The 119,511-nt window shown below is 40.6% G+C and overlaps 1 protein-coding gene across 1 annotated transcript; it reads left to right on the top strand.

Annotated features, from left to right (window-relative positions):
* The first annotated feature begins 44,808 nt into the window (after positions 1-44,808).
* On the top strand, positions 44,809-116,940 carry PRMT3 (protein arginine methyltransferase 3). Its single transcript, XM_075094970.1, has 16 exons — positions 44,809-44,900; positions 45,044-45,176; positions 45,926-46,008; positions 47,964-48,013; positions 49,304-49,406; positions 51,050-51,203; positions 54,694-54,835; positions 57,948-58,013; positions 64,028-64,149; positions 70,335-70,434; positions 80,680-80,758; positions 85,832-86,019; positions 89,292-89,378; positions 103,750-103,800; positions 104,009-104,096; positions 116,274-116,940. Exons 1-16 carry the CDS (start codon positions 44,867-44,869, stop codon positions 116,381-116,383), a joined length of 1,590 nt encoding a protein of 529 aa, XP_074951071.1. The 5' UTR covers positions 44,809-44,866; the 3' UTR covers positions 116,384-116,940.
* Positions 116,941-119,511: the final 2,571 nt, after the last annotated feature.

The following is a 119,511-nucleotide window of genomic DNA, read 5'->3' as shown; positions in this document are numbered from 1 at the left end:
AAAAACGTGTTACACAGCTGTATTGTGGCTTCAGCCACATCATACAATGGTGAAAAATAATTTTTCTGTCTGCTGACAGCAGAGAATTAAAATTTTCAGGGAGCTGCCAATAAAAAATAATATTTTGCTTGATGTATATATGGAAATCCAGCACAGCGCATGTGGTGTTCCTGTGGCTAATGAATTCTAAAGCAAAGCCAGGAGCTGGAAATACACAGAAACTCCCCACTGCAGGGATCTTTGGCACCATTGTGTGCCTCTGTGGCTGAGACAATGGGAACAATTTTATGCTAATCAGCGGAAATAAAATGCAACATTTTGGTACAAGAGAAATTAGCTGACACCAGCACTTGAACTTTTCTAAGCAGAAGTCTTGGTTTGTGGGTTATCAAAGTACATAACCCTGTGAGGCACTTCAAACCTAATGCAAGTTCTGGCAACTAGAACTTGTGTATCTTCTTTATTCCTCCCTCCCCCCACCTTTTTTTTTTTTTTGGCAACTAGAACACGTACAACTTCTGTATTTTCCCTATTTTTTTTTTTTCTTTCTGGCTTTAGTGTCTTAAGGGATACAAACTATGTCTTGCTTACAATAACTTATTTCTTCTTTGGATGGAAGGATCTACTACTTTCACATGCCTAGGTTAAACGTCCTGCTTAAGGGTACTTAAAAGTGATTGATAATAGGTCCTCAGAAAACAAATACAAAATCAGAGGCAGTGGCAGAGAAAGGTCAAAGGCAAAGGGCCAGCGGGGGTGAATGTGGTCAAGTAATAGAGGGTGATAGGCAGAGAAGGCTGCATGAATGTGTAGGGTGTATTCTGGGTAAACATTTCTATTGGATTGCCTCAAAGTCTTTTCAGCCAGCTCTGCTGCCAGACCAGAGCGTTTCCTGGACTTTTATAGATAACACCTTGGCAACACATGTGAAAATATGTTAAATTAATATTATACATCATGCTGTGTTGGACATTGAACATCGTGGAAACACACGCAAAAAATTATATAGACTTTTTTTTCCTTGCAATGAAACTCCTCCTGCTTAAAGAAATAGCGAAATAAGTAAGTTATTACTTGCTACAATTTTTATAAGCATACTACTTTAATTGGGATTCATGATTTTGGAAGACAAGAAAAGCAGGAATCATGGGCTTGATGCATCGGAATGGGAGCGTGAACAAAGTCAGATGCGGCTGTTTAAATCACAAATCTGCTGGTAAAGAATGAGGATTCTGTGAAAGAAGTTTTTTGTCAAGAGAGAGCAGACCCTGAAGCCAAGATAGGCAGCTTCAGGGAAATTACCTGATGCACAGTTCTGCTTTTCAATATCAAGACGCGTAAACTGAACTGTGGAGTTACTTAGGATGTAGGGGCAGAAATATGGAACGAGCTAATATCTTTGAATAAAGAAGTTACACACCTTCTGTGAAACCGATACTCCCAATGGGTCAGACTCTGTGGTAAATATGGTTTGTCTAACAAAGCATAATTTGCATTAGCTTGTGCTAATGGGTAATTTGCATTAGCTTGTGCTGTAGCGTTTAACAGTAGTGATTTTTAGCAGCCCAAGTACTGTAGAAGTGCTTTGATTACACGGTAATAAACTATAGCTGAATGTCCAAGTGAATACAGATGTTCAGCCACTACTCTTGCATCTCTTCCAAGAAAAAAATTCAGAAACAGCTCCTAAAAATGAAAGCTTTTTATGGCAAAAATAAAGGCTGTCTGAGAACACAACACAGAGTGAGAGCGCAGTTTGCAACACTGGCACGAAAGAATATGATATCAAGGAACGGGTTGAAAAAGAATCTTAAAATACATGGAGCATTTGTGTGTGGTCCACAGGATTCAAAGGGCTTTTTTTATGGCAGTAGTCACTATTCTTTTTATTGCTTAAACTCATAAGCACTTAAACTGATAAGCAAAAGGGAAAAAAATAGTGACACTACCCACAGTAAAAATTAATTTTTTAAAAGGCTATTTCATCAAAAACATGCCTTCCAAAATACTTTTGACAAATTTGTACATGATGAAAAACATACTTTCTAGACACTGAAATTGAAAGAAACTGGCCTCACTAACAAGTAAATATTCGTTAAATGAAAATTCTTGTTCAATATGTTTGATAAACTCTGAGTAGGAGAGGATTTGTGTTTCTATTGTCTAAGCTAACCTGGGTTTTGCGGGATGGCAGTTCTGATTGTGGGAAGATATATAGATAGATAGATAAATATTTACTTATATCTAACAGCAGCTTTTGAAATGGTTTAAAAAATGTTTCTCCTAACTGCAGGCTGGGACAAGCGACAGTTTTCCTCTGACACTAGGACGGAGCCCATACTAGGCATGGGTGTATTAGATACTGTTGGAGATGACATCTTTCAGATAAGAAACACTCAGATTGCTACCTGTGGAGTTACTAAAGACCATGTCACACAGTGCCCACCCCCCCCACCCCCCAATGAATTGTGTCTACCTAATTAGTTCTCAAGTTAAATCTTTATTTTGTTGATGCGTCAGTTGACTGGTTCAGGATTTTATCCTCTGTGCGAGCAGGTCTAAGTTCTTTAAGTGAGAGACCCTCTTTGCAGCTCAGATAGCCTCAGGTGCTGCTGTGATAGACATATTATATGAAAAGTATTCCTCTCAATCCAACTGAGTTTAATAGAATAAGAGGTGACAGGCATGAAATGTGTTCATGCTTACATTTTTATATTGTGAGATTAATATTATTGAAAAGCTTCTTAAGCTTCCTGTGCAGGTTAAGGATTAAACCTTCAGGATTAAACTTTTGTGAATCACTTAAGGAAAAAAAAAGATATTTTTTTTTTATGCACCAGTGAGTTGTTAGCAGTACATGCAAAATGCCTTTCAGAGCTTGGATATTTTTAGTATGAACATTTTAGTATTTATTGCTATTTTTTTTAGAAAAAAATTGCTCTCTTTCTCCATTCACCTCACATGAAACTTAAGTCCATAACCAGAATGATATTTGTAAAATCAGCCACACCCTCATTCTCTGTTCTCCCCAAACTCACTGAGAGAAAACAAACCCTTTCTTAAGGAAAAGTAGAAAAGAATCTACAAGTCCTTGAAGTCTGCTAGGCATAACCTAGTGCTGCAAAGAGGGCAGAATGTGGCCTTTATATAAGCTAAACTATGCACCTTCTGTGCTTGCCGCTGCACAGGAGTATACAAAGAATGTGTGCGTGAAGGGTGTAATGGGCTGAGGTTTGCCTTTGGGCATGGCGAGTTCAGTTGCCCCCATTTCTGTTCCATGATGCAGCAAAATCTTTCTGGCCCAGAGCTTGACTTAAATTGAAATAAAATTACCTCTGCCTCCTTAAGGGTTGAATTTAGCCCTGTGGTCCACATTTTCTAAATATAGAAGGAAGGGAGCAAGAAGAGGTACTAGAAAAGGGTAAAGTCAGGAAGAGAAAGGAATGGGGATAAACACAAAGCTTCCACATTGCTTCACTTTTAAAGTAAACTGAGCAGCCCCTGCTTTCTTACCCTTAAGTCTGCCATCTCACTCTCAAGGCAAGTATATTTGAACCTAGTCCATCACACAAATAAAGACTGCGCTCGTATTTTAAAGAGGTACCAAGAAACTACTTCTCCCAACCGCCTACAAGTGCAGGGGAGCCGGGCTCCGCTGGGCGTCCTTCCCCCTGGAAGGAAAAGTGATGGATGTGGGCACACAAACATATGCGTGCATGCCTTCTGCATCCTGCTTTGTTAGCGCTTGGCACGCTAATACAGCTGCTGGCGACCTCAGCGTCATTCAGTCAAGACTGAGGAAAGCTGTGAAATACAGAACTGAAAGGTGTTTTTTTTCACTTGTGCATGCAGGAGAAGTTACGGGTACAGCAACAGAGACTAGATACGAATTTTGTTGTAGTGGTTCATTGCATTATTATAACATATTTTTTTTTAAATGAACTGCAGAAAATGGATAAAGAACATTTATATCTTATCTGTGATTTTGCGACACTGAGAAGCTGCAAGGGCAGTAGTTGACACTTAGAGAAGAATCTCTTTTGACTTTGATATCAAAATACATTGTGTTCAGTATCATTCTTTTCAGGGCCATTCCAAGCCTTAGAAGAATTGCCACTTTTGCAGTCAAATCCAAGTAACATCTGCTCTATGCAACCAGTCAATATTGTGGAAAAGTTCAAAGAATGAAGATCATTAGTAGTGTCAGCTTTACAACCAGAAGGTAATGGCATTAAAGTGAGCAAGTATAATACCCAACAATACCAGGCTCATTAACCAGTGATTTATCATGATGAAAAGACCTGTTTAACCTTTAGTCTTCACATGCTTTCTGTTTTTAACAAAAAGACCTATTATTTCTAGTTGTCAAGTGATAATTTGTGGGTTGTTAAAGGGATGTATTAAATTATACTTTAAAAGATTATACACAAGTACACAAATATTGCATTTGCAATGGGATAAGTTGAAGCTAATATGATTTCCCCCCCCCTTCCTCTTAATTTTGTTCATCCATTTGGAAAGTAAAATGAAGACATTACATATATGAAGGATACCAGTATGTGACTTTTAAGCAAGTTAAATCAAGTTTGATGTCTGCAGCAAGTGACAACGTTGTTTCACAGAAACAGCAAAATTCACATAAAATATTTTGAGGGTTGTATACGCCAGCGCGGAAAGCTTGTTCTTGCCTCTGAATAAACAGGTGCATGTAGCTGACTGCCCTGGAAAACTGTGCTGCTTTCTTACATATGCTGGGGTGTTTCATTAACGTAATTCAATTTTTCTTGGAAAGGAAGCACTGTTGATTTTAGACAGCTTCTGATAGTTGCCATCTAACCCTGCATACAGCAGATCAGCCAATACAACCTATTCTGACCTACAATATCCGTGCCCTGCCAGCAATAAGCCTCTCCGAAAATGTCAGTTCTGTCAAATTGTGCCGAACTGTACGGTGGTTTTTGTGATCTAGGCAAGCGTCCATCGAGGGCTGGAAAAACCACGAGACTCATTTCAGATCTAGTTAGATCCTCTGTGATCCAATTCAGATTTACATTGCAGGTCGCTATGGGTAGCGTGTCATCTCCTGTCTAGTTTCACATTTTTTCTATCTAGCTATTTGATTCTCTGTCTTTCCTTAGAATAATATCGGGATAAATTTATAACTGGTTTGGTAATTCTCCAAGTATTTCTGTAGACAAAGAGATTCCAGACACAGAAACTAACCTGCACAAGTGCGTAAACTAGGATGCTTGTGGACTTCTCACCTGTTTTTTACACCTACCTTTTGAATGTCATACATTCAAATGTATTGGCCTTTCATATACAAATTTGAGAAAAGCTAGTCAGCATTTAAGAAGTGAATAGGAACAAAACGATATTGTTAAACACAGTAGTAGAGGGATTACATATAATATTCAAAATGAACAATCCAGAAGGATTTTCTAATCTATGGGTAGATTTTTGTGATTTTACAGTTGGAAGGCAGTTTGATAATTTGCACGTAATGCAGTATTTCTGACAGAGTTCTTCCGAAGTAGGTATGTAATTGTAATGCCTTCGAGCTAGACAGACATGTAAGACATTTTCTTTCCCTCAAGCTTTATTAACAGCAGATTTTCATCTATTATTGAGAAAATGGCTAGGTACGCTTTTCAGATTACAAAGACTCTAGAGCTATAAATCTCTGTAGATATCCTCTGTACAGGTATCTATAGATTATCTTATTTTTCTGCTTAGCTTTAGTATTGTAATACTAAAATATTTATCTCTTTTTCCTGCTGTGAAAGTATTATATAAATTTAGGGGGGAAATGCTGAGAATGTTTCATTCTTGGAGATGCTGACCTCCATCTCCTTGGTGATCACTTCTAGGTCTGGATGAACTTTTGGGGATGCACTACTGTCCACCAATGGTGTTGTCTTCATTGTCAAGAAAATATTTCAAATTCTTGCTGCATTTGAGAAAAAGTTTGGACTGAAAATAAGCCATAGTAATTCCTTTTTATCCAGTGTTGTAGTAATAGCATATTTTTTCATATTTTTGGAGCGCTAGTTTCATTATTCTCCTCATTCCAGGAAAATCTTTGTGTGTCTGCTGCAGGGTGACTGCCCTGAACACCATGGCATAAAACAGTGGAGATGGTGAGGTGAGGTTCCCTTCTTTCTTGTAGGTGGTGCTTCAATATGTATCAAATAAATATTCAGTGAGATAAGAAATGTGAAATAAGACTCGAAGAACCTCGTGATTAGGACACCGGTCTCAGAGGAAAGATACTTCTGATGCTGGCTTCAATGATCATTGACTCTTTATGCACAGTGGAATTGCAGTAATATGAGAGACTGGCAATCATATAGCATCCATGCCATCGTGTATCCTGGTGGTTTCAGTGCTTTCCGTAGAAGCCCTTCAGGCCCTTTCAACAAAGGGAAGGATCGAAACCAAGTCTTCTGAGTGAGTGACCTAACCACTAAGTTTCTGAATGGACATATTGACAGTCAGGATTTTTCTGAACATACTCTTTCCCGTTTTCCTTCTTTTTTATAACATATGCTTCATTCCAAAGCATTACGTTGTAGCACTGAATGTTTGTTGATATTTTAATTCTTTATTTTTGATCAGGAAACTAAAAAAAACACCCCACAAATCTGAACTGTGCTCTTTATATCTGTTGAACTGAAAAGTCAATTACTTGCATATTTGAGGATTCAAGGATCAGGCTTCTACCAGAAAACAGTGCTTGTAGCAGGATTAATTCTCAGTACTTTCCTAATGATCTAGTAAAAAGTGTGGCTCCTTCCTTCTTTAGGCAACAGTCACTGATTTCTCTGGTTGCTGCAGGGCTCGGCAGTTTCGGTAAACTTCAGGCCTTGTAGAAATTTTGCCATCGACTACTATAGGAGCAGGGTCTCAGCTTTTGTCTTTCCACTGCAGTCTGATGGTGAGGGGGAGGGTAGGAAGACAGACACGTCTCTGGGAGAAGGAAAAGAGAAGCCAGCTTTTACTTTTTTTTAATTTTTCTGTACAGTTATAAGATTTGAGCACTTGACTGCGATATCTTTAAAAAAGGGAAAGGATCCTTGTCTCTTTGTTTGCAGTTTTGCCTGAAATAGAACCTTCAATACATTTTTGCCTGTGGAAAAAAGGTTATGGTGCAAAATGTGAATATGCGTAAACTTGTCATTTTCCTTTGAAAATGTGGAAAACACTCAAATCTTGTGTTTGGCTTTGAAAAACTAGTGACTGATCTAGTTTGTGAATTCTCACAGGGCGGAGGAAAAGCAGCAAACGAGAAGAATTTGGTAGGTTCAGTTTTTGTATGCGACTATTTGTAGCACTCTGGTGGTGATACCAGCTTGGTTTCACGGCTGTAACAAATATTTGCTCTTTCCGGGTTCCGTTTTGTGAGTTCCTGAACATTCTGTCTCTTGTGGAGCATACCATTTCAGGGGATGTTATCTCAGAGATAACCCATGTGTACAAGTGCTTTCCTACATCTGGGTTGAAATGCACAGCACTGAATCTGTGAGGAAATACAGTGGATGAGGTCAGAAGCAGCATGGTGCCTGTAGTGGCATTGCTCAGGAACTGGAATGCAGTTGAAACATCCTCTGGACTTTTCTTTGGGGATGTCTATCCAGATAGATGGATTGATAATAATTTTGCACCGCTGAAAAATGGATATTCTATTCTTATTGAGGAAAAAAAACATACAAGAGTTGATTTTATTTGGTTGTTTTCAGTCTTACTTGCTCTAATAAACCAAAATTGTACCATAAACAGTAGTAAAGGAAAATGACTAAAAGACCCCAAGAAAATGAAGAAGATGGATGTGTTTGAAAGATATGTTGTGCAACTGCTTTCAGAGAGAGCTTAAAAGCATCACAGAAATACAGAGCGAGCGAGCTCAGCGGCTTGGCACGTCGCATGGTGTATATCTACATACACATTAAAATGCACTTGGTCTCAGAACGGGCTTTCTTCACTCCCTCTACCCCGCTCCCCCCCCCATTCTGCACTGCCTAACAAAAGATTTTCAACAAAAGAAATTCTTCCTGGTTTGTAAAACAGTTGTGTAAAACTTGGACTGTAAAGCCACAGTTGACTGCTTTAATGTGGAACAGTTGGGAGGGTGGGGAATCGCTGGCAGGTTGGGACAGGACACAGCAATGGTGCCCCTATTCTGTCGAGGGTCTACTTAGTCACACCACCTGCTCCCCCTATTCTTTCAAAGGCAAACCAGTCATGACAGTATGAACAGACGGATGTTTAGCCTCAATACCTTGGACACACGGCACCAGACGGAGCAAGGGGAGTTAAGAAAAGATAAATTAAGTGATCAATAAAGATAAGGGACCTGTTTAGCAGTAAATGGTGGGGACAGAGCAGACAGAACAAGGGGTGAACGTGTGTTAAATAATGCAAGTGTGTGTTCAGCTAAACTCAAACTTTTCAAATCCATGTATTGTTCCCCAAAAAGCCTTTTTTCCCCAGTGTTGGTTAATTGTGTTTTAGGTAGATGTAAAGTGTCTGTAGGCACATACGGGCTCGCCAGTATAAGTCTCTTTAGAGTCAGCTGTGCTCTTTGGTACTTGGCTGGTGTGCAAGGAAGGGGAAAAGAAAGGGATCTGTGTCTGGAGTGGAGTCAATGACCTATTTGCACCCTCCCACCTGTGTGATATAAGGGAAAGTATAGTAAGGAGCAATGAAGTTCTGATAGAGAATAAGTAACAGTGCTTTGACAGCTGATTGACAGTTACGTGATCCAAAACTGTGGGCTTATTTTAACTGGCTATCACACTCGTCGTCTCAAGGGCACTCTTCTTGTTCTGTCCTTTCTGCCTAGCATAGCAAAGGTCTTGACTTTAGGCTTAGATTTCTAACCCTACTGAACTTAATAAGAAGACACAAAAATCAGCCTATCGTCTTGATTGATCTACAGTATAAAAAAACCTCACAGCTAGGTAGGTGAAGAAAAAGTAGTTTAACGTACCAGTAGTCTGCACCACAAAAACGGTTCTTCTGCCTGTTGATGGTTACAAAAGAAGGTACCAATGTAAATGGTCATGCACAGCCCAAACGAGAGTTGTTTTTTAATATGAGCATGTCTCTTGCTCTCCTCTAATGCCCCAAAAAGGAGGTACTTTTCTCTCTGGAAGTTTCAAAGTTGAGGCAATTAAACCTATTACCGTGATTTAAGTGATGGTGTATCTTACTGTGCCTCAGCCACCCCATGGTAGCAGCGTACAAGGGAGAAGCTACTTGGCGTTTAGCTTCAGCTACCCTGGACTAAGTGTAGGCATAGAGGAAGGTGATGTGATGCACTGTAAGTTTATAACTTTGCTTGCCCCTAAGGCACCTTGTTCTTGTGCTTAGGCCACCCGTACCACCCACTCATTCAAGAAATTGCACTTTAGGTGCTACTAATCTTAGAATAGAATAGTTCAGTTGGAAAGGACCTACAACAATCATGTAGTCCAACTGTTTAAGTGTCAGCAAGCAATATGCTCAGTGGACTAGGACCTCGTTGCGCTCTCAGGTCTCACATTATGGTTCAAAAGCCAAATAGTGAAATTACTTACCTGTTCCAGTCCATTAAGTTGATTAACCTTGTTGTTGTTGTCCCAGTATGATGAAAGACGCTGTAATTCTGTTTAAATGGGTAATTGCCAGACCACACTAAATAGGCTCTCCTGATTGCACTTCATCTAGTAGGTCACCCAGGTCCCGTGGCCTCAGCTCCCATCCTTTCCATTATTTTATTTGTGTACTTGTGTAAAGCAATGATGCTGTACAATGAATAGTAAAGTGCTGTGAGTTTTTCAGGTGTCACTCACCAAAATATATCCCAGGATGTGAAAACTGATTGTAGTGGTACGATGGGGCATAAAATCTATCACCGTGTTATAAAGGTATACAAAAGTCTATTCCTTTTCACTAGGCAGAAGGAAACGCAGACCCCTAGAAGTCACTGGTAGGTGGGCTAAGGGGACAGGGAGAAAGAGTTGACTCAAAAAGAAGAATTTAATCAGCCTTGGTGACTTGGTGATGACTTGTAAGTGCAGCTGAGCCTCAGCTGTTCCCTCTAGTGTCATCCTGAACTGACACTTTGATTTTCCTTTTAGAGCTGAAACGGTTCTCACTGAGTGTCCTCCACAGCTGATCCTGCGCAGCTGTGGGGACTTGGGACAGTGGGAACCCGTTTCCTGAGGGGAGAGGGGCCAGCACAGCTGCACGGAGACAGCTGTTATGGTCGGGTGGTTCTCATCACTGCAAAGATGGAGGTGGCCTCCACAAACCGCCCCAGCATTTCACGTCGCAGCATATGCCTCCAGCCACCCTGCCTGCTCCACAGCAAACCATGCATGAAAAAACCCACAAGGCTGTGGCAGTACTGGCTAGCTCAGATTGGGAAGCTTCCGATGCTCCAGGTAGTGCTCTTGTAGCCTCTCTCTGATGGCCACCTCGGGCAGTATAGGCTCCAATGAGAGCTCACTGTTTAAAGGCCCTGCGTGGTGCAGGATCCCTTTATTTTTGCCATACATGGGTTTTATTGATTATGAGAATTCCAGGATAAGGATGGAAAATGAGGGTAGCCTGGAGAATGAGCCTTCTGCCCGTTTTAGCTGTGAACCACAGGACACTAGGGATACCTGGTTATATCGAATAGTGATGGCAAGCCAGATAAATGCTTGGAATTACTCTAACGCCTGTGGGAGTTAATGGTTCTGGACCAACGTTCTTGGTGCCGGTCCTTTGCCCTTATGCAGCTAAACTCTTTTTTCCCCCCTTAATAAGACAGTGAAGCTTTCTTCCAATGTGTGTTTCTTGGCTGCCCAGAATCCCAGGGCTCAGCTATGCTTTGGAGACCTGCCTAGGCTGGAGTTTGTAACAGTTTTTTCACATTTTAATGTGGGTGTTTTTGGGGGGCGGGGTGGTGGTAAAGGAGAAAAAGGTATGAAATATTGGGGGATGAGCGATATGGATGGCTTCTTGCAGTGGTGTTGAACTCCAGTGCCGTGAAACAGTAGTGCTTGAAAATAGGATGCTGATGCTGACTAGAGACAAAATAAATCGCCAAAGCTGGCAGAAATTTAAAGTATTAGCAAATACCTTAATGCAAAATGCTTCTACTTTCAAAAGTAATTTCATTCTTCACACACAAAGGTTTGAAGTGAGCAGAAATCCACCCCCGTCCTCATTCTGTACTTTATTCTGTCATTATTTGCAAGGAACATAATTTGTGGCAAAACCCAGGATCAGAAATTTCTAAAACAAGGTTTCTTCTGCACTGTTGGGATGAATTAAATGGACAAACATCTCCTGGTTTCAGAACTGGGCCTTGTCAAGCATAAGCATGCGATGAGGGTTTTCTTTTTGTTCTCTTTCAAATCAGGAGCAATGTTGAGATGTCTGCATGTATGCTAAATATAAGCGACAGGAAAATGCTCTGTGGAGCTGGTACGTCGACAGTGCTGCAATGGACATGGGTTGGCTGAACACTGTTGTTTTATTAGGACCTGATCCTTGTGGGTAAAGAGTGATTCCAGCAGCAGGCAACTGCTGTCTGCTTTGTGCAGAAAGAGCACAATCTCACCGCATACCCACAAACTCCATAAAACAGATCCCTGGTTTGGTAATTACCTTGATACATTCTGTGATTAATGATTTGCATCTGTGGGATTATCATTCATGAGCCTGGCAATAAAGCTGTTTATTTTTATGAGATATTTTATAATTCTAACTCCAAGAATGGCACGGTACATTAGTGTTGGTACATCAGCTAAATGTGCGTGCAGCATCATAAGATGATTCAAACAAACAACTGGAAGCATTATTATGTGCTCTGGAATTTACCACAGTGCAGCCACAGCATGATTCATTTGGCAGCCTTCTCCTACAGCTTACTGCAGCCATTTTAGAAGACCGTGGGTCTCTTTCCACATAGTCAGCTTGATAGTGAGATGTATCCCATGAATAAAGTGTGTGATCCTTAGTAGTAGTGGTAGTAATAATAACAAGCTACTCCAAAGTGATTGTGCATTCTTAACAAAAAAAGTTGGGTTGAAGAGGGGCTGAAATTCCTTCACTTTGGGGCACAAAGAACACCCTTGTTTTCCCCAGAGTAATTTCATTATTTTAGATAGGTTTTTTTTTTCCTGAACTCCGTGAAGTGTGCATTCTGGATTTCAGTTTTTATTTTCTGGAAAGGCACAGCCATAGGGGGCCTGAGGGCTCTCCTCCAGTGAGAGGACCATGGGACCCCTTGCTGTCTGTCCTCTGTCTGCCCTGTTCCTCAGGCTACTTCTGGAGCTATCAAGTACTTTTGTATTAAACTCTTGCTAGAGCTCGGTGTATCCTCCACAGCCTGATGATTTAATCCTTCTCTCTACTACCTCGCTTAGAAACATAGGATAGCTCAGGTTGGAAGGGACCTTAAAAGATCCTCTGGTCGAACCTTTCATGGGAAAGGAAGCCTAGATAGGATTACCTAGCACCCTCTCCAAACACATCTTGAAAACCTCCAGCAACAGGGACTCTACCATGTCCCTGGGGAGGCTGTTCCATTGATTGTTCTTACGTTGGCATGAAACCTCTCCTGGTGCAGCTTGTACCCGTTGCCCTGCAGCTCCTTATGAAGAGAGCACAAGCACTCCTGTGCTCTTCGTGAGTTGGATCAAGGCACTGATCCCTGGAAATCTAAACAAACCCCAGCCCTCGAATCCCCACATTTCCTCGGAGCTGGATCAGTTCTTCAATCCAGCTGGACACGTAAGTGCATGTGCCAGAATCTTGAGGAGTGCAATTCAAGGAGTGAATTGGCATGAGAGCTGACGTGAACCGCAATTAGTTGGCTTGTCCATGGTGAGCTCTGCTGGCTCTCTGCAGTTACCTGTGAGCTCAGTTGTAATGGTTGAGCTTTTTCTCTTGTCCAAACCCAAATTCTCAGAAGGCATTTCATCTAAGCTGCAGTCATCACCTTTGTCTGAAGGTGGATCCACTGGAATAGAAAACTCGTTATCCGAGTATGGAGGAGCCCTGGCCATGGGACCAGGAGGCACAGAAATGGAGGCCATGAGAGTGGAGTTCACATGAGGAAAAGGCCCTGAGACCAGAGGCTGTGGAACGTGATCCCACAGGAGCTAAAGCCACGGGGGTGGAAGCTTTTGGACCAGAGGCCATGGGATCTAAGGCCACAGAGATGGAGAACATGTGAGTCAAGGTACTGGGGACCACAGGATAGGTGGCCACAGGACCAAATTCCACAGAGTGGAGGGTGTGAAAGCAGAGGCCGTGGAATGGGAGGACACAGGATCAGAGGTTATGAGCGAAGGCTGTGGGAGCTGAGGCCAGGTACATCTGCTCGATGTTTCATTTTCTGCAGTATAGTCAGCTATAATTTAAGAGGTTACATTACGTCACTAAGAGCTATATAATAATACCACGTGGGATTTTGTAGGCAACACTTTCTAAAAACATGGGGGCTTATTTCATGTTCTCTCTTTTGTCTAATCTAATAAGACATATTACCAAGCTAATGTTCTGACTGGCTTGTTTAGAGCATCACTTCTCTTGCGCTGAGATGTTTAGACAGTTATTTGTAGTAAATGGTGAAGATGTTCCTTGGTGTTTGCTCTTTTACGAAGAAATGAGATGGGTATTTTAATTGAAAGGCCCCAAATGAATTCTATGAACTCCTAAGTCGATTCCTACTTCAATACAGGAACATAAATCTGGAAGGGCTAACTGGAACTACAGAATCTGGTTGTCATAGCAAACCCTGTTTTGTCATCTCTTCTGGTTTTGCAGCAGACACACGATGCGTCTGACTCTCCAGCACTGCAAGGGCTGGCGCTCATAGCCCAGCTGGCTCAAGAAGTATTTACCTTTTCAGTGTCCACTCTGTTCTGGCAGTGAATCTGTTTGTTGGGGCTATGTTATAAAGCCAAACACTAAAATTATCTGAATTAAAAGGAGAGTTTGCCTGGGGGAATGAGAGGTAGCACGGGAGCTTCTGATGCTCCATTTCCATTTGAAGCTGGGACCTTATAGGATTTCACCGGCAGAGGCATAGAGCAGAGCACATAAGGAGCTGTTGAAACACCTACAGCTCACCCCAGGAGAGCCTCATTCCTCTTTGTGACTAGTCCTGGCTGAAACTGAGTTTCTGGAAACATAATCTTTAGACAAATGTGTGTTGTCCTTTCAGCAGTGTTTTGGCACCAGTGCTGTTTCATTAATCATCCATACAGCATGGTGGTGACCTGATGTCTCATAGCCATGAGGTTGGGTTGGGTGGTGTTACAGGTAGCATTACCCTGCAGACAAAACCGGCATTGTCAGAGCCACCGCAGAGGGCTCAGCTCCTGCAAGAAGGAGAGAAAGAAGAAAGCAAAAGAAGGGTTTCATCATCAAGAGAGGAAAGGGATTGCTTGCACAAGCTGGCGGTACCGTGCATAGCTTCCTGAAATCCCACGAGGTCAAATGTAGTAGTCTGCCTGAACTGTCCATTCGCAGTAGGGATGTGTGGCTGCCATAAAAGAGAAGTGGGTAAAGACACGGGGAATTTCTTGTTTCTAACAGCAGATATGGTTTACTTAAAACAGGGAGCAGACAGGGCACTACTGTGGTACCTTCTAGGGATACCTACGTGCAGACACTTCTTTAAGTAGTGTAATTCCCAAATTTAATTTTCTGTGGGGAAAAAAACAGGAGAATATTTTGGATGTAGATTTTTATTTGGTCTCTTGGCTGCTCTCAATGCTGTTTTAAATTAGAAAAGGGCAGAGCAGGAGCCCTTGTTCATAGCTCAAGCCTGCAGCACGAACAGAGAAGGAATATTGTACGTGATGCGGTTGTCACCTGCCAGAGGCAGTGGGGGTCAGTGAGTGCAGAAACTCAACTCCTTGGACTTCAGGAATCTTCAGCTGTCAGCACTGTATCTCACACCATCCAGTTTAAGAGTGTTTGAATCCAAAGATTCAACTCAGCTGTAGGAATATGAGGCTCCACAGTCTCCCAGTGTTGTGCTGTCACCCAAAGGGGACAGAGCCTATGCATCCCCTATTTATGTTGCTTTCCAGGGAACCCTTCCAGTGCTTAGGGTTGGGTATATTCCTGGAGACAAAAGCTGTAGCTGAAGAGCTGCAGTTCGTGTCTGGATTTCAGGGTCTCCAGTAACCGGGCAGGTTGGTTGTGCCTGTCCTTATCCTCTAATGGCTTGAGAGAAAGAAGACGCAAAGCTACTTTTGGTGCATATCTTCTCACACCCCTGAGCTGCCTCATCAGGTCAGCTCACAGCCTGCTGCAGGCGTTAATTAAGTCTATATAACTCAGGTATAGAATTAGGGAGTAAATGTTGGGCTGTCTCTAGTTTAAACATTCCCTTTTGCATCCAATTAGAAACACAGTATTGTCTTCTTCCTTTGTAAAATTCAGGTGAAAGGCAATAACTGATCACAGCATCATGAAAATGCATGTAACTATATTGATGGTACATGGAGTCAGTAAAACAGATTCAATCGCTGCTTAAGAAATAGGGTCTGTGTCACTATAGTTTCATGCTGATAAAACTATTCCAGTGAGGAGATCTTGGAGTAATACAAGGACAAATCACACATTATTTGTTAACTTTGCACTGCCACTGTGCATCTAGTTGTTCTTAAATTTATTTTATGTACAAAGACCAGAATATTTTCAGTTCTCTCACATCTCTAACCAAAGAAACATGTAGTTTCTTTTGTTTCACAAACAACTGCCATTGTTTAGGATAAAAACACAAAAAGGTGATCTAAAACAGAGATTTTAGTACCCAAATTCAGGGAAGTGTAATTAAGCAAATGATGGTGTTAAGCTTGAGGACAAAAATAGTATTAAAAAAAATCAGAAAAAAATATGCTGCCAGTGGGTGTTGCTTCTATTGGTTTATTGTATTTGAATAGTCCCATCTTCTCTGTGCCCCACAGCTTCATTTGCATAGTCATTTTTTTGATCATTAAGCTAGTCTGAACAGAAGAAAGCATTCTCCAAATTATTGCTGAAATGATGTGGCCATGTTAGAATGACTAAAATATGCCCCCCCAAAAAACATTGTGACTTTAATCAATGTCTGTTGTGTATAACCTGTGCTTCACATCCTGCTAAGCCTGTCTTTGGCATCAGGCTTTCCTGAACTGCTTAGTATGTTTTCTTCTTGCTGTCACTGAAGGTGCACTTTTGGCACTATGGGAGAGACAATCTTGCAAATTTTTTTTTACATCATCGGTCACACAGAGTGATTGCTCCAGCTGTACAAATAATGTAGGAAATGGATTTTTTTTTTTTTTTTGCATTAGAATCATGCAAGCCGAGCAAATACTCTCAACAATTGCTCCTTAAGTCAGTGAAATTTCAAGCCATTCAGTTTTCTTGTAAGGAGCTCACGGCTTCTTTGATGATGAGGTTTGTTAAGCCCAAATGTGGAGAACTAATAAAATAATAAAAAGGCTCCAGAGGTGTTTATAGATTTCAATTATCTCTTGCTTTCTCTCCCAGGATTGGGCTAGGAGGGATTGTGCTGCCCTCAAGTAGTACTTGAGTCCAGGCTGCATTTTATGCTGGCTGTCTCTGAGGTTTCTTCTTTGTGGCTGAATCGCCTTAGCGTGGGTAGTGTACAGAGGTGCTAAGGGCTCGCTTAGACAAAGCAGCCATGCTTCACAAAAGCAAAGGAGCAAAAGGAAGCAAAATTGAATCTCTAGCACCCAGCTCCTGGGCAAACAGACAAAACTAATGGATCCACTCTTGCTCCTCCCATCCAATTACTGTGATCCAGTAGAGAGAATATGGCAACATCGGTTCACACAAACTCTAATACTCTTAATCCCTTCCATACATATAAACCTCACAATCACCACCGTTACTTCATTATCAAGCCACCCAGGCAGCCGGAGCGTTGGAATGGACCCACCGGCTGCAAAAACCTGCCTCCTTCAGGTTTTAATCAGCTAATGAGGGATATGCAAATGACAAGCTTATGGGATTATGCCTTGTCTAACAGCAGTCCTCCCCACAGTGATACAGTACTAATACAGGTGTTAGTAAACTGGTTATTAGGCACTGGCTAATTTAGGCCCATTCATGCTGGGGTTGTGCTGGCAGCCCTGCCATTTGTACTGGTGTTTGTGGCCCAGTAGGAGACCTATTAGGGCTGTGGTGGGTCTGACACAAACTCCTCGCTGCTAGATATGAAGTTAATAAATCCGGTTGGTTTGGTCTTTAGCCATACGCAACAACCCATGACTGAAATGGGGATTCCCACCTCCACCCCAGCTGCCTGGGAAATTGCCACCGCAGAGAAAAATGGGAGTTTAATGAACAGTTACTTAACATTTATATGAACTTTTCACATACTTTTGCATAAAAGGCAAAGCACGGCAATGTGATTAACCGATTCTCTTGGTCGCAACTAGCCAACACTCTCTTCCATGAAAGAACATGCAGCCCAAAAGTATACGGCAAGAACAAAATATGCTGCTTCTGGGGCTGAGCGACCTCTCTGGGCTTTGGCTGTTTCAATGTTTCACTACAACCTTCCACTTTTTAATTTTTCTTATTTGGGGATATTTGTTTAAAAAGTTCCTTTATCATGCAAGCAATTCTACATTGCAGTGCATTTACTCACCGCGTCAGGGATGAGAAGTGGAGTGACATTAGGGAGGTATTCGTAGACTAGAGCGTGTGATGCAAACAATTTGTTAGCTCATACCCCTGCTATTTGGTTGTCTAAGATTTCCTTAGGTATACTCATTCCATAAACAGCAAATATTCCATACACATAAATATACGATGCCAAGTCTATAGCAATTTTCAGTATTTCCTTGAAGGACTTTGGTTTCAGCTTACCCAAGCCTACAGCAGAAATTCAGATAGGATTAGCAAATCATTTTAAAGATCTCTGGTTTATGAGCAATGACATATAGAAGCATAGCTGTTTCCATGTATGGGGCACCCAGAATATAGTAGAAATGCACAACTACGTCATCTGAGAAGTGCCAAAATTAACTAGAAGATGCCTCGTGAATGGCAGCTTTCATCTTCTCCAGTCATCAGATGAAAGAAGATATTTTAAAGTAAATCTTACTTTAAGGCCCACTTGAGGATTTTGCCAAAACAGATGTGATGTTGTGGGGTTTTGTTTTTATTACAATAGTAATGCCTCCAATTACTCTTTCCTTCTTTTAAATATTACTTAAAATTCAAGGGCCTCACTAGACTGTTGAGTTGTCCTAGGAGAAGCCAGAAACTGGGGGGCCCCGGTAGCCTTTAATGAGTTCAGCTACTGAGTTGGAATTTTCATCATTGTATGTGGGGAGACTGAGACAAAGCTTTAAATGGTAAAGTGTTCGAAAGTGGGTCCACAAATGTAAATACACAAAGCGTCTTAGATTTAATGCATACATATCTATTGTTCATCTGTTTGCTCTGACTGACCCTAACTAAACATATATGTTTAAAGGAAGGTTCTGCATCTGAACTTTTCTTGTGCCTTTCCAATTTAAGGCATTCGAAAATCAAACATGGGTCGAAAATGTGTGAATTCAGATCAGTGATCAATCTCTTGAACCTCAGGATTCTGGATAAATGAGACTGGCTCATCTGTTTATATGGTGGTTATCTCAAGGTCGCCTTGCTCTCCTGGTCTGTAAACTGGAACGTGAGGCGGCCCGTGTTCGGGCTGTGCTCGGGATAAACTATGTGTAATGAACTTGCAAATGATGTGCTGCATCTTGTATGAAAGCACTGACTAAAGGATGGGGAAAAGCCAGACATAGTGGAAAGGTAGAGCATGCATTTTTGGTTTCTTTACTGTTCTGTCATTCTGCTCTTTGCTCACCTCTAAAATAACCTAGAGGAAATGATAAGGGGAATTTGAATCGCATTGATTCCAGCCCAGTGAGTCCTGCCGGCAGAACGTCGTTGTGCTATTCGTAGAGTACGAAGGAACCACTGCCTATTTATCCATGTGCTTTGTATCTGCATGTTGTTGCTTCGAATACTGAGAAGGTGAGGAAGGTTTATTGAGGTTGGACCTATCCAAAATTCCAGGAGCCAGAATCCCTGAATGTTCACAAAGAACAGAAATCCTCAGAAAGATTAAGGAACTCTTTAGAACAAGGGAAAAAAATTCACTGAAACAACAACATATCTGAATGCTGATGACTCTGTTTTACTTGTGAGCTGAGATGGTGAAGGATATTGAATTTATGAAATGCATTTGACTTAAGTGAATGCAAAAGACATGGCAGGAAAAGAAGCCTACCTGTACTTGGACAGACTAGACGAGAAATATTTTTAAAACTTTAAAGAAAAACATCTGATTTGATAACAGCATTGGTAACAGTAACTTTAAGTGGGAGCAAAGAATTGTATCCAAGAGTGTAGTTACACAAGAAATTTGCTGTGTTTCCTTTTTCTTTCTTCTTTCTTTTTTTTTTTTTTTAAACACAAAGATGATTACTTATGGCACTTTTGCCAATAGAAGTTGGGGGTTAGATGAATCATGCATCTGTTTTCAGGAACTCACTGCAAAACATTTATTTCCCATATATGCAGAGTAAATAATAATAAAAAACAAAGCACAAACCACCCTCATAAACAGGACACGTAGCATGAATCAGACTACCTAAGAGTTCCCGTTTGAGTCGCAGATGCTGGGATCTATCTACAGCTGCTGGTTTTACTGAGCGTAATTTTTAAATTATTTAATGGAAACAGACATATTCATAGAAAAGGTAATCCATTTTTTTACCTCCTTAACTTCAAAGATAGTCCTCCCCAGTGCTGAAGAGAATATCTCATTCCCAGGCTACCAGAGTATCTTTAAGAGCTTCTACTTTGTAGGACCACCAGCAAGCAACCCTATGTTGCTTCAAGAAATCCTACGTTCTGCTCATTAACACAGTAAAATATTTCTGACAGAAAGAGGTGCCTAATGAAGAGGTGGGGTTAAGGTAACATTGGAGATCCAGACTATGAACCTAGCCTGAGCCAACTGAGTTTCGGCCTGAACTGTCTCATGATGTGGCCTGTAAGCAGGTGGTAGAGGAAGGTCTGTGGAGCAACTTACCTGCTCTGGGATCTTCTAAACTTCCAGCTCCCCGGCTGTGCTTTGGCCTCATCCCACGTTCAGGCACGAACCCTTAGAGTCCCCACTGGGAAGGGGGGAGCAGCTGACACGTAGGTCTGACAGCAGAGACACTGGGTGTCCTGTGCCTCTGCAGGGGACTCTTCATTGCACGTGCAATGAACCCAAGCGTGCTGGGCGTGCGATAGTGTCCTGCCTCACTTCACATGTGATCTAATCCCCTAGACCTTTGTATGTACACATACACTACCTGGAGCTGCCCAGACACTTAATGCGGCCCTGCTTCGACCGTTCCCCACCCTGTCCTGTGTTGTCTATGTATTTCGAGTCAGCAAGGAGGCCTGCGTTCAATAGTTGTTGGTGTCTATTTATCACTGAAACATTTCTATATCAAAGGGAATTCTCCCCGCGACTGATGACTTCCTAGCTCCACTGAAATCAGGAGCTAAACTTCCTGTGATTTCAGCGAGGGCAAGATTTCACTTGTGCTTTCAACCGAGTGGTTGGAAATACAGTAAAAGGGAAGGTGAGACCAAAATATATTGTAGTGTTGATGGATTTTCTAATAAGAAGGACAGAGGAAAGTTGTAACTCTGCATCATATGTTGCGACTCAGTTTACATACATCTCACAGCTCCTTTTCAGCATGCTTGCAACCTAGACGCAAGATAACTGATAAGTCTGACTTCTTTTCTTATTGAAAGAGAACCTCATGTGGTGTGGTAGAATCGTAATTGCTTCTTTTTCAAGCAAGTTTCCTTATCCGTCTGCAACAGTTATATTCTGCATATTTGTTCTAGGCGGTCATTTTCTATTATGTAAAAATATTAGGGCATCTGTCTGCATTACACGGTTTTCTTTTTAGTTACGTGCATGAGGCAGGTCTATACCTAGCTTTTCACCTTTCCCGGTGAATGATTTCTGGTCACTTGGGATAACTCTACTACCAGAAAGATCACTTGTTAAAGAGAACTTACGTCCCCCTTTCCAGCGAAAGTAAATACGGCTTCTTTCTTAGGCACTTCTGAATCCTAAATCGTTTATAACTTTCTCTGGAAAGAATTCTCAGCCCCCTCACTGCTAAATGGGATCACAAAATGAAAGAAAAATGCACCTTGAGAAGTAAGTTTGTTTGGACTGTTGTTTAAGGAATTATTTGCAAATGCAAAAAGATGTGAGAAAATTACATCCAAAAGTTACCTTCAGAAAATCCCGAGGTCAAATAGCCTTAATGCTACTCCTTGTGTATCTTTACAATGAGAATTTTAAGCGGATTCCTCCTGCATGGCAGTACATAGGGTTAAAGGTTAACAACTGACCAATTCCTTGGACAAGGTGTTATTCAAAATCAGGTACTTAAGACATTTGCTAGAGGACTTAGCCATTATAGCTGTTTGGAATCAGTGCATTTTCCAGCAGGGAAAGTATTTAGGGGAACAAAAAGAGTGCAGAGACGGGGAATTCCAGAAAGCCTGTCACCATATAAACTAAAAACCACCATTAGAAGCTGAGTTTTCTTTACAAAAATCTGACAGTGTCCAAACATGTTGTGTGGAAATCATGGTCGCTAGAAAGAGATGAGAGCAATCTCCGCAAATACTTTAGCTTGGCTCTATTTAAGCTCTGTTTTCAATGTGCACATGAGTTTTCTCTTCCCATGTTGCGTTCCTTTGATGCAGTTATGCCTCTCAAGATCTATCTGTCTTCTTTAGAGCTTGTAAAGTAAGTGGTAATTTTACAGTGAGATCTGAATCAAAGGAAAAAGCTGTTGGAGGCTTCTGAACTTGCACTGTTCGAAGCAATATCTCATCAGGGGTTGGAGTTTACTTGAGGGAATCCTGAAATAATAAAAACTCTGCAGGTTACATTGTTTATTTTGAAGAAGAATTTATAATATAGGTGACCAGAAATATTCGTACTGTTTAAGCAGTGAGTACAGCTGTTGGATCTACTTTCTCATCTGGGTAGCAGGGTTTCTTTTCCAAACGTTTCTTTTTGTGTTTCTGTATCTTCTGGGGTTTGGAGTGGTTGGCTTTTATGGGAAAAATGCCTATCTGCTTTGTTGGCTATGAAAATGTCCACAGTGGTTTTGGGCAAGATTTAGAGAAGAAAAAACAGGGGCTTCTACAGCCTTAAAGGACTAATATGGTTCTCACGACTAAAACTTTGTGTGTGCGTAAAGGTGAACGTACTGGATTCCAGTAATAATTTTACAAAATATAAATACTGGATTCCACTGCTGTCATGGGGGGGAAGACGTGCGTTCCACCTTCTGCTGAATCACTGGTTTGATTCAGGGAGATAGACATCTGACGTCCCAGTGGTGGCATTTTGGATTTTCTGGGGCAGATCTACGCTGCTGCCTCCCGGTGTGTAAAATAGCTTTTACAATTACAACACTGAAAGGCATCATGTTTGTAAGGAAACGTTATATTTAGATATAACTGAACAAAAAAGCAATACTAGATAGCAAAGTAATGCATGCATTTTTGAGAACTGAGTTTAGAATTAAGCGGGTTCTTCGGTGTGCTTGCTTTAATGTATACTTTTGTACTTAGAGGAATTTTGTAAGCCCAGTTAAAACAGCTGTGTCTCTAAGCAGAATATAAGAAGAAGATTTGAGCTCAAGCGTGACTCAAAGACTAACTAAACAATGATAGCCTTGTGTAGCTCTCAAAATATTTTAATCTTTCTTTTTTTTTTTCTGAGACTCTTCTCATTGTGGCAATTTCAATGAGTCTCTTTTAACCTGCTTATCTCTTCTGACCGCAGATGTGATAAAACTGATGGAATACCAGTCTTAGATATGACAGTTGGGAGCTGGTATTGTCCCACTGGACATCAGTCAGTAGCCTTTGGTTCCATCCGGTTTTGAAATGCATGCTATCGATTTTTAAAAGAAAAACACAAAAAAACCCTAGCGTGATTGTTTAAAAAAAAAAAAAAAAGGATCTATGGGAGCATTAGGAATTATATTTATCTTCATTTGCCTAAAAATATTTTGCGGGACATTCAAACAAAGAAACAAATGGTAGAGATGCAATTTATTCAAAGTCATATGTATAATGTATACCAATATGGCACGTGGTATGCCATATCGCAATATGGCATCCATGGTATACCATATACCTATATATATATATGATCAAAGACATATATATATATATATATAGCAAACCAGTGCTGGGGTCAGCAACAATAGTTGGATTTTACAATCTATAACTTACCCCTTGTCCAAACAGTTCTTCATGGTGTTGACTGAGCTCATTGTGCCCAGTCTAACACGGCAGAACAAGTAGGAGGGAATGTGTGTGGAGAAAAGAAAAAAGGAAAATTAATCTAACAGGTATAAATGCTTTTAACCTATGAAATAGGACTCAGGTCTGGATGTTCCAGCTCCCCTAACTTGGATGAAGATTTGGTTCTATCATAGAAAAGCTTTTTATTTATAATGTTATAAAGCCCTGTAATTTGATGGAGCTTTATCCTGCTTTTGTATAGCTGAAGGATGACCATGTGGAGGACGAGGAATCAAAGACAGGGGTTTTAAGTTCTGTTTTTACTACTTGAGTTATGAAGATTGTTTGGTGGGAATTGTGGCCTATAGTAAAGCCTGACAAGATTAGCTTACGCAGAATTTCTTACAGAACGTAGCTAAGACTGTAAAAGGCCTGTTCGTCATCTAATGTAGTGGATAGATGCTGCTGGGTTGATGATTTTGCTGTCGACTTCAGAGGGCTAACGTGCATGAAATAATTTTTACTCAAGTGTTATTATTCCAGCCTAACTGGGGTTTTAGATAAAACACGGAATTACAACACTTGTGCCACCCTCCTAGAGAAGAAGAGATCACCCCAAGAGAAATCAGGATTGCACCACTCTTATTGGTCTTGCAATGTAGTTCCTCTTCTTACGAGACAGCTAGTTGTCTAGGCTGAGAGTGTGGCTGGAGAAAGGGAAGGAGAGACTGTGGATTTGCAAAGAGAGCAACGCCTCCTGTTGCCAGCTGCAGGGAAGAGGGAGGTAACACACTCAGCCCCCAAATGTGTTAGATTATATAGATATCTGCCATCTAAAAACCTGTTCCACTGATGAAATAGATGCCTTCCCAGATGAACTGCTCTGTTCATTAAGCAATGCTCTTGCTGTTGAATATTTATATTAATAGACAGGTAAGATAGAAACGATTTCCTATGTGTAGAAGAGAAGCTAACAAAAGTAAGAATTATGTCCATGTTCTCATCCGAGTGAGATTCAGATATCACTTGCTTCAATAGAAATCTCTGGGGCTTTAATTTGTGTGAATATCATCTAGGATTCAGGATTTAGCTCTCCTTCAGAACATCCATGGCAGTCTTGCATTAATCTCTGAAAAGCGAATGGAAAAAAAACTACCAGCTCCGTCAGGAGCAGTTGTGTCCTCACCTCATTAAGATGCCTGTTGCTATAAGGCACAGAGCGTGGCCTTTCTCTTACTCCGTCACTTCAATCTAAACCACAAAGAAGCCGCCCTACATCCACTTGCAGGGATGATTTAGGCACTATTTGAGCGTATGGCTGTGGAGATAACACACCCAGCCCAAACTTCAACACCATGCAGATGGGCAACCTTGCTCGACATGCACGTGCTCCTGTGATTTCTTCTAAGCTCCTGTTGACGTCTTAAAGTGCTTAAATACCTTAAAAATTTGAGTAGGAGACCAGATCCTCCCGGACCTAATCTTGTTGTCATTGACATCTGTTTCAAAAGACTGGTTATGGGAATAAATGGGAGACGTTGTTTGTGGAGCTAGGGCCAAGTCCTGAAATGGTTGGGCCAGGTAGCACGGAACCTGTGCAAGTTCTGTCTCTGAAGTCTAGCGGTGACCTCCTTGATCAGCCTGGGCTTCCCCGAGTCCTGTCCAGCCCTGAGCATATTGTCTTTGCCCAGAAAATGAAGTATTTTCTATTGTGCTTATTATTGACGTGATAATAAAATATTTCTTTAAGCCTATCCTTATGAGAAAGTGCCTTAATTTTGTATTAAAAGCAGTGAAATTAATAAAGCAGAGTCAGTTTTCACCAGTTGGGTCTTGCAGGTATTTTGCCTGCTTTCTCCATTGTTATTCCACATTATGAGAGGTATTAAAACAAGCTGGTGATTTTTTTTACCTCCTTCAGCTCCCCTGTTCCCTGCCAGAGCTACTAAAATTATATATTCTTTACTGCTTTCTAAGATTACTAAGCCAGCTGACCCAAACAGCAGTGGCACCAATTAGATATAATTCAAAATTAATAACCACTATGATGATAACAAATCAAAGGATTGATTCTTCTGATGGGAGGATCATTTTAATTAATTTAATCCTTGTTGAAAGATCAGCTGTGCACAGTCCTGCTCACCAGTGGGGCCCATTTGTCCCTGTCTGTCCCCGTCACCTAAAGCCAGTGAATATGATCAGTGGCCAGCACTTAGGGAACAATAAGAAACAGATTGTACTGTCAGGCTTCATTAAAGATCATCATTAGTATTCCAATTTTGAAACAGTCAATCTATCCTAACCTTTTACCAATTCTTTTCGGCCGCTTTTGTGAAGTTTGGTTCAGCTGCTAAATGTAAAAACGCTGCGCAGGCTGTTTTAAAAAAGCAGGCTGGATCTCGCTGATGCCTGTCAGGCTGCAGCTTAGGGACAAAGCTCGGGGGAAATACGTGTTATGCAACCGGGCTCTAAATGATATCATGTGCAGCTGCTTATGATCTGAGTATTTATGGGCAATGAAACTTTCTTAAACCTGAAGCTTAACAATGATGAATGGAAATGAAATTGATATGGCACTTTCTTTCATCCTGCTGTTGAGATTTTTTTTTTGGTCCCAAGGGTGTTTTTGCAGAGCTCGCTGGCTGGCTGGGCTGTCCCGCTCCTCTCCGGCGCGGGCTGCAGAGGGCATTTTGAGCATGTTGATGAGGGAGATGGAATTTTAGATTTGTTTGCAGTTCACTTTATCTTTTCTGCTGAGGTCAGATTGCTTTGTTTGTTTGTTCTTGATTCTGGTGGCTGGAAATAGTTATGGACAAATGGATTATAGGATTTTGGGGTATATTTCTGTACGGTCGTCCCTTTATCTCAGTCATATCCTCTGGCTGCGCGGGAGACGTATCTTGGATCTTAGTTTTCAAAACAGTTTGCCAGGCAACAATCTCATTATTTTAATATTCCTGACACTTATTTTTTGCTAACCCTCACAGTTGTCCAGCCAGCTTCCTCAAGATGGTGGCAGGGCATGGATGTTTCAGGAATGCTCTGTCTGAAATGCCAGAAGAAAAATCCTCTAGTTTTGAATAATCTCTTATGGAAGTGCTTTTTAAAAAAGAGGGTCTGTTTGTCTTTTTTTCTGACATGTTCCTCTGTATCAGGAGTGATATTATACAGAGATTGCAAATGAAAGCAGAATTACACCAGCGAAACAGGGAAGGAGTGAAAGACTAGTTTCCACATTTCTTTTTACAGAAAAAAGAACAGCACTCTCTCCAAATGTGATGAACAAATAAAAATGTTATGATTGCTGTAACAGAATGAAAAGAAACGAAAAAAAAAAAAAAAGAATTAATGTAGCCTCTCCGTAAAAACTGAAATAACTTTCTATAGTTCAGTACTACTTTATTTTCTGAACGTTTTATACAGTTCAGGAACCCACTTGGGGATGATTATTTGCCACAACTGGTTGCTCATTGCATCCTCGTGAAGATTTCTGCTATTTAATGCCACGAATAAGCGGGTCTTTCTACACACGAAATTTGTCAAAATAAAAGTAGAGACTTCATAACGATGATCTAGCCCAAAATCCGGTCCTGCCATCTTTAAAGTTTTCCAGACCCAACCCAATAACGATGAAAATATTATCTTTTCCACAGTCAGCTGTGTTAATATGGAAGAAAAGGCAATCCTTTAGTAGATAATTGCAGCTGAAACCAATGTTAATGCAGGTTCTGTGTGAACTTGATCAAATTTCCTTTACTTTCATGCTTGCTATCGGGAGCGGGGGAGAAGCGCAGAGGCATCATTATTTTTCTCTCTGACAAAATACAAAAACGTAACTGGCTGAAAAAATACAATACTGAGGTAGCCAAACTTCAAAAGTTTTGCTGTATGCTTTTAGCTGTGTATAAGTCCTTGTGCCGTTTTTCTCTTTCATGAGATGGCTTTAGTCAAAACTCAAAAGGAATTATAGATTTTAGAGCTTAGTACTTATTAATTGCAATGCTCTTGGCTATGTAAGTAGCTACGTGTATTGCGTTAATTAGCAGCATATATTGCAGCGGTGAGGAACACGTATATTGATAGAAATGCAGATAAAAAAATTGTAGTATCCCACTGCAGAAGAGTCAGTCTTTCCAACTACTAATATCCTGTGGTTCCTTCCTTTTTAAAATTCACTGACAATTTTCCAGTGACTGCTTTGATTATTTTGTTAGCTTTGCACGTGACAAACCTGTTACAAAAGGAAAGGCAGAGGGAGCTGCTCCATATTTTAATACCAGTGCAACGGAGTTCCGAAGTATCGGCTCCAGAAATGCTTTTTACTACTCCTTTTTGACATGCACCTTCTCAATTTCAGCAACTTTTTTTTCTTGGTTTTGCTGTGATTTTTCTTTTACTGCTTGAATTTTAGCCATTTCTTCCCTTTTTTGCGTCACATACACCTTCAACAGAAAAGTGTGCCTTCAGAAAAAGGTATAAACACTGTGTTATTACCTTGATATTTTCAAATTTTTTTTTTTTTTAGCCAATCTAGTAATTTTTTGAAGGACTTGATAAGGAAAAGGCCCCAGTGAAAGGCCCTTGGGGTGCTGTGATTCCCCTGAATTCAGTGGAAGTTGGTCTCAGGTTATGGTCTCAGCCCAAATCGAAGATGCTGCTCATAAGGGCAGTTCCTCCCTCCCTCCCTACCCTTAGCAGCACACCCCCCCCCCCTTTACCAAGACGTTTTAGCTACATGTTGAGGCAATGCAGAGACCAACCTGGCTGACCCATTTTTTGCCGGTTTAATTTTCAGTTGAATTAGGTTTTCAGTCGTACGGGAATGTCTCGGGGTGTGGTAGGAATGTGAAACCAGAAACAGAAGCAAGGTAAACTCTTCTGTCAGAGACAAGAATTACTATTACTATTATTTTATATCTTATGAGATGTTTGTAAAGGTGATTATTCTACTAGTATATTGTCCTTTTTTTTTTTTTTTTTTAACCTGATTGGAATAACTTGAAACTACTTGATTTATTTTTTTTTATCTGCCTTTAAAGAATCATAATGTCGCTTCATGCTGGAGACGAACCAAGGAGCCAAAATGAAATGTGCTACGTGGTCGTGTGATTTCTTGATACTTCAGTCTTAACACTTAGTAAGCTGAAATTTGAAATACAGAAAAAGCAAATGCAGAAATATATATTAAGGTAGAACACAGCCCACTAAAACATTAGCTAGAAATGTTCATAAAATAGTAGTATAAAATAATGGCCACAGAGATCATCAGTGATTTCTGCACTTTCTATATATCTCTCTGTGAGTGTTTACCCCAGGAACAAAATCACCCATGAAAAGGATCAAACAGAAAAAGACTAGGAAGTGCCACAAATGGATGACCGATGGAATTTAAGGAAAACATTTTCCCAATTAAGAAGTATTTCAGCACAAAATCTTCTCTGCAGGTGTGACTACAACAGATTCTGTGAGATCTTGTGTCGTGCCACCATATGCCGCACATGCTACGTGGTACCGCTGGTACAATATCCCCCGCCTCGTGTAGCCATATGCTTGGAAGGTTTCTCAACACTGCGGTATGTGGTGGGATCCAGACCCCGAGCGGTGCTGGGGCGGTTTCAGAAACACACCCTTCCTCAGGTTCTGCACAAGGTAAGAGCCTGGTTACAGCCAATACCCTGCTAACAACAGACTTCTGTTCACGCTAAATAGCTGACTTTGCCTCAATATGCTGGGGGGGGGGGGGGGGGGGGGAATTGTGCTTAAAAACCCCCAAATTATTGCATCAAACAGGGCAATCTTTTTTTCCCCAAACTACTCATTTCCTTCAGTGACTATTTGTTTGGGTGGTATTAAGCATTTACTTTACAAAATGCCATTCCACAAAGGCATCTTGTTGGAAGAACCACTGTGAAGTGAACGCACCCAAATAAACAGAATGTGACAGTGGAAATACATTTTACAGGGGAAATTTGAACGAGCAGGCTGACCTGTCAGAAGGGATCAGAACAAATCTGCCAAAAGTGTTACTCGGAAAAACTAATAACTAACATTTTTCTTTCTTGTTAAGCAGTAATTTCCTGTCCCTGTTTCACACATTTCAAAACCATGCAGCTACTGTTTCTCCCTTGAGTAAAATTTCTAAGATTTATTTAGAGGTGTACATGAGTTGGCATCCTGACTTGACTTCTTTTTGATGCCTTTCAGTCCAGCAGCTTGTTTATGCGCAGGGCAGAATAAGTACAAAACACCGAACGGGTAGGTTCGCGATTCCAGAGCAAGCATGATCAATAAAGCTTGAAGAGAGCATTACGGGGAGAAATCAAAAGCCTCCACTGATGGGAGACACAAAATCTGTGAAACCAGAGTTTGCCTGTGGAAATTTGCCCTCTTTTTTCAGTTTAGTTTGCAAGTTGCAGTTTTGCCTTTTCCATCAATACCAGGATCATTTAGTTCCCTGTTGAAGATTACATTAAATCGTGGGCAGAACTTTTAGTCTTCGTTTCCAATAAGCAATTAATTCCATTAGCAATGACGTTTTGCTCCCCTAAAAATCCAGCCCACTGACATCCTCTAGCACTGCCTTTTTATTCAGACTGGAAGTCCCTTGTTGGGCTCTGCCTATCCTGTGTAATACAGATGTTTTTAAGGTGGTGAAAAAGACCAAGAGACACTTAAGAAAGCAACTCCATTTATTTTATTTTAATCTCAAGCACAGTATGGGCTCCCTCTGCTACAGGCGAGAGGCTATCGCACTAACCCCTGCCTTGCTGAACTCGGTATTCAGCGTATTTGTTACACGCTCGTACCGGTTGCAGTCTGGAAGTCTGAAGAGCTTATCTCGCAGAGCCGATACTCGGTGATGTTGGAAAGGTCGATTTCAGATGCGCTTGGTCTGCTTTTGAGTTCAGCCCAGCACTTACAAACGGTACAGGACTCCAGAGTGGTTATGGGTGATCAGCACCTTCCAGGATTTAGTCCCCAGTAGCACTGATAGATCCACTTCTTTACACTTAGGGAATATTTTCTGCCTTATTCCCCACCTTCCCCTTTTTTTTTCCTTCCCTTTTCTTCTTCTTTTTTCTCCCCCATTTCCCCCCCTTTTCCCCTCGTTCCTCCTTCCTCCCTTCCCTTTCCTCCCGTTTCCTCCCTTTTAAACTTTTTTCCCCTTTCCCCCTCCCCTTCCTTTTTCCCCCCTTCCTTTTTCCCCCCCTTCCTTTTTCCCCCCCTTCCTTTTTCCCCCCCTTCCTTTTTCCCCCCCTTCCTTTTTCCCCCCCTTCCTTTTTCCCCCCCTTCCTTTTTCCCCCCCTTCCTTTTTCCCCCCCTTCCTTTTTCCCCCCCTTCCTTTTTCCCCCCCTTCCTTTTTCCCCCCCTTCCTTTTCCCCCCCTTCCTTTTCCCCCCCTTCCTTTTCCCCCCCTTCCTTTTCCCCCCCTTCCTTTTCCCCCCCTTCCTTTTCCCCCCTTCCTTTTCCCCCCTTCCTTTTCCCCCCCTTCCTTTCCCCCCCTTCCTTTTTCCCCCCCTTCCTTTTTCCCCCCCTTCCTTTTCCCCCCCTTCCTTTTCCCCCCCTTCCTTTTCCCCCCTTCCTTTTCCCCCCTTCCTTTTCCCCCCTTCCTTTTCCCCCCCTTCCTCTTTCCCCCCTTCCTCTTTCCCCCCTTCCTCTTTCCCCCCTTCCTCTTCCCCCCCCTTCCTTTCCTTTTCCCCCCCTTCCTTTCCTTTTCCCCCCCTTCCTTTCCTTTTCCCCCCCTTCCTTTCCTTTTCCCCCCCTTCCTTTCCTTTTCCCCCCCTTCCTTTCCTTTCCCCCCCTTCCTTTCCTTTTCCCCCCCTTCCTTTTCCCCCCCTTCCTTTTCCCCCCCTTCCTTTTCCCCCCCTTCCTTTTCCCCCCCTTCCTTTTCCCCCCCTTCCTTTTCCCCCCTTCCTTTTTCCCCCCTTCCTTTTTTCCCCCCTTCCTTTTTCCCCCCTTCCTCTTTCCCCCCTTCCTCTTTCCCCCCTTCCTTTCCTTTTCCCCCCCTTCCTTTCCTTTTCCCCCCCTTCCTTTCCTTTTCCCCCCCTTCCTTTCCTTTTCCCCCCCTTCCTTTCCTTTTCCCCCCCTTCCTTTCCTTTTCCCCCCCTTCCTTTCCTTTTCCCCCCCTTCCTTTCCTTTCCCCCCCTTCCTTTCCTTTTCCCCCCCTTCCTTTCCTTTTCCCCCCCTTCCTTTCCTTTTCCCCCCCTTCCTTTCCTTTTCCCCCCCTTCCTTTCCTTTTCCCCCCCTTCCTTTCTTTCCCCCCCCCCCTTCCTTTCCTTCCCCCCCCCTTCCTTTCCCCCCCCCTTTTGTAATTTTTCTTTGGCAGTATAGATATTTGCTGTGTGTGCAGAGGTTGAGGAAGATATATTTATTTTTAAAAGTGTAATTACAGGTGGGTTGCCAAGTATAACAATGAAGGAAAGAGTAGAAACTACCCTTTAACTGGAATGAAAGCTTTGCCTGGGCTTGGGCTGAGCTTGCTTTTATGTTGAAGACCATCTGCTTCATAGATGTTTGAATCCAAATTAGAACTGCACTGCCCTCCTGCGTCCACAGCAGAAAAATCATATGTGAAAAGGAGAAGTTTTCGGAGAAATATGTCCTGGGTAGAGAGGAAGCATCTATTTTGTAGCATGAACGTTAAACAAAAAGAACAAAATGATGCCTGTGCCTGGCTAATTAAAAGAGCATATAACCAAATTAATTTTGCCCGCTTCAGGGCAGATTCTGCTCTCAGTTTCACCCAAAACATACAGAAAAAGTGGACAGTCCAAACTGTTGGGAGTGTTTTTTTCCAACTATGCTTTCATTGCCTAAACATTCTGGAAGTTTTACAGGCAGGCAGTTCAGGCTCAAGTGAAGCCGTGTGCAAAGACTTCAGGGATCCTGATACTTTATAGCTGTTTGTATTCCAAAGTCATCACCAACACCACATCCAGTGGAAGAAAGCTCCTAATGCAGATCTGAGGTTGCCCGGTTATTTCTTCTCACCATCCCAAATGCTGGGTTGGGCAAATGCAGAAATTTCTGAAAAGCAGAAAGGAAAGGCTCGGGCTGAAACCCCTGAACAGCAGGATGCACAACACAGGGATGTCCACGCAGCTGTCCTGTGACCACTGCCGGAGCCGGCAGCGACAGCATGCAGGGTTTAGCCATCGCACTCCAGCGGCAAGGGCTGTGTCAGGTACAGCTGCGTTAAACAGCCCGGAGGCTAATTCGAAAGGCTTGGCAGAGCTGGCCGGGGACATGACATGCTGGGTAGCAGAGTGTGTCCCCAGGTCACGGCTGGGTGGGCTGGCCTGCTGGTGGCCCCTTCTCCTAGCCCTGCTTGCAGCAGAGCAGGCTCGCAGGCTCCTGCAGCGGCAATAGCTGTGATCTGTCCTGCCTTCCGCCTCTGCACCTGCACGGCAGCTCCGTCCCCCTGCTCATTTAGAAATGAAAAGGTTCCTGAGCTTTAGAAAAATGAGGTCTAGAACCATCTTTTCATGAAAGGATACGGATAAGAAGAGCAACTCCTTTTAAAATGAGAGGTGGTACAATTCAAAAGGAAATATAGTGGCCTGCAAGAATAACTATGGGAAAATCTATGTGAATATACAGAAAGTTGTTCCTTGTTCTGGAGTGCTCTCTGGTGCTGTACACAAATCAGGGGTTCGCTGGAGCGTCACGCACTTCCTCAGTGAAGTAGCTGAAGCCACATACTGAGCAGGGTTCTCCTCCCTCCATACACCAGTGTATTTTAGTCATATCTCTTCAAAATGAGTCAGTTCCCAGAAGGCAAGCAGAGACCTCTACCTAACAGAACAGAAATAAAGCCTGCAGGCAATGGAAGCGGGAGAGAGGAGACCGAACACGGAACTTCGTCCAGTGCTGCTCATAAGGGATACACAGGACAGCTGCTGGGGAGGGCAGATTTGGGATAAAAAAGCAAAGTATCAGTTCAACAGAGTTGTACCAGGTTTACTGTAAGGGTAACATAAAAGTGGTGATTCTCATTGTTTCAAGTTTTTTGAAGACCAAATCTTTCATGTTTTTGCAATTGCAGATTTCTTCTAGGGGACAAAAGTGAAAATAATATTAATAGAAGAACTATTCAGTGACAGATATTTCTAAGCATGGAAGCTGGAAGTCAAAACAAGCCACTATAAAGCCACTGAGACTCAATTTTAATTTTATTGAATTACTGTATATCCAGGTGAATCTGCTTGGGAATTACATTCCTTGGTGGCTCAAGTTCTACCCAGGATCTGGGTCTAGCTTTGGTCTCAAGCTTCTCCGAGTCTCATGTTCTTCAGTTCTGGGGTTTTAAAGTTCAGAAGACAAAATTTCAGGATACAAATTATACGGCCATTAAAGAAACCAAGTCGTATCTACCCAAGCCCACAGTTAAGAAACAAAAATGCCTGATCAGTTAATAACAAAACTGCGTAACTTCTGTCTCCAGCGTGCTCTGAATGTTGCCAAAGAAATGAACCAGTGGTTTGGCGAGCTTGAGCAAAGCAGTAAATCTCCTTCCTGCTCATGTAACCTGGACGACAGCTGCTGAGCATCTGCCTTGGTTTCCAGCTGTACGACTTGGCTACCAGTCAAAGAGTTCCAGTAAACAAATTGGGTGACCTAAAATTTGTACCAGTGCGTGAGCATCAATGAACAATAACGCTCAGTTTGCTGAGGCAGGTGACCCCTAGCACCTAGTGGAACGTTAGAGGAATTACTCTAAATCGTGACAATTTGTAATGATTCACAGGGACTGTTCCTCTGGGGAAGAACTCTGGAATGAGAGCACGCTCAGCCTGACCACAAAAAATGTTATATTTACATTAGTCAGTGATTTCTTAGGAGCAGATCAATAAACAGAAGCAAGAGATGCAGAAGCTCTAACATCTAGAGCACATTAAGTTCAGCTTTCCAATACTTAAAAGGGGCTTATAAGATGGGAACAGACTTTTTAGTAGGGCCTGTAGCAAAAGGACAAGGGGCGATGGTTTTAAACTAAGGGAGGACAGATTCAGACTAGATGAAAGGAAGAAACTTTTTTACGATGAGGGTGCTGAAACATTGGCACAGGTTGCCCAGAGAGGTTGTAGATGGTTCATCTGTGGAAACATTCAAGGTCGGGTTGGACGGGGCTCTGAGTAACCTGACCTAGTTGAAGATGTCCCTGCTCACTGCAGTGGGGTTGGACTAGATGGACTCTAAAGGTCCCTCCAACCCAAACCATTCTGTGATTCTAAATTCAAGAGGTTTATATGCCACATCAGATTTAGCCTGGTCCCCTGGATTTACTATCTGTACCACACCTGTGGTCTGATCAAGCAATCATTGGTCAGACCCTCAGTTCTGTTCTTGGCGCATGTTTGGGGTGCATCTGGAGTGGAGACTCTGGTTTAGTGTCTCCTGAAAAGAATCTACTGTGTGTGTCCACCAAAAGTGGTCTGCAGATCCAAATGACAAATCAGAAATTGGAATAACTTCAAAACCATAACACTGCTCCAACACAAACCAAAAGGCTTTTGTAGATGCAGCCACAGCAGTCTTGACATACAGTTGAGGCTGTCACCCAGCATTAAAATAGGCCAGACAAAGCCAGTACTTGCAAATTTCTGTCTTCTGCTTTCCTGAATAAATGAATGAATTTATTATTTTTCCTGTAGAAAACAGAACTTTTAAGACAAGTATTCTGAGCCGGAATTGAAAAGCTATCTGTCCATGGTGTATTAAGGTAAATTAAAGAGTGCAGAGTTTTGTGCTGCTCTGGTTAGACTCCTTTCAATACCTGAGCCAGCACGTACAGACTGCCGCGGTCTGGTGTGTTGGGCATAACCAGACCTGACGGTGCAGCAAGAACTCATTCCGATTTTCAGTCTTTAGCACCTCTTTATGATGAAGATGGGTTTCTTACTGTGATGTCAATGAAAATCTTTCAGGTTTCATTCCCTATACGCTTTTAGATGTTCAAATATTCCTTACAGAGTCACTAGATGAAAGGTTAAGATATCAATGGTGTTTTTCCCCCACTATTATATGAAAAATTTTTATGAAAAACGAGCAAACTCTTCCTCCGTTTCAAACAGTGCATGCTGTTGCACAGTACACCAGCTGCAGGTTTAATTATTATTTTTTTAAAAAGAACTACACAACTGTTGCTGTGCAGAATAGCCAGCTTGAGAATACACTGAAACTAGTAAAGAGTTTGGCACAAAATACATGTTGCTTTATCCTAGAATTCAAGAGCAATAAAGAGTTGTTCAAATCTTGAATCAGCAGTCATTTTCTACAGTTACTATTATTGGCCTTAAAAAGAGAAGGTTTGGAGAGGAATTTTAAACTACAATAAGTGAGTAAGTATTAGCTTTAACATTGTTTCTTATTAATCCTTATCGTTAAGAATACAAAACTGAAAAACATCCTTTAACATTTTAGGCCCATTTTTACCACTGACAAATTCAACAGGGTCATGCACAGCAGCCGAAGAAAGAGTAACAAAAAGTTGCTGCTTTATTTGGCTTGGCAGAAACGTGCATGTTCCGTTTAAAATGTCTGAGACTCAAAATGTCAAACTTTTTTTGAAAATTACAAGTAGGTGTATTTTTTGTCAGTATGGTCCGGTGTTTTGATGAACGTTTTTGATAGGATAGATATTTCTCCTAACAGAAAAATTTGTTGAAGGAGAAGTTTGAGATAAGAGCGTAAAAGACATGAGCTTATAGAAAAGAGCCATTTAAAACAGATACTGAACAGTCAGATTTGGAGCTATTTTAACATTATGCTCCAAGCAGATACGGTCACATTAACTGTGCCAAGATTGTGCCAACTTTTGGAAGTCAACTGATTTGAAATGTTGTCTCTGAAACTTTACCTTTACAGTCTGTTTCAGAACTGGTACCCTGCTTTCAAGGCCTGATGAGTTAGGAAATTCATGTTTTATTTCAGCAGACATCCCAGAGGGCTGTATCAGCTGAAATAACTTCTCCCCTTCTACCTAACACACAATCTGCCTATGCTAAGCCCCTGCACAGAAAGCATAAAATGTGTGGTTAGTCCGTTTTGTTTTTTAGATAACTTAGTTGAACAAGAACTTTTACTAGAGGTAACTTTTTTGTACTGAAGAGCGAAGACCGCCCGTTTTGAGATTCGTTTCAGGCAGAGCATGTGCAAACGTGGCTGAGGGAAGGGTGCTCTACAGGAACAATGATTCAGCAGGGACAGGCAGAGAATAACCCAGACTCGCAAAGCCAGCACACTGGGCCTTGAAAGTCAGCATCTTCTCCCTGGGAGTTTCGTACGCTCAGCACATGCCTACCCGTACCACCTGCCTGCCTTGACCTGGTGATTTATAGTACATCACATAAGTGAGCTATCGTTATATTACCAGCTACCATCATCAACATCTCTGGGGCAAAGGCAGGCAGGCAGTAGGTGTAAGGGAGGATGGGTAAATCCAAGAGGAAGCGTGTTTGTAATGCTGTTCCCCTTGTGCCTCGACAGAAGATGTATCCATGACCCAACGCGCAAACAAAGGGATCATCAGAGTGTACCAGGCATGCCCAAGCGTTTTGTCTGAGACCTGGACATGAATGGTACATCGTTCAATGGTGCAACGGCTAGCTTTGTTAGCATTTTATATATTGCAAATCAAAGAAGCTTACTTCTCTCTTTCTCTCGCTCCTTAGTCCCCCAGCCCACAGACTAAGCAAGAATTTACCATATTGCTGTAAAAGAAAAGGGAAGGCTCAGAAGCTCACTCCTAAGTTTCAAACTGATGGATAGAAAGCAGAGGAGCAAGGAAATCCGCTGAGGGTTTGGTGGCAAAAGTTTGATCACGTTTAAATTGCAAAACTTTGACATTTGTAAACGTCCAGTTAGAGGCAACATTAAAAACAACAGAGCTCTTTTGCTTTTGTGGCTTTGCTTACCAGCTACAATGTCCCATATCAGAGCAGGAGGGTTGGGAGGAGAGAAGAAAATCCATCTGAAATCGAGCAGCTTAAAAAAAAAAACAACAAACCACGTTTATAATCAGCTTGAGAGCTCAGTGGATTTGTGAAATCGTTTGGGATTAACAGGCTATTGATTGCTAATAAAACAATATTTAGCTTTGTCTGATGAACAGCAATGGAAAAAGGTGTGGGCACCTTGTCAAACAAGACCCATTGAGGGTGGATGATGGGTTAAGTGTGGGGGTCTGAGTGGCAGCGTGGGTGCCCGGTCTTCAAGGAGGACTTGTCAGTTGTTAGTAAGGCTGGTGAAAGGAAGGACGCCAGCGCCTGATGGCTGGGGTAGTATTGATGCAAGTTAGCTGACTAATCAGATTGAAAAAGTCCCATGGTATTTATGTCACTTTAATTTTCATCAAACAATTAGAGACGACAGCACTCTATTAAGGAGAGGTTGATCCAGAACTAAAGCTAAATAAATTAGGGTCTCAGTTTAATCAAATTATCCCTCTACTGGCCCTGGATTAACCGAGGGAGACAGCGTCGGTCTAGGCACTTTTCATTGGCTGATTTTTTTTTTCTTAAAGAAGCTGGTACAAAGAACGGGAGATTTAACACACATAGCTACTACTCATAATACCTCAAACAAGCACCTTTTAAAGAAGCACAAATTAATATTTATCAGGAGAATCTGCAGTTTTACTGAAGGATATTTCCATTTTCATGTTACTTCAGTGAAATGAATGGAAAATGAGGCAAAAATTTGTCAGGAGAAATGCTAAACAGAGAGAGCTTGTAACAAGCTGGCACAAAAATCGGAACACTAGCCTAATGCTACTTAATGACTTCTCGCGTGATTCACAATAGATTGTGTAGTTTACCTGCTTTAGGAATGGTTTGATTGCACATTTGCATTTTGCTATTGTTTACTTATATTATTTGTGCAGGGTAAGTAATTCTTTTCTCCTCCTTATCTAATCAGTTTGATGATTTCAAGTTCCTACATTCTTTAGACCTCTGGGAGAAGCCCTTGGGGTAGCTAGGTCGTCTTCGAGAAAATAATTTTCCCAACCTGCCTGGCGTCTTCTCATGCAAAGTGTTTTCATCAGAAATATTTTCATTACAGCAGGAGAGAGTAACTGCCTTTTCAATCCTAATAATACGAACAAATCCTGTGTTTATAGATCCTCTACAAACATTTAACTGAACCGCTGCGATAAACCTTTGAAAACCTTGAACTCCTGAAATATTCCCAATCTGCATGTTGTCAAAATCATTGTATGTCTCTTCAGTTTTTTAGACACAGAAATGAAAGTAAAATAGTACATTCTTTGCTGCAAGTAACTAACTGAATTCCTCCCAGTTAGCTATGAAATTTATTTGTGAAAAATGCAGTGATGGATCCTCCCTTCCATCTTTGTTGAAAAAGTAATAATGATTTTGCAAGAAAGGCGGTGTCAATGGATGTGATCTTATCCATGATTCTACTTTTTGATTTTTATCTCTTTCTCTGACTTCTGCTAACTTGCTTTTGTCTGCCCACGATCATCAACATTGTTCCTCTTTCTGCTGGGGCAGTCACAACTTAGGGGAAGCGGAGCTGAACAAAGAAATGCTTCTATTTTTGTTACATCCATCAAAATGGAGAGGCTGGGCTGGGCTGTGACCTAAAGCACACTTAGGTAAATCATTTACACTGCATATGTAATAGACATGAGAAATATGGCTGTCTTCTGCTGGTCCCCGTTACCCTGTAATCGACAAAATTTCACACTCTTCCTCTACCTGCCTTTCAGTAGCTATGAAAACATGTACTAATGCTCTTTTTTGATTTCTAAATTTTTCTTCGGCTACAATACGGCTATTTCGGGCTCAAGCAATTGATCCTTTCTTTTCTGGCTCGCTTCAGGTTTCCACTGTCTTTGGTCTGTAACTCCTCATGAACACGCACCAGAGCTGGTTCTGGTGGACTTGACGTTCTCAGATGTTCAGCCCCTCACAAGAAGGGCTTTAGTTTGAAGTAACTCATCTAAGTATTTACATCCAGTTTGCTGAATGCTTAACATCCACTGCTGTGATGCTAAATGTCTTGTAGATATTTAAAAAACATTATGTCCTAAGTAGTTGCTTTTGAGGGTTTGTTTTTAATGCACAGCCCTCCTTGTTCCACTAGTTTGACCTGCTAGCTGATCTGAATGCCACCGAATGCCTGTCCTCGCTTGCTTTCTTACTGTGAATGTATAGAGATCATATATTTTCATGGTAAAGCAATGGTCTAAGGTAACCATTTTACTTCGAATGGGGATAGGATTTCTTTTGTAGTTTATCTTTACAGTCATTGACTCTAAGTCTAGATATTTCTTCTCTGTAGAAGCACAGATATTAACAGATAGAAAAGCCTGAATTGCTTACAGATGCTTTCTCCATGAACACTGGTGTACCCTTAAGATGCTTACAAGTACTTCTATCTGCATTTACCTTTTGGACATCAACAGTGAAAGTGACTCTGAAGATCAGCGATTTTCTAAGCTTCTAAGTATTATTTTTTACCATTATCTGATTGGAGTTATCTCAGTTGTACCCCCGTGGTCTGTAGCACCTGGAATTGTCCCACGTTCCTTAAGCTGCTGCACAATGCACGTTTTATGAAGGCACTTCTGTAGGTGCATAAATATATTTTATCTTGAGGTAGTATCACTCCTTTTTCTATGCTGTAGGTTTGCCCCAATTGCAGAGTCTGGTTTTGCTCTATCCTTGATTGAAAATGGTCACTCGCGGTATTTGTACCAACAGTGCCACATTTCTGGCTGTACAGTCCTGCTGTTTGCCATTCCTCAAAGCTGCTGCCTGAGTGGTGCTGAAGTGCACTGGTTTAACTAGCCTGTCTGATAGGGACTAAACATTGGAGGAAAGAAAACAGAGAAAGAAATCTAATCAGTTTGCTGATGTGATGCAAGAAAGTGGGGAGAGTGTGATATTTGTATTTCCTTTGCCTTTCTGATGGTTTGAGAAATGCTGCTTTAATGTTAAAGCAGAGAAAATAGAGAAAGAAAGGAGGGGACTGAAAATGATCTGTGTAACATACCGGGTCCCACACTTTGTAACGTAACCCTAACCCTAGTTCCAGGGTGAGCTTCAGTTAAGAATGAAACAAAACAAAACCCAAATCCACAAACCAAACCAAAAAAAAAAAAAAAAAAAAAAAAAAAAAAATCCCAACAAATAAAATCTGCTCTTGCCCAGATGAAAAAATTCTGGTTTGCAGCCCACGTTTTCCTTTGGCAGCCTCTTCCAGGCCCACTTCAGCTGCAGATCTAGGTTTGCTTTCTCTCTTGAGCTTAAACCTAACTGGGTGAGCCCTGCTCGTGGTTCCCATGGCTTTGCCCAGATGAAGAAGTTCTCAGTCAGTTATCTTAGTTCAGAATTATATTAAGTGGAATATGGACATCATTTTATTAAATTTTTAAACTGACTGAGCATGTAAATCCAGATTAGCAGTTCTGCTTTCAATATCACTCATTTTTCCTGATGATAGGAATGAGAAATGTTTTTTTGACTACAGCTTGTTCCCTCTGTGTATTAACAGGCACTCCAATTTTCTGATTTCTGTTTCATTTACATCTTTCCAAGTTCTCAATTATTCTAACAGAGTCTAAATTCACCCTTCAGCTGAGCGGGTAATAAAGGTATAAGGAGGCCACGGACATGAGCGATGTTTCCCTTGCAGCGATGCCCCTCTGCAGAGTGTGAGGTTTCTGTACCTCTTTCTGTTGCACCTATCACCGCTGCAGCTACGCTTTCCGTTGCTGTGTGATGTTGGGAAGCGACAGCTTTGTGAGGAGCTCCTCATTGCTACACGTTTTAAAGACTTAATGAAAAAGCCACTATCTGCTTTTAGATTGGTCGCTACAAAGAGTTTGCATCATTACTTACATAAAAAATGCAACAAACTGGGATGGAAGAACTGAGCATGGAGCATTGTCAATCATATTCTGTGCTTTTGGGAGCGTCACTCTTGGCACTTACACGTAGCAGGCTGGGTTGAGTATCCAAGGAGCGTGGTATAAGATTTCAGATGGTTTGGACGTTCTAGGTAGAAAATGCTTTTGAAAAATTGTCTTTGGTCTTGAGTTTCATGGTTCTGTGCAGTTGTCTGTTCTGTTGGAGACCTTGGGTGGTTAAAATTGAAAAAAATATAACTTTGACTACAGCACTGACTACGAAGTAATTTGGTTTCCTAATATGAATTTTTAAACGCATTCTATCTCTTTTTTCTAATATATTTTACACAGGGTAAAGTCATAGCCATTTAATAATAGGTTGCTCGAAAACGTTTCGTTTGTTTCCTACGCAATATCTATTGACACGTTTTCTTTGCTTTTGAATAATGACAAGCAGTGTGGTCACAAAAGAGTGACGCAGGTAGAGAATAAAGTTACACACGCTTGGAAATCCAGATGAAACAAAGCCCACAAGCGACATGTTGATACCGCATTTTGTGTGTGAAAGCTCTCTGACAGCCTCCCCAGTGCTGTGCTTCCAGATCTGGAAAAAAGTTTGAAATGCAGTAAAAAAAACCTGTAAATATTTGAAGTTTCTTCCCCTTGGCCCGGATTATGAAATAGTAATCCATTACATTGTAAATCTTCCTGTACCATGCAAATCCCTTTACAAGGATTAGGAGATTGTAACAAAGATGATCATATTTCAAGAGGTACCGGTGTAAGCTATATGCTTCTGCTGCAGGATTTCATACAGTCGTCACCCAACATGTTATATACACCGACCCAAATGAACAGGTGCTTTACATTTATTGAGAATCTTAATTCAAGCAATAATAGAAAAGAAGATTCGGTTACAAGGCTGTGTGACACATTCAGTCTGTTGCTCTCTGAGTGGACTCAACAATAGCCGAGGGCATGCAATGGAGCAAAGACTATGCAATCAGTGACCCCTTGCCCCTTCGGTGGGGGAGAATTTCAGTAAAACACAAAGAAGCTGCTGTTTCTGCTTTTGCTGCTATCAGCCCGGGCAGTGCTTACAGAGCAGTGGCTGTTAAATCTATTTCTGCGATTAGCTGCTTGAGAAAGAGTAGAGGAAAAGTATGTTTTAGCATTCTGCGTCATTTCTGTTTCTTTCATTAGATCAGACCCTACGTTGGGAGGATGAGGTGGAAGCATCTGACTTGCCTAGAATTATTCTGTACTTCAAGGGTATGCAGTTTTTGCCAGCATTTTGTACTAATTCTAATTCCAGGCGTAGTACTGAGTCGCTATGTAAGGAAAAAAAAAATCCATGAGAAGCATCGGTTTCCACCACTGAGTAGTGTTTGCAGACTCAGTGTTGTCGTACCTATGGAAGTAATTCTGAATGGGTATGGAATTTAAAAACAAAACACAAAACGGAATTTGTGAAGGAGTCGGATTTAGTAGCTCTTTAGTAGCTCTTTTTCAAAACTGTCACTCTGGTCTTATCTAAAACCAGTGCCTGTATTTAGATTTTTCATGTCCCTTTGGCTTTGCCTATAACTAGGCAAGCAAAATCTGTTTTATTAGTACTGTACTTAAAAGCCTTGTTAGCTCTGAAGATAGGAGGGTAAGTGAAAGGGAAAATTAAGCTACATGGGGGAGATTTACAAGTGCAGATTAAAAATCAAAGATTGTAATCTGGGCAAGTAAATTCAGACTTTCAGGTTTCCTTCTTGAATTCTGTATCCCCCTCCTTTTTTTTTTTTTTCTTTTCTCACTGATCAATTCAAATCTCTATATTTTTGTATTCAGCAAAAAACCCTGTATTTGCACTCTAAAAATGAGACTAGAATACGACCCTTGGTTCCACCCTTCTAGAAATAACCAAAAACTGCACGGATGGTGATAGTGCTGGTAGTCCCTCTGTTGAGCGACAATTAACTCTCACGTACTAATCAGCACTCAGCACCTCCACTTACGCCGAGTGTTTCATATCAAGATTGAGTGCTGTTGCAGGCTAAGCCTTTGTAAAATAAATATAATGTAGAACAGCTTCTTATGAGAAACAAGATTGGAGATGGAAAGGGAGGAGGCTGTTGCCACGCCTGGCCCGGCAAGTAGCACGGTACAGCGAGTGTAGCAAAACAGCTGGGGCTGAAAACCTGGGTGCTTCAGCATTTTGACTTAGGGCCAGCAGCTGTAGTCGTGTCCCGTGGCCTGCAGCCCTGGAGCAGTCTGGTAGTTTCGTTTGAAAAAGGTACCCATGGGATGCGTTGTGAGACCACGCCGTGCCGCGGACAGAAGCACGAGAAGCGGGGGAGCTTGGCAAGTCAGCTTTTAAAGGGCACGTCGGATCTCCTGAAGTGCCAAGGCAGAGGCACCCCAACTCTGCTAACTGAATGGGTGAATTAAAAAGGATTCTTTTTAACCTACTCCCAGACACCTGATTTGATCAACAAGTGCAAGGTGTTATTTAAAAAGTGACAATAACTCTTTGCAAGGCTGGATCATTTGTTTTATTAATTTGACATACATAAATCCATGTATAATGCCTAAGAAGGTGCAGATGTTGAACAGCAGTGATGAGATATGGGAGATTTCTTAAGTATGTCTCATTAGGAAATAGACTGTACCCTTGTTCAGCTAAAAGACGCTGCACAAATACTGTATTTAGCCTCCTGATTCAGACCGGCGCTAATACGATGCACAGCTTGCCTCTGTTCTTGCAAGTACTAGTCATACAAAGTAGCCAGGTTTAAAGGGAAACAGTAATTTAATTATTTTCAGAAATATTTATATTAGCATAGGTGTGAATTTATATACTTTGAGGGTACAAATTGGGAAAAATCTAGCTTTGACATTTCCTCCACCACATGTTACTTAGCAAACGTGTGGAAAGGCACTGTTTGGTTTTGAAGAGATGTGTGTTTCTGTCAGGCACAAAATGTGAGAAGATGAAGGACATTCAGTAACCTACCTACAATGCCAAATATTATCTTCTCTGGATAATGAGCCTCAACCTTTATTTTTCAATATATATTTTTAAACCACTTTTAACTTCTGCGTGTGAATGAGGCTCTTAGTTCTAAGTCCGTTGCTAAACTTTCTTTAAAAGCCAATACACATGCATTAGTTCCTTTAACTCTCCCATCAGAGCCACGCTATACGTAAGAAATGGAGCACCAAATACGATTCCAAGCAGAAATAATCTCTCATATCTTAGGCTGCCTGAGGATGTGACCCTCCATCCACCTGTCTGGCTTTCCCTTCACTGAGGCTGCCAGGCACTAGTAGCGCGGGCGGCCTCCCTGAGGGACGCGCAGGCTGCAGCGGGGCGGGCGGGGAAGCGACCGCCCCGCTCTGCGCCAGGGCTCGGCCCCCACAAGATGGCGCCGCCCCTCTCCGCGCCAGGGCTCGGCCCCTCACTGCGGGGCGGGCGGTGCCGCTCCCGCGCCTTTCGAAAGCAACGGTCCGCCGCGCCGTTCCCCGCGGCCGGCGGGCCCCGCCAGGGGGCGCGCTAACGCTCGTAGGCCCGCCCCTCCGCGCTGACGTCAGCGGGGCAGGGCGGCCGCCCGGAAGCGGCTGCACGTGGGGCAGCGGGGCCATGGGTTCGCGGGAGGCGGGTGCGGCGCTCACGGGTGAGTGCTGGGGCGCGCGCCGCCCCCCCTTCCTCCTCCCTCTCCCTCCTCCTCCTCCTCCTTCTTCTTCTTCTCCTCCTCACTCTCCCCCCCCCCTCCCTCCTTTCCCCCCCAGTAATGGTCCCCTGCTTTGGGTTCCACAGGGGCCGGCGGGCCGCCCGCCGAGGAGGAGATGCCTGAGCTCTCCGACGGTGAGGAGGCTTGGGAAGAGGAGGATGATGAGGGGGAGGAAGGCGCCGCCGAAGGCCTGCGGACCCGCTGTCTTTTCTGCGAGAGGTAGGTGGGTGGGCGAGGGAGCCCCGCGGGGCGGTTCCGTTGTCCCTGCGCCCCCTCCTCCCCGCCCGGCCGAGGGACCCCGTGAGGCACGGTCGTACCCGCCGAGCCCCTTGGCGAGGGGGGCTGCGGGCGGGCGGCCGCGCTCCGCCTGAGGGAGCCAGCCGCGGCAGAAAAATAAGTAATACGTAGTTTGTAACGGTGCTCTGTGGCTCGTTGATAATATGTACGGCCTTTGTAGTGCTGAAGGTCTGTTAAGTTCAGGCTAAAGGAGGCATAAGTACTGTAAAAAGCAGGTAACTCCCCTGACCGCAGCCTGAAGCGGTGGGGAAGCTTCTCTCTTGAATTCTCTCTGCCATCTTTTCCCATCGTCAGCAAATAGATGAGGATTTTTATTTTGATGCAGCAGATCTAGCTGGCCAACTCGCCTCGCGTGTGTGTGTGGTTCCTAGATTTCGCGTTTAATACTGTCTTTGCTCTCAAGGAGTTTTTGAAAGTTAACAGGAGTGTGGTTTTGTCAAACAAATTTTCTGCGTTGTTACATTTTGGTGCAAAATGTCTTGCAAACAAGGTAAAAGCTTCTTTGTGAGGTACATGAATAAGCAGGTGCCTGTTCGTCCTTTCCTAAAGGCAAAAATGGTGTGGTCTGAACACATTGCCTAGCAGTTCAGAATAGAGTAGAACATACAAAACTCACGAGTGTTTCGGCTTCTAAACACGTTAATACTGCCTATTTAATAATTTATTTACAGGTTGTTTACTTCTGCTGAGGACATAATCTCCCACTGCAAAACAGAGCATCAGTTTAGCGTTTGTGATGTGATCAAGAAACATGGTAAGCTTTTCGCAACTTGTCATTTCCTTCTGCATGTCAGCATCTCATTTGAAATAAATTTGGAAGGTTTGCTTGTTTCTAACTGACTTCCTGGTTGTAGCTGAAGATTCCAAGATTGAACAAGATAAGCTATTCTAGAGAAGTGTTTATGTTATCTTTATGTTGGCTGTTTTCTGTAAAAGTAAGACTGTTCTCTGCTGGTCTGTGCCGAGTCCCCACCACCTGCTCGATTGACCTGAGCCAGCCTGCTACGTGCTGGAGTAAGAGCTATTTACCTGATCTACTGGTAACTTGTGCCCGACAAGTGATACCGTTTTTGGGCTCAGAAGCTTAGCAGAGACCAAAGTGGATGATGTATCTACCTAGAGGTCAAGTAACCGGGCTGACCGCTGCTGTCTGTTAAGTGGCTGTTTGCAGTCTTAGCTTATGTTCCATCTGGTGATCACAGGAAGGCATACTGTACAATGTGTGTTTTATTTTTCCCAAGTGAAGTTTAAGGTTGGATTTCGCTTGAAGCTGTCGTGTATGTAGGCTAAGGTGGTGATGATGTCCTGAAGAAAATGGAATTTTTGGAATTTTCTGCTAAGCAGTAACAATGAGCTATGTGAGCTTGGCAAAACAGAATTTGAGGGCCAGAGATGGCAACTGAGAAATAGGGACGTACTTGCTTTACAACTGTATACTTGAGGAGAGCTGAGAGACTGACCAAAGCAAACATCCCGTCTCAGAAGACTCCAAGAATGGGGCGATAAAATGTATAGTCAAGGAGAACAACTAATTAGGATGTTGATGAGAATTAAGACAAGGTGCCCATTAGTTGAACTATCCTCATTATAATACTAAAAATCAGGCCCATAGGCCAGGAACTGCCCCCTCCCCCAGTAAGTCCCTTACTTTCTGAGCATGGTAAAATAAAAGTGAGCTGTACCTTTACACTGAAGTGAGAAAGAAATTAACAAATTATTAGCTGGGTCATGTGAATGTTAGCTGTGACTGACACATTTAACTGTATAAATGCCTTTTGGTTTCTTGTGCTAGCTTTGTGGGTTATCACCTAGCACCAATCTTTGCACAAAAATGAGTTAAGTAAAATACCTCTGCTCTGTGTGTAGTTTGCAGTTTTGCACGCTGGGCGAACAAACCCGCTTTTTGGGTTAACAGTGACTGAAGGAAAGTACATATAGGAGGATGTATTTGAAGTGGGGTGGCTTTGGAAGAGGTAGTACGTGCTGAACTGCTGAGCCTGAAGTCTATATCTTACTGCATGTAGAAGGAAAACTGGAAAGCGGGAGAAGCCCTTTTTTAAGACCGTTCACTAAAAAGGAGAGGGAGAGAGATAAGGGACTGGGAACCACTCGAAGCATTTAGAAACCTGTGTGTAAAATGGTAAGATCTGGTCTGTTTTCCATATAAAATGCAAAGGAAAGTATTTTGAGTTTATGCAGCATCCTTGCCATTCTTGAGGAGAGTACATAATTGCGTTTAAACTACTGCTAATCTGAGCAAGGTGGCAGTTTTAAATTAGTATCGGTGTATATTCTTGATAAGTAGAATCAATTTAGATTTTGTTAAGGAGAAAGCTAAAATTATGAACAAAGGAGTGCAACAGCCCAAAATACCAGCAAGGTAGCTAGTAGGAGATAAATGTGGCTGTCCTGATGTAGTTGCTTGCCAAATGAATGAAATCCCTGTGCAGAAGCCAGGTGTGCATGTGTTCCGTTCTTAATATGCAGCAAATGCATTTGTCCTGAGGGTGGGAATTTCCTGGTTTGGTCCTAGAGAGAGGAGTGTAGATGGCAAACTTAAGATAGGAAGGCTGCCCTAAAGAATGATGTATGCCCCGAGGGGAAGCTGGCCAATTGACCAAGTAATTAGTATTTATATCATTGTAAAATGTACACGGATTTTCTGTAACGCAAGCTCTCTCTGGTTTTTTTTTTCTCCTTTCTTTTCAGGACTTGATTTTTATGGATACATTAAATTAATAAACTATGTGAGATTAAAGGTAGGTGTGCCACATATTACTTCTATAATCTGTGTCTGGAGAATGGGAAATGAAGATTCTGTGCTTTCAATCTGCTTTTTATCAATAATCAGATGGAATTTTGTGGTATTTTTCTAGAAATAAGAGATCACAGGAGTTAAAATAACTATTGATTGGTTTATTTAGATGTGACGTTTTCATTTTAAATATCTTTAATTAACATGAGTATTATTGTTTCTAGAAGAGGATGTTCAGACCTCCAAAAAACCTACCCTATGTAGTATCATGTTTTGTTAATTTATCTTGGCCTTTGCTGTCTCGCTCCAGTAATGGGTTCACTTCTTGATAACTGAAGTTTCTTAGTCCTTGCATGTGTGTTGGCATAAAAGAGTCGTTCCTGGGATCTGGCCAGCTCACATCCCCTACTGCGCTGTTGGTGAGGGCAGAACCTCATGCCTTAGGTTAGAGAGCCAAAGCTCATGGGAACCTACAGTTTTTAAGTTATGCCTGAGTATATGGTCTGTATTCTGTGGCTTTGAAGTATGTTCTTTGGTTGTTCCCTAAAAGTTTAGGTCTAGACTTGATACCATCTAATATAATTGGTTTTTTAAATGTAAAAAATCGTTAAATCTTAAATCCTAAAATAATTATTTAAGGCATAACTACCTACATAGAGTAAACATAGAAATGGAAAAACTGAAGTCAGGAATCTGACCTCTCCTTTGCTGACAAAGTATTACCTGGCTGGATGCAAGGAGGAGAGAATATAGCATTTCTGAAAGATGTTCCTACAGCGCTGTTCGTGTAAAAAACGCTTGGCACGATTAGTGTCTTGGCGTTATTGATTAGCCCTGTTGTAACCTGTGGTTCTGCATTCAAACACCTGAGTAAACTTGGTTCCTAATAGCAGTGTAATCCTGTAAGTATCCTTCAATGTCAATCAATCTGCTGTGCTTTCCTGCTTGTACTGAATTCCTCGATCCTGTAGCTTCCTGGGCTTTGGAACCCAGACTCGCTCATAGGTGTAATTTTATGCTATTTTCTGGTCACTGTGGTTGTAGCGTCAGTATGCTGAGGCAAGTACACGTTGTCAGAGCCAGAATGGAAGCCAGAAATCCATTTCTTCACCAGTCTTGCTAGTCATGCTTTAAAGTAGTATCTTTCTTAGCCTTTGCTACAAAGCTACTTTAATAATATCCTATTTATTTTAACAGGTGGAGGAACAGGTCTTTGCCTGACTTTCATGAATGAAATTGAAGGGCTGTTGTTTTCAAAGAAACTTAGCTTACATGCTGTTCTCTTTCTGTCTAGAAACCAACAGCAGCATATTTGAGTTCAGTCAGCAGCCCACTGCCTTGGGAAGGAGACGAATATTTGAAACCAGAGCTAGAAGATGATCTCCTACTTCAGTTTGGTAAATAAATATGTTTCAGCATGACCGTACTGCATTGTGGGGTAAATGTGGTATTGGCAGAATTCCTGTCATATGAAGCATCATCACTATTATTCAGTTAACTTAGGTGCATGAGGAAGTCTGTGTAATAGCTGAAGTCATGGCATTAAGTCAAGCAGTGAAATTTTTACCGCGTGTTATGCCTTGGTTTTTAATGGCTGAGACTTCCATAGCCCTGTTTTATTATCTGCATTCACTTGTTGTAGGTGTGTTCGTAGCGGTGATGCTGTATGTATTAATTAAGCAGGTCAAAGAGCCATTCTACCTAAGCCTCACTGGAAGATTTATGAAGCCTTTAAAGCTTCTAAATGTAGCTATTTACAATCAGATGCATTCATTCAAAAATGTATACTATAAGTAAGGAGCAAGTAATTTGCATTGTTGAAATGATCTTCATCCTTTATATGGGTTCTATTTTGGACCAACCCAGTGTAAGATACTACAGTTGCATAGAAGGGTTCCGCTTCTTTAGTGGGTCTATCAATCAGTATAAGAGCCTTAGTTTCTCTTATGAGAGTTCATCAGATAATGTTGAGAGAATTGTTTGACTTTTGAACGTATTTATGCTGCCCCTGATCCTCCTACTGTCTTCTTATTTTGCGCTTGACTGTACATCTTTCTTTCACCTAAACCATAAGGTACTTAGGGCCTATGGTTTTTTTCTTTTCTGTACAGTCTGGAATGCAGTTTTGCCCTTCTCTAAGTGAGCCCTGCTGCACAAATAACGCATGGTAGAGGGTGTTGGTTGGTTACTTCAGGGATTTCATGTTTCACTGTATCAGCTCTGCCCAAGCTGTAGACTTTTGAGATGCTTTGAGGTGCTGGGGGTGATCTGAACCTATGAAATCGTATTTTAAGTATTTAAGTATCTGTGATTTGTTGCCATCCCGTGGGCCAAAGAGTCGGTCTTCCATGATTAAAAGAATTAGATAGGTGGGTTTTTTAATGAAGGCTTTTGCCCAATAAGCTGGCAGTAGCTTCTCGCTATATCCAAAAAACACAGGAGCACCATTTTTAAAATCTACTCATGTCTGTTGAAATCACTAGCTGAATTTAGCAAGAGGTGAATGGGAGCTAGTGCTGAGCCTGAGTTTTGGTAGTTAAAAAGCAATGTTTCATCTAGATTTTTTCTGCTTATGCTCTTTTGACTTTTGTGTCTTCATAAGCATTATAAAAGCCCAAGGAATGGGTTTGAAAATTAAGAGTTACTCTCTAATTCTTAAGAAATTTTCAATTTATATACCTTCTTACCTTTTACCATTACTGGAATGACTTAACTAGAAAATAGAGGATAGAACTGTAGTTAACTACAGTCTAAACTTAATATCTCTCTGATCAATAATCAAACACTGGTATTTAGAGAAGCCTGAATTCTGGATCTTTTGCTTTGTTAATTTAGAGCTTGCTTCTAGCATACTTGCTTTTACAGAGTAGTACCGTGTTCTGCGGTTAGTTCTGTCAAATTCAGTGACGCTTCTTGTAAAGACTACTTTTACAAGTCATCCAAAGACAGAAATAGCAACACTGAAAACACCATATGCTTATGAGCTGCTGTGAAGCAACATGTGACTAACAGGTGGGTTTTTATCTCTTCATTTCATCAGATATAGAAGATCTTTGCGAACCTGCAAACATTTTGCCTTCTAATGGTTTAAATGATACCGTGATGCTCCTTGAACAATTAAAACATGCAGAACACAGAGCAAGACTGGCAGAAGCAGCCTTGGCCAGAGCACAAGATGATCTCCAAAAAATGAAGTAAGTGTTTCAACTGAAGTTTAGGGTTTTTTTTAATTGTTTGTGTTTCTTGTTTATGTGTTTTAGGTGAGATGAGATACTTGTGTGTAAAGGCCAATAGAAATTCAAAGAAGTGGTAGAACGTAACTATGGAATAAAACTCATGACTTGGGTTGGGACTGTAGGTTTGACTTTAATCTTGTAGGTGAGCAGTAAAAACTGCACAAAATGTGCACCATTGAAAGAGCAAAGTATGCTTAGGAAAGCTAAGTAAGTACGTGGCCCAGAAGTATGCATTTTGTTTCAGACCACTCTTTGTTTTTCAGACGCTTACCTGTTAGTCCTTTAGATACGAACTTAAACATTGAAGCTGTACACAATGGAGAAGAGGGAGGTATTGACAAATTAAATACAGGACCTTCAACGTTTTCAGAGATGGCTCCGAACTATGATGGCTAGTACTAGACTCTCGTTACGTTTTGGAGAAACCCTGAGTGAAATTAATAAAGCAACTTATCAGCTACTATTATTTTTAGTCTCAGGTGTGGCTTCTGCTAGTAAGAATATTCAGTGCATTACAATCAGGAATGAGGGTGTCCCCGTAGCTGTATGTGGTATTTCTAAATCTTGAAGTCTTCAAAATGTAGACTGATGATGCTCATGGATGAAAGGGGAATATGAACTTCTTTTTGGGTCATGTGGGATTAAATCTGTACAAACGTGTCATTTCAAGATCACACTGATTGGGCCCTGAAGTGCTGAAATTGTATTTAAAAGATTTGTAAAAATAATTCATGTTCTTTTGTGGAAAAGTAAAGTGGCAAAAACCTTGTTTTGTAAACTACATTTGAGGGTTTGTTGTATGTTTTGAGAGTACATGCTTGATGGTATTGGTAACTAAGTATAGCAAAATAATGTATTCAAATCCTATCAGCTGTGAACAGTTACACGTGTCAAAAATGAACAGTTTTGTCTTCAGCTGGGTTTAACTTTTGCAAATTGTACTTTACAGCATACAGCACTTTCCTGATATCTCTGTGTACATTATGCATTAATTCATCATGAACAATAAGAGTGAAAGGTGTTTGTCATTGTACTTGGAAAAGTTGTTTTTCTTTTCTTTTCCTCTGTGTCTTGTCTTACTCCTGTTCCTGTCTTTTTCATTTAATAGAAAGCAAAACCTTTTCAGGTCATCAGTTGCAGTTTCTTTTCAGCTTTCTAAACTTCAGTCAGGTTTATAGATTTATTTTTGAGGTTAGGGTATCAAATTACCTGCTGTTGTGAAAGGGAGCCTTTAATATTTTGTTGTCAATGCAGTTACTTCAATTCAGCAGGGATCGACTGGCAGCAAAAATAGACAGTTGTAGGTCTGATGAAGCAGCACAGGTCTAAACTGTAGACAGATGAAGCAGTTGTGTTGTAGACCACATGCTGTAATTCGTAGTGATACTGAGTCATGCTGGAGGTTACTCCGCTGAAAGAGACCATCTGCAGATGCTTCCTTTCTGGTCAGCCTCTGAAATGAAGATAACTTGGAAGTATGATGTGGAGCAAGAAAGTGTACAGGACCTTAATCTACAGTAACCTGTTTTTTTATTGTTTTCTGTCATGAAAATAGGTTTATATTGGTATTTAGCAGGCTGGTCAGCTGACTTCAACTTGTGGAGTGAAAAAAGTTAGATCTAGGAGCTTTCTCATGCTATACCTATCTGCAGAGGCTTCTTGGGACACCGAGTAACTGTAAATTCTTTCAGTGGCAACGTGATTGTACTACTCAGGTTTAGCTCTCTAAGATGGGGAAAAAATATTTTAGGTTTTTTAATGACTGCCTGTTTATGGTCAGTCATGCAGCTCCCTAGAGATTGTTGCCTTCTGAGCCTGGGAATAATAGTATGAGGACACTCATGAGTTGAGTATGAAATGTTTTCTGGTGGAAATGTTTGTCTGAGTTGGCTAGATAGACTAAGTAAACCTCTAGAATTATGAGACTTGAAAAGGGTGCAAAGCAAAGACAGGTAGCTGGGTGCCTAGTGAACTGTTGTTCCCCTCCCCCCACCCCAAAAGGTAGCAGTTCTATACATCAGGTCACCTCTAGCATTTGCTGTAACTTCGAGATTTAAGAGCATGGCTCATATATCCTGAACTTTTTTAACCTGTCCCCTGTTTAGAGATGACAGCTTTTGTTTTCACTTATCTTTTGTCTTGATTAAAAGGATGGGAGGGCTGCTCTGTTGCTAGAGTTTGTTCAGTATTTGTTGCATGCATAGGCTTGAGGAACTATTGGCTGAATCAGTTTTAAATAATTTTAAACTTAAAATTGGGTTTAAATCTTACAAACATCTAATTATACTTAATTGTATGTCATAGAATCTATTTTTTTAAGTTTAGATTTTTATCATTTTTATATTTATCTAAAAGTAAGGAAGATGTAAGCTGCCGTGGTAAAGAGCAATATTAAAAATAAGATCCAGACCCTACTTGTATGTCAGCAAGTATAGGAAGTTTCTAAATTTGACAAACCTCTAACATGGATTCCCTTACCACCTTCTCTTCCACATCCAGACTAATTAAGCAGAGAAGTATATGTCGGAAATGAAATAGTATTTTTGGTTTTGTTGTTCTGTCAGGATGGTACTGGTAATGGGGTGTTACCTACAGCTTCTATACATTAAGTTCCTGTTTAAGAAAGTATGACCACTGTTGAAGGTGAGCTTTGGCGGCTTTAGAGTGGTCTAGGATGCAGGTTTTGCTGATGTTGGACTGTAGACCGTGGAGTAATATTGTCTGGCTGAAGCATGTTTGCTTTTTCACTTCAGTGTGGGTATTGTATGAGCTGTTTGCTTGTCAACTTTTAATTGTGTTTTCATGATAAAACCCTTGATTCTTTGTATTTTGCCATCAAAACTGCTTTGAGAAATGAGAACATGCGTTTTGAGAATGGAAGGCCAAGGAGGAGGAAAAAAAGGAGCAGCATGTGAATAAAAATGAAATTAAAATAAAATTAATTTTAAGCTCTTGTTTCCACCCAGATGCTTCAGTTTTAAAGTACTTTCTTCAGCCTTCCACTAGGCATGCAGTGATGTACGCTTCATGCTTCTTAAGTGTTGTTTGTTGCATTGAGTCTGTATCTGTGTTACATGGCTTAAAATGCGTATTGTCCCCCTGTAGACTTGGACCACTGTGGTACTAGCTTTCGTATTAGTGAGTGCAAAACAGGTGATTCCTCCTTAAAACCAGAAATGAAGTCCGAATGTTTCACTGCTGTTATTTGCTGCTTGAAAGCAGAAAGCAGTCGTTGCAGGAGGGTGATGGATGGAGAGTGGTGGTGCAGCAGCCTGGAGGAGCCGGCAGAGGGAGGTTGTGCACACTTAAAACCGGTTCTATTGTTGTAAAAGCCCTTGTGCAGTCTGGATTCCTTACCTCTTTCAAGGCCCTTTTTCCCCCCCGACCCCCGCCTCCTTTTCATGCTCCCATAAACATGTCTCAAGGGTATATTTCAAATTGATTACAGGCAATTTGCACAGGATTTTGTGATGAACGCAGATGTCAGGAGCAGCTCGTCATCCAGCGCCATTGCAGACCTTCAGGAGGATGAGGATGGTGTTTACTTCAGCTCCTATGGGCATTATGGGATACACGAAGAGATGCTAAAGGTTAGAAAGTCATCTCAACTGTATCTCAGTAGGACTAAAGAGGAAGGATGGAACGAAGTGAGCTATGTGCCCATAAATATGCTGCAGAGCAGCTGCATTTTTAACCCTTCCTATACATGATGGTTTTTCTGTGAGAGTTGCGTTAAGAGATCTTTTCCCAGTTTTATTTGCTTTTTATAAATTCTGTTTGCTCTGTGAAGTATGAGGAACACGAAATCATTTGTTCTACAGATATGCTTGAAGATACATTACAATATCTGTACCACAACCTTACCTTGCCAAAAGCAGCTTTTTCATGGGTGCTTAAAAGATAAAGGATAAAACATGGTACAGATAGTGAATGTTTTTCTTCAGTTAATGTTTTCCTAACAGTTTAAATTTGTCAGGCAAAACCAATTCTCAAATATTTTGGTTTTCTAGTGCATTAGATAAACAGAAATTGTTGGTATTTGTACGCAGTTCAGTGTATTGCTGACATGAAATAGAACAGCTGGAAAAATTGTATGCTCCTTTTATATGATAAAGATAAAATGATTAAGGCTTAAAACTCTTCGAAGGCAAACCTGTGTATGCCCTTTTAAGTTTAAAAAAAACAACCAACCAAACACAAAACCCAACAACTTAAAATTGATGTGAAAATCAAAATCTCTTAGTGCTTCCTTTAAGAGAAAGTATCATAGTTGTGAAAGTCATAAACAGTTCTACCATTTCAAGACAGAAATAAATAAAATTCCTGCCTAAGATAGGGAAAGAATATGGAGTTGTGAAGTGACTTTGTCCGTACAGGCAGCATACAAAGTTTTCTGCTTTGTGTATCATTTAATGGCCCCAATGTAGAAATGCACATGAAGCTGTGGTAGGGATAGTATAAGCATGAGGTTGATTTTTGGCAGGGGGGTGGATGTTACAGAAGCACAGAGATGTCTGCAGAGGTAGAAGAATGTTTTCCAAAATGTATAGTCTACAGAAGTATATATGAAGTCTTGAAAACGAATAGAAATGGTAGGAGTTTGGTATTGCAGTTCTATAAAGGTGTCGTTTGAGATGCTGTGGGTGGTAGGATAAGGAAGCCTTTCTGTTTGGTAATTGTTTATAATAATTCTGCATTTCTGCACAAGGAGGTTGGTACAAAATTGTATTTTATTGTTTTCAAGGAATGTTTGTCAGAATGCTTTCAAGGAGTCTTTTGACTTTCCTAAATGTAGGAAAGCAGTTGATTTTTATCATGTTTGTTGAATTCTTTCCTATATGCTGGGCATTCACTTTGGGACTTTTTTAAATGTATGTTTACCTTATTTATATACATATAGTGGCTTGCTACATTGATATTTTAAAGAAAGCAGTCTTGCTGTCTGATTTTTAAGTCTGCTTCTAACACTGTTCTGAAACCTTTTTTTTTTTCCTTATGCTTGGTAGTGGTAGGATGCAGTTTCAATTTAGTTTTTTGCAGGAAAGACTTCAGAGATGGGGGAAGAGTGTTGTTACTTCACACTGGCCAAATGGCTAGTGTTTCCCTTGTTTTATTTTTCTCTGGAGAATTTCGTAGCTCATCTTAATAAATTTCCTTAGCATTTTATTTAAAAACAAAATAAGCATTACATTGGAATGGTGAGTGAGAGAATGGAATTGATGAATAGAGAGAGCTGCAGTGAATGACTGGCTTACTCGAGCAGCAGCGCATATAGTAGAGACAGCAGCTAGAATTGTATTGATTAAGTTGGGGCAGTGCAGAGGCAATGTGAGTGGGCAGGATGTAAGGCTGAAAGCTTTCCAGCTGACTGCTTTCTCGATTGATGCTGAACCTTCTGGTTTTTTTTTTTTAACTCTTTTGGTCATTTCAGCAAATCCTGTTATATACTGCAGTAGAGGTGAAGTACTAAAAATAGTTGCTCTGAATATAACATCATAGTAAATCCATAGTATTTCAAAGGATTGCAGTTTTTTCATTCATGTTAATGATGTATCATTTTAGAGAACAATTTTTCTAAAATAATCTGTAACTCTTTCTTTGGGTTCTGTGTGATGATCCTCCTAAACCTAAAACTGGAGTTTAGGATTTTCAAGTCTCAAAATAATTTGTCTCTAGGATTTTTATGAACATATCCTTTGTTCTCAGTCTCTGGTTTTTGATCTTGGTTTTCTAATAAAATAGACTTTATTCTTTCACACTACAGAAAGTTTTAGTTTCTGTATTGTTTGTAAAAACTCTTATCTGTCATAGTAGAAAAACGTTAACTTGAATATAAGCAGTTGGATTTTATACTTCAGTATTATCTGTAGACTTGTCGTCATTGATAAAAGTTGCTTGAAATTTTTCTTTTATGTTGCTTTAACACTCAAACTGTAACAGCAATACCAAACCCTATACTTGGCTGTCAATTTGTGTACCTGCTGATGCATATTAAGAGAATCAATGTTTTAATAGATTACTTTGCTGGTAGGTTGAGCTATACTGCTAGCTTTCATATACTAAGATATTATAAATGTTTAGTTATATGCCTGAAAGCATTCTAGCTTCTCAGGTTGTGTTTAATTAATTACAGTTAAGTTCATTGTATTGGGCTTTCATAGAACGGACTGCACAGCTTCAATTACTAGCTTGTTGTCAGGTTTGCATATCTGCAGTTGGTTTTGGAAGTAGAAAAGGTTAATCTGGTCTGTAACTTTTTTTTTAAGGAATCTGTGTGTCACAGGAGTGTCAGAAAATAAAATGATACAAAATATTTTGAGTTTGTGACTCAAATTTTTGCCATTGTGTAGAAGGTTATTATGTAAAGCTGATGCAGTAATGCCACTGTATTACTGCTGTTCCTGGAAAGTGGTGAGGAGGTATTAAGAACTTTGTAACACCCAAAATCAAATGCAGCGGGTCAGAGAAGTCTACGTTAATTTCTTATTTTTCCTCTAGAGGCTCAGCTGGCTTCATTTGAAAAGCCAATAAATTCTGAAAGAATATCATATGGAAAGTGTTGTGATTGCAGAGCCCATATAAGTACAGTAGCCACAAAACTTCCTTAGGCCAAGTTCAAAAGCAAGTTTTTCAGCATTTTTGAATGATATGCAGTACCTAGGTACAAAAAGCAAACATTGTTTTTTATTCTTTAAATCCCAGGATAAAGTGCGTACAGAAAGCTATCGTGACTTCGTCTATCAAAACCCACATATCTTCAAGGACAAGGTAGGTAAAACAGCTCAGAAAATACAATAATTTCTGCACTTTATTTTTTCTCAGGTGGTAGAAATCCTTCAGATTGGCTACTTTGTAGCTTTGGGGATGGAATATCGCACTGACAAGGTTTGATTTAATGTACTCTGGCTTCATTAGGTGGTAGAGTGCTATTCAGCTGCTGGAGGGTGCAAAGTGCTGATAACAGAAGTGCTGATCGCTATTGTCATTGTTCTGTGTGCCATGTCGGGATGTTCATTAATTATATTCGGGGGTTATGCTGAGCCTTTCTTGTCCAGTATATTATGTGGAATCTATCTTGGAGGGCCTCTTTACCAGAATTTAAGTGAATTTCGGTTTGTGCCTGAGACAGTAGAAACATTGTAGAAGCAGTGTGTAATGAGAACTGGGGAAGAACTCATGTGCAGCTGACTGAATTAGTGTTGTTTAGTCTCTCCAGACTAGGTTACTGTTCAGAGACTCAGAACCAGGAACTCATATTTCACTTGCAGTGGCGAGGGATGTCACTGACTTGCGTTTATGATCTTACTGTAGTTATGATGCTCTTATATTCTGTATTTGTGGTGGCTATTTATGATGCGTTTGTTGTGTTCTGAGTTACGCTGTGCACGTTTCTGTTCCGAATTAGTTCCTCTACTTAGCGCTTGCCATTCCTAAAGCGTGTGGGGGTATTTCATAGTGTGAAACCAGGGTGTCTCGGTTTATGGAAGGCAATCACTGTTTATTTTTATTTTGGTTTTGATTGAGATTTTTGTTAATAAGTGATAATACAAGGCTTCAGGGTATTTGCAGAAGTAATAAAAGAGCACCCATCTGATAATTCCTCAGTTGGAAGTTGTGCTAGATACGGTTTTGTCTGAGGTGGGAGGTGTTTCAAAGTAGATAGTGCCTACTCTTTGTATGTCTTGGCTCAGTTTTCTTTTGGCAACTACAGCAGAAAAATATTAGGAAAAGAGTTTTATCCCTTTTTGCTTCAATTCATGTCACAAGCCTGTTCCTACTAAATATTTTGAAGCTCTTTACTTAAAATAAGAGAACAAGCAACAGCGTTGTAGGAACTTGACGCTGCCAGCTACTTAAAGGATGCGGTGACCACATAGCTGGGCGGCTCATACAACAAAGCAGAAAGATCAGTAAAGGGAAGAAAACTTTCTTAGGCAAAATTTAGTTTTACAGACACCCCTAAAATTGATAACTGCAGGTTTTCACAGGGTAAGACTGATCTCAAGTTACATGTCCTGGTGGAACAGTAATCTTTCAGGAGTGGCTGTATTTCTCCTCTGTTGTATGGGCATACTGGCAATGTTTGAAAGAAACCCCAGGTGAACTGTTCTAGACAACATAGCTTCAGCCCCAGCTGTAGATGCACTAGGAAATGGGTGCTTACTCTGTGTTTTTACTTCAAGCGAAAGCATTCAACTTGTAAAGAAAAGCTTGGCTATTAAGACAAACTGTTTTCTGAACTCGGTGTTTTTGCAGCAGTTTTATGATCAAGATTACCTCAAATACGTAGTGTATCCAAACCCATTATAGCGTATTGAGGCTGAATGGGAAGATTGATTGTCAGCGGCTTTGAGTTCCCAACACTTTCTATCCAGGTGACCAGTGCTCTACTTAACTTCTGTGTCTGACTAAATGTTGCTGTAGCTTTCATGTAGTATACTGTTATGGACAATATATAAGATTTTTCTCAGATGTTTAGCTTTGAAGTGACATCTGTTACAGGCTTCTGCTGAAGGAACTGTTAGGATATTTTGCATAATTTATATATCGTATGATGCTTTCAGTACCATATTAATGAGTGGAACTTCCAACTTGAGGATATAGGCTGTTTTCCCATAAAGTTTGATTACTATTAAAAAAAAAAGTGAGTGGAATACTGGTACTGTATTTCCTAGAACTCCCATATAATACTTGTCCCTAAAAAATACATAGCAATGCTTTCTGTTGTTTCTGAAAGGACACCTGTGAGGTGGGCTGGGAGGAGCTTGGTCAAAGAGCTTAATTGATCATATTAGCTTTTGATGCAAACCTGCAGTATCCCAAAGAGGTGTGATTGCACGGTTACAGACATATAAATATACATACAGACATATATAACAGAATATCTAGGTTTGTTTATTATGCATACATTATTCAGGACCAGCCAATTTGTTCTCTTGGCTTTCAAAAGAAATTAAAACGTGATTGAATCCTGCTTGCTGCCTTTATTTTCAACCTGTCAGCCGTACTTGAGATGAGAATAGGACAATTTAGGTTACCTAGCTGGAGTAGTTAAGGTGGCCTCACTCAGTGAAAGGAAATGTGATCCATTTTACAGCAGGAGTATTTTTTAGTGGAAAAATAATTGGTTAGAAAAGCATTATTGCCATGCTTAGATTTTGTTGTAGAATAGAAGTCTGAAGCAAGCATCAGTGCCATATTGAGGGGGCAAAAATGAGGTTTTAAACATTGCTCCTACTAAAAGTGCATTGATGGAATTAATTTAGTTGGCCAGACTACTTCAAATTCCAAAAAAAAACCAGAGGCCCAGTAATTTTTTTCTGTTACTGAAAGTAGGATATCAGTTCTGATTAGACTGCAGAGAAGGATGTGATGCTGCAGTTTATTATAGGATAGTCAAATCGCCAGCCCAGCTGCTTCAGATCTCTGGTGAGAGGCCATATGTGATCACCACAAGAATGCGTTAGCTGTAGGTCCTTGTCCTTAGGCTAATTGGTGATCATTCTGCTCGACTTTCCGTTTCTCAGATGTGTTCCAGCTTATATATTTTCTCTCCTGTGCCGTTTTCTCCACCCCCATCCCCTGCCTAAGGCTAGATGAGTTCCATCTGGGTTCTTAAGTGACCAGGGCAACTGTCCAAAGTGGTGTCTGTTTTGATTTTTTTTCCAATTTGTGGTGATTGCTCTCTTTCACGCCAACTGTATATCAAGATCATTCTTTCACAGGGGCTTATTTTTGGCTCTGACTGCCAGCTTTCATGGCTCAGGAATTTTGTTAACTACTCTGGGTAAAGTGTTAGACTAGATGATGTTAGGAGGCATGAGATTTCAGCAGCTGCAAGAACATTGGTTTTTACTTTCTATTCCTGTCTCCAGAAGACTTCAGCCTAGGGATTTCTGTAGCCATTACGTACTCATATGGCACTTGTGAATGAGTTGTAGAATTGACTCCTATTGGAACATAGCTGCAAAGAGTGGCAAGTGGAACAAGTAACTCTTGTCAGCAGCTTCCATGGCCAGCCTCTAAACAAGATGCTGTAAAAAATTAATCATACTGATGTCTTTTTTTAGTCTGATTCCAGATTGTAAGTTGCTCTATCAAGGCAGGTGGCAGTCAACTTTTCAGTCATTGCTTCGCAGTACACCACAGCAGAAGCTCACTTACACTGTGCTGCTAAGGATAAATGGCTATTTTTGTTCACGCTAGCTTCAGAATCATTGTTCTATATGCATCATGGGAAGGTATAGAATTGTATGCAAGGGAAGGCAAGCAAGCCTAATGTGCAGAGCGTTCAAGTTTTTACTTTGATACCGTTTGTCAGGTCAAATTTAAAAGTGCACATGCAAGTGTTTGTTGTGCCAAAGCAAGAATGCTCAGTAACTCATAAGCTAGAAAGTTAGTCGGTAGGGTACATTATTGCCTTGAAATATTTCGTAAAATGGGGTTACAATTCTCAAGTGTGGGATGAATTACTGAGTGATTAGATGCTGCCTTTGGAAAGAAAACTCATGTCATGAAAGCCATGAGAATGGCTTTTAACAACACTGGATGCTGTGCGAAGGAGAGACAGTGACAGAAGTTAGTTTTTCTTTCTAATATGATTTTTATGACTAGTAATTGTGACTCAATGTTCTTATCGTAGAAGTGTTTTACTGAGTTGTGCTTACTCTCTCTTGTTTAGGACTCTGGGAAAGGAAGTCTGTCTTTACAGTTCTGACTCTGTTAATGCTTAAATGCTATTCATGGTATGAGTGACTGTATATAGCATTTAGGTAATTTTTTTGATTTTTTTTTTTTTTTAGATTTCAGACCATTTCTTGGTTGAGTGCTTAAGAGTTTTTTAACACCATTGGTAAAGCTTAACTATATTAAGTAGAAGTCTAACAATAAGACTGCTGATCTGGCCGACGCAACGGAATGTACCCTCAGCAAATTCACAGATGATGCAAAACTGGGAGAAGTACTTGATATACCACATGTTTGTGCTGCCATTGAGAAGGACCTGCATAGGCTGGAGAAATGGGCCAAGGGGAGTCCTGTGCAAAGGGCTGGGGGCAATAGAAGGGCAATGCAAAGTCCTGCAGAGGGGAGGGAAGAATAACCCCACGCACCAACAGAGGCTGGGGGCCTACTGGCCGGAAAGCAGCTTTGCAGAGAAGAATTTGGGGATCCTGGTCAACACAAAGTTGACCACCAGCCAGCACAACATACCTGTGTGGCAAAGGCAGCCAACCAGCCTCCTGGGCTGCATTAGGAAGAAGACTTGTCACCAGCAGACCAAGAGATACACCTTTCCTGCAGGGCGATGGCTTCTGGAGTGCAGTGCCCTGCGCTGGGTTCCCCAGTGCAAGAGGGAGATGAGTGTCCTGGAGTGAGACCAGAGAAGGACTGCAAAGGTGATGAAGGGGCTGGAGTATCTGTGATGTAGGGAGAGGCTGAAAGATCCGTGGTGGTTTTGTCTGGAGAAGAGAAGGCTGAGGGGAGGTGTTATCAGTGTGTATAACTGCCTGGTGGTAGAGGGAGTAAAGGAGGTGGAGCCAGACTCTTCTCAGTGGTGCTCAGGAGCAGGACAAGAAGCAAAGGGCACAGATTAAACTCCAGGCAGCTGCCTTTAAAGGTCAGGAAACGCTTTTTTTACCGTGAGGACAACTGAACAGTGGCACAGGATGCCCAAAGTGTTTGTGGAGCTCCATCCTTAGAGATATTCAGAAGCCCTTTGGACCTGATCCTGAGCAACCTGCTTTGGTTGACCCTGCTTTGAGCAGGGTGTTGGACTAAGTGATCTCCAGAGATCCCTTTCAGCCTCAACAGTTCTGTGTTTCTGTGAAAACATCAAGTGTGGAACTCATAGCTTAAAAATCTGCTGTAACACATTCAAGATTAAAAAGTGTTAGTTTTGAAGTTGTTGAGAAGTTTCCAGCAGTTAGAAGACATATACTATTATGATATTGATGCCTGAACAAGGCTACCTGGTGAAGACTCTGCTTTATGAAGTTCAACACTGCTGGTGGTTCAACTCCGCATATTAATGTATTTAGTACTGTTTTCTTAGTTGCTTTGCATTTTTAAACTTTTCAGTCTTCTTACAATAGCTAATAGCGAGATGTCAAAAACAAGCATTTGCATGAGTTTTTGCTCTGTTGAGTGTACTTTTTTTTTCAAGTGTAGTAATCAAGTTTATTCTTTAATGAAAACTTAGGGATCCCATCTTCCTGGATTTTTTTTGTCCTATTTTGATTATAAATAGTGTTAGAAAAATTTTCCAGGTGTTAAAACTGCCAGTTACCATTTTGAAATTTAGTCATCTTGAGCCATAGCTGTTCTGAGGCACTGTGGCCATTTCTAGCAGAGGATTCCTAAATAAAGTCTCTGGATAGACTCTTAATGAGAAACTGCAGTTAGAATGTTTTTTTCAGCACCAGTGGTACATTCAATTGTTAGTGGTTCACTGATTGAAACTGCTCAGGCTATAATTTCGTCTTTCTCCTGTTCATGTAACTTTTTAGTTGCCCAAATGATTGCTTGTGATTGTTTCCCATGTGACTGAGTTAATCTGCAGCTGAAGCTAGTCTGCTTCATTGCCTTATCTGTAAAAGGTAGTAGAGGGTGTAGAGTTAGAACTGCGGTTTGACGTGGATAGCTCTGAATGTAATTGTAAGACTTGATGCTACCATTTATTCCTTCTGATAGAATACGGTATCTCAGTCATGTAGAAGGATGTGTAGAAAAATCACAGCAAGGCAAATAAGATGTTTATTTTTACCTCCATTTATTTGTTTCAGGTGGTTTTGGATGTTGGCTGTGGAACTGGAATACTCTCCATGTTTGCTGCCAAAGCAGGCGCAAAGAAAGTGATTGGAGTTGACCAATCTGAAATTGTCTATCAGGCCATGGACATCATTAGGTAGGAAAAGTTCCAAGGAAAGTATGGTAAATATTGCTGTAAAAAGTTCTTAAAATGCTGTTACTAGTTAATGATCACGTATCTCTCAGGTTTTGATGTGCAGCGAAGTTGTTTGCTCCTCTGGTAGGGTTAATTAAAATGGGGCTGTAGTTACGGCAGGCTGTTTCCCAGACCCTCCTCCTAATGTCAGCACTGGCCCAGTACTGCCTTGCTGCAGAGGCTCCAACTGACTGCTGCCAGTCCATTTTCCATTCTTGCGCTCTAAATGTTGCTACTGATGAAATCGTACTTTTTTTGACAACAAACATCAGAGGCATGTTCCAAGAGGATGTGAGAAGCTTTTCCTGACTGCTGCTTTGAGTTAAAGAAACAGTTCTGATTTAGATAAACCCAGTAGAAGTTGTTTAAGAGTGTGCATGTGTATATACTTGTTTAATCTTCTATCTCTGTGTACAAAATTTAAATATACAATTTCTATAATTCTATTTTCTGTTACAGAAAATTAATTTCATAGAATGCATTTTATAGTGGTATAAAAATTATTACTATAGAAAGACAGACATGTTTTTGTGGAAGATGGTTTTTTCTGTGTTGAAAATTAAACAACTTTCACTTCAGTCACCTAAATGTATATATATTTTAGATAATGTTGGAACTGATGTTTTTAAAGAAAAAGCTTGTCATGCATTAGTTATTTTTACCAATTTTAGCACATAAAATCTGCCATAGAAAGCTACATTACATGTATCCTTTATCATTATATGATATTTTAGTTTTAACTTCTGGCAAAACTTCCTCTAGTAAGGTTCTCTGTATGTCGGTATGGGAGTACTAAATGTCTATTACCCTGTGTTATGTTCCTTTAGAAACCTACTGACCTCTAGTTTTCGTGGTAGCTGGAAAGTGCATTACCATTGCACTGTAATATTTTCTGTAGGTTTATGGGGGGAGGCAAACCAACCAACCAAAAAGACCAAAACCATTGTAAGGGCACGCACAGAGACACACGTGTGCAGTCTTGCAGAGTCACTGAGAAAAGTTGGTCCCAGGAGAACTATGAAGATGCTGCATGCCATGTAAACTGTTGTGAGGTAGTACAGGGTGGAAGAGACCCCACGGGAGTGTGGGGAGTGCGTCTGTTCCAGTCCCCCTCTGTCAGAGCAGGCTCAGCTGCGATAGGTGCCTCAGGCCTCGGCTAGTCAAGTTCTGAACATTGCTCCTTCAGGCAGAACTTCTCTGAAAACATGTCGTCTTTGAGTAGCCTTACTCTTACTTTTGAAATACCAAATTGTAACTTCCATTGTTTCAGTTTGTCTGTTACCTGTCATCCAGTCCCTGTGATACAAGGGAAGAGGTGGGCTCTATGTTCGCTTCACCCCTCTGCCAGACGGAGGCAGACATGAGAAACCTGTCCCTTAACCATTCCTTCTTAGGGCCAAACAAACCCAGTTGTCTCAGCTTCTCCCTACGTGTCATGTGCTCCAGCCCCCCATCATCTTGGTGGCCCCTTCACTGGACTTGCTCTGGTATGTCAATGTCTGTCTGGTACTGGGGAGCTGTCCTGGTTCAGCCCCAGTTGGCAACTAAACACCACGCAGCCGCTCGCTCACTCCCCCCACCCCTGTGGGACGGGGGAGAGAATCGGAAGAGCAAAAGCAAAAAAAAACTTGTGGGTTGAGATAAGAACAGTTTAATAATTAACCATTGTTATTTCATTTTATTATTATTATAATAGAAAGGAAAAGGGGGGAAAAAAACCTAAAAATCACAAATGATACAACCACTTACCACCTGCTGACTGATGCTGCCCGTCCCCAAGCTGCGATTGCTCCCTCCCTCCCCCGGCCAGCCCCTCCCAGGTAACATGCTGGGCATGACGTTACATGATATGGAATATCCCTTTGGCCAGTTTGAATCCGCTCCCTCAGCTGTGCCCCCTCCCCTCCCGGCTTCTTGTGCCCCCGGCAGAGCACGGGAAGCTGGAAAAGCCCTTGACTAGTACAAGCACTGCCCAGCAACAACTAAACCATCGGTGTGTTATCAACATTGGTTTCATACTAAGTCCAAAGCCCAGCACTGTGCCAGCTTGGGTGAAGAAAATTAACTCTATCCCAGCTAAACCATGTCAGGAGCCCAGAACTGCACACAATTCCAGATGCAGTTTTGCAAGTGTCAAACTGAGGGGAAAGATCACTTTCCTTGACCTGCTGCTACCCTCTTGCATATACAGCACAGTAGATGGCTACTTTTGCTACAAGGGCATACTGCTGATGTGTGTTCAACTTGTTCATGTCATGGCAGGGTGGGGAACAGCAAGCAGAGCTGATATCTGACCAGTAGGAGCCAATTTGTATTGTTTCACGGGGTTATTCCAGCTAAGGTGCAGGTCTTCCCCTTTGCCTTTGGATCTCTGAGGTTCCTGTCAGCCCATATCTACAGTCTGAGGTCCCTCTAAATAGCAGCCCTACCCCCTAGCATATCAACTGCTTCCCCCTAATTCATCGTCATCCACAGACTTGCTGAGGGCACATTCTGTCCCATTAGGTCACTAATAACGGTGTTAATTAGTATCAAAACTAACTTTGAAGCCTGAGGGTCACCTCTGGTACCAGCTACCAGTTAGACTTAGTACTTGCTTCTTGAACCTCATGGTCTAGACAGCTTTCCACCCATCTTATGGTTCATTTACCCACTCCACATTTCACTAATTTGCCTGTAGAGGATATTATGGGAGACTGAGTATGTGTGAAAATGAAACAATGGCATCTGAAGACTTAAAAAGGATTTCCTAGCGTGAGGTTGCAGAAATGTAGGTGTAAATGTGTACTGTTGATAGCTGAGGTGTGTAGGGTTTTTTTTTGTTTTGGTTGTCTTTGTAAGAGCAGCCGTGGAAAAGGAAGTCGCAGAATCATGGAGTGGTAGGGGTTAGAAGGGACCTCTGGAGAACATCTTGTCCAACCCCCTGCTTGAGCAGGCACACCCAGAGCAGGGGGCACAAGATCGCACCTGGGCGGGGTTTGAACGTCTCCAGGGAAGGGACTCCACAGCCTCCATGGGCAGCCTGTGCCACTGCTCTGGCACCCGTCCAGGGAAGGGGTTTTTTTTCTCATATTTTGCTGGAACTTCCTGTGTTCCAGCTTGTGCCCGTTGCCCCTTGGCCTGTTGTTGGGCACCACTGAAAAGAGTCCAGTCCCATCCTCTTGACACCCACCCTTTAGCTATTTCTAGGTATTGATGAAATTCCCCCCTCAGTCTTCTCCAGGCTGAACAAACCCAAGTCTCTCAGCCTTTCCATCTCTCATCATCAGTCTCTCATCATCTTGGCAGCTCTCCACTGGACTTGCTCGAGCAGTTCCGTGTCCTTCTTAAACTGGGGGGCCCAAAACTGGACACAGCACTCCAAATGTGGTCTCACTAGGGAGGAGTAGAGGGGGAGGATAACCTCTCTCGATCTGCTGGCCACGTTCCTTTTAATGCACCCCAGGATACCATTGGTGTTTTTGGGCACAGTGCTGGCTCATGGTCAGCTTGTTGTCCACCAGCACTCCCAGGTCCTTCGCAGCAGAGCTGCTTTCCAGTACTTCAGCCCCCAGACTGTGCTAGTGCGGGGGGTTGTTCCTCCCCCGGGGCAGGACCTCGCACTTGCTCCCGTTGAATTCCATGAGGTTCCCCTCGGCCCAGCTCTCCAGCCTGTCCAGGTCTCGCTGGGTGGCAGCACAGCCTTCTGGTGGATCAGCCACTCCTCCCATCTGCAAACTTGCTGAGGTTACACTCTGTCCCCTCGTCCAGGTCATTGGGTAGTCTGGGTAGATACTAAGGAATTTGGGAGTGGCATTTATTATGCAAGCTTAAGCTGTACAGCAATAAGGTTGTCTAGGGAGAATTTTTAGCTTAGATACCGTTTCACATATTGGAGACACAGCACTGCACCCTTGGATGCTGTAAAATTATTTTGTTAAATAAATGCCTTTTTAAGAAAAGTACGATGTTAGGTATTAGGTGCGACTTGGACTAAAATGCTTTTATGGTGCAAGAACGCATTCTCCAAGGAGAACTTTTCCCAGGAGTCCTTGGCATCTTCCGAATGGCTACAAATGTGAAATAGTGTTTTATTTCTAATGTACTAGATGACAAACTTAGGGTTGTTTGTATCTTTCAACAAGTGCACAAAAAGTCCTTTATGTGATATTTGTACTTAGAAGATTATAGAAGTAGCAGCCAACACATATTACCTTTGGTGAGGAGAAGGGCAGGCCTTTAAGAAAAGCAACAAAAGAAAACTAACTCTTCAGAGTAGTCACTTGAAGTACACAGTGAACCATCAGCAAGTCTGCACGTTTATAGATGCTGCTATGAAAGCTTCAATTCACATTGAAGTGTTCAGTTCACATCAAAACAGTTTATATTTATCATGTTAAGCCTACTTTTCCTAAAGCAATAAAGCTGACTGACTTCTAATGGAGTAAAAAATGCTTATTGGAATACTGAACAACTCTGTAGCTTAAAAATGATTACTGCAGTGTGCTTGCACCTGTGATTGAAGTATGTGCTCAAGGGCTTTTGTCCCTCCCAGGATTCAGGTTCACTTCTAGCATGCTAATTGCTAGAAACAGTGCGACCCCTGTGTGTAAGTGAACTGGAATTAGTGGCCTGAGTGGCATGATTCTCTCCCAAGGTTACACAGTAAACGTATTTTAAACCAAATGCTTGTCTTCTCTTTTTCGTACTGTGAATAGCTGCCCATAAAATTTCTAGTGCAGTGAAAGACTTGATTTTTGCCACTGATGGCTGCTGTGCTAGAATAGAAAGGTGAAGAATACTTCCTAAATAGCATCTCAGCAGCTTGTCCTACAATACGTAAACTACGTTGGTTGGTTTGGGGTTTTATGCGTTACAACTGAAAACAAGTATGTAATGAATTAGTCTTTTTCCTCTTTGTTTTAAGTGATGTTCTTATATGTGGTTGTGTAGGAAGTTCTCTTTAGATCTTTTTGTCCTTTGTAAACTATTGTTGTGGGTAATGCTCCTTAGCATTTTATTTCTCACGTTGAACTTCTGGTTTGACTTCTGTTAACGCATTAAATACGTTATTAGTGATGAACTACTACTCTTCTAACAGAAGACTGTCCTGTGTAGAGTATTTAATTGAGCTTTCCAACAGCCCACATGTTCAAGTAGCCCTTTGACCCTTTCCTTTCCTTCCCTTCATTCTGATTGTTCTCCCATTGTCTTTTAGATTGAATTTGTAATGTGATTACTGGTCTGCATTGAAAGCTAGGTAGAATGTGAGAGTAAGATATCAGGATAGGGAGGGAAAGGGCAGAGATAAGAACTGCAGTGGGAAAGATAAATTTCTTTGGTGGGAATACTTTTCCGCCCTCTGTAAGAATAGCTATTGTAATAACGGTATGTGCAAGAGAGACTAATACGGTTTGCCAAGAAGAAAAATAAATTTCAAGCATTTACCTCTTTAGCAATTTCACCGTCATGCAGTTTGTTCCAAAAACTGTAGTCACCTTACAGTACCCTCCTCCTTACACAGGGTAGTTGTACCCTTACTTGCATGTGAGGTAATACCCGATTACTGCAGTTACTAGACATTGCAGATGATTTTGGCCAAAATCACAGTGGGGGGATGTCTTTATTGTGGCATAATTGTAATACTGATCTAGAGGGAATGTTTGTTCTCAGTGACTTTGCAGCTAGTTTTGTTAAATAAAAAACCAAGTCGTGCACAACAGCTTTGTAAGGAAGTTAATTTCCATTGCTATCTTGGTGTGATGAGTAGGCTCTAATCACTATAGATTTATGCTACAGGGGTCAACGAAGGAGAACTGGGGACAAGCAACTCTAAGAGAAGCTTCATTTCAAATTGTCTTCTCTCTTTTCCTGGTTTCCAAAGCTTAACACGTTTGTATGCACAGCACGTTGGAGCTGTACAGATCTACTGTCTTCCATCTTTGCCTGGCACTTAATCTGCTGCAGATTTTGGATCCTCGGAAACATTCCCTCTGAAATATAACTGACGAGGAATATTACATTTTAGTGCTTTCTTGATTAGTTTAAAAAAAAAACAACCCACAGTTGTTATTGGGGGGAGAAATGCAAAATACAGACAGCAGTATATCTCTCTTGACAGCATGAGTTGGAAATACAAGCTAATTTGTTTATGTTGTGACTTGCAGATTAAATAAACTTGAAAATATCATTACATTAGTCAAAGGAAGAATCGAAGAAGTAGATCTGCCTTTGGAAAAAGTGGATGTAATTATCTCTGAATGGATGGTAAGGTACCTGAATATTCTTCTCAACACACCATTATTTTCAGGAAAAAAATGTGGTGTTTTATTTCATTTGAAAAATTATTCTTCAAGCGATGCTAATTTTTGTAACCAAAAACTTACCATGCTTGCAACTGTGTTTTTGACAATGTGGGAGATGGAGTGATGTTTCTGATTATGTGGTACTCGGATGCTATTCCTGATCCCTCATGTTCACGCTCTTTCAAGTCAAGGTTCTGGGTAGAGCAGTAAGTTTCTGTTACATAGTTAGTGTGCAAATCTACGGAAGTACTCTGTATTGCTGAATAATACTATTGTAGCTGCTCAGGTGAAAGTAATGGAGAAATACCATGTTAGTCATCTAGCTAGATCATTCTGATGAGTAAAATACATTTAGTCCACAAAGACAGCTAGAGACCGCTGACTGTGCGGGAGAGGTGGTAAGGAGGCGAGGAGCGTACGCACTGGGAAATCTGCAAATATAGAGAGAGCTTGAAAACAGCATTACTATTCATTGCAGTTTTTTAGTACAAGAATAAAATAACTGTTTTTAGAAGCATATGATGAAGATGATGGCCAACATGAAATGCAGTATGTAAATGAGCCATTTCCTGGAATCTGTGGGATTTCAGCTCTTGGCCTGGTACCTTTTCTCTTTCACGTGCTGGCGGCTGGGGTTACAAAGTTGTGCTTGCTACCTGCCTATGGTCCCAATAAAGAAATCTTTGTGACAAGACCCAGTGCCAGGCTGAACTTCACAGCAACTGAATAAGTCTGTTCCCTGTGAAAAACATGGTAGGAAACACCCCTTGTGACTTTGTGGACTTCTGCTATTCAATCTCAGACTCTCAAAAACCAGTTCGAAGTACAGGGGTTTGTTTCATGCTTGTTCCCACTTTTTGGCCTTAAAGAGAAGTTCTTTTGTCCTTCTAATTTAAGGTCCATAATGAAAACTTATACTCAAAGTTGGTTTGGGGATTTTTTGGTGTGGGGTTTGGTTTTGGGGTTTTTTTTTGTTTATGTTTTTTTCCCCCTGTTACAAACAGTGGCAGTTCTACTGTACACAAAGGCCTGTGGGAGGCAGGTGACATGTTCACAGTGGATCCATATGTATCGAACTAGTTTCCAGTTAAAGGTGGAAATAAATTGTTTGCTTTTGGTTTTTTCTGTGGGATTTTTTTCTGTTACGTATTTCAGTGTGCTGGCAATCTGCAAAAGTTTTTCCTCCACTGCTAAAATGAACGTTATTTGAAGCGTGAGCTTAATTTGGTGTTGAGGTCACTAGTTTCAAGGAAGGTTTAAGCCAAAGGTTTAAACTAGTGGCTTAAAAATAGTGCGTTATGGTTGGTGATTTCTGTCAGTATAGTGACTTCACTAGAAATGTAATTATAGTTCTTTCAGGGAAACTGCTGATCAGTTGCCTAATACATGCACCAAGAATAATGTTCCCAAAATCACATATCTCATTCTGGAGCCCAGGATTTGGTTTTAAAAACAACTTGGGCACTTAAGAGCTTAGGTCACATTGTAAATCAGTGCCTCTAAGGCGAAGTAAAGGATTTTGAAAAGCAGCTCTTTCAAGAAATTAAGTATTGAATGTTCCATGTTTCCCATTTGTGTGCTGATTTACCTTTTAGTGTAATAATTATATAGCCACTTGCATTTTGCTTAATTAGGTATTGTAAATATTTAGGAATGTTAGCATTTTTATAGGTTGCTGCAATACAGAGATAAAGAGGACAATGCTGTGGAAGTAAGATTGATAGCTGGACAGCGTACGCACTGTTCCAACACTGTCCAGAAAGGAACATTATGTTGCCTAGATGCAAATGCAGATTCCTCTTTGTCTGGCTTTCGTGTGTGAATCTGATTTTTCTTTTCCGTCCCTACATGATGCTGACCACTGTGAAATCTTAATATGTGAATGTCAGTGCTTGAAAATGTTGGACATGTAAAGTGTGAGAGCAAAAAAGAGTCAATATATGTCAGTTTTCAGCTCTTTATTTAAAGAATCTGTATGGACTGGCAGGAAGATTCCAATGGGTTTGTTTGGGTTTCGTTGTTTTGTAACAAAAAAAAAAGAAAAGTTGCTGTTCTGTTGATAAAATAAACTGCTTTTGGACTAGTAAACATCAAACCCTGTTGTGAGGGCACACCTTTGTTTTGCTTGACATAGAACAGTATGTAAGACCAGTACATAATAAGATCTTTTATAGCTATGTATGGAACATCAGAAAATTAAAAACAAGTGCAAAGCAGCAGAATGGGGGCCCAAGAGAGGAAGAATACTGCATGCCCCCAGAACGTTTCTAGAGCAGGCTTTCTGAGAAAGTTGGCACACAAAACAGTGTATTGTAAAAGGTAGAGTGTTTCATTATGAGCGTGTCCAGTGTAACGGCTTCTGAATTGTCTAAGTGACCTGTGACTTCCACAGGCTGCTTGCTATTCCTACTTCTCTTCCATTTTTTAAAGTTTGTGTGTGTATACATATATATATTGAAATTATATTTCAAATGTGTATTTGCCATCTTCCAAAATAATATTTTTCAGTTTTAAATTCATCTGAGTATGATTTTGTCGAGTTCCAGGTTTAGAGGCTGAATGATGAACAGCTGATTCTTCAGCGGCTTTATTTAAGCCTATAAAAGAAATTAACAGTGATCTTGCTTTTAATGTAAAGACTAAATACATTGTTTGAGGCATCTGAGGTATATTTGTGTTTGACATTGTTAAAACCAGACCATAGGCAGGGCATCTGTGCGATTATTTGACTAAAACCAGTATGTAAACCATTGAGAAAGGTAGTGGAAGGTGTGATGATCTGTGAGCTGTTCTGTTGGCATCTAAAAAGTAGGTTGCTGAAGATTGAGGGCCTGTTGGACTGCTGAATCACAGAATCCCGGGTTGGAAGGGACCCCAGGGGTCATCTAGTCCAACCTCTCTAGGCAGAGCACAGGCTGGACAAGATGGCCCAGCGCCCTGTCCAGACGACTCTTGAAGGTGTCCAACATGTCCAAGCCACCCAATTCCCTGGGGAGATTATTCCAATGGTGACTGTCCTCACTGTGAAAAATTTCTCTCTCGTGTCCAATTGGAATCTCCCTGAGAGCAACTTGTGTCCATTCCCCCTTGTCCTCTCCATGGGACTCCGTGTAAAAAGGGGGTCTCCGTCTTCTTCGCAGCTGCCCCTTAAGTACTGGTACGTGGTGATGAGATCCCCTCTGAGCCTCCTTTTCTCAAGGCTGAACAAACCCAGCTCTCCCAGCCTACCCTCATATGGCAGCTTCCCAGTCCTTTGATTGTCTTGGTGGCCCTTCTCTGGACCCCTTCCAGCCTGGCCACATCCTTTTTGTATAGCGGGGACCAGAACTGCACACAGTACTCCACGTGTGGCCTGACAAGCGCTGAGTAGAGTGGGATAATGACTTCTTTCTCTCTGCTGGCGATGCCCTTTTTGATGCACCCAGCATCCTGTTGGCCGCCTTGGCCGCAGCAGCACACTGTTCGCTCATGTTGAGCTTTCTGTCCGCCAGGACCCCCAGGTCCCTTTCCACAGAGCGGCTCTCCTGCCAGGTGGATCCCAGCCTGTGCTGCACTCCTGGATTATGTTTTCCCAGGTGCATGACCTTACACCTGTCCTTGTTGAACTTCATAAGGTTCTTGCTGGCCCAATCTTCCAGCCTATCCAGATCCTCCTGCAGAGCAGCTCTCCCTTCTGGAGTGTCTACTTCCCCACTCAACTTGGTGTCATCTGCGAACTTCATCAGGCTACATTTGATCCCATTATCCAGATCACTTATGAGGATGTTAATTAACATTGGGCCCAATATCGATCCCTGGGGGCCCCTACTTGTGACAGGTTGCCAGTTTGAAAAAGAGCTAATTACCACCACCCTTTGGGTGCGGCCTGTCAGCCAATTCCCCACCCACTGCACAGACCACTTGTCTAGGCCATAACACATCAGTTTCTCTAGGCGGAGGCAGTGGGGAACTGTATCAAAAGCCTTGGAGAAGTCCAGGTAGATAATGCCCACTGTCCGCCCCATGTCATTAAGCCATCGGTTTAGACTTCTTCACCCAGAATGCAGCTATGGGTTCCTCTTAGCAAAACTCTGGTGAAGGATGCAGCCTGACTGACACAAGGACTTCTTGTGCGCTCTAGGTCAGGAGCACAAGGCAGAGCAGGTGGACCAAAGAGCCACTTCACCCAATAAACCACACTGCCTGAAGAAAGGACACAAGAATGGCCAAGTAGTAGTCTGTTCTGCTAACCAAATTGATTCTATAAGGAGCAAGTCTTCCAGTTCTTGGAGAAAGGTTTTCAGAATGTGAGAATGGGTGAATTGTATATAAGATCTCACTGCCGGCCTTGTTCTTGTAGACGTTTCTCTGTGTAGGATCATTTGATACTCTATAGCAGGGCTGTAAGCTTCTGATTCACCATCCTTCTGGTTGCCTGGAACTCTGATGTGTGAAGCTTATGGCAGCCTTAATTTGTGAAACTACAAATTACTGTTAGTGGTTACAGGTACCAGTACCTAACATTGTTTTTACTTGTCTGCTTGTGCCATAGGGCACCTACAAGCAAATGTTTTCTCATTAAAACTAGTCATACTTGAATTAGGTTTCTAAGCAAAGGTACAAATAATTGAGTATTCTTGTACGCTGCCTAGTGGCAATCTGATGCACATGCGTTTCTGAACACACATAGTGATTTGTTTGCACCTTGGTGCAATGAATGAAAACCTTTGTCAGTTAGTGGCTTGACCTGAAAATGGTTGGCAAATGCTCAAACGTCATCGGAAGGTTAGAGTTCTGACGTGAATGTGCGGCTGTTTGTATGGGCGGTGGGAAACTACCGATGAGCTGTGTACGCTATAGACTTGCTCTCAGTCAGGATCACATTTATGTCCTCTCCCCAGAGATAATGACTTTTAAGAAACAATGATGTTTTATTGTAATTAGAGTAATTTTACCTACAGTATGTAAGCTTGAAATGAGAGGTGCTATGCAAAGTGCTGAAGCTTATTTTTGGTTAAATTGAATGCTGGGAAGGAAAAGATTTCCTATCAACGTGCAAAGGCGGCTGTGTTGTTGCACATCTGGATTTTGGTAGCATAATGGTAAGCTTCATAGGCTGGATATTGAAAGCTGAGTGCAGAAAGAGACAAAATATATGTGATGCTTTTCTGCAGTGTTCTTACCCATCTGCATCTGTGTGCAGATTTTCTTTTCTCTTGCTATGCTTTTACTTCCTTTTTCTAGCTAAGAATATAAAGCTGGAGGTTGAGAGTTGTATTGATTTGAAAACTATCTGCATTTCTTGTTTGTAAGGGGTTTCATTGTGAGAGACAATTGTCTGAGATGGTTGTCTCAAATGCAGTGTTAGAGTACAGTGTGCTCTCAAATTGCTGTTTTATGGAGTGCTTGATGATACTGAATATGCAATAGAGTTTTACACAAGGAAAAGCTGGGAAGGAGATGGACTCTCAAATGAAAATAAACCAAGGATACAATCCAATATCTTGTTTCTTAATCGTATCATTGCTCAGGTAGCTAATATCTTTTCTCTTTTTCTGTGTGAGATAATATTGAAATGATATCAGGATGGGCTGTGAATGGGAGGTGTTCAGGTCTAGGGAAAAGGACTAGGAAGTGCGCATGTCTGGAAACCATCTTTTCTCTCCTTCCTCCTTTCCCCTGTTTCTGTGACGGGCATACAGTAATGGCGCTTGAGCACGTACTAGTCTTTCTGTAGTCTTAATATTCTCTTATTTTTTCTGTTAGTAGTTAGAGGTGCATTAATACAAGTGTTCTGTAACAGTAATTTATAATTTTACATAAGAATTGAGCTTTTCTTTTTTGTTTTTAATAATGCTGTGTAAAGAGCATACTAAGCAGCTGAATGCTTTAATTTCTTTAGCGCAAAATGTTTTTTAACACGAAATTGTATTTCCTTGCATTAACCTTTTTTTTTCTTCCAAACACCAATAATGGGTATCAGTTTTCTCTCTGAGATCACTCTTCAGATCTTCCCATTTGGTGTTCTCACTCTTCTTATATTTCTTTAAGGACACAACAGGGTGTGCATAATAACAAAGTCTAGCTGTGGTTTTTGAAATGTGTGGGCATGCTCTGTCAGTAATGAATTATTTCCCTTTTTTTTTTTTTAATTAAATCATACATACGAGACGAGCATGAAGGCTGACTTAGCGTGAGGGAAATGGTGCTGCAGCAGAGCATGCAGAAGAGTTCACATGTAGCTGCTGCTTCTCATGTAAATGCACCACAGGTTTTGGGGGGGATTTTGTCAACTAAAAAGTAATTTTTCACAAAATCGAGTGGGTGGCATCAGTTTTACATTTTATCAAGATTACATTCAATGTTTTAAATCTGAATCCGTTGTCCAATCTGATTTACATACCCTCTGTAACTTGTTTTACTATGTAGTACAATGGAAACCTTGTAGTCAGAAACTTCAGTTTAGGAAAATAATGCACTTGTTTTTTATGTGGATGGGGATTGGGGGAAAAAAAAGTCCACTCCCTGGGCTGGTGATATGATAGCTGCCTTTCATCTCATTTAATATTCAGCGTTGGGCCTTGTGGAGTCTGGAGTACCAGACCAGGTTCAGTTATGTTACAGAAAGTAATAAAATGGGTCTTTGATATAAGGCGGGGGGAAACACAATGGTTATTCAAGCAGTTAAACGTTTCTTCTCAATTCCATCCTTCCATGCTTTTTTTCTGCTGTACTACAGATTCTGCTACTTCTTGCTGTTGTAAACCTGCTAATATAACTTTTTGAAATATATGTGGCTTTCGCCAATAAGTAGAAAATACATGAAGGCAAACCAAGTTCTGCTAAGGAATTTGGTAGGAATGGCTAAGGGAAATGTACATGAAGAGGCATTTTTAATATCTTAGTTCAATTGTGTTTTAAACAAAGCATTTTTCTTTAGTATTCTCCACACAATGAGGTATACCTCACACAATGAGGTGAGTATTCTACATTCAGTGTTGTTCTTGTGTCTTGATGCTGTTAAAGAGCTTAATCTCTTTTCTCCATGAAGAATATGATGATGAATAGTGAAGCACTAACATAAAAAGAACTTCCTATACTTACATTTTGATTGATTGGTAAAATATTTTTATGTAGCTTTGGATTAAAATAAATATTAGAGTGCTGTAGAGTATTTGAATAATCAAGGCAAACCTAACAAGGTGGGATATTAAGCCATCAAAGTTTTGTGAGCCTTTTATAAATCTGTTTCAAACATAAAATACAGATATAAAGGATATATAAGAAATGTAGTGACATTCCTCTGGATTCAGATTTGTCAGTGCGCTCATGCATTTTTGATAGCTGACTTCTTGGGCGGAGATGGCACAGGACAGATGTATGGATGATTGAAGAGAGTAACTCCATAGTGCTGTGTATTTCTGTTCGTGTCCAAATCTGTATATATGTGTATCTGTTAGCTGGAGAGCAACCATTTCATTTCAGCTTGGAAAATATTAAGAATAAGGGGTTTCATGTTCATTTTGAGAAAGAAATGGCCAGCTTTTCAGTAGAAAATGCAAAATCTGACAGCATAATGTTTAAGGTATGCTGTGTATTCAGTTTGTCTTGAACAGAGAACCTGTCACATTTTATGTGTCTTAGTTTAACCACTAGCAAGATTGAATTATTAATATTCGGCTCACAGATCTGTATCCTAGAGATCTCTTTGCAGTAATTAATTTTGAGGATGCTAATACAGGCTTAAGAAAAAAACAAAACCCTGAACATTATTGGGGTGGAAGCAAGAGTGCCCCACAGCATCACGGGGGAAAAGATGTCAGGTATAATTTTCTTTCCAGATGGCACCCCTACAGGTGAGGCAGCAGCCTGTGAAATTACATTCTAAATTACACTACAGATGAGCACAGCACAGTGAGCAAAACGCTTCAGTATAAGTAATAAACGACTTGATTCAGTACCATTGACGGTTTATGTAACTTACAGGAATGCTATAATAAACTGGGGGGAGGAAGATAGAACTGGGAAGCGGTGGGGAGAACCAGTGGTGCCAGAGTGGAAAGGTCGGGGAAAGGACGGGGAGAATTTCACCGTATTTCTCATGAGAAGGTTTGTTTTCCAGCTGTACTCCTTGCACTTGTTCAGCAGGCATTGTAGATGATGGGCGTTTTAGGCAGGAAGAAATAAATGAAGAGCTGATCCGCAAAAATGCCACTTTGTAACTTACTGACTCTTGCTGGTAACTAGTCTTAAGATTTGTCCTAGAGGTCGCATTTAAAGCACTGTGAGAACAACTCATTTTCAGTTAAAAGCATCTGAAAAGAATTTTTTTATGAACCAAACATATTCTATTTTTAAAGCTGTGAGAATAAGAACGAGAAAAAGAAAACTCTGGTTCCATTCCATGCTTTTGGCTTGCTGTAGGCGTAGAAGCATCTCTGCCTGATGCAGTTGGAGCTCCTGCCTTTTTCAACCATTTTGCAAAGCTTACTGAAAAATCATATTGCTCACAAAGCAGTCTTCATTCTGGGACTTTATTCTGAGGACTTAATAAAAGTTAGGTAGTAAAGTGGAAGAAAAGGCAATAATTGGAAGAAAAGTGTCCAGTAGAGCGCTCTCCTGTTACCAGAAGGATCAGGCTGAGAAGGGCATTTTCATTATTTTCAAACTATGCTCCTGTTGAATACAAATGTCATGCTTCAGGTTTCTGCTGTTCTAGTTTTGTTTTCAGTTTTGGAGGCTGCAGTATGGATGGTGACATGTATAAGCATTTCTGAACTTGTTATTTTGTTCTAAGAGGTAAAATAAGCATCCAAGATGGCATAAACTTGAAGTAACCTTGGTATCTTAGTGGAGCAGTTCCCATGCAGTGCTGTCTGTCTTCAGTTGTGTGGCACGATGACTTCAAAAAATCAAATCTAAAAATCCCCGTGATTGTACAAATACGGAAGCGTAGGGAAGATGAAGATCAAAATCTTCTTAGCCTTGCTTTGTTCGGTCACTGCTGACCGGGCTCGTAGGACCGTGGGTCCGAAATCTGGACTTCTAATTGCCTTTTTTGTTCTTTCCTACTGGCAATCGGTGTATAAATCAAGCCATACGGCTAAGCTGTGTTTTAAACAAAATGAGAATTAGGATGCGAAGCGAAAATCCCAAATGAATATTGGTATGGTTTGTCGTAATTGATTTGATGTTGTAAGAATGTGGATGTGGATGAAGTTTTGTCATAATATTCAGCAAGAATAATGATCATACTCGAACTTGGAAGTCAGGAAGGGCATCAACTTGGTAAATCAATTGGAAAACGAAGGGCTATAAATGTCTCAGAAATTTGCATTTTACTTAAAAATAGTTGAGAAACTGGATGTTATATAAAAAGCTGCTTCTATATAGTACTGCTTTATGTTTTTATAATGCAGAAATGTTTAAAGAAATGCTTTTTCTGTTTCAAAAAACATCTGATGCGATTAAATTGACAATAAGTTATTCTAAATTAATCCCAACACTAAAAATACTATGCAAATCCAGTTACTACCTTTTTTTTTTATCCTGCGAATGTTCCAAGTTCAGGTGCTGCTAAATGATGTAGAACATCCAGGGAACCCAAGCCCTCGGTATATGATTTATTTCCACCTGCCTTTGTGAGCATTGCCCAAGCTGGTACAGGGCACCATGAAGCTGCAGATGTGAAGCAGCGAAGATGCATGCTACTCGGTGTTTCTCTGACAATAGTTTTAATGTTACTTGCAGTTCTAAGTGGGAAGGGGTTTTCTTGGGGTATTTTTTGTATGGCGCCTCAGAGTTATTACTGTACAGTCAATATGTACAGCTTTTCACTTGGTGTGAGTTCAATTTGATTTCTTTTGATGTTATATGACTCTATCAGGTAATTGTTAGTGTAGACTGGATATTTATTGCCTATAGTTCATTAATTTAGTAGGTGCTAGATACTTGCAGTTTGGGAAATGAAAGATGATACTCGGTATAGTTATATCTTATAGATACATTTAGATATATTAATAATATTTTTGTATACTTAATCTCGATATATTAATAAAGTTTTGAAGTGACAATGCTACTGTCGAGAATTTCACTGGTTTCTGGCTTTGAGGTATATGGGCATATAAAGTTCTTAAACTGTGTAGATAAAGTCCTATCTGTAGATTGATTAAATAGGCTATGCAAGAAGTGTAATAATATCTAAATTCTTTCTCTTTTCTATAAACAGGGTTATTTCCTTCTCTTTGAGTCAATGCTGGATTCTGTCATCTATGCGAAGGACAAGTACCTGGCAGAGGGAGGCTCAGGTTGGTATGCGTAATTCTTGTAATAAATGTAGCTCTGGGGGGGAACTAAATGAACTCAGAGACTTAGAATAAGCTATGCACGGATGAGAAAGTTGCCAGTCTAAATGAAAAATGTTTCCATTAATATGAGCTTCAAGGCATTAATTTACTGTATGGGTAATAGAGGAACGCTAGATGGGGTACCAAGGTCTCAAGTAATGGTGTTTTTAAGAATAGAGGGGGTTACTTATCCTTAAGTACAGTCTAAGTTTTTCCTCCCTACTTCTTCCTACACATGTGGGCATTCATTTTCCCCTCTTGAAATCCCAGTTTCTGCATAGCTATGGACAGAGGAAAAGAAGTTTTATTCTGTAGGATGTAGTGCTGTTTGAGTAAGCTACGAGGAATTGGAGGAAAAGTCGGTAAGATGTTTTCCTGGAGGAGGGAATTTGTGTGGGGAGGACATAGCTTCAAACACAAGAAGCCACGTGAAATAACTAATGGATTTACATTGTCTCAGTTCAGTGTATTTAGTCTATCCTGGTGAGTATATACCCTTTTTCTTCCTGGTTGGAGGGTAGTGAAGTGACAGAACAAAAAGGATTTATTTTGAAGCAGACTTCTTTTATCCTTTTAAGTAGCTTAGGTAGTGTCATCTTAAGCAGTGTTTAAATGCCTGTAAATATTTATTCCTCATGTGATGCAGTTTTCTGCCCAAGCTCCACATAGGCTTTGTTCCTTGCACTTAATTCCTTTGTCAGTATTGTATTTCATATTGACCTTTTCAATCGTAGTTATCAGTCTGGATTTTTCCCCCCCTTTTGTGCTAACCATGCACATAGTTAGTTTCACTACACTGACTTAATGATTGGATTAATGACTGTGTAACAGTGCTCGCTGCAGTGCTTCCCTTGGATTGCAGTGAGCTTTTGTGTGCTACAGAGTGCAGCAGAAAAAGGGGTTTTATGCAATTTTTCAACATTTGGTCACAAAGCTGAATAAACAAGCAAGAGATTACTGTTTGTGTGTTAAAATATTTAGAAGCCACTTGAAAGAATAAGAGCTTTTTCATTTTCAGTAATGTAGAATAGTCCAGCCAGATCTGGAACAGAATTGTGGTGTGCTCCGTATAGATACATGCTGATCATTCTACATTGCAATATAATTCAATTTGGGGACATCCCCTAAAATTGTAAGGAATCATTTTGTGTTTAGCTACTACTTCCAAAGCCTTCTGAAAAGGGCCAGAAATTTGTGGCCTCTATTGAAACTGCAGTAGTGTTTTGTTCTCTGTATTGTCGGTAAGTTTGCTAGTGGCTTGTGCCTCCCAAAGTGGCCTTTGAGAAACAGAGTATGCTGGTTCTGCAGGACACTTGTTCTTTGCGGTCTGAGAATGGTCTTGGGCCCTTGTTTGACTCTTCACAAAGCATACAGTATCGTACACTCGCCGACTGGTACGGCCACATTTTAGGTGGAACGCTGTTTCCTTAAGACACGTACAATTACTGCACTTCTGCCAGCTTGTATAGCAGGTAAGCGACTGTGCCTGAGATTGGTGAGGAAGTTGCTCAGCAATCGGCACAGCAAGGCAGAGACTTCTGTGGTGTAAATGAATAGCAGCAGAACTCTGGGCGTATCCAAATTCAGATGAGCCAAAACTAAGAGCTTGTTCTGCGATGGAGTCTTACCAGAGAAACTCCTGAGTCTGCCATAAAGCTTAATTTTGTCTCAAGCCACTTTGTACTATTGAGCCCAAGATCATTATTACAGGGACTGTTTGAAAGCTGAAAAAAGCAATAGAAGCAGCTGTGATTTCGTCAAATCTTTCAGTAATTGAGCCGGGAATAGAATCCAAATATCTAGATTTGTGTTCAGTCAGTCATATCGTCGTTACTTCAATTTAGCCTATTGGCATGCTGTGGTGGATTATGCCAAACTGTCTAGGGTAATAGGTGCAGTATATAATAGCTTTATTTGGGAACATAAAATTCTTGCTGCCCAGGACCCATCTGTTTGTTCTCTAGAGCTGTTACTTGCTCGAGTATAGATTTTTGCATACGCTGGAGTGCAGCGTGTTGTTAGTGAGGGGGTGACATAGGTAAGGAGGGCATCATTCAAAACGTAATACTGCTTGCTTGTTCACGTCAAAATCATGATGGCATATACTTGGAAATATTTCTGTATATCCGGAGGATTGCTGCCTTACCCTTCAATGTCCTGAAGTTTGTGAGGCATTGCTAAGGGATGAAGGATTTCCCATCGTATTCCGTTCACCACGTGAGCTGTTACTAGTGACAGATGACTTCTGGGCACTGAGTCGAGAAGGACACAGATGGTCAAAACGATGAATCTGTGAGAGCACTGAGGAGTATGTGCTTTTGTCCAATCAGCATTTTGTTCATTTCACCTATGAGAAGGAATAATTATTAAATTATAAGCTTAATCAGGAAAAAAATGACAAGTCTGTCAGCATTGCACAGGGAACTGTTACAGGGTTGCAGAAGGAGCAGAGGATTTCCAGGAAGGTTGAGGATAATGGGGGAAATGGCAAATGCAATTTTAAGCAGATGCTTTTAAACACTTAAAAATCTACAGCCTTTAGATGATTTAGGCTGATATTTAGATAACATGCTTACATTTCCAGTCTAACTCCAGTATAGCACATGCTTCTGGACGTGGGTGGGTTTGTGAATTCGGAAGTTAATGTATTGCTGTAGTCTTTTGCCTGTGCCCTGTTGGTGGAACACCGATTCCTTTTTGTCAAGTCTGAACAGGCATTGTCTGCCTTTTTGTTGCTATTGATAGGCTAAACTAAAAATGCTGATTAGATTAGAGCATTAGTGTTTACATTTTTATCTTGTTCTTAAGCACTTTGTAGAACAGATCATGAGTTCCACTGCTGATGTAAGGATTTGCTGTTGTGGATTAAGAGATCTGATAAAAACTGATTATGGTCCCACTCAAATATTTCACACTTGATAGCCATGGTAAGCTTTTTTCTGTTAACAGAATGTCCCAGAACTGTGGGCCAATCCAAGGAAGGAAAGTTATAAAGTAGTTCATCAGGTTTTGCTGTGGTTTTAATTTTCGTTTGCTAGCGTATCCTGTAACTAGGGATTTTTAGTCTCTTTTCACCCCTCTTCTCACCATACCCCTGCATCCTAAGAGCATTACCCTGAAAAATACTCCTTCAAAGGCTGTAGTCGCTTGCTTTTGTTGTCTGTTTCACACCGGTTTTAATTTTTGGAGCATCAGCGGTGACTCTTAAAGGTTTGAGTTGCTGGGAGGTAAAGCTGAATATGATGCAGTTGTCACACTAGTTAGTAAACAGCAATATGAAAGCTGTGAGAAATGGAAATCCCTTATTGATGGCTCCAGAAACTACTTGCAAACACTCCTACCACCAGATGTTGTGGTTTGTTGTTTTTGTGGTTTTTTTTTTTACATATGTGACATCTGTCAGGTGTGCTGGAACCAAATGATTTGTTTCAGACAAGACAGTTTGAACACCTTCCTGTTTTGATTTTCGTGAAACTGTCTTTTTACTGCTGGAGTTAATTGTAGGCTGGTCCTGGAGAAACTTGCTGCTTTGAGTTCCTCATCTGCAAAGTAGGGATGCTGATAGCTTACCAATGGGATTCCAGTTTAAGCTTTCTGATATTTATTTTGTTTTAAACAGAAAGGGAGAAAAACAGCAGGAGTTCATATCTTGTATAAACTAGTCATTCCAAATGTAGAGGTGGTTGCTGACTTTGCCTTCATAATGGGAGGGGTAACCTTCTCAGAGAAGACTCTTCTTTATCATTAATATGTATAAGATTCTTTCCTTTAGGCTAAATCTACTCTCCCTATATAAAAGGTCTAATTTCAATTTGCTGTTTCTATCTTCAGCATTTTACAAAGCAAAAAATACTGCTTTTCTGGCTTGCCATGCTATGCCAGTGATTTCTGCATACGCACTTTGATAAGCTACAATTTCAAGCAGAGCTGAAGACAAAATTAATTTTACAGTTCATCAGATTGGGGAGGAAAAAAGAAACTTAGCTTCCGTAACGCTGCCACAGTCGAGTATCAATATAAAATAAAATAAGGTGTTTATTAGTAGACATTTTGCTCTGAGGCCAGATCAAGAATTAAATATATGTGGCTTAAAAGGCTTTAAAACTCTAAAGACAAAACATGGGTATTTTTTTTTGTGGAAAAACACCTAGCTAAATATAAATAGAGCTTCTCTTACTATTTGATAGTGCTATGGACAGCCATCATAGCAGCTGCTCTTTGCATCTTTTCCAATCAGTAGTGGATAGAGAATGCCAAGATATTGACTGGCTTTGCTGTAGGCAGCTGTTCAAAAGGGAAACGCCAGTTTTCCACCTCTATTTGGAGAAGCTGTAAAAAGGTACTTGTTCTGAAGATATCCTTAGGAGAAGGGAAAGCACAGATGTGAAGACAGTGTAAGAATGATAGCTGTCGTCCTACAACTGGCAGGGGAATTGATGAGGAAGTTCTGTCTGTTGGGTCACTTCTGTACTCTTTAGATGCAGATAGAAGAGTGGTTATTCTTTTCCAGTACCCAGAAATAATTTTTTAGGTTGTAAGGCAAGTACCAGCCAGAGCTGATAAGAAACAGGAATAAAACTCTTAAGTAAGAATATTTGCTCTTTTCTGGGAGTAAGGTCTTTTCACAGAGGTTTCTTGTTATTGCAAAGCCCTCACCTGAATTTTCCTTTGGGTGTCTGTCTACAGTTATTAGATACATTTTAGGTCCGTTTCTGTCTAGAAGCCAGAGTAGGATGTTCCAAATAATTTTTTCGGACATTAAGTTTCCAGTCATTTCCTGGCAGTGGGATTCAACTACAAAGAAAGTTTGTCATGAACAGGAAATACTGTCACCAGAGCAGTGTGGGAAAATTAAATTCCAATGTCTACTCTCTTCTGTGGACAAATGGGACTAAGAAAAAGTGTCTTGTTCAAGAGCTGGAAAAGTTTTTATTCTTTTAAGATGTTAATCACATACAGAGGACTTTTTAAAATTTATTTTCTCTTTATGCATGTCTAAAATAACATGTCACTGATCTGTTTCTCTTGTTACAGTTTATCCTGACATTTGCACCATTAGTCTAGTAGCTGTTGGGGATATGAATAAACATGTGGACAAGCTACTTTTCTGGGAAGATGTGTATGGCTTTGACATGTCTTGCATGAAGAAGGCTGTAATTCCAGAAGCTGTTGTGGAGGTGCTGGATCCAAACACACTGATATCTACAGCCAGTGTCATTAAGGTACCATACTTCTTGAATTTTTAGTAGTCAGATTAGAAGTTTCCTTTTTTTTAATGGAGGAGGGGAAAAAATACCCACGCGCATGCATACAAGTTTTGGCATTTTCAAAATGATACAAATACAATAAGGTTCTTGGTGTTAAGACTCTAAGAATTGTACTAATTGCTGCTGTTTTACCAAGTTTGAGCTCTTAATAAAGTAATCTTCCCATGTTGAGATTTTTCTGTTCTACGTTTTCTTTTACCCAAACCCAAATTTACTTGCATTTTAATAAGTTACAGGTTGAGTAACTGAAATTTAAACTACACAAAGAAACCCCAACCCTGGAATATAGAGTCTTTTCTTCTTCTTTGTTTCCCTCTTCACCTCAGTCAGCGTACTGACTTGCAGGGGGGCTCCTTGTCTATTTCTGTGTCAAGCTAGCTGGCTTTAAAGATCTTTCATTGGAGGATCACTCACTGTCACCCATAGCTTCATCCAACAGAATGACCATGTCTGACAAGGCAACAGTGCTCTCTGCAGTACTCGTTGGATTAATTTTATGTGTGCTTCTCTGTGTTGTCTTTTTTTTTATGGCAGCTTTGTGATGGGGAATAGCAGCAAAGCTGGTAGAGATTCATGAGAGAACACCTACATGACAAGATACAAGTCCAGAACACTGACTAGTTAGAAATTCTGGTGAACTTTAGTAATAATTTGATCAAATTGAGACTAGGACTATTAAAAACCAATTATTTTTTTGTCACAATGGTGTTCTAATTATTGTTCATATAGTTACTTTTCTATTCTAAAACAAGGCAGTAATATTACTGCCCTTCAGTGGGAGTTGCCTGTTTAGTGAAGAGGTAATCTCTATTTAAATGCATTCCTATCCTATTTTATGTAGAAGAAAATGGGATTACATAATTCATCACTGAAGTTGACACCATACTGAGGGTAGTTCAGTCTCTTCCAGCATAGAAACTACTTGCTGTGGGCAGTTGTCGTCCTGCCCACAAAAGCCATAACAGGTGAGGTACAGTTTTGTTGTAAGTATATCCTGCTGCAAATTATTTAAGCTTTTCTTGCTTCTAATTTTATTAAGGGGACATATAAAGGTATTTAGTATTTTAAATTGGCTATTCAAACGTAAGAAGTGCTGACACTGATATTTCTTTAACTTGAATAACTCTGTTGGCCTTCTTGTGCATCTCTACTTTCTTTTTTTACTTCAGCATTCTTTATTTATAGATGATAAAGTCATTACAGATGTGTCTTAGATTTTATTCCCTGAGCTTGTTGACTAGACTTCCTTTAGAGTCTGGAATAAAATTCCTAAGGTTACCTCTAAGTTGTGTGACTTGAGGCTTACAGTGGTTTTCCCTTGAGTGTAAGGAGAGGGTAGAGTGATCAACTTGGTTCTTGAGGTATACTTTGTAGACCTGTTGTTTCAGGGAAGATAAATTCCACCCATAGCGAATGAATGTGCACAAAACAGAGGTTCTGAGATCACGAATCCGACGCCGTAATTGTTAGCCATCTGACAGGTTTGATTGTGCAATGAGTGAGGCGTAGGTGCTTTCCTCACTTGGCATTTTTTAATAACATTTTGCATGTTCTGATTCACGTGGAAGTGTAGCTGAATACTTCTTGCAAATAGGTCAAGTCTGGTGTACAGAAAACGAGGAACATACAACGTGCTCTAAATTAACAGCTGCATGGGTGAGTTCTGTCAGATTGGTAGGCAAACAAATAAATTAAAACAGTATCTGGCAAGTGTGATAACAGTAGCTATAGTTAAATGTGGTCAATGCAGTCTATAACCTGCTGTTGTTTTAGAAGCAAAATGCTTTACTGGTAATAGTACGTGTCCCTTTGCAACATACACTGTCATGAGCAGTCACCGCCCAGCTCGGGTATAGGTGCTTAGCCAATTTTGTCATCGTGCAGCATTTCTCATAATTGTTAAGCTTAGTGGTTTCATAGCCATTTGTTCTCAGTAGCAATCATGGTTTTTAAAATAACCTGAAGTCAATGCATGAGATGCGTGAGCTCGTTTGCCGGAGTTATGGTATAAAGTAGTAAAATTAATGAGTTGGGCAACAGTGGCATTATAAGTAAATTGTTTTAATCAATAGCCATTCCACAAAACAAATGGATTATATTTTTGAGAGAAAGCTTAAAAATGTCCCAATTTATCATGTGATTATTACAGCAGATATTTTGGTGTGTTTGCTCAGCTTAGCTGCTCCTTGTTTTGTATAGTTTATAATGTAACTTTTCAAGAAGCAAAACATTCCCTAAAGAAAGACAAGGCTACATCAAAAAGTATTGGTTAATAATGTATATGACATTTAACTTCAGCAGTATATGCGCGTTTTAACTGAGTACCTAAACTAAAGAACTTCATACGGTAAAAAAATGTGGTGGGATTTTTATGAACAATTGAAAACTGAAGTTCATTGCTCTTGAAAAACTCTGATTTTAGATTTGTATATATAAATTAAAAAATCAGAATATTGATGTGCAAGTTGCAATTATATTTGGCAGTGTTACAACTGTTACCCTGGATGCCATTTTTCTGTGTTATTTTTAAAATAGCAAAGCAGTTCTCTGCCCCATGTGCTTTTTCTGCTCTGCTGTGTCACTCTGGTATCTCACATGCTGATAAGCCACACAGTTGTGCTGCCATTCAGAAGGACCTCCACAGGCTGGAGAAATGGGCCAGCGGGAGTCCTGTGCAGAGGGCTCGGGGCAACGCAGAATCCTGCGGCTGGGGGCGGAGGAATAACTTCACACACCAGTAGGGGCTGGGGCCTACTGGCTGGAAAGCAGCTCTGCAGAGAAGAATTTGGGGGTTCTGGTCAACACCAAGTTGACAAATGGGCAAATCAAAAAAGTCCAGTTTTAACCAATCTCGGTTTGATACTGTACTTTACAAGGAGTGAAACAGGTGACGACGCCTGTGAAAGCTACTTCATCTCAGCAATGGACAGCAGTCATCAAGAGCAGCTTTCTTGAAGAGAGTGAACCACTGTAGTAGCAGCATGGAACTAGGTAGTCAAAGCATGTGTTTATTTTTGGCCTTTGGGGAATAGAGGTTTTTAGTTCTTCTGTCAGTGTCCAGGTGGGACTAGGTAGTTTTTAAGTCTCCTCCCATTTTTGGAGAGCTGAATTCCTGATCCCCTAGAAGAGTTTTATTGTGGGAGCAACCAAACAACCTTCATCCAAAGGAAGATCTTAATTTAAATTCAGCACTGTTACTGACAGAAATGTATTATTCCTTTCGACAGCATATTGACTGTAATACTGCATCCACTCCAGACTTAGAATTCTCTTCAGATTTCACCCTGACCATTACAGCAAGCACAAAGTGTACGGTAAGACAACTTCCTATATGGTTGGTATCGCATTGGGCTAACAGACAGGGCATTAATTAAGCTTCATTTATCATCAGTCCTTAGCTTCAAACATTCATTTCTGCCGTAGAGAGGTGTCAAATGAGCCGTTTTTGTAAAGAGAGATGGGTGTAAAACTCCAGTAATAGTGTACAGCATAATACAGGTAGATGAGGAAGGGGCAGGGTAAGGAGCCTTACCGCTGGGGTGGTTCTGTTTTGTTCTCTAGCCCACGCTCTGAAATAAGTTTTATGTTCAGACACATTGTTACCACTGTGCTCAAGAGTTTTTCTGAGGGTAGGAAAAATGTGAAAAACAATAGATACGGGAAAGGTAGATGGTAGCTCATGTAATAAACATATAGCAGCTCGTGGCAAACATGCTTTCTCAAACAGGGAAGTTCATGAACTTCACATCTGAAGACTGAGGGGCAGGGGAAAAATAGCATTAGCATCTCAATCTGATAACCAGGGGGTTTACTGCATCTGCTTTATTTGTTGTGTGCAAGTTAGTATTTTTACTTTATGTCAGTTAATATGACTTGTATTCAAAAGAACATTAATTCTAGGAAGGCTGTGGAATTTGATTGGAGGGGAGTTCAAATTACAGCAAACGCAAGCTTATTCATCTTAGTGTTACAGACTATGCTGCATTAAATTGGGTGAAGAACCTCCAGCAAATCTGAGGCTGATCTCACTCAATGGAGTATTTTTTGTCTGTCAAACACCAGTCAATATGAAAAGACAGAAAAGAAAAAAAAGTCTTCAGTCTGAGCTTTAGAATTAAATGACAATTCAGTACTAGGGCACCTTTCAAACACTTCTTTGAAGTTGTGCCTAAGTTGTTTAGCATGAATTTAGATAAATACGCATTCATTTTGTGGCTGCTTTTCTCGGTTATTTAGTATCTTGTAGTTACAAGAAAACAGAGAGAAACACTGATTTTTGTATTAGTGAAAAATGTCCCCTATTTTTTTCTGCAATTTATGTTGTGTGTTTTGCATTCTGTCTTTGAAGTATAAGTCAAGGAAGATAGCTAAATATTTTTATTAAACATCATTCATGTTAAGGGTGTGACTTCTGAAATAAAGATGTTATGAATATGTTTAAATCTTAAAAAAAATTTATGTATTCCAACATGAATATTTAGAAGTATTTAGATTGGAACCTATGTGAGGATAACGTTTTGATTTGACTTAAGATGCACAGCTTGCTTGCTTTGTTGGAATAGGGAAGAAAAGAATCGAAGTGAAAGACTTCTGTAGTGTTGCCATGAGGCAGGGCAGTTGGGATAGAGATGAGGTACAGATGAGGAAGTCTGGTGGTGCTTAGATGAATGCTTTAAACACTAAATTATAAACTAAGGCGGGATGACCTGATTTTTACAGATTTTGTGATTGCAGTAATATGCTTCCACATTCAACATCAATTACGAATGCTGTCTACCAATTTATTAAATTTGACAAAATTTGTCAAATCAAATTTGACAAAAGTTTGTATTAGGCTCTGAGATCTGTAGTAAAACCAAAAATGTTTGTAGTCCTAGTGTGTTGTGATACTTCTGCTGGGAGTTTCATGCTTAGCTTTAAGTCGCAGCACATCACAGAATCCAGTCCACAGGGGTAACTGGTAGCTAATTTTTAATGTATTGTGCTAAGTCTGCTACGACTGGTGTACTTGGCTTTTGTGTGCCTGTATGAAGAAGAGATGGAGGCTTCCTCTGATGTGGGTGCAGAGAATGTGTTGCTGTGTAATGTAAACACTTAAGCTGATAACAAAATCTTGGATATCTGTGTCAAGCAATGTAACACCTGGTTTTGGATGGATCTGCGTGTTAGTTCATGCTGCTGCATTTGACACCACTTCTGCCGTATGACAGGATGCATAAGAACTTGTTGGTGTTACGAAGTGAAGCTTTCCCATGTATATAATTTAAAGCATTGTTATTAGTGTTAGTAGCTATGTACAAATACTTCATAATTATTTGTCAATTATCTCCAAATTAAGTAACGACACAGTAACCTCTTGTTTTTCGTTAAATGGAAATCTATGTATTTTATTATGCATTCACAAAAAAAAAAAATCCCCTGTTTGTAGTTGTCATATAACCGTAGAATAATTCTAGTTGTCTCAGGGTGGCGTCAGCTTTGAGTTCAGAGCAAGATCCAGTGCAGCCCTGGGTTAACTTTCTTCATGTGGCCACTTCTGAATAACTAATTAGTTAAAAAAGAAATCTTTCCAAAATGTTGGTGATCTCTTTTGATGTTTGCGTAGAGTGAAATAGCTTGTTTTGTAAACATGGTTTTCCCTGGCACTAAACCTTTACAGAAACTTCATTTCTGTTCTATGGTATCATTGACATATAGATCAAGATGTACACCTGCATCTTATGACTTCCCGGGAGAAGGGGAGGGAAGTGGGGGAAAAGCAGTGTTTCTGAAATTTCGCAGTGAATGCAGGTTCTAAAAAATGATCAGAACTCTGTAAAGTATTTGGCACTTCATCATTTACGTTTATTGACACTTTGAGTGAAATTTCCACTCTTTCTATGATGGATTGTAGAAGTTTAGTTGGAGGTTGACAGTTCATCCATCATATCAGGCTGCCTAACCTTGCAGTAAATGAACAATAAAAGTCCATTATTTATATTGAGAATTTTAGAGGAGATGCTTTAAGATTGCAATTTGTCCTCTGAAAACAACATTTTATGTTTTTCTTGTTTGCATCCGTGTTTTATTGTTCTACTGGCTTTTCATTTTTTGCAAAAAAGAGAAAGCTGCTTATATTTCCCACAATCTAGCTTTTTGTACTTGTCCGTACTGATTTTTGCATTTTTAAAAATATGAACATTTTAAAATATTTTTGCTTTATTTACAAAAAAAAATTCACAAAAATAGACATTTGGAAATCCATCCTTATATGCTTGTATATATCAGGGTTAGCTCACAACCTGAAGTTCATTTCAAAGCAGCTTTTTCTCACTCCTTTCTGTGCCATAAAAGCAGGAAAACAGATTTGGTTGTCTGATTCCTAGTGTTGCCATCAACAGCAAAGCGAACTTCAGACCGGTGCTACCATCAGAATGAGAACTTGCTCCGTTAAGTGGTCTGTCTTGAAAAACCAAACAAGTGGGAAGCTTAGGTGCACAGTGACGTGGTAGTTGTTTCGTGGAGCCTATGGCAGATCAGCTACTAGGTAGCGCTGTGTCGTCGGGTTGTGGGGAGCGGGTTTCCAGGCACCGCGGGGGTGCAGAGGAGTATACGGCAGACGTTCTTGCATGGAAACGTGTCAGCAGCATGGAACGCACGGTTGCTGTTGCAGAACTTGTTTTTGCAGAAGCTTCGCACTGATGGGAAGTAATTTAGCAAGTACGCAGAGAAAAGGGTTGTGGCCACGTCTAGTTGGAGTATGAAACATAATTGTTGAAGAGCTAAACTTCTCAGCTGACAACTCTGGAGGCATAAGCCTTGTTGGGGTCTGTTGCATCCTCCCATCAACCTGTTGGCATGTCTGTGGTAATGGGACCGTAAGTTGTAAAAGCTGACAGGAATCAGAGCCATAATGCGGTCTTTTTACCAACTCATTGCCACATCTGCTGTGATTGTGAGTTGGAACACCCCCAGGACCCCTCAGGCAGGAGAGGCTGCACTTCTCATTTCTGTGGCAAGATGTTAAATATCTCTAAAATCTGACCTTAGTTTTTCCTCACTCTTTTTTTTTTTCTTTCCCTTTAGTAGATTCTCTTTGAAATTCCATGTTTATTTTCAGCCTCAACAGAGAAGTTAACCTTTTTTTTTTATTTTCCCCATACTTTATTTCTGTTCTTTGAATTTGTTGTGGTAAACACTTCTGGGAGGATTTCATAAAGGCTGTGGAAAAGCTTCACCTAGAAGACAGTTAGGAACAGCTGCTTTTTCTCTTCTTGGCTGGAGGGAAGCACAAGAAGATTAGCTTCTCAAGCCTAATGCTGACCTTTGGGACTTGCCACCCACCTCTTCCTCATCCTTTGATTTTATTTTTTAAATTTTTTTTTCCCTTGTAGTGGTTCAGCCCAAGTCAGCAACTAAACACCACGCAGCCGCTCGCTCACTCCCTCCACCCCTGTGGGATGGGGGAGAGAATCGGAACAGCAAAAGCAAAAAAAATCTTGTAGGTTGAGATAAGAACAGTTTAATGACTAGAATAAAATAATAATGATTGATTACGATAATAATAACAATAATGATATTATAATAAAAGGGAAAAAGCCAGAAACACAAGTGATACAACCGCTCATCACCCGCGGACCGACGCTGCCCATCCCCGAGCCGCGATTGCTGCCTCCCTCCCCCAGCCAGCCCCTCCCAGGTAACATGCTGGGCATGACGTTACATGATATGGAATTTCCCTTTGGCCAGTTTGAATCCGCTCCCTCAGCTGTGCCCCCTCCCCTCCCGGCTTCTTGTGCCCCCGGCAGAGCACGGGAAGCTGGAAAAGCCCTTGACTAGTACAAGCACTGCCCAGCAACAACTAAACCATCGGTGTATTATCAACATTGTTTTCATACTAAGTCCAAAGCCCAGCACTGTGCCAGCTAGGGTGAAGAAAATTAACTCTATCCCAGCTAAAACCATGACATTCCTCCACTTTGCTTTGTCACGTTTTACTACAAATCTTTTGCTTCTCGAAAACTGATAATGCAAGTGCTGAAATAGATATTTCTCTTCTTTCTAGATATTATCACTGCTGTTGCTGTTTCAAGGCCTTCTTGCTGATCTCTTGGCTAATTATCTGGTTGTATGATAGTGCCACTTAATTGTACTAGAGGTTGTTTGAAAGCGGTGCAGTTCAGTAGGCAGTAGGCTAACTCTTCACTGTTTTTAGGTAAATGGACTAAGGACATCAATGCTCAGACTTGGTGATGAGCTTGTGTGAAACAGAAAAGCGAAGCAGTTCCCAAAATCTAAACGCATAGAATTAACTGGCACATACCTGATTTGTCTGTCCTTCTACCTGTAAGTTAATTTAAATTACTCTCATACTTCTGTATGACAAAAAAGAAAACCCAATCCACAAACCCCTAGCAGTGTATTAAGTCATGGTGGTAACAGATCAGCCTGATAACTCTCTGTAGGTGCATCCTAAGTATATTGCAGGTGATCCTGTAATGCATTTATTGAGTCATATCCCTAAAAAAAATGCTTAATGCTCTAAACAGGTCTTTCTTCCAGGTGTTCAAGCAATTAAATAAGTCCTCAAGAAAAAAAATTCCTGCTTGAACTTGAGAAGTATGGAGAGATTGAGCAAACCCAAACATTTTAAATGTGACTGTAGGTGGTGCTTAGTCTTTCAGAAGTTATTGGAGGGGGGGTGTCAAGGTTTTGTCAGAGCACGTATTTTCTTTCTGTTGATTTTTCATTTATTCTTCCTGTGCTTTACCACAAAGTAGTATCTTCTGGCATTAAGTTTGTTTATTGTTATTTTAGCTTTCAAAGGTTGAAAATTTTCAAAGGATGAAATTGTTTCAAAGCACTTTTAGTGCAAGTTGACTTGATTTCAGTCTTACGAAGATAATGGCCAAAAATAAATTTAATTAGCCTGCAAAAGTGCATTTTCCTAGTAAAGAGCCATGGTTTGTCACCGCTGATTTTAATGAGACATCTGGCTAATATCAGTTAGTTAGATGCTGCTAGGAAAATATTCCATTAATTGTATTCTAAGTTGATCACTGTGTGAGCTTTTGAGATAAAATATAATGGTGATTACCCTCAGTGTAGAAATCAATTGACAAACTTTCTCTTTTGTTAGCGAGCATTTCCCCTGTGAGTCCATCAAGGTTGATCTTTCCTAGCGGAATAACAATATCCCCCGGGAGGAAAATGGCAGTATCTCTTCATTGCTCCCAGGAGATCTTGTCAAAGAGCAGGGGATGTGTATAGAAAGTGGGAGGGAGGAAGGGGGTGAAAGAAGGATAATGAACCAGAGGACGTGACTGATGTATTAAAACCTTTAGGAGGAAAAAGGAAGTTGAGTTCACTGGAGAAAATTATTTTGACTAAGGAAAAAAATCTTTGCTTGTTAAAATCTTCATAAATGTTAGACAGTTACATTTCTTAATGTCCAGTCTTCCACTTGGGAGCCAACAATAATAAGTATGAGCATATAAGGCTTTATTTCTATATAAGTCTTTAATTTCAACCTTAGGTGAGAAATTGAATTTTTTTAAGCTAAAAGTTGGAGATCTGGGTTTGGGCACCATGGTTAAACGCACCTTAAATGCCCGATTTCTGTTTAAAGGAAAGGCTGTCATGTTACAAAGCAGGATTTGTCCCGCTCTATTTAGCTATTTGTAGCCTCTAAGAATCTGGATTTTGCTGTAGTCTTTTTTTAAAACACAAAATTGTTGGGTTTTAATAGCGAGGGGTTTCTTTTCCCGGTGATAAAAATGCAGCAACGCTGCTGCATGGATGACAAACATTCCATCTCCATGCTTGGGTAAACTCCATCAAAAGCACATTATCTCCCACTTCTGTGGCCAGCTGTCTAATTGTATTTGTTGTAGCCACTCACTGTTGGAACATGATACTAGTGAAGAGCAAGAATGATAAATTACTCACTGTAGATGATGATAATTTTTAATTTCCTTGTTCCTAAGTGAATTGCCTTTACGAGTTCTCATAAGGAGTCGAGCAGTCTCATTTGTTTTATCCTGTTAAAATGCTGCATGTACAGCCAGCCATTTTCTTCAGAAAAAAGCCTTAGTATTCAGATATATTTGAATTAAAATTTAGTTTGCTCTTCCCATTTTGGCTAAGGGCTTTGAGTGGAAGAGTATAAATAATGCATGCTAATACATACCTATTACATAGGTTAAGGCTCTTTGTAATCTTAATGTATTTGGTACGTGTTACATGAAAAAAATGGGGGGAAAATAGGCTCAAAATAGTGTATCTGGGTGGGAAGAAAAATATGTTGAAGGCAAGTGAATCTTACTGGGAGGATGTCCTTCATGTACAGTTTTTAGTAGGTTTGCATGAACATTTTAGAAACCCTCAGTGATGGATGAAGACCTTAAGTTACTTTACATGAAGAAGAATAATATTTCTGCAGTGTTTTCTAACATTAAACATCCTTTGAGGCTAGAGCATGTGTCAGGCTAGAGTTGCAGTTATTTATTACCAGTTTAGAAGTCATTATTTTTGTTTTCCTTTTTCATGGCGTTCAAGAGACTGGCACTTGAAAGATTCTTCCAGAGAAGGTTTAAGTTCTTGCTGATTAGTTGCGGGTAAAGTTGTAAATGAGCTGTCAAAGGTGGAGCAAAAAGATGAGGAAAACTGCAGTGAAAGAAATGACTGTTATTGTTACGCTTAAAAAACCAACCAAACAAACAAACCAGGCAGTAGTTGTAAAACATCATCTACAATTTACGGGGGTGTTATTTGCTTGTTGCTTTTCTTTAGTTTGACTTCTTGCAAAAAAGATGCCACCTTTAATAAAAATCTGGCCAGCCTTATATTCCATTTTAATATGCTTGTGTGATTGCTTCTAGTATGTCACTTGGAAGTGATTTTTTTTACCCCTATATTTTGCTGCTTAGCTGCATGTGTTAAATTTTACAACAAGAAGGGAGGACTTAATCTTCCTTCAAGCTGTAAACACTGGAAATGTCTTTCTTCTGTAAGTGTTGCATATTTAATAGAAGTTTGTGATTGACTGTTATAGCTGCTGCAATTTATGATAGTGTTAGAAAGTGAAATGAGAGGAAAATGTTTTGAACTTCACTTTTACAGAATTATTTCACTGAAATGTACTTAAATATAAAATATATCTATGGTGCATTTCCGCATAAAACCACCACCAAGTAATGACTAAAACCCCAAAAGTGAAGATGTAAGGGAAGATATAAATTCCTATAAAGAAGATAGTGACCAAACCCACAATTTTCTAGTTAGTTTTATATTACCAGGTATTTCAACTTCGATTTGTGTAGGCTATTTTTAGATTTGTGAGATTTTGTGATTGTAGATAACATTGTAGAAAGCATCATCTGCATGTACTTTACTTCTGACTTTCTTTTTTCTTTTCCCAAGACACTAATGTGAGGTACCAGATCATTTCTATAGTAGTGCAATGCTTACACTAATATACCTGAAGGTATGTGGGAGGGGGTGTTTTGGTTTAATGTTTCTCTAGCACTTGCATCTGAGAGTATTGGAATAGGCTTCTGTAATGCAGTCAGATAATAGTTTTTTCATAGCTCTTTCAAGGAAGATTCCTGCTGCTACATGTAGAAGCAGAAATCCTAATGTTTAATGTAAAGCTTTTCACAAAACACTGAGGAGAAATAACTGGAACTGTGGTGCAGCTTTGAATCCTCCAATACGTCGCTAGTGACACAGAATCATAGAATCGTCTAGGTTGGAAAAGACCTTTAAGGTCATTGAGTCCAACTGTTAACCTAGTATTGCCAACTCCACCACTACACAACATCCCTAAGCGCCACATCTATGTGTCTTTTAAATACCACCAGGGATGGTGACTCAACCGCTTCCTTGGGCAGCCTGTTCCAGTGCTTGACGACCCTTTTGGTGAAGTAATATTTCCTAATATCTAATATAAACCTTCCCTGGTGTAACTTGAGGCCACTTCCTCTTGTCCTGTCACTAGTAACTTGGGAGAAGAGACCAACACCCACCTCACTGAAACCTTTCATGCAGTTGCAGTGAGCAGTAAGGTCTCCCCTCAGCCTCTTCTTCTCCAGACTAAACACCCCCAGCTCCCTCAACCGCTCCTCGTAACACTTGTTCTCCAGACCCTTCCCCAGCTCCGTTGCCCTTCTCTGGACACGCTCCGGCACCTCAATGTCCTTCTTGTCCCGAGGGGCCTAAAACTGAACACAGGATTCAAGGTGCGGCCTCACCAGTGCCGAGCACAGGGGCCCCATCCCTGCCCTGCTGGTGCTGGCCACACTATTGCTGATACAAGCCTGGATGCTGTTGGCCTTATTGGCCACCTGGGCACATGCTGGCTCATGTTCAGCCGGCGGCTGACCAACATCCCCAGGTCCTTCTCCACCGGGCAGCTTTCCAGCCACTCTTCCCCAAGCCTGGAGCGTTGCATGGGTTTGTTGTTAAACCTCATGTTTAACCTCAGCCCATCGATCCAGCCTGTCCAGATCCGTCTGCAGAGCCTTTCTGCCCTTGAGCAGATCAACACTCCCACCCAGTTTGGTGTCACCTGCAAACTTACTGAGCGTGCTCTTGATCCCCTCATCCAGGTCATTGATAAAGATATTTAACAAGTCTGGCCCCAACACTGAGCCCTGGGGAGCACCGCTTGTGACCAGCCACCAACTGAATTTAACTGCATTCACCACAACTCTCTGGGCTCGGCCATCCAGCCAGATTTTCACCCAGTGAAGAGCATACCTGTCCCAAGCCGTGAGCAGCCAGTTTTTCCAGGAGAATGCTGAGGGAAATGGTAAATGGCAAAGAAAACTTCTTTCCTCTATTCAAGACGCAGTGGCATTGACCGATTTTTTGGAAAATTATATATTTTGCTGCTCCCTAGAATAGCTGACTACTTTGAACATGAAAATATTTATAAAGTTGAGCTGTAACGAAAAAAGTTACACTTGGATTTAAAATGTCATGATAGGAGTTAATTGTTGACACTTATTCTTACTCTGTGCTGGATGAATGAAACCAGACCATCGTAGTAAGGCTATAATGGTCTATTCTTTGAATTTCTAGATTGCTTAAAGCTGTAAGGTGGCTGTAAGAAGCTGTCAACTCCTTTTCTGGCATGAAGAAATCATTAAACTGGGTGTGAAGAACAAGGTTCCTCTCTGACATAGGCCCACCCGCTCTTTACACTAAGGTTTTCTAGATCAGCTGCATATTTGAGGCTTCCCTTTCTCTTGGGTTCCCTCCTTCCTTGTTTGCTTTCTACAGAAAGGTCTTAGAGCTACACTGAGGTCCTGCACGCCCTCTCTGTATTTTAGCATAGAAGAAGCCCAGCTTATTTCTTTTGATAAAACTTTTAATTGAACAATCGGTTTCATACACAGCTATATGGGAATGGGTGGTTATGAGTTGTTAAAGGAAATAGAGAAAAGAGTATCAGTAGCTAACTACTTATCAGTTAAAACTTTTAATATACTCCTGGGACCATCTCAGTCTTGAAACTCATTATGACTGTCCTTACTGATTGCTCTTTCTTGTTCTACAAAATTGTCTGGTGGGTTTTAGGAAGGCCAGGTGTGTGCGTTTTAATGAGTCTGTAGGTATCTCTGTAGCTGGCTTGAGATCACTTAGGCCTGCGGCACATCAAATATGACAAAAGAGCACAAAAGCAGAAAGATCTCAAAAAGGCAACAGTATGTTTAAAAATTTAAGCATAGCATAGTGTTTGGATGAGCTTGTAAATGTACATAGGCTTTAGAGGACCCTACGGAACAACCCTTTTCTTGAGAAGAGCTGGTGAATTTAATAATTACTGTAACGTGTCTGTTTGGAAATAAAACTGAATTTACTTCATGAAAATAATGTATAAGCTGGATAAATTGAATGCCTTTTAAAGTGCAATGTTGTTGGCAGGGAAACACATGCAATCTAGCACATGAAGTCTTCCACGTGAAATCAAGAAGAGGAAAGGAAGAGGGTAGTTAATTTAGGCTGGAGTTACTGGGAGGCTTTAGGATAGACTTGACCTTATATTTCTTACCTAGGCATGTGCAAATAACTGTACTTGTGTTGAACATAGGTGTAAACTTTTGTTTTGGCTTCTTGTTTTACAGGGGAAGCCACAGGCTATGTGCACTCAAGTGCAACATATTTAATCTGTGCATTTTCACTTCTTGTATTTCATCAGCTGTAATTGGCTTGTAGAATAGCTGCCAGGGTGAAGATTCATTTTGCAGCTGTTCAGTAACTACTGGGTTTGGTATTAGACTTTCTGTTTTCCCAAAGATTTAAAATACAAGAGGAGAGATTTCTACGTGGAGATGAAACGCAGCGTTGGTAAATGATGGCAGGTTGCCTAAAAATGTTTCTTAAAAACAAATTACATTGTTGTAACAATTTCAGAATGAAAAATTGTCAAAGTGTGTGTGTTTGTTTTTTTTTAGTTGGTTGAAAAATGGGTTGAAAATGTATTAATAATACCTGTTAGATTTCTAAATCGCTATATGTGCTCTTAGAGGTACTTCCCAAAACATCATTTAAACTCTCTCCTGTATGTATTTAAGTATATAATTTCTATTTAGCTCTGCAGGACTGGGGTTGCCTGTTGGCATAGCTCATCAGAGAGTGCGTGTTTTGGTTTTGGGGTGCCCCCCCACCCAGTTCTAACTGACCAAATGTTGAGGAGTTTGGGGGGATGCCTCAAGCTGTTCACAGGAGCTTATCCTTAGGGATTTGTGGCATTTATTTTTTTCTTCTTTTGGCTCAACAATTATTTCAGGATCAATATTGAAGGACATATATCCATTTTAGAATGAAATAATTTAATGGATCAATGTAGAGTTCTTGTTCCCTGTAATCCCTTGAACTCTGTAATCCTTGGAGCTCTGTATAAGGTGGTCTTTGTGATGTGTAATAATTACTGTTACTACCTCTCCATTTAGGTAATCAAAGTCAGTGTTTCAAGCTGGTTCAGTTAGGGAAACCATAGATACTGTAAGGAGTAAGGTGGTTATTTATCCTGTCGTTACTGAAGGTATACAAATCCAGGTTCCCTGAGCACAGGAGGGAGCAAATAGCAGGGCAATGTTCCTTTGCATGTAACTGCAGTTTATTTTCAGCCCCCAAAAATGCTAATCTGGGGATGTTTTCTCAGGGTAGCATGTAGGGTGTTTCTGTTACTTGTTGCTATGAAGTGTATACATAACTGCAGCTCCCTTAGCGATGGTATGTCTGCTTGGAGCTTTTAGCTTTCTGGTCCAAAATGTACCATGATTGTCTCATTTTCTCTGGAAGCCAATTTTTTTCCCCTTCAGTTCTTAATGTTTTTTTGTTGTCGCAACCTTGTTTTCCTTCCTCCAGTAATTGTATCCTAGATCTTATTTGTAAGCATATCAATGGTATTGACTTGATGACTGAAAAATATTTTTATGACTTAGTAGATCTCTGACTAATGTCCAGAAGAGATTGTGCATCAATAAAAGTAGTCTGATGGTTCAATAAAGCTTTGTCAAAACCTTCTCAATCTTTACTCAAAAAGGCGTATTGGAGACAAGGCTGTAATTCACTTGAGAATGAGAATCTCAGCATTGAGTGATAGGACTTTACTTAAGGGATGGAAGACTCACCGTTTGCAACATCTGGTGCTCGTTTGTCACGAAGGTACCTCAGTTCCCCCTTGGTTCATTTTTTTAAGAATATGTGCCCACATTGGAATTTGGAACTTGCCAGGCTTCTCTGGAGCGCCCTTAGCTGAAAAGCAAACACAGGTGCTTTAATGTAGGCTTACTTGCTTTAGCACATTGTATTCTCCACCATGTTGCTGAAATCTGTTCTGGATTTAGAGTAGAGAGGGAAAGTACCAGAATGGTTTAGCTATCATTCAGATTACCTATTCCATAATCACAGAATAGTGGGGGTTGGAAGGGACCTCTGGAGATCGTCCTGTCCCACCCCCTGCGTGAGCAGGCACACCCAGAGCAGGGGCACAGGGCCGCGTCCAGGCGGGGTGTGAATGTCTCCAGGCAAGGGACCCCACACCCTCCCTGGGCAGCCTGTGCCCCTGCTCTGGCACCCGCACAGGGAAGGGGTTTTTTCTCATATTTTGCTGGAACTTTCTGTGTTCCAGCTTGTGCCCGTTGCCCCTTGGCCTGTTGTTGGGCACCACTGAAGAGTCCAGTCCCATCCTCTTGACACCCACCCTTTAGCTATTTCCAGGTATTGATGAAATTCCCCCCTCAGTCTTCTCCAGGCAGAACAAACTCAGGTCTCTCAGCCTTTCCTCACAAGGGAGATGCTCCGGTCCCCTGATCATCTTGGTAGTATGATACTTCAGTGAAGAAGTCCTATGCCATTCAGTTTGCTACCTTAATTTTGTAAGCATGTTTGACTTTTTTTTTCCTTCACAATCCATCTCTGAGTCAATATGAAGGGCTTGCTACAGAACTTGTCCCTTGTAACTACTCAGAGCAACCAGTGTTATAGCCATGGAGTAGGAGAAATACACCGGTGCCGTGAGAGGAAGGTTATAAACAGTTGTTTGCAGTGACTTCTCATGCAGCGGGCTTGCCATCAGTGAATTGGTACGTACCTTGTTTGAATGTACTATAGCTGATATGGGGCAATCCCTTCCTGCTGTCACAGGCATAGAGGGTCCCCAGCTGCTGTAGCTGAAGTTACTCAAAAGCTCTCTTCTGGGTCATTTATTCAGGTTGACCTATAACAGTAAAGCATAACTGCCTTGGGCCCACGGTCTGATTTCTTTAGCCTTTTCATAGGAGAGAGTAGCAGGCAAATAAAGGTGAGCGTGGACAGGACTTCAGATGTGAAACTGTGGAATGGATAGTCTTATTAGCATCTTCCAGTTCTTTATTTGCATTCTTTGAATTTCTGGGACTTTCACAAGGCTTTTTTTGTCAAAGCAGCAGGCCAGTATTAAAAGACTGTGTAACAAATAGTGTTGGGATACTGTTTTGTATGCGGACATTTTGTAGTTCTTTTCCTCCTCAAGCTGGAAGAGAAGTCCCACTAAGGAATCACGCACTGAAGAGAGAGGCTCTTTGAGCTTAGCAGTAGAATGGCAGGAGGGAAAGGAGGGTTCTGAGGAATCCTATGGAGAGTTACTATTAGAAACTACTAACTGCTGAGAAGGCCAGCATGAGGCATTTGTGAATCTTATTCCTTATCTGTGTGTGTGGCAGAGGAAGAAAAATATTCCCTGCTTGGTTATGCTCTGCCTCTGCTCACAGGGAGCTTTTGTGCAAGATAGTGTTAAGCTACGCAAAGAGTGAACGCGTCATGCAGAATCCCTGTAATGTGTGTGTATTTAGTCAGGGTCATGGGAGCCATAGATGACAAGGACTGAATTTTATGCTTGTGGGTTTGCACATCTGAAAGGCTGTTTTCTCAAATGTAATTCTGGTTGCAGTTAGGGCGCAGGGGTGATTATGGAAACTTGGACTAAAATTTGATGTGTAATAAAATGCAGTTACAGTGGGCTGGATATTCTGGAGTAGAACAAAGGTGTGATGACAGCTAATGTTTTTGTCTTAGGATTTCTAGCATGCTTGAAAGCATAAATCTAACTTTGTTCTTGTTATTAAAGGCTATACATATGTATATGTTAATGATATACTTTTTCTTGAGTGTCTATTTTTCCTGTATCATACTCACATCTTCCTCTTTTGTTTATAGGCAGTTGCTGGTTATTTTGATATATTTTTTGAGAAGAACTGTCACCAAACGGTGAGTATTTGGGGTTATGCATTTAAAAAATGCCTTTGAGAGAAAAGGGTGGTTTTGTACTTTACTTTTTGTACTGTCTCAAGGTGTTTGGCAGTGAGTCTGTTTTGCTGTAGCAAACGCTTCATGTGCATGTGTTTGGTAATTGATTGATGTGGTGTGATATCAAAAATGTTGTTCTTAATCAAACTCTTGAACTTTTCCATTGCAGGTCTTGTTTTCAACTGGTCCCCAGTGTACCAAAACACACTGGAAACAGACAGTTTTTCTCCTGGAGAAACCAATTCCTGTAGAATCAGGTATATTTAAATTCAGTTGTGGTGCAACAATGGTTGTGCTAGACTGCTGTTATCATTGAATTTAAATCTTAGGTACTTTAAGAATTATTTAGGTGTTAAAAAGAACTAGTAAAAAATCTTTCAGCTGCTGTTAAATATTTTTTTGTGTAAGAAAAGCACTGGAAAATACCTATATTTTATAAAATTAATGTAAAAATACATGTAAATACCTGTATATGTATACATAAGTGAGCATATGCCTTATACTCTTATACTTAGCTCAGTACTGTAATTCTGATGAGAAAATTTGCATATCAAAACATGTCTGAGGTAGAAAAACATGAGACCAGAACACTGCTATTAACAATATTTTAATTTGAACATTACTAATATTCTTAAGTATCACATTTGTCAAGTGATTGCACAGGATTTTTTCTAGCACTCGTTGAAAACAGTTTCAAAGGACTCACAGCCATGACCATGGGCCATTGAAGTATGGAAAATGTTATTTTCATACACTGTATATTTTTTTAAAATGGGTAAGGACCTTAATATGTTTCACCTTGAATTTGATGCAAGTAAAAGGCTTTTGTTGTCATCAGGGATAACCCAAAATTCAGACAAAAAATTGTTGAAGTAAGGTTTTGAAGACTAAAACGATGCTTGTTAGTGGTTTTAATTAGTTCTATTTGGTAAGTCTTGAAAATACATTTCTATGCAAGTAGTCAAATATTCCTTGCTTTATAGACACAGAAATATGTCTGCGACCATCACAGGGTAGTCATGCAGGAGGATGGACATACAACAGTGCAAGAATTATAAGTCTTGGCCTCTTGTTCCTGTAGGACTGCACGCACTTTCAGACTCTCCTAGCCTTTCTATAATTAGAGGAAATAAAGTTGTTATATTTTTATGCTGGTTTATTATTTTTTGGTTTTGTTCACTTAACCACTAGATATTTACTCACCACTGTTAAACTTTTACCCAATGGTGAATTAGTTGTCTTTGAGGGCCATTTTTCTTTACAGACAGCGGGACCAAGGGAGGAACCTCAGAATGGGGCCCATTTCTGTTGCTTGGTTAATAAACTCATGGTGATACATGGCCCTGACCTCAACAGTTTTTAAATAGACCAGGCATAAGGGGGGAAAGCGTACAAAAACTTACGCAGATGCTGCAAAAGAAACTGAGGTCAAGAAGTGTAGAGGTGCTATAGAGAAGTATTGATGTAGGTGGAATATTGTCTCTTTTAACAGACCTAATTATGAATGTCAACAGTGAAAGCAGCACCTGTGCTCAATTAAACCACTTCTGCAGTTGCCTCTTCCAGCTCCCAGCCATGACAACTCTTTACCAGGAGCTCCTTTCCTAAAGGCACTATGGGCTGTGTTATCTGACAAATCACTTCTTTCATGCTTTGACTTGATATTCTTAAATAGTCTTTATTTGCATATTCTTAGATCCTGTCACTTCTTGGGATGCACGTATGCATTGGTGCATTTGTACTTGGCTTGCGTTCCGTTCAGTTTCTCTTTCTAGACAAGGCTGGCTCGGGCCTCCTTGCTGCAGCCCATTAAATTTCAGTGTCATAGAGTGTGAAGTGGAATTTTAAGTGCAATGACATTTGTTAGAATATGCCCATTATATAATATTACATAGATCATTTGACATTTACCAAATGCCTGGAACTACTGGGAGGTGTGCCTGGCTCTAGAATTGTAGTCCAGGTGCGGTGACTTTCTGAAGGCAAGTGCAGAAGCACTGTTCTTTGAAGCAGCGAGCACAGCCTAGTTGACCTTCAAGATCGCTTTTGCCGCAGCTCCTTCCTTTCTCTTTATTAGCTTGTATTGCTTAAAATTATTCCCGTAAGAAATCTTGTTACAGCTATTCGTCTCGTTTCATTCTGCCTCTCCCCTCTTCGTAATTATTGAAGTTCCCCTTTCCCATCCTTTTACCCATTCTGTCTGGTTTTATATCTTATATAAAATTACTACTTCAGTCTAGGATTCTCTGCCTGTTATTTCTAGTGTTAGAGAAGATTCTGAGAGAAGCTCTTGATGTAATTTCCTTTTCCTTTGTATTCCCAGTGTTAATTTCTGTGGGTTATTTGTTGTTGACGGATGACGCAAACTCATCAAGGCAGAAGGTGTTTCCTGATACCTTATATAGAGGAATGTTGCTTAAATTAGGTCATTTTTTTTTAAAAACCATTCTCTCTGATTCTTCTCCTTCATTGTTCCAAAAATCTTTTTTCCTCAAGACATGTTACTGTAAGTACGGATTTCCCTATCTTCCGCTTTTTTTGTACTGTTTTTTTTTGTTCTTTGTAAAAGTAGTGACTTAGATATTTATCGTGGTCATTTGTGGTTAACCATTTCCCTTGATTTCTTCAGTCTTTCACCATTTTACCAGCTAAACAAATTGATCAGTCGTCTTTTGCAGTGTATGTAAAGTTGCATTTCCAGCTGTTTCTCATCTGTCACTTGTTAATGAATGACACTGCTTGCCACTGTTTTACCATGCATTGTGTCTGCCTGGCATTTTGAACTGAACTTCACTCAGACCATACCTAGCTTTGGGGGAAATTTTTTTGTCTTCAAATGGCCTTTTCTCAATGTGAGTTAACTGGAAAAAAAAAAAGTAGTTGTATTAGGTGAAACACATCTGCAGCATTTGAAGGCGTCAGCCCGTGTGTCTATCCCTGCATTTACCAATAGTCATCAATCCTCTGTATGAATTCCTAGAATAAGCAATGTGTATATGGCACTGGGAGACACAACAAAGGGGACCCACTTGTGACTAAATGTATTGTCTGAGTCAGGGCAAGCTCTTTTCTTAGGAAGTATTGGAAAATAAACAGAAATAATATGATCTGAGTCTTGCAGTAATCTGACCAGTATACCCATGGTGGCATTTGCTTTCAGTATTATACCAGGTTGTGAAAGAGGAATTTGGCTGTATAAAATGCATTTTAAATGTTTTCCTGTTTCCAAAGCCTATTTCAGGCAGGGTGGTGGTTTGGTTTTTAACCCCCCGGTAAAGAAAAATGGTTCCCTCTGATTCCTAATTCTGAGTAAGATAGTATGGCTGACTTAAAATCTCTGTTGAATGCTTTATAGCTTTTGGGGATATGTTTAAAGTGGTTGTAAAGCACTGACTATGTTGGGATTTGCTCTGTAAAAGAGGTTGAGCTTACAGGTATCTGAACCTGTTGGGTATTTAATAGGAAAAGGCTGGTTTATGCCATGATTTTTGGGCAGTGTGAACTGGGTAGCTTTCTCAGCTGTCTGATGCCAAGTTATTTGTTGTAAAAATAGTTGTACTTTCTCAGCCTTAAAAAAAGACTGAACATTTTGCTCTGTATTCTAATGATAACAAAATCAAGCCATGACAAGGCAAAGGGTAGGAGTTGCAACTAACCCTTCATCCTTCACCGTTCCTGCCGCAGCCTGCACTAGGTGTGCGACGTTTGCAAATTCTCTGAGGTGAAATGGGAGAAGTTTAATCTAGGTCCGAAGATCTGGAGAGTGAAGCAGTAAAAGTTGTACCTAATTAGTACTTCTGATTTGTCACTGAATTTCAGCTTGATACCTATGGTAAATGGCTTTGTATATAGTTTTAATGAATTTTTGTTGATTTGGTTTAGATTTAATGTGTGACTTGGGGAGAGTCTCTTACTACTAATATATTCTGGAAAGCTAGTTTTCCTCCTCAGAGACTGTCACGAGAGACTTGAAGCTGACGCACAATGAAGTAAAACAAAATAGCGTCAGCGTGTTGAATATGCTTTAACTGCTTAGCATGCAGTAAAAACAAAGAAACTGGAGAAAGAAGCCAGATGATGTTTTATTGCCAGAAAAACTGGGTTTTCTCAGACAAGACTATTGTCTTGTGGACTCCCGACAGAGTACAAGGTTTCACTTGGCGGCCCTTTTAATAGCTTGAACATGTCTTTATTTTGAAAATTGGAATTGAGATGCCAAAGCAGTATCTTCTTATTAATGATGCAAACATGAGTCTTTTCCTTTCATGGAAATATTCCTGCTAAGTTTCGTAACCAAAAAATTATATACAGAATACCATTCTCATTTGGTTGTCTCAAGCTTTTACTAAATAAATAAAACGCTTACAAAAATTATTTTTAAAGGCTGAATCTTTTCAGTAACGGTGCATTAAGTTAAAATCCAGATCTGTATGCAGGCAAATTCTATTAGCAGTAAAACAGCATATTGTCGGCATTTTGTGTTCTTGATGCTGCCTTGCAGTGGAAATAAATCCTTGATTTGTTTTTCTGTGGTGCTAAAAGGGGCTAGCACAGCAAAACTGAAGTAGAACTCATATGACTAAGACCCTGTAGAATCCTTGATTATCTTTAACTCCCCAGTCTTCATAATTTGGTAGCTGTTTGTAAATTTACAAATGAAAATGTGTTAATTTATTTACATTGCGAGTTTTGCTAAAAGTAGGAAAAAACACTGGCACAATTAATCAGTCTGAGTGTTTTGATTAATATTGAAATACTTCAATATTGTGCATCCCAGTTGGATAATTTGGTTCCCAGTTGAGATTTTATTGTCTGTTTTGCTTGTCTATGGCTGCAACATGGTGTCTGTAGAGCGCTGTCACTTGTTTACTTACAAGCGATACCTCCAAAAATGATGCTCACTTCTAAAATCCAGTAATTGTTAAAACTTGAACTTTGAGGTCACACTAAATCTTTCATGTCTTACGCTGTATCTTTTGAAACCTGCTGTTTAAAATCATCCTGCTGAGTTTTCAGAAACGTCTCTAAGTGTGTATTTCAGGCACTAAATGGAGAGAATCTTTTCCTAGAATCATAGAATAATTAAGGTTGGAAAAGATCTCTAGGATCACCAAGTCCAACCGTCAACCCAACGTTACTATGCTTCCTAAACCGTGCCCTGAAGTGCTGTGTCTACGCATCTTCTAAACACTTCCAGGGATGGTGACTCCACCACCTCTCTGGGCAGCCTGTTCGAAGGACTGGCCACTCTTTCAGTGAAGAAATTTTTCCTAATACCCAGTCTAAACCTCCCCTGACACAGCTTGAAGCCATTTCCTCTCATTCTATCCCTAGTAACTTGGGAGAAGTTACTCTGGCTGTTTTCTCTCGTTGAAAGATAATAGAAGTTCTGTATCTAGACAGGAGAACTCGGATGGATTTCTTGTACCATTCTGTTTGGGGCCCCTTTGCAAGTTCTGCGGCTGCAAGAGGGTACGGCTCCTGCAGCAACAACAGTCTGCTTTACTCAGAATTTGGTCACAAATGTTTAGAGAGAAAGATTGGGACAATTCTATGCCGTTTAGGATCTCTACTACAAAAAGTAGTGAGTTAAGACTAGTTCTAGGTGAGTTTGGCTACCGCAGCTATACATTTTGGAGGACCGTGTATCTGGCCTTCACAGTTCCCTGTGGCAACTATTTCTGGTACCTGAGCTATCTTGGGGATCTTGGTCACCTGCAGCATATGCACGTTATCTTAGGCAGCTGTACACGGCTGTCTTACCTTACTCAGCTGGCTGTGTAGAGGTCTTTGCAGCAGCCTAGTTAATAGATTGTCTTAGGGAGTTAAAACTCGGTACCAAACCTCTTCAGAGAATATACTCGGGGCAGGAAAGACCAAACCTCAGTGGAGTTTCAGTAGAGGCCGAACAGTGAAGTAACAGAAAGGAGTTGGCAAAGAGCTGCTTAGTATATAAAAGTGGAAGAAAGGTGTCACAGATCAGATGGATGATACCAAAAGGCAGCGATTACTGCTCGGTACAGAAACTGCTCACTGGATCTCATTGGGTTGGGGATTCAGTGGGAGACTTGGCCAAGTTGGGGAAGGTGGCAGTCTCTGTACAGCTGCGGTTTAGGAAAATGAATGGGAAGAGTAAGGGTAAGTTAAGAAGGGAAATGCTCTTGGTCCCTCCACAAATTATTTGTCTTTAGTTGTTCCTTTTTGTTTTCAGAAGATAGGTGGTATATGGATACTACTTCTAGCCAGCTCTTCCAGAGCAGTGCTTTGAGACTTGATTGTTTTCAGTTGCGTGCTAGACTTCAGTGTTGCATAAGACAGTGTGGGTTCACTTGGTCTGAACTGGACTGGAAAACTGGATAAATTGTCAGCCTCAAGCAAGGACAACCTCATTGTGAAGAGGGGTGTCAAAGCTTACTGTTGTGTAGCTTCACAGTTACGCATGTATGACTAGCACTTAGAAGTCTGTGGTTATTGCAGTGTAGAGGATTTGCAAAGGTATTTCTCCCCAGCAGTTCGGTAGTTAAGATGTCTTTAGCCCAAATCCACTGCAGTTTTCTAGCAGCTGTCTTTGAAACAGTTCCAGTGAGATCTTTTGGAAGGTTCTTAAATTTTGATGGGGCTCAGAATAAAGAATGCTTTGAGTACCGTGTTCTTGTCTCACTGTTAGCTACATAAAGCTCTTCCGCAGGAAGAAAAGAAGGAAACCTGAAAGATTTTGATTGCTGGCTACCTTCAGTAACTCAATCTTTTTCATAATCAAAGAGGGAGGGGACACGAAGTTGTATTGAAAGGCAGGGTAGTTCTTCACATTATAAGTTCATTGCCATGGATCATTTTGAGCTTTAAGAGGATGTTATGGAATCTTTTGGGTTGAGTCAAATCCTTTCAGATTAATCAGGATACAGTTTGTCGGCCTAAACATTCTTAGCGATAGGGCTCTTGCACCGAGGGGTATCTTCGCTCACGAACTGCAGGCTTGGCCGGTGTATGATTGCACAAACACAAGTGAAAGGTAAAATTGCTTATGGTTTCACTGATGGCAAAAGTCAGAACCAGAGTAGCTTGTTGTGAGCGTTCAGTGCACGTGTGTAGGGGGTACTGTGGAGCACGTCATCAGACGTGTATTATTTGGCAGTGTGTCAGTATGGACGTAGGGGTGCGTTTTTCTCCTGTGCTGGCAAGCTTGTGCAGCAATTCTGCTGATTTCGGTTGTGTTTCTCTTTTTGGGGACAAATTTCAGGGCTCCCCAGGGGATAATAAAAATGCAGGAAGGGGCTCGTAATGGATTCAGTTTTGTCCTAATCAAACTGCAATGGCACTGTGTGGTTTACTTGCATTCAACTGAGCGTGATAAGAGCAAGGTGATGCAGCTGAGTCCCAGAGACAGCTTCCTCCAGGCAGCTCATAGGACAGCAGAATGGTGAAAAAACATCAGTCATTTTCTATCTACATGACATTGATTAATTGTTCAGAACTGCCTTTCTGTTACTTGGTTGCACTGCTGTTGTTTGCTTCGGCCCTCAGAAAAGACTGTTTAGAAGGGCAGATTTAATGTGGTTACTGCATAAGAAATAGCAGAGAAAAATGGCGTGCTTTGTTTCATTAACAGCCTTTGCAAACAGAATCTGAGGCTTCTGTTCAATGTCAGCTGTAATTTATGAAATTATATTTAGATTTTTACTTCATTTGTTGTATTGCTTTGTATTAATGTTGATGTAATATAAATAGTGGCATTTTAGTTCTCAGAGGCTCTTTAGTCTTACTGAATGTTTCAAGAATTGTTGTTATAGGAGGTTAAAATATATCAAATAATTCTTTGTGTAGCAGTTCTGAAAATACATATGTTTGTACTAGGTTAAAATTCCTAGCTGGAGAGAAGCTATAACGGCCTTTTTTTCTTTAGCTTGTCCTCCTACCTGGCAAATCTGTCTCTGTTTATATAATCTGTGGAACCATTTTAGCAATTCTTTGCAAGTTGCATTGTATTATGTCAGTCATTTGTGGTCTGATAATAAAGCTGCACAGGAATTGAAGTGGAATCTCCAACTGACTTAGATTATGAAAAAAGCACAAAATTATCTAAGAATACGTGTATGTTTTGATCTTTTGTATAGTATTGGTACCATGGTCATTCTTGTTGAAAAGCTTTCTATGATGTTTATATTGCAGCCTTTGACAAAATGTCCTGCATTTATTATTTATAATGTGGATGTTGTGTCAGTTTACTGCTTGTGGATGCAACTGAGAGCTGTGCCAAATGCATAATTCTAAAATTCTTACTGAATTTGAAACCAGCTTAGTTTTCAAATTGCTATTTGTTTTCATTTTTGCAATAAGAATATTGAAAGTTACAGCTTTTTAGCAGAACATAAACAGTGGCTTTTAAAATCACAGTAAGTAATGAACAGCTGGGAAATACTTTGGATCCAGTGAGATAGAAAAGTGGTAACAGTGGATGTGGCTGGCGTGAGGGATGAAGATGAATGGGGCAAGAGAGGCCTAATGGAGGAGTAGCAGAGAACTTATTGCTGTAGATGGAGATCGTGCCCTCCTATAATGTGTTTAGGAGAATCATCTGCTGAACGTCTGCTGACGTTTAGTTCTAGGTGGTATGAAGCGGCTCAGCAATGGGCTTCGTAAATATTTACAAATATAACTTAAATTGCAGGTCTTATTAAGAACTGAAAAGAAATTGAGATTAGGTTTTCTCTAATAACTAGTTTTTTCTAGTAACTGCAAGCGGCAATCTTCACAAAAGCGTAGTGCAATTGAGAGATAATCTGCTTGGTAAGCTCATTTAAAACAAGACTACAAAGCCTGCATAGGTAGTATTTCCTTGCAATTTGAGGCAACATCTGTATTCCTGGATTACTTTTTTTTCTTCAGATATTAGAATACTCACTGACTGTGTAGTTTCCTAAAGATAAAAAGAAAGTGTACGTTGGTCATCAGGCCAGAGCCAGGCTATAGGAACAGAATTTGTCATCCCAGAGCTTTTGCAGCACTGTGTAAGTTGCATAAAAGTTTGAGCTGTAACTGATCTTTTGAGTATCTTGACTGAAGGGCACCGAAGAAGATAGCCCAATTCTTGTGGTCCCCCAAAGTCTAACTGAAAGTGAAGGTCCTCCAGCTTCAAAACTAGTCTCTTGCTGGGGCACATCATTTCAGATGCCTTACTTGAAAACTTGAATGCTGTTGGCTTAAAATTTTATTCTATGTTTTCTAACATAAATCTGGTGTTATTTAAAAGCTACACATGTTGTCAGATTTAAAAATTAAAAATCCCTTCTGCCGCTCTTTAGTTCAGGCCATTGAATTTCACTTGTTTGCAAATAAATAAAATATAAAATACTAGCCTGAAGGTATTTGGGTTCAGCTTCTGGGTTGTATCCTGAGCTCTTTTCAAAACTGTGGCTTAGTTACTCTTGTATGTGACAAGTCTGAAATCATTCCTGTGCTAACCTGAGTTCGAAGCAATCTCTGATGCACGATGTACTATAACTATTTAGGTAGCCGAGAAAACAAAACATACAAATCTAGTCATTTCTACTTAAAGGGGTGTTGATACCTTCTGACTTCAGGCTTTTAGTCTAGAAGCCAAAATCAAGAAGCCATTCTTCACCCGTACATGCTTGAAATTGACGTGTATATATACTGCAAACACCGAGATGTTTAAAAAGTAATCTTTTCATACATATGTAAGGTTTATACTTTCACTCATGTACGTCTGTATCAACATAGAAGTTGGATTTGCAAATAACTCTGCAGTTTGCTTCCATTTCTCTACCTCTTGGTTTTCTCTTTCCATAAAACTAAAGACTTGAAGCTAAAGTCTTCAAGTACTAGATTTACAGCCACACTTAGGTTTTTGAAACTTATGAACCTCCCTTCAGTATTTAGTGGAGATGATGTAGCCCAAATGTCAGTTGTACGTGGTTTAGGGAAATTTATGAAACTCTACCCCATACCTTTGCTCTGCAGAGACCTGAGGCTTTTACTTAAACCCCTGCTTCCCAGCCAGGCATGCAAGTCTGGAAGAGTCTTATGGCACTGCCCAGGGAACATGGCATTTGCTGGCTTCTTGTTGGGGCATGGGATGGGAGTTGGGGGAAGCAGATGAAAGCTCATAAGAAAACGAAATTCTCTTTAATGTCCTCCTGTACCACCTTCTCAGTAAATCCTTCTCAGTAAATTTGTGCTTAATACTCAAAAGCATGAATCTTGTCAATTAAAGTAGCTCCTTAAGTAATTGGAAATCAAGAACCTTGTTGAATGCCTGGGCTCTCAAAACTGCTTTTTAAAATAAAGCTTTCAAATAAGCAAATAGTTAACCCAATGACTAGTTGGAATTGGCTACAGATTTCAGTTTGTGTGACCTTTACGTGATGGATACGGACCTGTAAGTCTTGCTTTATATAGCATGAATCCGTTCCTGGAGCTCCTAATATCTGTAAATCTAGTTTTCTGCTATCTTCTTCTTAAAGGATCTTAGAGGCAGGGAAAGAAGAAGTTAAGAACAGCTGTGCCTTTAGGGAAATGGGCTCTTGTCCCTTTGTAAAGTTTCAGAAAGTTGCATAGCTATGAAGGCTTTTTGCATCCTGTCCACTGAGCACATATGCGTGACGATAAAATGGACTGTTAGATCATGAAATTGGACTTACCCACAAATAATGTATCTTGTGTCTGAAAAGTAAAACATCTCTTCTTAGGGAGTATACACAAGTTCTTAAGCTGGCACAGCAGGTTTAATTTTTCTTCTCATTTATTTCAGAATCTGAAAGTGCTTTTAAAAGCCAGAACAGACCTTTGAATTACATAAATGTCAAAGAACTTGATGTGCTGTGCAACTGTAGCTACTGTTAGGATGGAACCAGACTTGATCAGCACAGGCTAGGGCAAAATGTTAAACAGAAATACTAAAGCCTGGAATTTCTTTAGGACAAAAGCTTTTACTTGAATTTAGTAACACCAAAAGTGAGAGTTGTGCCCCTCTAGTTGTGTCTCAGCTCTTTCCTTCTGTGTCAAAGCGTTCTCTCTGGTTTTAGCTGAAGCACATATATGGCTAGTGTTATGGTCAAGAAAGCCTGAGAGTTTGTAGACCAAAACTTGCTATTAATTATGTATATATTTGAAATGCTCTGAAGATTTCTGTGTTAATGTTTCCTGTCAGATAAAAATATTACCTAATTAGAGCTTAAATGAAACGCAGTGCAAATACAAACCATGTGGCATACACAGTGGGAAGTGGAATAGGTTTTTGTGGTTACTTGGTTTTACTCAAGCTTGATAGTAGTGACGCGTTTAAATTAGGGAGCTCAGCAAAGGAACAATGCAATATTAGATTTTGTGGATTAGCAATTTTGCTTTTTTCGTACTGTTTTATTACTGCTAATAATTTGCTTGCTTCTTGGATGGAAATCTACGTTCAGGAGTTTAAAGATGTTATATCCTTTCATGAGAAAACGAGTTGTTTTTTGAAGCTTGGGGTTGAGGGGAAATAATACAATGGCACTTCTAACCTGTCCAGCTGAGACTTGTAGGTGCCTGGAAATGCTGGGTAGTGACGTGCAGACTCGACTGAACCAGTGTTAGGGTTTAACCCAACAGGCAGCTAAACACCACACAGCCGTTCGCTCACCCCCCACGGTGGGATGGGGGTGAGAATTCGAAAAAAGGTAAAACATGGGGGTTGAGATAAAGACAATTTAATAGGACAGAAAAGGAAATGAAAATAATAGTATTGATAAAAGAATATACAGAGCAAGTGACACACAATGCAGTTGCTCACTGCCTGCAGACCGATGCCCAACTAGTTCCTGAGCCGCACCCCCTGGCCAACTCCCCCCGGTTTTTTTGGTTGGCATGATGTCATATGGCATGGAATATCCCTTTGGGCAGTTGGGGTCAGCTGTGTCCCCTCCTAGCTCCTTGTGCATCTCCAGCCTCCACGCCGGCAGGGTAGTATGAGAAGCTGAAAAGTCCTTGACTTAGTGTAAGCACTGCTCAGCCACACCTAAAACATATCTGTGTTACCAACAGGATTCTCATCCTAAATCCACTACGGGGAAGAAAATTAACTGTGTCCCAGCCAAAATCAGGACAACCAGATACAAGAGACATTAATGTATCGAAGGAGTACAGTGTTTTTACCCAATCACAAGTGAAATAATTGGCTTAGTGTGAGTCATCTGAGAAGGAAAGCATCAGACATAACTCAGCACCTCCCAGGTTGAACTGCAGTTAGTTTGACTTAGGTTTATTGTCAAGACCGTTGCTTACAGCTTTGAAAACATAAAGGAGACCTTTGTAGGCTAGTTTAATTCTGATTAATTTGGAACAGCTCCTGCTGTAACATAGGGTATGTGGTGTATCTTTGCTGTTACTGTGCATGATCCGGTAATGTAAGCATAGTAATTTCCTTTTTACTTTTGCAGGAGAGGCCCTGAGAGGAAAGATAACAGTCCGCAAAAACAGAAAGGATCCTCGGTCCCTCTTTATAACCCTTTCAGTGAAGGACGTTCAGCAGACCTACAGCCTTCAGTGAAAAACCTGTGCCTGTAACTTTGGGAAATGTTAAATTTAAATGTTAGATTTAACTGTTTGTTTCCAAACACCAAAAAATGGTAAATTCTTGGATTTGTGTATGTATATGCGCACACAAGAATATGGCTTAGCTAGAATTGAGAGACTGCTATTTGGACGCTTTTGCACTGGGATAGAGACTGACGACAAAATCGGATTCTGCTGTGTTTCACGTGATGTGGGGAAGGCAAGAAAGATGGGTCTGGGTTACGTGAGACTGGTGAGTGAGAAAAATCAGATTAAAGTCTTGCTGTGAGGAACAATAAATATGATCTCTCCATATAGTTTTATTCTCCAACTGGCAAAATCCTTGTGCAATTTTTTTTTAGGAAAGAAGCAGCTAGATTACATGCCAGCGCACCTGAACAGTAGCTGGAAAATCCCTGGGGGAATAAGTTTGGAATTCCAACTGGAGGATTGCAGCAATAAACACTTTATTACACGTCTATAATTAAAAAGTTGTATCACATTTCAGTTACATTTATCTAAATAAATGAACCGAATATGTTATATAATGCAGTTGTTGGTTTCCTTGTTTTCTGTGTAACTGGAAATTCTTCTGTCTCTCCAGTGACGGCTCATTTATTTGGCTACACTTTTTTCTATACTAGCCTACTCTGGAGCATAGGTGGATGGAAGCGACCGTTTTAGCAGCTTTAGGAAAAATACTCTGAAGAAATAGCAGCGGTTGCCTGAATAGTGGATTTGGTGTGGCTGTTTAAAGAAACAGACTATGAACAATCAAGGATTGATGTGTGTGTTGAGATGTTTAAACACTTTAAACTGCAGTAGAGTTGGAACCAAGTGTAACACCGTGCGGTTTATGTGCTCGTGTTGTACATGTATGTTTGTGTTGAAAGTGGTTTCAAAAATGGTTTCAATAAACAAATATGGCAGTGTTTTGCTAGCGATCTCTGAACTGCTGTTAAAATGATGTTAGGTCCTTTTTTTACAGGACTAAGACAAGAAGGAAATTCTTTCCCTCGGAATCTGCTCAGCAAAATTTGATAATTGTGTATTTTATAATGGGGTGAAATACTACTTTTTTTGCCTAGAACTAAAGAAGAGTGTTACCGGTGGTAATGCCGGTTTGGCAGAAAAGTGGAAGCTTGTATTCCAAAAGCTGAAACGCTCCTGCAACGTGGCACTTGATTTCATACAGTGAAGTGGGCATTGAACAGTATGTCAATATTGCTACAGCGCTACCATATTTTCAACCGAAAACAGATTTGTGGATTTGTATTTCATCTTACTCTGCTTTTATCCTCTCTTCTGGAAACACATGGCTTACTAATTTGCATCAAATTATTTCCTTGGCTTGGGGGATGGGGTGGAGATTCTGTCCTGTGTGAAAACTACTGAATTACCTTCAGACCCTTAAATGTCCTGATTGACATCCAGATGTTGGAGAGCTCAGCTCACATGTGCGGCTTAATAGGAGTGTTCAGGTGCTGAGTGCCTAGTCTGCTTAACTCATTTTAATGAGGCCTTCCACCCGTTTTGACACCTTGGCTATTAATCTAGAAATAGGTATGAATTCATTGCTCGCACTGGTTTTTTAGATCCCTCGATTTTGTGCAAGTGGGACTGCACACAGTTTATAAATTCTGCCTATTTACAGAATTTTGTTTTCAGGATAGGCTTTACTACAAAAACTTAACAAATGAGACAATTGCACACAAAAATTGGATGCGAGATTTATTTCACGGTATCTGAGAGTTACAAACACTACGGTGACATAGGTGCTGCGTAAGTCTCGGTGATCTGCTAACATTTTTCTAGCTTGGTGACATATATTCCTTTTAAAAATACATTCATAATCTTTGATTGTTAAAATGCTTAAGCCTGGTTATCCGAAACTCAGACTGTTCCACCCTGTATAAAAATTGATCTTGCAGATGAGATGCCGGCAGTTGGCATTGGACTGATTAATGGAGTTTGTGACAGTTATCGGTGTTAGCAGTGAATATGCAGGCAGGGGAAGGACTGCTGGTTTTGTCCTCTGTCGAAAGGCACTGTAGAAGTACAGGATATTGACAGACTAAGCAAAACTCTCATAGGGTGTTGTCGGTACTGTGGCAACCAGAAGCTGGAAGTGTCTGCATCTGAATTTGGTCATCTCATACATAGTTGACTGTGGGAGCTTCATGTGGTTCTAGTATGACTAATATTTTGAGATACCGGTGTTGCACTAGGTGGTCTTGTTGAGGACCCTTCCAATGTTAACTTTTCAATATTTCTGCAGATTGTGTGGAAATGCAGCTTTTGTGTTTGTGTAAATGTTGACATAAAAGACAAGAGGGGGAAAAAAATGCAGAGAGCGAGCAGTGCAAAGGCTGATACAGAGTTTGCGTAGCCTTCACTAACAGAGGACTATAAATGAAAAAAAAGGTTAAAACATGTAAAAGGGAAATGCTAGCTATTACTAAAAAAAAAAACCAAAACAACAACAAACTGCATCAAGAGAAGACTTGTTATCATTTAACCAGAAGGAAAATGTCCTGAAAACACCTTAACTAATGTAAAGCCTGAGGAGGGTCATTTGATAAAAGCGTTGGAGTTTCAGAGAACTTTAAGTACACGAGTGGGAATTGATATGAGCCCAGTGTCGCGCAGTGTCCTGTGGCAGTAGCCCATCAATTACAAGTGGCTTTTCTTAACCTAGCAGTTCAGTAATATGGTATTCGTCTGACAGTACAGTGAGTTATTTATGTTTCCTAATTGCAGTTATGGGAATTGAATTTTAGAATCACAGAGTGGTTTGGGTTGGAGGGACCTTTAGAGCCCATCCAGCCCAACCCCCCTGCAGTGAGCAGGGACATCCCCAGCTAGGTCAGGTTGCTCAGAGCCCCGTCCAGCCTGACCTGGAACGTTTCCAGGGACGGGGCATCGACCGCCTCTCTGGGCAACCTGGGCCAGGGTTTCACCACCCTCATCGTAAAAGATTTCTTCCTTATATCTAGTCTGAATTTACCCTTTTGTAGTTTAAAACCATCACCCCTTGTCCTGCCACAACAGGCCTTGCTAAAGAGACTGTCCCCATCTTTCCTACAGCCCCCCTTTGAGCACTGAAAGGCCGCAATAAGGTCT

Source organism: Phalacrocorax aristotelis, chromosome 5, assembly GCF_949628215.1.
Source record: "Phalacrocorax aristotelis chromosome 5, bGulAri2.1, whole genome shotgun sequence".
NCBI classification, from domain to species: Eukaryota; Metazoa; Chordata; class Aves; order Suliformes; family Phalacrocoracidae; genus Phalacrocorax; species Phalacrocorax aristotelis.
The sequence above is the reverse complement of the archived record's forward strand: the minus strand, read 5'-3'. Positions and strand labels throughout refer to the sequence as shown.

Excerpts from the sequence above, each read along its gene's own strand:
- PRMT3 (XM_075094970.1), top strand. The coding sequence starts at position 44,867 with ATGGGTTCGCGGGAGGCGGGTGCGGCGCTCACGG. Across the intron at positions 49,407-51,049 it reads TGATCTCCTACTTCAGTTTG|ATATAGAAGATCTTTGCGAA; the intron begins GTAAATAAATAT and ends TCATTTCATCAG. Across the intron at positions 80,759-85,831 it reads CCTGGCAGAGGGAGGCTCAG|TTTATCCTGACATTTGCACC; the intron begins GTTGGTATGCGT and ends CTCTTGTTACAG.